This window comes from Athene noctua, chromosome 7, assembly GCF_965140245.1.
Source record: "Athene noctua chromosome 7, bAthNoc1.hap1.1, whole genome shotgun sequence".
Lineage (NCBI taxonomy): Eukaryota > Metazoa > Chordata > Aves > Strigiformes > Strigidae > Athene > Athene noctua.
In genome coordinates, this window is record NC_134043.1 from 43,851,898 (window position 1) to 43,995,031 (window position 143,134).

At 41.0% G+C, this 143,134-nt stretch overlaps 5 protein-coding genes across 9 annotated transcripts; 3 read left to right on the plus strand and 2 right to left on the minus strand.

Annotated features, from left to right (window-relative positions):
• The first annotated feature begins 15,751 nt into the window (after positions 1–15,751).
• FAM237A (family with sequence similarity 237 member A) lies at positions 15,752–20,526 on the plus strand. The gene is made up of 2 exons (XM_074911380.1): positions 15,752–16,160; positions 20,378–20,526. The coding sequence occupies exons 1-2, from the start codon at positions 15,752–15,754 to the stop codon at positions 20,524–20,526; spliced, it is 558 nt and encodes a 185-aa protein (XP_074767481.1).
• Positions 20,527–25,599: 5,073 nt separating this feature from the next.
• DYTN (dystrotelin) lies at positions 25,600–47,856 on the minus strand. The gene is given in 16 exon segments (XM_074911400.1): positions 25,600–25,703; positions 26,268–26,748; positions 28,011–28,170; positions 32,209–32,279; positions 34,005–34,173; positions 35,781–35,926; positions 38,543–38,583; positions 38,586–38,653; positions 39,537–39,700; positions 40,033–40,104; positions 40,758–40,846; positions 41,743–41,831; positions 43,897–44,041; positions 44,044–44,094; positions 45,646–45,720; positions 47,838–47,856. Coding segments are annotated over 16 exon segments (1,944 nt in total).
• Positions 47,857–50,509: 2,653 nt separating this feature from the next.
• Positions 50,510–62,486, minus strand: MDH1B (malate dehydrogenase 1B). Of its 3 annotated transcripts, none has more exons than XM_074911179.1 (10): positions 62,195–62,269; positions 61,682–61,794; positions 60,589–60,723; positions 60,284–60,426; positions 59,107–59,609; positions 57,850–57,991; positions 56,739–56,902; positions 55,425–55,564; positions 54,627–54,711; positions 50,510–50,565 (listed from the first exon to the last, which is right to left on the minus strand). In XM_074911179.1, the coding sequence occupies exons 1-10, from the start codon at positions 62,214–62,216 to the stop codon at positions 50,510–50,512; spliced, it is 1,503 nt and encodes a 500-aa protein (XP_074767280.1). In that variant the 5' UTR covers positions 62,217–62,269. The 3 variants fall into 3 exon arrangements, with proteins under 3 accessions (XP_074767280.1, XP_074767282.1, XP_074767281.1); XM_074911181.1 differs by lacking the exons at positions 50,510–50,565; positions 62,195–62,269 and adding exons at positions 52,169–52,941; positions 62,357–62,486; XM_074911180.1 differs by lacking the exon at positions 50,510–50,565 and adding an exon at positions 52,169–52,941 and having other exon boundaries at positions 55,508–55,564.
• On the plus strand, positions 62,304–74,585 carry FASTKD2 (FAST kinase domains 2). Of its 3 annotated transcripts, none has more exons than XM_074911176.1 (12): positions 62,304–62,345; positions 63,011–63,802; positions 64,205–64,308; positions 65,656–65,764; positions 67,290–67,413; positions 69,428–69,567; positions 69,832–70,004; positions 70,389–70,549; positions 71,563–71,784; positions 72,649–72,733; positions 73,775–73,889; positions 74,310–74,585. In XM_074911176.1, the coding sequence occupies exons 2-12, from the start codon at positions 63,119–63,121 to the stop codon at positions 74,427–74,429; spliced, it is 2,037 nt and encodes a 678-aa protein (XP_074767277.1). In that variant the 5' UTR covers positions 62,304–62,345; positions 63,011–63,118; the 3' UTR covers positions 74,430–74,585. The 3 variants fall into 3 exon arrangements, with proteins under 3 accessions (XP_074767277.1, XP_074767276.1, XP_074767279.1); XM_074911175.1 differs by lacking the exon at positions 62,304–62,345 and adding an exon at positions 62,636–62,743; XM_074911178.1 differs by lacking the exon at positions 62,304–62,345 and adding an exon at positions 62,645–62,759.
• Positions 74,586–86,642: 12,057 nt separating this feature from the next.
• Positions 86,643–101,130, plus strand: CPO (carboxypeptidase O). Its single transcript, XM_074911189.1, has 11 exons — positions 86,643–86,722; positions 89,930–90,005; positions 90,414–90,538; positions 92,993–93,107; positions 94,166–94,267; positions 95,034–95,138; positions 95,757–95,867; positions 97,829–97,919; positions 98,493–98,695; positions 99,621–99,705; positions 100,862–101,130. Exons 1-11 carry the CDS (start codon positions 86,643–86,645, stop codon positions 101,128–101,130), a joined length of 1,362 nt encoding a protein of 453 aa, XP_074767290.1.
• Positions 101,131–143,134: the final 42,004 nt, after the last annotated feature.

Here is a 143,134-nt window from a genome sequence, read left to right on the forward strand (position 1 = left end):
GCCTTAGTCCCACCCGGCTGGCTTCACAGAGTTGAATGAGACCTGTGTGCCTGCGTTAGCTGAGGGAAGCATTTCGCAGTTCAAAAATCTGAATGTTATAATTACCAAAAGTCTAAAATGATGTAATTGTTTGGTTATTATGAGGCCTTCAAAATATTTTTTTAATTAATATAGTCATCATTTTAATGGATTACTGAATGAAACTCAGTTTCTCTTTTTGGTTTTTGCTAGACTAACTCTAGTGAAGCCAGCCTAGGAAAACTAAGTGCATGCACGACACGGTTAACAAATGACTACTAATTTTTTGCTTTCTCCAACTCCAGACAGAAACAGAATACACCTTTGTCTTAATACCTCCCATGGTTATGTCTGAAAGCGTGTTTCTCATTTAGAACTACAGAGTGAGGGAACACTGACATTAATGGATCCGCTATAATCCACTTTTTTTTCTTGTCATTTGAATATAGGAAGATTTATCTGTAAACTCAATACGAACGTGCAACATTTTAGCTATAGTTAGACAGACAGTCGTTCCTAAAATAGGAGTTAAGCCTTTTGTAGTATATGAGTACAAAAGCCATAGATAGATACATATCTGCTTTTGATTTTACAAGAAAAATTCTTAAAAGTTGTTTTTGAAAACTTTCACCATTACAGCATGAAATACTGAAGAGTGATCCTGCTGGGGCACTTACGAACAAAACCAACACAACACAAGTCATGCTGTACAAATCCAAACCCCCCTCTTTTGTTTTGAATGCACTTATTACAGATTCCTGCCCACAAGAGCTGAAAAATTAATGCGAATCATCCATCAGCAATACAACAGACACTGTTTAAGTGCCCTCAGAAAGCTTGAAGAAAAAAAAATTAAGTAACTAGGAGTTTTAGTAGTGATGCTCAAACCAGTACTATTGAAAGCAAAAGGTCACAAAAACATTATCTTAAAGCTGCACATACATATTATATAATTCAGTTCAGAGATTTACTGTTCAGAACTCAGCAAGCACAGCAGCACATCTTCACATTTTTGTGGGTTTGTTGAGGAAGTTATTTAGTGGAAGGACGTAACACAAGAGAACATTACAGCCTCTAGGTAAGTACAAGGGCTCTGTGTCAGACCAGCATAGACATCCACTTAACATGTGTGATTGCTGAGCAACCACAAACTGCCGAAGGTAGCATAATTCAGAATGCTCTAATTTGTAGAAACTAAACAACTGAGTGTCTATTTTGTGTTAAAATTTTCATTTGAAGGAGCTTGGTTTTGTTGTAAGTCACAGGACACCCCTCATCTTTACCACCAATATAACAGGCCATGCTTTAGTGTGGCACTTTCTCAACCAGCACAAGAATTTCCCCCTCAAAGCACGAAGGAACGAACTAACAGTGTTTTTCACCTGCTCTTGCATGCAGGATACAGCTGTGCCCAGCATCCATTGTACAATCCCGGGGGGGGGGGGGGGGAGTTGCTGCTGTCAGCATTGACCTAACCAATGCCTCAGTCTCCCAGTAGTCCTCCAGCAAAGGCTGGAGTGAGTCTGAAGCGCTGACTGGTCCTCCGTAGGATGCACACTGTTACAGGACATGTCACTGGAGAGGGAGAAACCAGAACATCTCCTGGTCTGAGTCCAGTTCTCAGACTTCATAAGCACAACACTGCACCACTTTAATAACCTGCACTTGGCTCTGAACTTCTCTGTGTATCTGCAGGAATTCCAGCAACAAATAGCACAGATGAAGAAGACCTTTTGCTTCACAGTCCCAAAAGCAAATTCAGAGCTTATAATATTTGGTCTGATGGCTGAGGAGACCTGTCAATGTATGATACATGAACAGTCAGAGAATTTTTTTAAAGCTGTGTTTAACTGATGGCCAAGGTGTGGGTGTATAACACACTCATTACATCACAGACACACGGTGGTTCTAACCCAGACAGTGTGCAGCTAAATAACAACACAAGTAAAGTACTGACTTCTGACTGGTTTCCTATCTCCAGCTAAGATGACAACCAATTTCTTCTCAAGAATGAAAAGCATCTAGATACCTTAAAACCTAGTGCTATTTGCATAAGATTTAAATTTAAGAGAAATTAAGAACCAGTAACTTCATGGCAGCTGTGCTAAACTTGCTTCCATATCAATTGTAGGAAGCACTGGGCTAACAACCAACAGTGCCTCTGGAAGTATTTTGTGCATATTCACCGTTATATGGAAACAAGAGTCATATCCTTATGCATGTTGACCTCACACATTAGATCCAAGATAGAAATTTGCCTTGGAACAGAATAAGCACTGACCTCGTTAATTCAGGACAGTTTTCCATAGATTGGGTCTTGGACTGTAAATGTTGAGGTTTTAAATAGCTACTGTGTATCTGCCCTTTAGGGAAGACTCTCCAGTAGATGTATTGCTCAGGATGCTGTGGATTCTCAGGACGCTGAAACACTCCTAATCAGTACATGGCAGCTTTACTGGTCCCAGAAAGCAGCACTTAGTATTCTCGAGAACCGAACAGATCTAGTGTCTAATCCAGGTGACAGGGCACCTGGATGCCTTGTGGAGCTGCAGCACAACCAAATAGCTCACAATACTTGTCACAGAGGCATTTTACTTACTTGGGGAGAGAAACAAGCCCCTCTTCCCCTCCCAGGTAGCTACTGAGCTAAGACCGGCCCCAGTGGAAGTCTGCTTATCCAGGGGGTTACAGAAGAAAATGGCAGTAGCAGCAGCAACTGATTTTCCTGTGACCCTGTAACTTTGTCTCCCCATGGACAATGTCCTAAGGACCCTTGCAAAAAGGTGATGGGAGCTGTGCCAAACAGCACCGTTTGCTGTCAAGCCAAAAGGAAGAGCCCAGATCTTGCTGGCACAACACTGACACTGCGTTCCACTGGCCAGTGTGCTGGGCTGCGTGGCAGCAGCATTATGGACACTTAAAGCTCCAGTTGTCCATACCACAAGTTTGGCAGAACCTGAGTATCAGCCTTAGTGCAGCCACACAAAGTATGTTTCCACTCATCTCTTCAGCTTATGTAAACAGAGATGTTTATCTTCCTAACAAGGACCTCTTCCCAAAACATGATCTATAGCAGTCTGGTTTGCTCCAAAACACACCAATAACTGTAGAATTAGAGAATGACTGTACAGAACTTGCCGTAGCAGTGCTCGTGGTCACGTTAAGTAGTCTCAGTCAGCGCTTTCAAAGAGAAGGCTCAAGTTACTTTTAAAATACAAGGACCGCAGTCTAAGCCTCCATACTCCATTCATAAATAGATGTAGGCATTTCACATATCCTGACCATCCATTTCCTCCCCAGACCTACTCTGTTGTCAACATGCTCTGCTCTCAGGGTGGCACAACAATGAAATCAGATGGATGCAAAGTGCACAAGCAAGCCTGTTTGCTTTGGAGTCGGTCATTTCTCCCCTATTTCCTTTCAGGCGCATCTGAACTCTGCATAGCTATTGCAAGACTTGCTCCATTATGGAGTTACTCTTACAGATATTGTTAACAATAGTTAACATAGTTACAGTCAATGCATGCTTGACTAGGATTTTTGTGTAATGAGAAAGCAGTTCCAAGAAACTGGAACTATTATAGTGCCCTCCAGCATTCACTGAAAAGCTTCAGGAAATTAAAGATTTTAAGTTCTCTTTTGATTAATGAGGAGGCCCTGAACTGAAGACTGAAAATGGCCTCATTCATAGGAAGAAAGAAACAATTCCCTCACACAGCAGGATCCTGACTGCGTGCTGTTGGATCAGAGGGCTGGACAGGTAGGTAAAAGATTCACGTCCCATTATATTTTGCTTCAGTTTTCCTTCCTCTGATTTGGCTGGGTATTTTTCACTTCAAACGTAAGATCCCTAGGACAGGAACTGTTTTACTCAAAGGTGACCTTCAGCACCTAGCCCAGGGAGATTTGAGTTTAGGTAGAGCTGGTTGGCTGATACATTTATGACAACCTCGCACACAGGCATTCAAAAAAATTATAATTCTTCATGAAATATGCTGCTCTTGAGGTATGCCTAATTAAGAATAGAACAGGAGAGAAAGGACCTTGTTATATCAAAGTACTGTCTCTCTAGAAGCTCTGATTTAAAGATAAACTTTCTGTATAGGCTTTCCATGTTAGCATTGACTTTGGAACCTGTTCTCAAAGGAGATGCTACAAAGGGTACAGTTGTGAAAGGAAAATGGGGGTTTCAAAGGCTGAGTGGTCTGAGCTATTAAAAAAAAAAAAAAAAAAGAACAAAAATAAATTTAAAAAATAGTCAATGCTCTATCTGCCTCTATCACAGTGTTCCTTACTGAACATGTATGGGTATGGGTTTTGTTTGGTCTAAGTATACAAGGTGGCATGTTTCCCTGCCAAGAAGTTATGCATGACAACATATTGACACTACTAATCAGATTTTCCGTGGAAACAACCATTTCCTCTGACAACGGCAGTACCAGTAGCGTATGTATAAGGCATCCCATTCTCCCATTTAGTGAGATGCAAGTACTTTATGAGTGCCAAGGAGCCATAGGCCAGAACTAGTAGCAGAACATACAATAGTCCAGCAAACAATCTGCTTTATCCGAGAACCAGCAGGTAACTAACAAAAGCTGAAGACCCCACAAGTCCACCCACTTCACAGGAGGCAGAATACCTGTTACTCATCAGAATCTCCTCTGACCCATTTCTTGGCCTTAAAGAATCTGCTGCCCACCCCCATTCAATTTCTTCTCAGACTTATCTCCCCAAACAGGTTCAGATCTGAATGTGGGGGCTCCCAGCAGGGGAGCGCCTGTGCTGTGGGGCGAGTGTGAGAGTGGCAGGGCTGGCCCACGTCCCTGGCTGCCCTGAGACAAGCACGCTCAAACACCCTTTTCCCTCAAGAGCACCCTTAGAGCAAGAAAAGGTAGGAGAGACCACATGACAACGCTGCACACCTTCAAGAAAGAACACACTGTGGAAGTGTCATATCATGAAAGTGGTTTTCTTCCCCAGAAGATTTGGCTGTAACACGCTAGGAGAAATTGATCCCATAATGGGCTTGCTGTCTTAGACGTTAATGGCAGTTTTATGAGAGCGTGTTTCACTGAACTGCTCTTTTAACCGTGGCATACCCAGGGTGACTCTCGCTTCTTCCTGGAGTGCCTGAAGGTGAGACAGGTTTCTTTATTGCCTCTGAGTACTTGAGGAAAGGGGGGCGGGGGGGAGAACTCAGGAAGAACCAATTATTTTGTTCTTGAGCAGGGAGATATTGGTGCAGCACAAAAATGGCAATGAATCCCTTCATTCAAAAACTAATAGTTGTCTGGATATAAATATCCTAGATGCTATTAAAATTAATTAAAAGCTCTCTAAAAACTGCACTGAACAGTTAGACAACCTGCCCACAGGATCCAAACAGTTAACTTTTAATGTACTGCATTAATCACTTGGGGTTTTTTCTATTATTTTTTTGGAATGTTTCAGTCTGGATCGAAATACGGGAGATTCAGTCACATTCTTTACAAAGGTCATTTGCATTTATAGCATCACGTGTCACCAAATTACATTTTCAAAAATATATATTAGTTTTGTAACCAACATTGCTTACCTTGCACTCGTAGCATACCTGCTCCAAGCATCTTTTCAAAGCTTGTGTTAAATACATTTGCCACAAGAAATGCTACCTATTTCACAAATTAATTTAAATCTGTGTCAGTGATGAAGCCACTTCAAAATTCTGACTAATGGCACCTAAAATTACTCTCAGGAAAACACTCCAAATATGCCCCTGGTGACAGAATTGCTCACATACAACAGCTAACAGACAAAGAGAGATAGGAAAACTTCTTTATTAAAGAAAGACAGATCTCTTACAATAAGGAACTGCAGTTCCTCACACCTTCTAGTGGAAGCAGAAACCTGTGGAGATAAAAGAATGCACACTCGACCCATTTACACTAAGGCCAAAATATAGCAGTGATTCAAAAGGCCTTAGTAAACAAGGTCCCTACACACTGCTGAAACAGGATGAGAAGATCTAGCAGTAAGAATTAGATTTCTAAGCACTAAGATCTAGAGATCTATCACTGGTAGGAAAACGAGAACAGGAACATGACCCATTTGATGGCGAGTGGGGAAACAGAACAAAACACACTGCATTGCTTGCATGCCGCACAGTTACTTCACATCAGATTTATCAAGAAGAACTAGAAATCCTGTAAAAAATGAGATGGGCTTTGGTCTGGTTTTCTTGCATGAAATACTAACTGCCGCACCAGCTCGCAGTGAAGTTCTGTACACACATTTCTCTGAGTACACAAGCAATTACCAGTTAGTAGCAACTGGCAAAACCAAATGGTATTTCAGAGAAATACCACAAACACTTGTTCCTAACTCAAGATGTCTTCTAGACTTAAGTGCCACAGAAATCTATGCATTCAAATCATCTAGAAATTAATCAAGAAATTAGACTTTACATTCTAGGCAGGTTTAAAGATAGGACTTAGCAGGGACGAAAACATTGCTTTTTAAAGTTATAGGCAAGGAAAACAGCTAGATATAGCATGCATCAGAAAAGAGATACCAGCATATTGCAACTTAGAACTGGCTAAGGTTTAGCCAAAGAAGGTGACAAGTCAGAGGCACTGATAGGTGACAATGGTGGTGTTCTATCTTCTCACAGGGCCAAACAACAGATGTCAACCAAGACAGGCTCCAGCTATTTCATGAAGACAGGTTGAGGTAACTTTGCTTGTTGGGTCTGGTAAAGAAGCAGCGAAGGGATGATCTAAAAAATGTTGATAACTGGCCTTCAAATAACTGCAGAGATAACAGAGCCAAATTCTTCTTGGTAGAGCCATACAGCGGACAATAGCCACAAATTAGGAAACTCAAGCCAGATAGTAGGAAAAAACATTTCACTAGGAGTCCAGCACAGCTGAATTGATCTAGCGGCGGTAATAGACCTGCTTCAAGCAGAATTTTGAACTACAGACCTCCAGATGACCGTTTTCAACTAACACTTCTCAAACGCCGTGAAATCCAACAGAGCACAAAAATATGTCCTGGTGGAGGGAAACAGCAGAAGCAGAGCACCACAAAGTGTGCCTAAGTCATCAGAGGCTCAAGTCCACTTCTCAAGCACAGGCCAGAGACATCCCAGGGTGTCCACAGGGTTCCAGTTCCCAGCTCAGAAATACACTGGTCTCCTGCTTGTCCCATGTCTGCTAGCTCCATGGAGATGTTTCAGGTCATCACCAATAGTGTATAGCACTGAAGACTTCTATGTTTAAATAGCTACATCTCTCTACCAGTTAAACTGGTTAAGTGTAACATCACATCCACTGACTTTCCTGTTGGCCATTTCAACAGATAATAGATCCAGAGGATTCGTTGTGGGTCATCAAGTATTTTGTGACTGCAGATTCAATCCACCAGAAAAAAAAAAATAATCAGAAGGCTTGACACCAGAAGTGCAAAAAACCACGTTTTGATACCAGTACTTTGATATAGACCACTCATCAAGAGTTATATAAGCCATCATGGATGGGTGGTATGGGTGTGATCAAATCATTTGGTGAAGAGTGTTCAGTTTTGCCCTTCTTTCCACTTACAAAACATAAGACTCCTACTAATAGGATACAGACTGCTCACTATCCCATGATTTCCTAGCTGAAACTAGTTTTTTTGAAACAGATACTCTTCAAACAGAGTTCTGCATTCAGAAGCTTCCATTATTCTTTACTAGACAGTCATGTAACTCTGAGTCCACTGAGTCCTGACTCAAAGCCCTCTAAATATCATTTTAAAAATTAATAAAAATAATACCCAGAAACAGACTTTGGATCAAGCATAAGTATTTCGTTTCCAAGAAGCTCTTAGGTGTATTTGTCAGGGAGCCAATTTTAAGCACAGCTTAATCTCCTGCTTAAAAGATAATTTGAAAAGATACAAATGGGAGTTAGATTCCCCACTTTGGCTTTGTGGATTTTGAGGAAGAATCAAGTCTCTGCCATGTACCATGAATTTAAAAACGAACAAACCTTTGGGTTTCCCCCCCTCCAAGAATCACAAGTTTTATCTTTGCTGTCACTTAGCCAGGTTTCACAAAAAGCTGAGATAATTTGGAACACAATTCAACAAAATACAAACTTTCAGCTAAGAATGTCTTCCAAGCATTGCTTGGATTAAGGCTTAAACGGGTCTCTTTCGTCATGCAGGTCATTTTACAAAGCTTAATACTGGGTCCAGGTGTGGCTGCTTATGGAAGTAACGGGCAAACTGTATATACCATCCCACATTGCTGTCTCTCAGTCTCAGTGCTGAATTTAATTAAAAAAAACCCCAACCTTGTAAATGCTTACTTAGCTCAAGCAACCATAAACCACTGCCTATTAACTGCTAATGTTAAACTACGTCAGAGAGTTTGCGGGGAGCAGATGCAAAACACTGCATGTAGTTGTTTATGCCTTTATTCAAAATACAAATACCAATGAGATGGCCTCCTACTTTTCTCTCTTCCCATCCCCTACTCCTATAGCCTGATCATTTTAACATTTGCTTGTATTTTATTTAGATATTTTTCTGGTAGAAATAACATCATTTCTGTAGTGTTACATGATCTGAAATCTCTTTCTTATCTAGGAGTTCGAGAACCAAATTTTCTTGATAAAAATATCCTTTTGCAAATGACTCTGGATATGACCTACAGCCTATCTGAATTAAATTCATTCATAAGATATGGAGACCCACTGAAGAGGTGAACATTGGCTGTCAGGGGAATACATCACGCAGTGCAATGAAAGGAAGATTATTGATAGCCTAAAAAGGGCACAGAAAGCTTTACTGAGGGAAAGTATGTGGAACTGAATGAGATGGCCAATCCTGCTATGTTTCGTCTCCACTAGGAGGTTGAGGTGATGAATCCAATTATCAAAAACCTCTTTCCCAGAAATAGAATATGAGTGCTCTGCTTCAGAGGGAACAGGGTGTAGTAGGTCCAGGAAGTATTTGTGGAGCCGAGTATTTTATCTGTAGCAGTATTTCCCTTGAGCAGTGACTCTCATTTCTCTGAGAACCCCTGGTTCAGCACCCTTGGGTCTACTACAAGGATGCTGAGTGGAATGAATCCCATGTCATTCTTGATCCAAAACCAGATAAAGTGCTCTACAGAAGGAGACTCAATTAAATACACTCACTTCTTAACAATGAGGCCAGAAAGGTTCCAAACTGGCAGAAATGTATCAACTCACAAGAAACATCCTGCCTTTTCCTTTCCAGTGGCAGCCTTTTGCTCTACACTTAACAGCATGGATGAGAGTCCTTAGAACAATGCGCCACAGACCCAGCAAGGTCGGGAAAAAAATACTCCTACGGCATCTTAGTCCTCCTCTGGTCTGGCCTCTCGCACCCAGGTCAACCATAAACAGAGCAGCCTCAGAGCCTTTTCCACCCAGGACCTGCCCTTAGATTACATCACAACACCCGTGTCTTACATGCACACTTTCCTTCTCTCCCTCACCCAGTTCAATCCCCAAACACAGAGGCTAGGAGGAGCACGGAGGCCCAGAATCATCTCCTGCAGAGCAGAGTTCAAAAAAAGCCTCAAGGATCATTTTAGCCCTAGAACCAGGGAGAAGGAAGTCTACTGGAACAGCCTGTGTTTGATAGCACAGAGAAGAAAAGTTGGAGATCCTACATGCAACGAGAAGGGTCCCCCTGCCATGTTGCAAGGGCTCCTTGCAAGGCGTTGCACTCTTCAGTTCCTCCTGAAGTCTGGTTCGGCAGTTGTTGCTCACTATTCCCCCATTCCCAACCCCACACTTCTTGAGAAATAAACGGAACGTTTGCAAGCTTGCCAAAGTCCTACAATATATAGTTATCTACATTGGTTCTAGCCAGATGTCCTCTCACCCCCAAAAAGTTCCTTTCACTTTTGTTAAACAGTAATACTACTTACACAAAATACACTTTCACAGGGATTGCTCACTGAGAACAGGAAATAAAACAACAGGAGAAAAGAACAACGGTGTTTATTGGTCACAGACATGTCGTAAGATCAGGCGTTATTAGGAAAGGAACATGCTTCTCCATTTACATGGACTGGATGCACAGAAAAATATAAGTTAAAAGGATATAGATTACTAACAGAAAAATCAGTGTTTCAAGCCAACTTTCCAGCCAGTATAAACCAGTGTAGCCCCACTGACTTCAACAAAGGTAAACCTGGTGCTGCTGAAGCACATGGAGGAAGGATTACAGTTTGAAGTGCAAAGACAGAAGGGAGCTGCCAATGAAAGTCTTGGGGGGGGGGGAAAAAAAAAAAAAGGCAGCTTCTGCCCAGTGTTTAGAGACTGGTGTAGCTGCACTGGCTGCAGACAGTCAGCACTGCGCTACGTGCTTCGGCCTACAGGACGCACGCGGTTATAGAAAAAGAATGGTCTCGCTCTCCCTGCTGCTTCCACTAGCCAGTGGTAAACCCACTGGTCAGCAGCCCGTTCGCAGAGCCCCGTCTCTTCGAGTTGTATGTTTGAGGTGTGCGAGGGGGTGGCTACGGTGGGCACAGGCAGAGTTGAGCTCTGGCTTTCCCCCCCATGCAGCACGCGCCCAGCCGGCCCCGGCGCGGGTGGCCTCGCTGCCCTGCTGGCTCGGCCTGTTGCCCTGATAACGCGTGCAGTGGTTGTGCAGCGGTTCTAAGGAGGCGGCAGTGGAGAGGGGTTGCAGAGAAAAAAAAATATGCAACAACAACAGACCACGTAGTTTTCTTCTTTCCTGAGGGAACGCGTGTGCGGGGCCCTGTTCAGAGGGCGCACAGCCCTCCAAGGTGCCCCTCCTTGACCTCAAGCTGCGTGGGCCGAGGAGCTGAGGCTCATGCCTGTCCCGGCTCTCCTCTGGGGCCCTGCTCCTCGCCGGGGCTCTGGGTCCGCAGGCGGGCCGGACCTGCTGCCGCGGGGGCCGAGCGGCAGGCAGCCCCGGCGCCAGCCGTGCCACAGGGCTCCCGCCCGGGGCGGAGGGACCCGCAGCGGCCGGGCACAGCCGGCGGGGCCGGGGCACTCGAGCTCCGAGGCGAGGAGCCGCCTTGTGCCCCCGGCCGCCCCGCTGCAGCACCGCGGGGGGGGTGCAGCCCAGCCCGCCGCCCGGGGCCGGGGCCGCCCGCCCGCCCGCGGCCCGGGACGGGAGCACGGCGGCGCCGAGGAGCGGCTCGGCAGAGGGAAGGGGGGAGCGCCGGGGGGGCGCTTCTCCCCGAGCCCTGACGTAAAAACTAAGCGGGGCTGCCGGCTCCGGCTTCTTAAGGAGCGCGGCGGCGGTGGCGGAGAGCCCAGCCCTGCCCGGCCCGCCCTGCACGCCGGAGCGCCGAGGTAAGGGCTGCGGCGGCGGGGCGGGCTGGGACCGGGCCGGGACAGGGCGGGACCGCGGAGCCCGGGGCGCGGCGGGGCGGGACCGGACCGAGACGGGACCGGACCGAGACGGGAGCGGGGGCGCTGCCCGGCTCCTGGGGGCGAAGCCGCGCGGAACTCGCGAGGCTGCCCGCGGCCGCTCCGCACAGACCGGGGGCCCCCGTGGGACCGACCGGCTTCGGCATCTTCAGGGTGTCGGGTCGAGGGACTCGTCGGAACTGGGAGCCCCAGGCAAGTCAAATGGTGCTAACGAATGAACCGATTAACTTTCCAGTTATCGCAAGGCACTATTCATGCCGGGGAGTGGAACGGGGGGTTAAACTGCAAGGAGAAGGGGGGTGGGTGGGGTGGAACAACCCCCCCCAAAAAAGTCAAAAAAGTCAGAGATAGAAGAAATAGCACACATACACACTTCAGTTTATGGACAGAAAGATCTGAGGGGGGGAATTGAGTGGAAGCGTTCACAAGCACAGGTAAGAGATGAATGAAAACTGGCATTTCCTGAGCATCCCCTCAGCTCTCAGCCATCGAAAAAAATCCTGAACCTTGTAGAAGATTAAACAGCAAAGCGCTGCCCGAGTTTGAGCAGACCATAAGGACTAGCGGTCTTGGCTACCAGCCCTGACCAATGCCACTCACACCACACCTTAAAGAGCACCCACCCAACGCCCTGCCAGCTCCCTGCCCAGGGCAGTCCCTTTGCTCACACCTCTGACAAATCCAGAACCACCGTCCTTGTCTCTACCCAGTTTTGTAACTTAGAAAGTTTGCAGAGGGGCTGAGGGACTGTGAAAGCAAAGCAACCCGTTCAATTCAGATGGCCACTGTGCAAGTGACAGAACCATCCTTAAAAGTTAATTTTAGTAGTAGTCCTTTGTTTGAACTCTCTGTTGTTGGTGGTTTTGGTGGCTTTGGTTTTTTTTTCCCCCCTCCCCATGGTCATATCTGAGATTGCTAAGTTATTTTGAAAACTAGAAGCTTGATAGACAAAGTTAATTATGTCACTTGAAAAAGTATCAGTAAACAGATAGATATGTGCATATTGCACAGCATATATGCACAGGTGTCTGCTGCCCAGTGGAAAGGCTCTGATGCACAAACAAGTAAGAATGGAGCAGTGACTCACAGGATGTCTTTGGGTTTGCTTCTGAGAAAGCAGTCAAAAGCTACTTTGTGCAGTAGGGTACCAAAGAACAATGCTCTGGAGATCTTGGGAGCAGCACGAGGACACCCCCATTACCATCACCACTGTCACAAGTGACACGCCACTAGGCAGAGCAGCACGGGAAGAGACTGCTGTCCCTCTTCTAGTCATGAAATGCGAGGTTCAGATCCGCGGCTGTCCAGCCAGTTCTCCTCATGGGATCACAACTCAGATCAAAAAGCGACTGTAAACAGTTGGAGAGTAAAGTCCAAATACCTCCAAAATGTTCCCAGAACCCGACCAGATAGTCAAACAGGGAGCTAGGTAAGAATACCACTGCCAGCGCTGAAATCTCTGAAGAGTCCTTTAGCTCTACAATACATTCCAAAGCAGCCTACCCTTCCCCGGTCTTGCACACTGGCTGTGGCTGGGCTACCTTTCACACACAATCCGTCTGCACACACACATCCCACCTTCAACATTTTTCTTCACATAGCAGAGAAACACTGCTCGTGCTCTCAGTGATCACTCAAAAGCTACACAAAAAGCTAGTTGATTATCAAGTTAAGCTTCTTGAGAGGTGGTTTCCCAACACCTTCCAATAATCAAAACATAAAACATAAAAGCATGAATACTCAACAGATCAGCACATACATTAAACAGAATTGTTTGTCCTAAAAGCTGATCTCAAACGTTGCAGATTTCCCCAAATGGGAGGTTCTCCATATGCCATGAGCTACACCAAAACCAACCCCCTAAACTGTTACACATTAGAAATGTGTATCAGAAATGTAATATTAGAAATACTAGAAGCATGTTAGAAAAAGAAGTATGCTCGCCAAGCTGCATCCCATCATTTACCAACAGTCCTGGCTGACCAGAGGGGTCCCGACAGATTAGAAATTGGCCAATGTGACACCCATATATAAGGGTTGGAAGGATGATCCGGGAAATTACAGGCCCGTCAGCTTGACTTTGATGCCCAGGAAGCTGATGGAGCAGCTTATCCTGAGCACCATCACACAACACATGAGGGACAACAGATGCTCAGGCCCAGTTAGCGTGGGTTTATGAAAGGCAGGTCCTGCCTGACAAACCTGATCTCCTTCTATGACAGGGCGACCTGCTTACTGGATGAGGGAGGCTGTGGATGTAGTTTACCCTGACTTTAGCAAGGCCTTTGACACCATTTCTCACAGCATTCTTCACCGAAACTGGCTGCTCACGGCTTGGATGAGCACACGCTTCACTGGGTAAAAAACTGGCTGGCTGGCCGGGCCCAAAGAGCTGTGGTGAAGGGAGTTAAATCCAGTTGGTGACCAGTCACTAGTGGTGTCTCCCAGGGCTTGGTGTTGCGGCCACTCCTGTTTAACATCTTTACTGATGATCTAGATGAGGTATCGAGTGCACCCTCAGTCAGTTTGCAGATGACACCCAGCTGGTTGGAAGTGTTGAGCAGCCCGAGGGTAGGGAGGCTCTGCAGAGAGACCTGGCCAGGCTGGAGCCATGGGCTGAGCCCAGCTGGGGGAGTTTCAATAAGGGCAAATGCCGGGGGCTGCCCTTGGGCCACAACAACCCCCAGCAGGGCTACAGGCTTGGGGAGGAGTGGCTGGAGAGCTGCCAGTCAGAGAGGGACCTGGGGTGCTGATTGACAACTGGCTGAACAGGAGGCAGCAGTGTGCCCAGGTGGCCAAGAAGGCCAATGGCATCCTGGCTTGTGTCAGCAATAGCGTGGCCAGCAGGGACAGGGAAGGGATCTGAGCTCTGTGCTCGGCACTGGTGAGGCCGCACCTCGATCACTGGGTTCAGTTTTGGGCCCCTCACTACAAAAAGGCCATTGAATGACTCGAGCGTGTCCAGAGAAGGGCAACGGAGCTGGGGCAGGGTCTGGAGCACAGGTCTGATGGGGAGCGGCTGAGGGAACTGGGGGGGTTCAGTCTGGAGAAGAGGAGGCTGAGGGGAGACCTCATCGCCCTCTACAGCTCCCTGACAGGAGGGTGCAGAGAGCTGGGGATGAGCCTCTTTAAGCAAGCAACAAGCGATAGGACAAGAGGGAATGGCCTCAAGTTGTGCCAGGGAGGTTGAGACTGGATATTAGGAATCATTTCTTTCCAGACGGGGTTGTTGGGTGTTGGAATGGGCTGCCCAGGGGGGTGGTGGAGTCCCCATCCCTGGAGAGGTTCAAGAGTCGGGTTTGCATAGCACTGAGGGATCTGGTGTAGTTGGGAACTGTCACTGTTAGGTTAATGGTTGGACTGGATGATCTCCATGATCCTTTCCAACCTAGTTGATTCTGTGAAAATGCACAATAGAAGCATTATTGCTAGAAATGAAATCTCATTGGACACAGCTGTGCCTTTCTGACCCCAAATGGTTAAAATTCTCAGGATTTCTCCCACTATAGCTGCTACATATAACAATTTTAACGATTTTTCATAATTTTAACATAACAGACAATTGTTACAGTGATTTGCAATAAACATCTGTACTCTTATATAAATATATATCTAATCTCATCACAGGAAAGATGTGGACCTGTTAGAGCAGGTCCAGAGGAGGGACACAAAAATGATCAGAGGGATGAACACCTTTAAAAGATCCCTTCCAACACAACCAATTCTATATGCATATATATATGCTGTACAATACAGCTGCCCTGCTGTGGCTTTGCTATACCCTCTTTTCAGAGCTGTTCTGCATTTTAGCAGGTAAAACACTCCTGTTCAACAGATGATTTTGCAACCTACCATTAATTCATTAAACACACTTTCAACAAATATTTTTCCACCTGCTGTCCACAGATCCCTGTGAGTCTGCAGACTATTTCAAAGGGCTCATATAATTTTGAGGAAAGCAAGACTGTCTAAAGGCTTAAATTCTTTGTAAAAAGGAATGGATATTTACTGAAAAAGGTTAGGGATCTGTAAATCAAGAAAGGCTGAAAACTTTCAATATGAAGAAGTTCCAAATAAGAGAGTTCATCATATGGATTTGAGGACGATTAAGAAATTCTAACGCACACTTCTGCTGCACAGAACAATGCAGCTCTGCTACTATTTATATTCATACATGCAAAAAAAGCATACACAGCTCTTTAAAGAGCAGAAAAACAATTATCAACCTCTGAAGCCCTTCCATATCATGTAAGATACCAGGGCTTTGTTCCTGCACCTAACAGCGAGAAGTTTTTCAGCTTCTTTTGGTTTTGTTACATTTCAGTGACACAATGGACCTTGGGAGCAGAGGAAGAATCCACTGCAACATGAGACTTACCTGCACTCTGCTAATAATGGGAGCGTTCTGCATGACACCTTTCCTCTGCCACAGCCAAATTGATCCTCTAGCTCTTGGGCGAGCAGACCCCCAGTGTTGGGAATCCTCCTCAGCTGTCTTACTGGAAATGAGGAAGCCTCGCATTTCTGACTCTGTCAGTGGCTTTTGGGACTTCATGATCTTCCTGAAATCATCAGAAAACTTGAAACATGGGGCTCTGTTCTGGGACCTGGCTCAGCTCTTCTGGGATATCTATGTGGACTGCGTGCTCTCCAGAACCCATGGCCTAGGGAGAAGGCAGCTAGCAGAAGCTGAACAGAAGATTGCTACTCTCCATTCTCAGTTCACAGGGAGAAACCAAGGTTACTACTCCTTTAATACATGTCTCATGGGCAATAACTAGAGTCTAGTAGGAAAGAAAAGAGATACAGGCTTATTGCGTTATGTGGTAATAGTACAAAAACACAGGACAGTTCTGCACAACCACCCCCCACTCGAGTACAGAGCTGTGCTTATGTTCAAAGTGATCTCAGTAAAAATTTGACCTCCAAATAACCTGAAGTCTAATGGCAGCTTATACATTTCAGTTTGGTAGAGGAGGAAGGGCAGCAGAAAGTGAAACATAGGAGGATTCAAACAGAGAAGGCAGCTCAGCAACTGAACATACAAAGATACTCTCCCACACCAGCATTTTTACCACTATTGTGCTGTGGAAAGGCTAGTTCTGAATTCCTCATTCCAAGAGGTGCACCACTCCAGGAGTGTGTCACAGTGGTGCTGCTGGGAAGAGCAGCAGTCTTTCCGCAGAAGAGTAGGGATATGTATACTTGCCATCTAGTAGTCTACCGCTAGATATTTCTTATTTCCATACTGGTAACTTTGCCCAACACACAATGGAAACAGACCTAGGACTCAGATACATGCAGGCTTTCAGACACAGCTACAGCTTCAGGAGGAAGAACACCACCTGTGATGAAATCCCTGATCTCCAGGTTCCCAGCCCTCGTGCAGAATCCCCAGGCTTAAAGTGTCTCCACATGTGGTGAGAACTGGCACCTCGCAGCAGGATCTGCAAAAAGTAGTATGTCAGCCTCTCCGTTCCCAGCAGGAATATACAGCATAGCTTTTCCTAAATCTCAGTCCCTTCCGAGGCTTCAGTTCTGATCCTGCTACCAACAGATACATTCTTCCCCTGAGAATGTCCACTTTGAGAAAAGGGCAGGTGCTATGACTTGGTGGAGGGGTGGAAGCGCTGCTGCTGCCGCCACCAGCACCAGCGTAGTGCATCGGGCCCACAGGGAGAAGGTAGAACTGCCTTTCCACTTGAATGGACTCAGACCCTTATCTCCACTTACTAGATCAGTGTCCTAGTTATTAAGGTATTTGGAGGGAATGTCCATGGAATATGAAGAACCTCTCCAGGCAGTTACCCATTAGAGTGTCTCTAAAACAAGGGACTTGAACTCAGGATTCTTCCACCCCAGGGATACTATACCACCGGATAGTCCAGCTCTTGCCCGCAAAACTTAAAATGCTTTGTGTATTGAAAGATAGGATCTGAGATAGGAAGGACTGAGGGGTCCTTACCCCCATTACCTACAGTATCGTAGCCATTAGACTGGGAGATAGGAGCTGTGTTTGAATCAGACTGAAGAACTAACTCACACACACAGGGCCAGTTTCTAAATGCTGAGCCAAACAACCACTGTCCACATTTTAAAAGCAAGGAGTGGAGCCTGTTCTGCTCTGCAGAGAATCTGAGCTACCACGTAGCTCTGAGATCTTTACTGTGTTGGCTCCTGCTGATGGCAGGCAGCACAGAACTCCTTTCTGGTTCCCAAGTGGCCTTAGACATCACAAAGGCAACAAGTTGCTCAGTCCTGACCAGACTGATGCACTTTTGGGTACAGAAAGCAGCTTTAGACACATGAGGCAGTAGTCCTATCAAAAAACTGACATGCCCACCAGGCTAAAGCACCAGATGAATTTTTGTCTTCAGGATTGCAGCTTTGAATATCACTATATAAATTCCTCCTTAGCCTTTTGTTTACATCTGGCTCTTCATGTCTGTATCACACTGTGATTTTCCTAAACAAAGACCTTTTGTTCCAGTCAAGATTAAAAGTCTGATGTATTTTTAAGAATCAAATTATGGGTTTTGTGATTAATACTGACTTTTGTTTACTCCTATACAGAGAGATTTTAAGCACGACTAAGTATTCACACTTTAACACAAACAAAGATTCCCCTCCTTCTTTTACCTCTGTTTTATGAGCTGTAATCAGTTAAATCTGGTTTCTCTGTACAATTGATTAACATCAGTCAGTAGCAGGCAGCCTATAGCAGTGACAGCCTAAATTTTTTTTTTTTTTTTTTTTTGAGGAGTTAACCTCTCATCCAAGTCTCCCAGTTTCTTAACAAAGCCAGCTGTTTTAATCTTTGTAACCCTCAACCCTACTGCCTGGTTTCATCAGTGAAAGCAGAAATCAGTTGTTAATAATTGCAGATAGAAATCACATTCGAGCGAATGATGAGTAATAGAATTACCACTTCTTATGTGTAAAGAGATGTACAAGCCTGTTTTCTTAGCCCAAAGAGCAGCACTAACAGCGTTTAAATGACCTTGTGTACTTCATGTCTATATGGATGGGTATGAACACCTTTCAGTAGGCTTGTTCTACAAGTTAAACAACAAAGCAAGATTTTTTTTGCTTTATACTGTTACTTTTCCAATTGTTGATAACATCTTTATTGATCTACACTGAAGTTTTTCATCTTATTCCTCTTAAATATTCACAATTTCAATTTGGCTGTGGTTTTTTTTTTTTAATTGCAAACAGGATCATAAATCAGGAGCAATCTGTAAGCTTCATTCACTGTAGTTCCTTAAGATATAACTGAATTAGAAAAGCAAGACAGAGATCCAGGCTTGGTACAGAAATGCTGATGCTAAGGTGTTATTATTCTAGTGTCAGATTTCAGAACTAAAGGATAAATTCCATGAAGTCATTGTGGAAACTGAGTATCAGGAAGTGAGCTTTACTAAGAAAAAAAACCAGAAAAGCCCTTCAAGCCAAAAAATCCTAGTGAAGGTCTTAGTAAAGACTTCTCGGTAGTACTGAGCAGAACTAACTTCATCACATCTAAGAAGCGCTTCCACAGTTCCCCATACTTCACCCTTCTATGAAGCAAGTCTGTCTAGGTGTACACCAAGGCAGTGGCTGAAGTGGCCCAGGTCCAGACTTACGGGTTCAAACACATTTTCTGAACTGGTCTAGTCCTGCCAGGCTCCTGATTGTAGTTACTAACAGGTCTGAAGATACTCTTCGAACTCTACGCTATTCACGCAAAATACAACAAAATCAGAATAGCTGTATATGAGTTATCTGACAAACTGCCTTCATCCAGCTAACATCCAAAATAATCCAGCAGCATTTCAACTTCAGATGCCCTGCAGAGAAGTGTCAGCTTTAAACTGAGATAAGTAGGGAGAGTCCTTTACAGTCACCTGGCAAAGGCACCTTTAGTAACTCATCCCTTTCTCCTAACAAAAGCCAAACACTATAAAAAAAGCAGGCTTCATAAAAACATTTCCAATATACTACAACACTGGAGTTAGATACATTATAGCTGTGACAACTCTTAATGAGCTCTTAATTCAACTATTAATCAACTTCTATAAGAGTTAATTTAACTCTTAATTCAAGAGCCACAAGGAAAGCATGACTTTGGTACTCACTGCAAATCTTCCTAAGAACAGCTGTACAAGAAGATTCTCCTCAAAAAACCACATAAGTGCATCCCCACTATAAGCATTTGAAGAATACAAACACAGAAACATCTCTATGTCTTTTCTGCCCCTTTTCTCCTCTCCCAGGCGTCCCCCTGCTGCCTCTCCACCCAGAGTGGCCACAGCTGTGCACACCCACCTCACAGGTGCTGGTATCTTGGCTCAGATCAACCCTTCACCTGGCCTAAGGCACACAGAACCTGCTGTCCCAGCCCTGCTGGGTTCTGGAGGGCTAGGGAGGGTAGTGGTGCAAGGGCTGTTGTATTACGCAATTGAAGGACGGTAAATAAACAAGTACTGTGTTAGCCAGTTACTTTTTCAGAACAAATGTGTCTAAAAGAAATAAAGCCAATCTGCTGGCTTTCAGAGATCATTGCAAAGAAAATGTTCCATAGCTCCTCAAGGAAATAACAAATATACTACTAAACAGAGGGAGAGATCTCATCTGCTGTGCAGGGAGGTTGATGACAAGCTGGTGAGTCAGTAAGACTGTGAGCAGACTCGAGTGCTTCGACTCTGCTACTTACAAGTGGAATAGGTTTATAGGAATACTGTAGGAAAATGTCCATGATGGGTGAAAAGATCAAAGTAACCTGTCACTAAAAGGCAGCTTGCAAATGGAGGGATATGGCTACTGCCAAAACAAGAGTTTTGGGGGCAATGCTGATAAAACGGGGGCCAACAGCAGCAAAAGATGGAGGAAACATGGATATGGGAAACTTGAGTATTCAGCTGCTCTTTGCTGTTTGGAAATCGATTACTTATACTCATTTTCATGTCACTTTTCAGGGATATTTTCTCATATTCAGAGGTCACCAGTTCTGAAGAAGAAAGACTCGTTTGAAGATTTAATAAGTATCCACATGGATAAGAGTAGATCTACATTACTTGGAAGAATCACTGGAGAGCTAGGGAAAAAGAGAAAATGGCACATTTAGTCCAAAATCTTGATTTGTAGATTTTTTTTTAACTACTTCTCTTTAAGTTTTGCATTTTAATCCTCACTGATGTCAATTTACGTGGTGGAAGAAGGTCTATAACTATGAGCACTGTATGTCTGATAAACTTGGACTTGTGGGGTTTTTTAATTACCTATTAATACAGTCTCCTTAATAAACTGCATGATTTATAAGCAGTTGCCTACTTTAATCTGTGTGTATGTCAGACTTTTTGGAATGCATGTGACCTATTCAAACTATTGTCTTTTGGGTGCCAAAACAGGAAATAACTAATCCTACAACAAGGCACAGACAAGCAGAACAGGAAGTGTGAAAAGCCTCCACAAGGCAGGGTTAGAGTTGAGACGGTGATGTTTTATTGTCTGCATAGCTGTACATTTGTACAAAGCAACCACTGCTGAAAGACATCATCCCGCTAAAGAAAAGTACATATTTTTATAATAAAAATACCTTCAAAAAATATTTTTGTTTTCTAGCAAAAGGGTTAACAGGTTTTACCAGCTCCTCTGTTTGCTTTCACGTTATATTTTTAGGTTATTTTCCCTGAATTTTTAGTTATTAAAAACACCCCACTTAAAATGTTATACATTCTCACTTAAAGTGTTTAATCGGAAGAATTCTCATAAATAATTTGAATTTGCGTCTTTTTTAGATTGCAAGTTCTTTGTAGACAAATCAGTTTGACTGTTACTGATAACTCTAATAGGCAATTTAATATTAAACTCATGCAACATAACTTTGGGCAGGTAACATTTCATGCTTTGATGAAATGAAGTATTTCCACTGCCTGGCTGGCTGAATGCAACTACAAAGTTCAGCTTTCCAGGGCAACTACATTTAGTTGCTCATTCCAAGTTTATTTTCTTGAGCATGTGGCAATATTTGGTTGCCTCTTTTTTTTTTTTTTCCAAATGCCTAAAGTAAAACTCATTTGCTGGGTGTGCATCAATGCACAAAATACCGAAATAGGTTCAAGTAGGAAAATGCGTAAATGAAATCTTAAAATGGTTACTGGGCCAGAGCAAAATAAAGCTTATACATAGTGCCATTAAGTGGAATTTCAAGGAAGCAGACAAAAAACTGTAAGAAGGCTATGAGCTTCAACGGCACTGATTTGTGCTTAAAGTTAAGCATGTAACAAGCTATTTAAATGTTCAAGAGAGGAGGGAACACTAAAGCAGGATGAGCACAGGAACATACAGTTTAGTGAACTCAGCAACAATCCCCCAGCTGCCTCCGCCTGCAGCCACAGCCTGTGGAGTGCTCTGCTACCATGTGTAAAGGAGGCAAGAGCATTGTGACAACAGATCTGCTCACTCCTCTACTTCTGTTGTTAATTATCTAAACTATATTAACATATCTAACAGCCCCATCGTGTGCAATTTTGTATTAACATAAGAGACACCATCTTCACCCACAGTCCCTACAGCTATTAAGACCAGCAGCTGACAAAGAGCGTGTTAAGGGCTGGATACCTCAGCCGAGTAGGATCGGAACTGTAGTAGACCAGATGTTACCTGTTCCCATATGCTCTCAAGCTCTAGAAAATGTTAAACCAGACTGATTATCTGAACTGTTTATCTTAGATGCTCTTTCACACAGCTCTTTGGGAAGAGGCTAGTGATTCCACTTTAAATAACCCCCACCTGTAACAGCCTAGGAAATGGGTGCTGGCAGCTTTCTTCCTCCCTTCAGATAGCAACAGAACTGGTGAAATACCACTACGGGCCAAGGTGGTGTTTAGCTTAAACAAATTTGCAATACTTCTCTGCTTCAGCAAGCTTCTTAACTAACAGGTTGTAGCATCATTTGGCCTTTGAGGAATGGGCAGGAGAGGATTAGTATGTGGAGGAAGGACTGAGAATCTCTAGTACAGGTCACACTATGGAGAACATTTGGAAATTCTGTGTTATTAATTGTGCTGAAATAAAAAAAGCAGATGCAAATAAATACATGTAAACTTGCAAGTGATAAAGTTCCTAGAGGAACGCCTACCTCCAGCAATTTATTCTCTCTGAAGGCCTTAGAGCTCAATTCTACTTTATAACTTAGGTCTTGCTTGCTTTTATCCAGGTCTCCACAATTTGGCATGAAAACACAATCAGATAATGCTGATGTTTGCTATTGATTCATCACTATAAATTGGGGCTTTCTAGGGTGGCTGTGTTAAGAAAAAGCAACTGCTGTATGAGATGCAATCAGATTTGCTGTACGGGAATAATTCAAAATGTCCCTGTGGTTAAAGACAGGATATTGCCTCCTACCACTCTCCCCTGTAAGCCTCCTGGCAGATCTTGGGGTGAGCTAGGATTTTTTTTTGCAGATACAGTTCCTGGCTTACTGTTTCTCAGTCTGTGTCAGAAGAAGGATGAGATGAAAATGTCTGACTGATGTTGGTTACTTCATTTTCAGCTGAACCGAGTAACAACAAAATAAATACCTTGGGGTTTTGTGCCTTTCATCTTATAGGGACCTGGCAGTTAAACAACTGCTTATTAGCATGGGAAAACACTTCCTTGAGTCTTTATGTGTGGCCATGAACTAAGAGGTCATAGTGGTTCAGGAATAATCTATTTATAAGAATTTGTGCTCCAGACCTGTCGTATGTTGCATCAGACCAAACCGGTATTTGTTGGCTGTCACTGTTTCCAACCAATTTCAATTCAGATGCACTCACTCTGAAGGAGATTTAAAGCCTCATCAGAAGCTGATAGATATCTTCCCATAATCAACAGTCAAGTTCATTGGATTGGTGTTCCTACCACTTGGCACTGGTATATTGCAAAAGCTACTGAGCTTCTATCTCACACTATATTCTGTTTATGTGATAATAGCCATTTTCTAGTGACCTCATTATTATTTGTTTTCTGAGGTCCTCCTCCCTCAGTTAGTTAGTTAACTTTTCAACCTCTTCACACTTCTTTTGCTTGTTAGCTTCCAGTTGCATACCATTATTTGTTGTTGTAATTCTTGAGTGCAGTATGTGTAATTAAGGCCTCCTGTGACCAAAACTAGCAGAAAGAACCAGGAATGTTCATTACTATCACTACCACGGTGTAAGGTCTTTCAAGAAGGTGGCTGAGGTACTACCAACAGAAAACAAGATTTCTAGCCATTTTAAAGAGTCAGACAGTCCCTTTATCTTCATTCTGAAAAATACAAGACCAGGAAAATCACTGTGGAAAATTAAGCATTCTGCTGAGCAGCTTTTCTTAAGCATTACACTTTTCATTGGCCTTTTCAATCACATCAGTCTAAACCCTGTTTGATTATACACGAAACAAAGCTTCAGAATATGTAATTTACCCGACTTTTCTCCCAAAGCTTCCAAAAATATTTTGCTTTCACTCAAACCAAATTTATTTTCTTAGTAATCACAGAAGAATTCCTGTAAAAACTAGTATTTTCTCTCTTGGAAAGCTGGTATAGTTCCAGTGATTCAACTAAAATCCTTAGAAGTATGCAAATCTTCTTGAACCATAACTGGTTTTGAGCCCACATGCATATACTCATTCACTATTTTTTATGCATCTCCTGCAGAACAGTGATAGTAAGTGGCTGAATCTATATTCTTTCTCTCTGAAGTGGTACTGAATCATTTCCATTTCTCAGATCTTTAAAATACTTCTGTGCAGAAAAAAATGTTTCCCTTGTTGCTGTCATCAACAAGAGATACAGCACAATGCCAGGGAAGTAACTTGACCATGGTATATCAACAGCTGGAGAGAGCCATGGGCAATCATTTGCTCTGCTGAGGAATCACACTTGGTAAATTTGCCATTAGTTCACACTGTCACTTAACAAATAGTTCACAGTCCAAAGTAGCATGACATCTGATAATAACATGCGAGTCATTAACATGCTGTATCTTAACCCATTATCTCAACCTTCAGAACTGCTGTCACTACAACAACATGCATTTGACGACGCTATCATCACAGAGATACCAGTGAATCTCACTGAGTTGCACTGCCGTAAGAAACATGCAGCAGACAAGAAGCAGTGAAAGCAGCGAGCGTCTATTATTTTTCTCCTAAGAATGATCTAAATTCTTTCGAAGGTTTTCACTCACCCATCATTATAAGAAAAGAAGCTAGACTGTACTATGAATGGATCAAAGCAGTATGCAATGTTTCTTTTGTGCGATATCTTCCTTTGTCTTCAAGTCCCAGCCTGTTTCCCTGCTGATGCCTAATAGATGCTTTGTAATCAACCCGCTACCTACAGCCAATCATCTATCTGTTTATAAACTTCTGTGCAGCTTATGTGTTTACTTACATGCATATATATGCCTGTATGTGTGTGTATAGGCTTGATAAGTATTTTTAATACTCTTGAAATTTTAGATATGTTCAATCAAAGACAAAGTACTAGTAAATAAAGAAAAAATTACTTTTTCTCACATTTTAGATGCTGCAGGTAAAATTACATTCTGATTAACCATACTATACTAAACATTACATTCTTATTACCCATTCTATACTAATATATAAGTTGATAAGGGAAAGGCTCTTCTAAAGCAATCAAATTCCTTTAAATGTTCAAAGCATCTTTTCCTTTAAATATTAATTCAGTAGTTTGGAAAAATATGAATATGTAAATATCAAGTATTGATAAGTCCGACAATTAAGGACTTATCCTTCCTTTAGTCTAAGAAACAATGATGTGCTAGAAAATACATCACTGAAACAAACTGACTCAAGCCAACTCTCATACAAAAAAAATATTCCTGAAACAGAAGCTATTGCTTCTTACATAGCAGTAAGAAAAGAGGACTGGGCAGGACAGTTTGAAAGCCAGTGTAACACTAATGAAGACATGCTGATTTTTATCAGCTGAGCCAACATCTCCTGCACAGGAGCAGGAAACCACCAACAGAAAAGGGAACATTGTTCTCCAACACTATTTATGGTTCCTGATGAAGTCAGTAAATGCAGCAATCTATTATGCTGGGTTATTACGGTGCAACATCTGAGACACTTTATAGAGTCTGACATGGCATCAATTACCTTCAGTAGTTCAATGAAGCTGTAAGGTGAATGGTAGTTTCCATCATTTACAAGCTGGTGAAGTTACTTGATTGATGAGGTCAGAAAAGGATCTGCAAACATGTTCAGCTGTAGAGAAGAACTCCTGCTGCAAAGCCGACCGTTGAGCTGAAAAGTAGAACAGATTTTAAGTGTTTCAGAGCATTAGATGCTGCCAAAGCCCTGAAAAGCTCTTTATAAATCTCTAATTTAAGATAACTCTATCGAAACAGCAGCTTTTTCCATCATTTTCCTTATTACAGCCTCATTATCAAAAGTGAGGCATCCTGAGTGTTGAACAAAGCTCTGCTGAGTAAGACGATTGCTTACAAAGGGATTTTGTACCGCTGGAAGTCTGTCTGGGACTAGAGTAATAGTTATAGTGTCATAGAAATGGCAACAGAAAAGGCCTCCAGTGCCATCATCAGTATAAACTTGCTCCGTAATTGACGGCTGAGACTGATTTCCTCTTAAGTGCTTTGACTCATCCTGTTTCAAATTAGTCCAACTTTAGGGGGTCTATTCCACCTTACAGGAATATGTTCTGCCTTACGGTATAGAGCTGGGCGACATCTACAATGGCAAAGGCAAGATTCTGAGTTTCCTCCAAGGGTTAAATTATTAGGAACAATGTTTAGAGTAAACTGGATGAAGGTGAGAAGACAGTGTCAAGATAACTGGGAGAACTTGTACCTAGTTGGGCTTGGAGAGACAACGCATCCTTCAGTTCCATCACTAGCTGCTGCAGTTCCACTTCCTCACTGACTTCCTTCTCATTAGGTGGTATCTGCACTGCAGAGGGAGTAAGAACTCTATTCCTCGTGATGCCACTGAGGGAGTTTTCTGTCAATTCAGGCAGGTATCTTTGATTGTCATTTGTTTTTTTATACTGTTCCATAAACGGTTTGTTGCTCTGCAGGGACACTGACCCCAGTGGGTCTTCTGAGAACATAATGTTTGTTGCAGCAGGAACCTCAGGTGTCTGTAAAAGCTGCATTCTATTGGCAGGGTTGGGGGGATTCAAAGATTTCCAGTCTGCACATGTTCTGGAAGTAGGCGTTATTTGGGCAGGATTTAATCCACCCTGCATTCTCCTTTCCAGCAGGATATGTGGATTTCTTGGCATCGTGTTCTGACACTGGGCAAAAGGATGCTCTGATGACTGTAACGTTGTCTACAACAGACAAAACACAGAAAATACATTTGAAAAGAATTGATTTTTTGGTTTGCTGGTAGTACTAAAATAGGTAGGAAAATAATTTTGAGTCAGAGTACTTCTATTTTTTTAAATTTCTGGTAAACTAAACCAACTCTTTTCAGAAATATTTTCCTGCAATAAAATACAACTTTGTGTTTGAGTTTGGACAAATCTATATGGCCATTTTTTCCACAATTCCAATCTGAATACATTATATGCGTTAATGACATTGAAAAGTGGGAATAATGTTCCAGGAGTAAATCTGCAGGAAAACAGTTCTAAAATAATCAAACTAAGGGAAAAAAATATGTGTCTATTAAACACATATCAAATGCCTCACACCTGTTAGCATTTGAAATTCCAGAACTAGGTCGGTTGTCAGTGTCACAATTGTACTTGGAATTTTCTAGACAGAACTATGATGGCAAATACCATCCGTTGCATGAATGCTGAGTCTGATGTAACTGGGATGCACTGAGCTGACTGTGCATACACTGGAGTCTCAACTGCTGCGTGTGTGCAGCCAATCCTGCATGTTGTGGACAGGCCAGTGTCACAGCATACACACAGGATTGTGTGACATGCCAGGCCATACTGGACTTCATGTGCAAGTGATATAAAGCTGACCAAGTGCGCACTTTTCTCTATGTTTGATCATCCCTGAAAAACAGTCCAAAAACTGTATTGCAGAAAATGCTACAAAAATGCTGTAGGTCACAAATATGTGTGCATCCCCTGTGAAATAAGAGCCTTTTTAGAACCTCAGAGATACTTTAAATGAAAAAGAGATAATACAATTGAAAATAAATATTTTCTGTAAGAGGTCCATATTAGATCCCAGTACAAGACAGCAATTAGGAATAACAAAAGAATATTTTTATTTATTCAGTGCCCACACAGGATTCCTCTCTAACGAAAAGACTGCAGTGAAGTATGTAACGCTTCTGTTGGAAACCATTTTCTCAGTCTTACCGGAATACTCCCTCATTATTTTCACTGCAGTAATGTCTAAACGTCTCAGGCATAGATATCTGTGCTAGATGCTAAATATATACAGAATGACAAGAAAATTCCTGCAAAGAGTCTATCTGATTTTTCTGAAGAACCTAAGATGACTGAACAGACAAGCGGAAGGTTCACAAAATAGTATCAAGAGTGCTGGTTGGCAGGAAAAGTAGTAGTTAGTGTTCAGTAATTGCCCATAACTGTGAAGATTCTTGGTATATTTATCGCCGTACCTTTAATTCTTTCTTCATTTGCTGCAGCTTCATTTGCAGGTTTTCATGGCTTGCTCTCAGGCTTTGGAGCTTTGCCTCTATTTTGTAGCTTTTGTCTTCCTGACAGTTGTGAAGAAATTTCATTTTGTCCTTCCATTTGCTGAACTGTTTCTTCATGTACCTGCCAGGGACACAGGAGGATGGGAATTTTTCTAGATCACACACACAAATAAGGCCTTTGACACCATTTCTCACAGCATTCTTCACCGAAACTGGCTGCTTATGGCTTGGATGAGCACAGGCTTTGCTGGGTAAAAAACTGACTGGCTGGCCGGGCCCAAAGAGTGGTGGTGAAGGGAGTTAAATCCAGTTGGCAGCCAGTTACAAGTGGTGTCCCCTAGGGCTTGGTGTTGGGGCCACTCCTGTTTAACATCTTTACTGATGATCTAGACAAGGGATCGAGTGCCCCCTCAGTCAGTTTGCAGATGACACCCAGTTGGGTGGGAGTGTTGATCTGCTCGAGGGTAGGGAGGCTCTGCAGAGAGACCTGGCCAGGCTGGAGCCATGGGCTGAGCCCAGCTGGGGGAGTTTCAATAAGGCCAAATGCGGAGGGCTGCCCTTGGGCCACAACAACCCCCAGCAGGGCTACAGGCCTGGGGAGGAGTGGCTGGAGAGCTGCCAGTCAGAGAGGGACCTGGGGGGTGATTGACAGCCGGCTGAACAGGAGCCAGCAGTGTGCCCAGGGGGCCAAGAAGGCCAATGGCATCCTGGCTTGTGTCAGCACTGGCGTGGCCAGCAGGGACAGGGAAGGGATCTCACCCCTGTACTCGGCACTGGTGAGGCCGCACCTCGATTCCTGTGTTCAGTGTTGGGCCCCTCACCCCAAAAAGACCATTGAATGACTCGAGCGTGTCCAGAGAAGGGCAACGGAGCTGGTGCAGGGTCTGGAGCACAGGTCTGCTGGGGAGCGGCTGGGGGAACTGGGGGGGTTTAGTCTGGAGAAGAGGAGGCTGAGGGGAGACCTCATGGCCCTCTACAGCTCCCTGACAGGAGGGTGCAGAGAGCTGGGGATGAGTCTCTTGAGCCAAGTAATAAGCAATAGGACAAGAGGGAATGGCCTCAAGTTGTGCCAGGGAGGTTTAGACTGGATATTAGGCAGCATTTCTTTACAGAACGGGTTGTTGGGTGTTGGAATGGGCTGCCCAGGGAGGTGGTGGAGTCCCCATCCCTGGAGGTGTTTAAGAGTCGGGTTGACATAGCGCTGAGGGATCTGGTGTAGTTGGGAACTATCAGTGTTAGGCTAATGGTTGGACTGGATGATCTTCAAGGTCCTTTTCCAACCTAGATGATTCTGTGATTCTGTGAAATACCTGCAGTCACAGAAAAGAGCAAATACTGTAGCACAAACTTTCTCCTCTTTGTCAGTTCAGGAAATTTTTGTCAGCTTTGGGGTTAGAAGCCAGTGTTTCAGAAACTGGGCTGTATCCATGGAATTAGCAAGAACAGAAGTTCTAGATGAGGAAAGATGTGAGCTGAGTAGAACTGTGGCCAGGACTGAGCCTTGCATCTTGGGGTTTACCTTTCCCACAAAGGTGGCTGCAACAGGAGCGACATTACAGCAGTCCCCCTGTCTAGAAGCAAACTACTTATGGCAACTCCCTGACCTGCAAAGGATTCTCATCATTTCCCCCTGGGCCACAAAGGAGGAAAAGCAGCCTCTACTCCTCTGATTGAGTTCCTTCTTGCTCCCGGTATTCTATGCAACTTGTTTGATGATACCAATAGTATCTGCACAGGCCACTTGTCCTGGAAAAGATACTGTCATTTTTGCAATGAGAAGTGCCAACCTCCCATGCACACCAGAGATTTAGAAATTACCTACTCAGAGCAAAGTATGACAAAAGTACCGCCCATATCTCTCTTCTAGAGCTGGGATTTCTCTAAGAAGTCAGGGTAGAAACACAGTTTTGTCTTCCTCATGGCTGAGGTAGAGACAGACATAAAAGCTTGTTAACACTCCAGTAATAAACCTGCTGCTTCATACCACACAGATTAAATAGTTATCTCCCTTGCTTAGGTACATCCATAAATTCATCTGACTCATGTTCTTTTGGGTAGGCATTGGCTCAGGGACAAGAGCCCTATCAGTTTCACTGGAATTATGTAAGATTTGTCTGAATGGGACAGCAAGTCAGACCACTTAAAGTTAAAAATTTATATTACAGGGATTCCTTGTAACAGCATTTAATGGGTCTTTACTGTAAAATGCTGACTACCCTCAACTAACTCAGAGCCTGGTTCTGTGAACAGTGACATAAATGCTGAAAGCTGGTCCACAAATAAGAAAAAATGTTTCCTATGAGTAATGTGATTCATTCACCCAGTTATATGATAAGCTCTGGGTCAGAGGGTGATGCAGTATTTCAGAGCAGGCTTCCCAGATATCCTCTCAACTATTGCTCATCTAAACAAAAGCTGAAGATTTTTGCCATATCTTTTTATTTCCTCTGTGAGAACAGAGAGTGAGGTAAGGACACAGACACAATGAAACTGCAATTGTTTTGCTTCAGTCTTGGAGTGTCCTTGTGTGAATTTGGAGCAGCAATTGTACGTTGACATATTAGAATGAAACAAAACAGGAACAGAGGGAACTGAACATATAGAAGCAAATAAAGAGAGTAGATTCAGGATAAAATTCTATACCTCGAGGTCATCCCATTGGTTTCAGTGGTCACAGACATGATTATATATACAGCACATTCATATATAACTACAAAAATGAAGGAGGGGGAAAGCAAAAGTGAAAGAGACCTGGACAGGCTGGAGCGATGGGCTGAGCCCAACTGGGGGAGTTTCACTAAGGGCAAATGCCGGGGGCTGCCCTTGGGCCACAACAACCCCCAGCAGGGCTACAGGCTTGGGGAGGAGTGGCTGGAGAGCTGCCAGTCAGAGAGGGACCTGAGGGGGTGACTGACAACGGCTGAACAGGAGCCAGCAGTGTGCCCAGGGGGCCAAGAAGGCCAATGGCATCCTGGCTTGTGTCAGCAATGGCGTGGCCAGCAGGGACAGGGAAGGGATCTCACCCCTGTGCTCGGCATTGGTGAGGCCGCCCCTCGATTCCTGTGTTCAGTTTTGGGCCCCTCACCCCAAAAAGGCCATTGAATGACTCGAGCGTGTCCAGAGAAGGGCAACGGAGCTGGTGCAGGGTCTGGAGCACAGGTCGTACGGGGAGCGGCTGAGGGAACTGGGGGGGTTTAGTCTGGAGAAGAGGAGGCTGAGGGGAGACCTCATCGCCCTCTACAGCTCCCTGAAAGGAGGGTGCAGAGAGCTGGGGATGAGTCTCTTTAACCAAGTAATAAGCAACAGGACAAGAGGGAATGGCCTCAAGTTGTGCCAGGGAAGTTTAGACTGGATATTAGGAATCATTTCTTTCCAGAAGGGGTTGTTGGGTGTTGGAATGGGCTGCCCAGGGAGGTGCTGGAGTCCCCATCCCTGGAGATGTTTAAGAGTCAGGTTGACATAGCGCTGAGGGATCTGGTGTAGTTGGGAACTGTCAGTGTTTGGTTAATGGTTGGACTGGATGATCTTCAAGGTCTTTTCCAACCTAGATGATTCTGTGATTCTGTGAAAAAGGTAAGTACGGCTGCCCATACACCAACACTCCACCCCCCACCCCCCTGCAACAAACCACCCAAGAAATCTGTAGTTTAGGAATTAATATTTTATCACGTCAAAGGTTTGAATATCAAAAGGGACTTCTCTGATAATCTAAGTCACATAAGTTTTACCAATAGTTACTGCATTAAGCCTGTAATCTCTATTTGATTTATGGCATGTTTTTTAGAAAAAATATCGTACTTCAATTTCAAAACTTAATATGAATTATGAAATTTGTTTTGAATAAGACAGAGAAAAATTTGAAAGAATTATGCTATTCTAATATTTTTATGTGAATAAATATTTTTCCCTTAAAAATTAGTTTTAGAATGTAAACTAACAATTGCAGAAATGCTGATGAAAGAAAACCAAAATGTTTTGCTTTACCAGAAATTGTTTTCCCAGTGATGTTCTATTTACAGTTTTTGTTGCTGAGTTTTTATCATTCATCTCCATCTTTTTTAAATCTCAAAATCTCTCTAGAAAAATAATGTCTTCTAGCTCTTCACTAGAGCAGCATTGCCCACCAGTCTTCAGTTGTTGTACTACTGCATTTACCTACCTGCTCTCATTGTGAATGCTTTTGACGTATTCATGCATTTTTAACATATTGGCTTCAAAAGAGGCTATTGCCTATAATAAAAAAGAGAAAAGTATCTGTTCATGACTTTATCAGCAGTTACATTTCATTTTTAATGCACATTTTTCTATAAGAAGGCATGGCAAATTTGGGATTGGCCTATTTTACAGATTTACTAATTAACTTTTTTATTTAACTGACTGCAATCAACTGGTGCACTAAAGTATCTCCAATGGCTATTAGAATGGACTGCCAAATTTAATTCTATAGAACAAATTCTTTGTCCCACAACTAATTCTAAGTGTATGAGAATTTGTTTTGTTTTAAATTAGAACAAAAACCTAATTCCCTGGAATTTCTGCAAAATGGAATATTCTGATTTGGGAACAGTCTCTCACAAGTCTCACAGCTGCTTTGGGACTTGGAGGTGGAGGAAGAGACTGTATCTAGAAGAGAGAAGAGAAACCCCTGGTCTTTGGATGGAAGTACGAGTTTCTGGGCCATGCAGGGGACAGTAGCCCAGAAGTCAGGGAGACAAACCCTTTCTAGGTAAACTGCTTATCGCCATGGTATAAGCTGGGCTGGAATCAGGGCTGCCAGGAAATGATGAGACTAAGAGCTGGATCCCCAGGTCCTCTAAGCTCATGGATTCTAATAAAAGCTATCTTTGGACTTACAGTCTGCATCTTTTAAGCAACATTGAAATAATCTGTACTATAAGATGTTGGAAATCAGTATAAAACTGCTCAAAAAGAATTCTCAGCTCAGAGAGAAAATGAACAAGAGAGCAACACATGTGACAGAATCCCACTACAGGGATGCAAGTCCCATCCTGCTGTCTTCTAAAATGACAAATGCCAGCCATCAAAATTATATGCTTAAGCACTGTCTGTCCACAACTTCTGCAGATATGCGCTGGCTGGCGCTATTCCTTGAGCTGGGCAGCAGAGTCCTAAAGGACAGGTCTTCCAAAGGGCAGCACAGGAGTAGCAGCCAGAGGAGTGACCTGACACACAGAGGCTAGTTCTCACTAGTTACTGCACCCTTGGCTTCTGGGAAGAACAAGATGAGTGGATGACACAAACTGGTTTGAACACAACCCAGTGTTCCCTATATTCCGGGTATGTGCAGAGCTACCAACCTCTCAAATAAATATAGAAGCAAAAAACTGCTATGTAATTATTTTTATCTACACTGTCCTACCCACCCCTCTAGCATTGTTTCTATGCAGGGAACCTGGAAATGGGTTAGTGGAGAGCTTTTATGCATGAGCTATTTTAGTTGGAGTGGACACTACTCTGGGTTTATCCTTAAGAAGGGCCTATTCTGTCCTCTTGCTATTGCCATGGAGACAAAAATGGCCTGAGCCTAATAAGAATTAAGGCATCCTTCCTTGACATTTGTTTGCAGTAGGAGGACATGATGGCATTTTTTGCTGTCAGAATAGAGAGAGGACTCCAGTCTCAGCCAGTCTTTAATGTGCTACTCTAACACAACTTTAAAAGAAAAAAAACCCAACAGAGCAAATATTCTTATAAATGCTTCTGAAGGTCATGGCAGTCAGTCAGTCAGTCAGTCACTAATCTTGAGAGGGTATAAAATTCAAGCTTCACTAAGTTTTCAGATTCCACATTTTTTTCCATAAATGAGAAATTAACAGAAAGTTGAAGCTGCCCACTACGTTTATTTTTCATTGGTAATTAGAAGACAATTAGGTAGTTAACTTGGTAGGTCTTCTTCACAGCTTTAGCACTATTACAGCTTCATATTTTGCTCACCTGAGCTTTTGTCTTGCCTTGCTGTGGTGTCTTGCTGTTATTCTCACTCTTCTGCATTACGGTTCTGGTTTTAGAAATGAACCTGGGTGATTCCAGGACCAGTCTGTCCACTGGGAAAGGCAGGTTTTCAGGGCCAGGTAGTGGTGAAGCATTGAGATCTGCAGGGGGACTGTGTATCAACAGAGAAATAAGAGAAAGGATCAGTCCTTATATGGTTTTGGTACCTAGAAAGATCAAAATACAACAAATGCACAGTAAGCAGATGGACAGCTGTGCTGTTGACTAATCAAGAAATATGGTTTAGCTGTGCCTGCTGGCATACTTTCGCTGAAAGAATGAAGTTCCTGAAAACAAATTCCACTCTTTCAGCAGAATCTCAACAACAGGTTCTTCTTTCCACTCATTACTAAATGAGTGTATCAGTGCAATTTGCTGCTTCTCTTTTTTGCTTCCTTTAGCCAAGTGGTGTATATATTGGGAAATTCAACTACAAAAAGATAGCAAAGGGCCAGATATCCTGCTGTTCAGTCCCTTCTATGCTAGGAAAAGCCCAGATACCTCTCAGCCGCACAGTGACACCTGTAATGGCAGCCCCAAATTCTTCCTTCTCTCCCCGCTAGCCAGGCATTAGGTAAGCAAGACACCACAGAATTACAGGGAAAACTTGATTGCTTACAGAAGAATTAAATTACATTCAAAATGAAATATTTTTTGTTGCTGAATACAAGTGGGGAAATATTAGCAATGGAAAATGTTTTGCATTTCACCACATTCTAAAAACCAAATACTTAAAAAATATTCTCCATCAGACTCACTGTAACTATCATCCATTGGTATTACTGTATATAAAAAATTGTTTTTTAATAGCAACGTACTTGCCTAGCAGTGTAGCACAATCAAGTTTTATAGACTTTTCTCCTCTTTGGCACAAGGATGAAATTAATTCTTTTAGAGAGGAGTGACCTTTTTTTCCCTATTTCAGTCTCACTGAAGCCTTATTTGGAGAAAACATGTGAAATGCAAGAGAGTTGTTTGGGTTTTATACAGTCAGGAAGGAATCTCACCCTTTGTACGTTTGTGCTTATCTTGTAGAAACTGAAGGGAATGATTATACAACTAAGTATCAATCAAAATCTCAGAGCAAGGAAGGAGAAACTATAGGGAAAACCACAACATGACCTCCAATGCTCATTATTAACCACTGTGATCAGTGGCAATACAGTAATGAATTTACACATTAGCTAAAAGCACACAAACCAGAACTGATCTGAAAGAACTGGATCAATGAGATCAGCGACTCACTATTGTGAGTAATCCCACAGGGCTGCAATTCAGTGGGACATGAGTAGAATGACTGTCAGTGGGTCAGATGTGGAAAGTGTTCACAGTTAATTTCCAATGAATTTGTCACAGAGGAGGTGCTTAAAAACCCATGCAGTTGTGACAGGTACTAAATATTTGCAATGGCTGACCCTAGACTGAGCACAAGAAATGGTATGGAGAGAAAGAGATGACATAAGGAAGGAGGGAAGGAAGACACAAGCATGTTATATTTTTATAAGACAACTGGTCATTAGGTTGTCAGCATGGTAATCATGGTTAAGCTACAGAACAATGTGCAGCAACTTCCCATTTATGCTCTCCCTTTTTAATGGAAAAATCATGACATGGTATCTGTCATAACAAAATCACTTAGTCAAAGGACATAATCAAGCAATATCCCACAGCCTGACATATTATTCAGAGATTATAAATTCATTTGAAACAGAAACTCACAAAATCTTTTTGTGAGTAGAGAAGTGCCGCTCCTCCACTGCCTCCAGAGCCCTCCTTCTCTGAGCCTCTTTTCTTCTGCAGCGTTCTTGAAACAAGTTGTTCCTGATGGTGTGGAGAAAGTGCTTTGCATTCGCCTTTGCTGACATCTATTGGAACGAGGCATAATAAAGAAGGGAGTAAACTTTCAAATGGATGCTGCCCAGAAGTAGACACAGTCCAAGGCAAAGGCAAGACTTAAGAAAGCAAAGGTCCCCCTGTCCAACAACTGAAGAAGCTCATGGCTGCTGTCTGAGCCCTAGAAGGGAAGCTGAAGTGGATGATGATGCAGGACCGCGGGCAAGAGCGGTTCTAATCCTGTCAGGTAAGCAAAGCATTCTGCCTGAGCCAAATTCAGGCAGTCTGGAAATGCCTGGTGCAGGATTTTGGCAGTTACAGTCATTAAGCTCGCAGTCACAACAATAAGTCTGCCCGGCTAGTATCTACGTTCCCTCTTGATCAATGAGAAGAAGTACTTTTATACTCGTAGGAAGTGTTAAGAGATACAGCCTTCTGTGCCTCATGTCCTTCTCTCATACAATACAGTAAAAACCGCATTTCCATTTGTCACAGCAGGGTCAGGCTCAGTACAACAACTAAGCTCAGCAGCTGTATTACAGGAGGACACAAACCAATTCTGCCCCAGGAAGTGACAGCTGCAGAACATGGGGTGAGCCCCGGCAGACTCAACGGGAAAACACAAAGAAAACATACAGCATGCCTCCCGGTCATTTCTCAACATGGGGATAACATTACCACAAGGTGTCAGTACGGTAAGGAAAAACTGCTGGTATTTCAAATCCCCATTCAGCAGCCCATTCCCTGATAAAGACAATGTGAAAACTTTCCCAGCCAAGGACAGCATCTACTAAGAGTGGAAGGTATGTGAAAAGTAGCTTACTACTGATTCTTTCATGTCCCACACAAAGGATATCAAAATGGTATCTCTCATAGTGAGTAGCTTATCTTTTAAATTTTGGTATAGATTTTGGCCATGAAAATTTACAGGGCTAGTGTTAGAGTAGGGCTTCATAAAGGAGACTTAAGTTCGATGATCCAGCTGCAATATTGTAGCAACAGTGTGAGAAAGCTCAAAGTCTGACAGTATGGGAGAGGAAGGGGACTTAATTTTAAAACAAAACTGGTTTCACTCACTCATACTCACTCACAAGCACTAACATACAGGCGTCCAAGTAGTCTTTCCAGCATTCACATACCAAGGTGAATACACATGGTATGTCCATGATGACTTACAGTGACATGGAGGACAAGAGATGCCAGTTCTCCTTAAGCCTCCTGGCTTCCTCTTAGTGTGACCACGTGCTGGCTTTTGGATGTGCTTTTCGCTCCTTTAGGAGCTGGCAGTGGTTGTGATTGTTTGTCTCCATATTTAGGTGTCCTATAGGTATAGGTCTAGTTCTTTACCTCCACATCATCATCTCTTGTGATGGCATCTTCAAATGGCAGTTTGTCCTTTGCTTCAGGCTCCCTTTTGTTTTCCTGATTTGGTTGTCCTGAGAAGCTGTATGTGGAAGTGCTGTGATCTTGATGACCAGCTAATCTAGGTTGCATCGCCTCCTGCTGTGTTATATCCCTCCTGACGCTCCTTCTAGTGCTTCCACATCCACAGACTCCCATTCACTCTCCCCTCACACTGGTTTTAATGTCTCCATTAGAAATCTCTACGTGAGGAGATCAGTTGCCATTTGTTTCTCCTATTTTCTCACAGATGGAGGATGAGGAAGATTGTTTGGAGGAATGAACATCTATCTGCTATTTTTAATGCAGATATTGAGCATCCAGGTATAGTTTCTCACAGTGTTAGCAACAGAGCTTAGTTTTCAGAAAGAGAGCAATGAAGTGTCTACAGTTTTAAGTTCTCCCAGACAAAGAGTGACTGTAAGAGCAGTCTAACATTCTTTAGTTTTGGTGCAGACACTGGCTACCCAGATATCCTTCATGTTAAGTGCAGGTTTTCAGGAGGGAGACCATGGAGCACAGCTTACTAGGGAAACTTTCATGAGTGCTTTTCAGCTCATTTACTGGAGCAGAAGAAGGTACTGTTATATATATCCGCAAAAAACCTGTCTGCTGCTGTGTGCAAGATCTGGACTCTCCTGCTCAAAGGAGAAGCTGACCTTCCAAACACAAATTTCCCATGTTGAACTTCACCACTAGTGTGATGAAAGCACAAGTTGCCTCTGTAATGGAGCCCAGGTAGGTGTGCTTAGTTGGACTTACGCTGTCTCTTTGTGCTGCATCCCTAACTGACAGAGACAAATGAGTCTACAATAAAGGTTTATAATGAAGTGGAAAAACTCTGAAAGAAAGGAAATTTCATGCAGGAGTTTGTATAACTTTAGGATGAATTAGTCTGCGCTGGGATTGGGAGGAAGAAGCACTGGGACACACTGAGGACTCTTTCCACAGGTTTAAGTATGATCTGCAAATAAACTTGCCATAAAATGGCTTGGGAAGAGGACTTGCACTGTGACATTTCATGGCTCTATTCAGTCATTTCAGAACAAAACACTCCTTCTAAAGTTAGAAGTCCCCTTTTTTCCTTTCCCTGACTCACTGCTCCCAGATTAATAATGCTGATATGTCAGGGCCATTATGGCTAATACACACATAACGTCATACTCAATGTACTTCAAGAGTCTACTGCCTACTTGCCTACATGAAGAACCCGAATGGGGAAATGAATCAGTACAATGGGATTCTACCTGCACACAGTGTTCCATAACAGGATGTGACCTCTTACGTGTTTGCTGAGATGGCCGGTGAAAATGCAGACTTGGCAAAGGTCAAAATCGAGGCATTTCAGACAGCGATACCTGTAAGGGAAAACAGAAGAATTAAGTTGCCCACAAGTAAGAACTTGGTGTAAGTGAGCTTGATTACTGGAAATCCACATTCCTGGGTTCTGAAATGCAGTGAAGCACCTTTGTTAGAATAATGACTTTCCTCAGCATTCTCTGAAAGCAAGAGTTATTTAGTCCAAATGACAGTGGACTATTCTCCAGAACCCACTAATGATTTTGATGTTATTTATTTGCTGCATTGAAATTCAGTCCAAGGAAGAAACAGGTGTTCTAGCACCATTTTTGAGAATGCAGTTACATCTTCATATGCTTCTTATGCACCAGCTTATCTCTATTTGCAGCTCTCATGGAACTGTAATATCACTACATTATTGATGTAGGATTTGCAACTTTGCAAAAACCTAAAAATGCAATAAACTAAACCTGCAAGTTTACTATTGCTGAGAAGACAGTAACAGTAGAATGCTTTTCTGAGCATTCTGGTCAGTAGGTAATGGATAGTGTTATTTTTATACTATTAGGCCATTTTATACCATTACTTAGATGAACAAGATGCTAGAATGGATATCTTAACTGGCCAGTTAATACACTTGATTATGGTACAAAGAACTAAGAAATGAGATACACAGGTTTAACTGGCTTTACCACTTACTGAATTGCCAGTTTACTTTCAGTAAGTCTCCATAATCATGTCTGTGCTGGTGAACTAAAGAGAAGCAGGATGCAGGCTTGAGCACTAGCCTGTGATGTTTCTCTCTTTCCCTGTCTTACTTGTTAAATTAGATTATGTCCAGTGTTTGTTGCTTAATACAGCAGTTAGGGCCTGTAAAGTATGCAAATGATGGTAAGAACTACTTATGTGGATGCCATAGACTACAAGTAATTGCTAATGCACCTGAGGCCTGTAATGGGGAAAATTTTGCAGACTCTACATCTAGCTTGGTGAGAAACCACTTCTGTGGCTGATAATCTGTAACATGTAGGGAGCAACAAGAGAATAGCAGGCTCCAGTCTCAGACAAGACAGGGATTTTTCTTCAGCAATTGCTGAGTTCAGAACCTGGAAGTTCAAGTTCAGCCATTTGTTTGAAAAGAACTGGTGTCTAATCTACAATTCCTAATGAAAGCTCTGATATTGGATGCTGCTAGCATAGATTTTCCATTAATGTAAAATGTTTCTGGGTTCCAAAGGTTTTGGAATAAATGCAAGAGTCTTCAGTAGTATCTTACTGAGCATCTTTTCTATAGATAAAAGTCCTTCTATATTGTGAGACTCATGATCAGTCTGGCCCCTTAAAAGTAGATACTGGTGGATCTATGATGATACATTTGCAATTTTAATCAACCAGCAACATTCAAAATCCTTTCCCAGGACATCAGAATTTCCCTCACCCCATAGAAACAGCTGTGAGTCACAATTTCCACACAAGACGGAGTGCAGCTTTCTCCCACAACAACTGGGATCTGCATCAAGAAGAAGGGCTCAGAAACACCTCAATAAAAAACAGATGTTCCCATCATGCTCTGCTGAGATGGTGACAGCACACAGATGGTGAAGCGTCTATAGAAATGCCATTTAAAATACTGTTCAGAAGAAAACCTGTTCATATTCATACCATCAGTATACAATTTCGTAGTTCAGATTTGCTTCCAGCTCGCTTACTGAAATGGATCAACATCCAGTGTTGCCATACTAGCATCCTGAAGGATGCTGGGTTTGAACCTCAGGGGTCATTTTCAGATCCCATTTTCCGTGCCAGTTCAGCTGGAAATACCCGTATGCTAAGGCATTTTTCTGCAATTGCATGCTATTCTAGTGAGTAGAGACGTTTGAAGTTTGGAGTCGCTTTAGAACAGCTGTATGCAGCTGTTCCCAGGACCTGTAAACTCAGGCAAAATGAATGCACAGGGGCACCGAAGCAAGTGGTTACTCTAACTGAGAAAAGCTACAGAATTTGATGCTTTCACCTACTTCGCATCATAGCTCCCTATGTCCGCAGCCTGTCCTATTGACTTCAGTCCCATAATAACATAAAATGTATCAACCATGTATTTTTTCTTCTAGATTAGTATACTCCTACAAGATCTGTTGTGTAACAGTACCGCAGTAGCATTACCTGATTTAAGTCTGTTAGCAGGCTTCTCAGGGCACTACGGGTAATCAAGGCCACCTTCTCATCAGGGGCAGCATAAAACTGAAAGAAGGCTGAAAACAATCAGAGGAAAGAAAATGGAATCCTGGTAGAGCCTGAGGTGTCTTCTAGCTACTTATTCTCAAACTACCCACATGATCATTGCAGCCTACCAAATAAACCCCTCAAGAAAGGTTCCCTTTATTTTCTACCTAACAGACACTTGGTGATTGCTGTGACAATACTTTCTTCCTACAGGCAGGCTAAAGAGAAAAAAAGCAGGGAAATTATGGCAATTCCTTATTCCTGGCAGTTAAGACAGGTAAGGATTAAGAAAACAATGAGCTCGTTTTCATGGCTGTAAGAAAAATATTTAAATATGTTTATACAAGATATGGCCTATTTAAATTGTAAACTGTTAATTCCAAATTGTAATTTGAAAGGAAATACACAATATGCAGTGGGAGAGGATGAGGCCAATATGCCACTTGTGGTCTATTTGTTCTCCATTTTGAGCATTTAATTCAAGCAGCAATTTTTGTGCTGAACATTGCACTGAGCTACCGTTATCTGTTATACTTAGTTCTTTAAGCATTTTTGTCTAATGTTAAAAGGGCTCTAAAAGCTTCCTGGATCAAATACATAAAATTGTTTTCTAATCCAGTGAAATTTAAAACTAGGGGTTTTCTGTTCTTTTTTTGCTAGGCAAATAGAACTTGTCCTTCATTTGTAAGCTATACTTACCTCAAAATATACTATGACTTGTTCTGAGACTTTATGCAAAGATGGCTATGGACATTGAAGGAAAAGTATTTTTCTGCATTAGCCTTTCTCTACAACTAAGCAGTCAACATTATTTACTTTTTGCATGGCAGAACTGCATTCTCTTTTAAAGTAAAAAAAAATCACAATTAATATTTTTCTCAATGTTCAGTATTTCAGGTGGCGTATAAAATCATACATTTCTCACCTCTGTATTTAGCCAGTAGAGTGTCTCCTGAAAGGGCAATTAGGGCAGCTGCAGCAGATCTAGTTTTGATATAACTTGTTCCAGATCTAGACAAATAAAATAAGTTACACTACATTTACCGAGAATGTAAAAACTGAAACCTCTAAAGGAAAAAATATCGCTGTGTTGTAAGACAACTTCAAAACACATATCCTTTTATATGTATAGAACTGGTGTTACATTTTAGTGACATTTTGTGTCTCGGACCCTTTGTCACAGAACATAACTACAGAGTTAACCGTTCAAGATACCATGCAATCACAAAACAAAAAGACAGCACCTCCTTCAAAGACCTCACATCCCAAGTAAAATATAATCTTCCATTTGCAGTACATGTCCTAAAAAGTTATGTCCTTCATTTGTGGAAAGTCTTCCCAAATATGGAAGAGAAAGCAGGATTACAATCTGGTTTTTGTATTATATCATTAGGCAGCTTCACTGTGGTCCCTGAACTGCAGTGAGCTTCTCTTGAGCTGATTCCCTTTAATTTCAATGCCACTCAGTTTAATCAAAAGGATATATGCAGGAGCAGGACTTTAGTTTTGACCATTAGATAATAAAGGACATACCTTAAATTAGAACCCAAGTTTGCGACGTAGGCACCTAATAAAAAAAACGTTTCTTTATGTGAAGACAAAGCAGATGTGAATTGGAAACCATAAATCAGGAAATCCTGGAATTTTATATTTAAGGTATCGCTTTTGCAAAGCAGTATTGCAGTTCAGAATATCATTAGAAAAAACTGTCTTCAAGAGTCTTTATAGAAACTGCATTTTTACAGAGCATACTGCATAAAGCTGCAATATAGTCTCCAAAGTACGAGCTGCATAGGAAATAGTTGGTCAAAAGTTTCTAGATTCTGAATTTATATATTCAGTTTTTCCAGAACTTTCATAGTAAAAAGTCCAACATTAAAGCTAAAGTTTACAATCAAAAACCCTTACGATGGTTTATGTAAGCTTATTAAGTAAGCTACCACACAAACATGGAAAACATGGAAAAGCCCTTATGTCCTCTCATCATGACATACATTCCAGTGGAGAACAGCAAAAAACATAACTAGAAGAAAATATAAGAAGCTTTTTCTATCCTATATACATGTCAAGGAACTTGTGAATTTTTTTAAAAGAGGAATTACAGCAGAAAATGATACACTGTTCTAAGAAACCAGAAATAAAAGACTGAGATAGTCCTGCTAAGATGATCTGAATTATTTCCCTACAGTCCACACACATTACAAAATACTCTACAAATTACAAAATGCTCTGGATGTTTCTAGCTTTGTTCATAACACACCACTTTATTCTTAGCCTTAATTGATTTTTTTAAGTACAAAAAAAATTTGTAACATGGGACCTTAAGCAGTAGTGATCATATTATTAATGAATAGTAATTCAGGAAAAAGTCCTGCAGACCACTTACATCTCACTCACTTTCAGTAAAAAAACTTTCCGCTGATATAGAAGGGAATAGATTTCACCTGCAGTGAATAAATTTTACAATGAACTTAGCCTTTGTCTTTTAAATCAGATACAATCACAAACCAATCCTGCTTTTACTGTATTAATTCATTATTCACAAACAATACAAGAGAAAAGCACACTCTGTGAGCTGCTTCCTTACTATTCCCATAAACTATTTGCTATTCACAGGACCTAGCTGATCACCTTAGTTATGAGGCAGTAGTTTGGTTTCATAATTGGTTGATGAACTTTTTAAGCTGGAGAAAAAGGAATAATGAAAAGTGACTGGCAAATTCTTGACCCATGCATAGGTACTGTCATTCCAAGGCAAATACGGATTCTTTTTCAGGAGTGTATTCAAAACATCTTGGCAGTCGAAAGAAGAACTACTCTTTGTAAAGCTGGTCACAGAAAATTTAGCATAGACTGGCAGACATCTGGACTTCCAGGTAATTTTTGGAAACATTTGACCACTGTTTCTCTGATAAAGCTTTGTGCCTCATATTCTCGTAACCGAACTACTCCTATTGTGTGTACCAAGCAAAATACCATCAGAATGGGGGAATTTCATACAGAAATGGTATGAGTGGTAGAAACAGACTTAGTCTAGCAGTACTTCATGATGGATTTATATTTGTGTTTCCTTTTCCTGTCATACATGGCAGCTAGCAGGCTCAATGTGAATTCAGCAGCTCTTGGATCTACCTGACCTGTTTTTTCTAATCTCGCCCTTTGGAACACTTTTGTCAGCATTCCAAAGATATGCTGCACTTTCAGAGAAATTTGCTTTTCCCTCGGCTCCATTCACTTAATAGGATGAGCCAAATCAGAGAAACATCAATCAAATCTACTGTTGGAAAATTAATGAAAAGAAATGAATGAGGATCCCTGCCTTTTCATGAATGGTAGCTCAACATTTTTTTATTAGAAGTGCCTAGCTAAGACAAAGTCTATAAAATGAAGTCTAAAACAGTATGCAACATAAAAAGAAAATAATCCGGGAAAGGTCTTGCTGGGTTTATGCATCCATAGCAGAAACTTATGGGGATACAAAGACAGAACAGCTCATCTAAAATTCCCTGGATGTGATTTTGGGATAGATAGGAAGGGAAGAAAATAGCACCTGGGACTGTGAAAGCAATTTGTGCTTTGGTGTAAGCTTTCTCCTCATGCACAAATACAAAGAGAAGGGGGATGCTATGGCCAAGAAAGGGGAAAACAGGCTGTATTATAAATGTGCCATGGAATGACTAATATCCTGCGGGAAGAGAGAGCTATGGCTTCTTAAAGGTCACATTCAGTGCCACAGAGTCATGATCAAATAAAATTAACATCAGTAGAGAAAGATTGTAGTAGATTGCAAGTTTGTGGATGGCTGAAAAAGCAGAGAAGCTAGAACATGTCACTTATTGTCTTTCCAGCACAGATGGGAAAATATCAATGTGAGACACTGGTGAATCTCAGTCTGGAAACCCATGTGCAATTCTGGTCACCAGTGTTCAAGGAGAAGTCGAGTAACTGGGATAGATGCCTAGAAGAGACATTGAGGACTAGGCAACAGAGCTAATGAAAACCAGTACCTGTGTGAACTGGTACTTCTGTGCTGTGGCACACAGCACCAGGCAGATTTACCGTATCAGGGCTGAGATCAGACTAAATACATTAATAGAAGAGCATGCCCAAATGAAAAAATAGGGCCAAGGCCAACAAACTAGTAATCTTTTCTGTGCTACCCAGAAGACCTCACTTGCACTGTTGTGCGTTTTCAGCAACAGACTGTTTCAGGTGAAAAATTCAAGATTTCCATGCATTTTGGCTCCATATGGAATTTACATCCAGTAATTGCAAAGCAAGCTACATGACCAGGACTTTGTTCCATAATTCTTTGCTTGCATAGAATTATCACTTACTTCAAAGATGGGGAGAATGAGTGCTAGCCAGCGTTCTTCCAGTCTATCATATTTTATTTTGTTCTCATGAATACTTATAGTATTAATAATAATGTCTGTCCATGCATTTTCAGTGATTCATGATTATTTCCAATAAATCAACTCCTAAGAAACACATGAGAATTTGACACGTAACAAGAATAATAATAAACAGATAAAGATTCATATTGCCAGTGATTTCTACATAGCAGTGTTGCAGATTGTAGTAATAATTTGATTCTCCCATGCTTCTGGAATTTTACTAATGTATTTCCACTGACATTCAAATGCAGGGGGAAAAATCAGTTTGCATATGAAGTACTATCTAGCTCTTAAGTGTTCATAATGTGTTCTGAGATTCTCAGGTGGAAAATGAGAGAGTAAAGTAGCATAATAAGTCAAGATGACAGCAACACCATTTTCTTACAGATTCTTCTCCCTGTCAAAGCACAAGATTCTCTTCAGCTACTAACACTGGCACAGACTTTGTATTGAGTGTAGTTTTAGGGCTATTCTGTAGACAGAGCTCTGAACATCATTGAAAGTCTCTGTGAAAGAAAACAAACACACATTACAATAGAGTGGTTCAATTTATTTTAAAGAAAATGAAAGAAAACCAAATTGTTTAGCTAAAAATCAAAATAATTAATATAATCAAATTTGGACTTGATTAAAACCCACAATACTCTGAAGAAAAATTTTGAAAAAATTAAAAATAATGAAAACATTTTCTTTTTTCTCCAATAGCTTTGTGGGGGAAATGGTTGTCTTATGACCAGTGACATGCTGAGTTGTAAAAATAATTTTTAAGATAGAGAGCACGCCTGCCTCTTTGGGAATCAAGTCTATTCACGGACCAGAAAAAAAGGATATGCACTGTGCACACTTTTAGCCAAGATCATAATGAAATAATATTCTTCAGGCAAAACAGGTTCTTGATCAGACATGCTCATTTACAAGGAACAGTTTATCAGTCTGCGCAGCAGGGTTATTGTTTTGTATGCATATTGTTTCAAGCATTAAACAAATTTCTGTCAAGATCAACATCTGTGACTCTCACAGAAGAAGATAAGCAATATACCAGAGCAATTGGCTTTTGACATCTCTGTTTAGTAATCCCACTCAAACTGCTTGACCAAATCCCATACCCTTACATGGTTTCAGCTCATTTCTTTCACATCACTAAAGGATGTTTTCCTGGGTGGGAAGTAAGACTTTTGAACATGACCTATATCTGATACTTTACACGCATACCTAGAACTTCAAGACCAAAAAAATAAAAGGCTTGTTCACAAAGCTCTAGAAACTATAAAGGAATTTATCCTTTGGTTATCCTCCTGTCCTCAGAGACTCTTTCTCCCTGTAATTCAGAGAAGAAGAGTTACTCACAGTTGATTAAGGTCAAAGATAAGCAACAAATATGCATAACTGAGTAGAGGTAACTCACAAAACTCTCTACCTGTTTAGTCTGGAAATGAGCCAATCTGTGTGCAATGGTTTCCCTCAAATGCACCAGACTAATATTAATAGTCAGCAAATTATGGGCTCTGCTGGTTCCCAGATGCTGCCTAAGATATAGAAATAAGCCAATATCTGCTATACCATCTGTTTAGTCCTGCTCTTGTCATACTATGTTTTCTGATATTATTTGGAGATGTAGTGTAGCATGTCATACATCGTGAAAAATGAGTTTTGACTTCCATGCATCATCAGTCCTCTTTCTTCAGTAAACTGATCCAAAGCTCTTTGAAAGTAACAGAAAGACAGTTTTCAGTAGGTTGTGGATTAAATTCCAAATGCTTATTTTCAAATACAAATGCTAGAAACATACACATGATCCAACTCAAACACCTCCCATGTGCAAGATGACTTTCTAAGTGGAGAGAATCTGTTTTAGTAGCCATCTGCTACTCACTTCAAGTCCATCCCTACAGACAAAATGTGGCCTCAAATTAGGGCCTTCTGTGCCTGTCAAGCACAGTTCCAGAATTAACTTGTGAGATCACACAAGTAAAACAGTAGACAAAGGAAAAAAATGTCCAAATAAAATACAAAATATTTTAGGATTATTATTTATGAGAGGCTATTTAGGGGCGCTAAACTCTTTAATTTCTCATAGGAATGGAACATCCCCTTTGGACAGAAAACCAGCATGTAATCATTCTGCAGTGGTTCAAATTTCACCTCAAGACTCATAAATGCCCTTTGCTGAGAAGCTGACAAAAGAATTCCTACACATATAGAAAAGAGCGTATTGTTTCCTGATATCTCCAGCTGATTACCTGCTGGCTTTACATTTTGCACTACTTGTTAATGTGGCAAATGAAGTATCCACTAAGATTTTGCACTCAAAAAGGGAGTGTATGGCCATCCTTCATGCCTACTCAAGAATATGTGAAAAAACCTTACCATATATTATAAATTAGGGAACATGGTCCCTGTGCACCTGACCATTCCATGGGCCAACATGATAATGGCAAGGAAGGTGCCAGGACTGATCCAAAAATAAAGGTAGGACATCACCGCTGTGTAGTTTGTCATTTATGTTCTACAGCACAGAGATTCTGGAAGTGGCGTGACTTCATTACAATTCAGTAGTTTCTGTTCAAACAGACACAGAAATGTCTCTTGAGAAAAGTTGGGAAAAAATGAGAAGAAACCTTACCCTGCAAGTCTGGATCCATTTGAAATGAACAGATGGCATTAGGCGTTCTATAATGAAACAAACCAAAGTGTAAAACTACATTTTCTAGACAGAGACATATCGAACCATTCAAATCAAACCTTTTAATCTGAACAATTTACTGGAGGCATTTCAGAAATGAAATTAAACAGAATTATATAAAACAACATAATAATTTTGGTGCCAAGTGCAGAGAATCTCCAGAAAATTGCATGCTCTCTGCTCAGGATAAAGTAGGAGTAAGCATCTATTAACTGCAAAATTGTATCAAGGTGAAAACAGTACCCAAAACAGTTTCAGGATGGGATTACTAATAATTACACAGTCCATAGTGTGTAATTTCAGGCCAGAGAGGGCATACTTTTACACCAGACTCTTCCCAAAATTCACTGTGAGCAGTTGCTCACAAGTCTATTTTCTAAAATTTTTAAAAAGAACTAAAGTTTTCAGCTGAGCTGACATTATTTCTTTGTCAGCTGAGAAGGGAAAAAGGAAGCATAACCATGAATCTGCTTCTTCACACAACCCTGAAAGCAAAAGTAATTATGCCCCTGATGATAACAGAAACTAAATGTCTCCCCTCAGGATTTATTTCATTAACGTTCTAAACTACATTTTTAAACATAAAAATAGAAATACGAATTCAGTATAGTAACTATCTTTTAGTTAACATTATGGTTGAAAAATACTAAGTATAACAGATCTAAGTTACACAAGACTCCAAAGGCTACATATATGGCTTATAGTAGGGAAAAAAATGAAATTTGCTAGAATAAAGAAAAATTAAATAGATGGAAGCTATGCTATCTAAAACTTAAATAATAAATCTGGTATTGAATCTGAACTTACCCAAATGTTCACTCTATTACATTTTTCCAGTGAGAGTCATTGCTCATTTGTCATAAACATGACAGAATACTGGCCAATTATGAAGCATAAATATTCAGTGATCTATAATTATTGAGTCTACCATAAATATGCTTCTTACCATTTTAATTGGTGAAAGCTGCAACTGTGTGTTTCAGTCTCTAAATAACCTATAAATACTTGAAATTATGGGATACAGATTTACTTTAATAACTTCTTCAATAAAGACTACAAAGCCATAGTTTCTATTGAATTCCTTTTTTGAAAGAAATACCACTATGTTTCTTTTTTATTATTATTCTATTTTCTTCCTTACTAAGGTTTAGATCTTGGGCTCAACCTTGGGTTCTGCAGGACTGCAGTTCTGCCCAACATTTACACAGGCATGTAAATTTGCTTATACAATTATTCCTAAAATAGGTGCAGTAGTAGATCCCTCTGCATAGCTTGACAGAAAAGTCAGTGAAGGGAAATCAATGAAATCAGAAGATTCTAAGCAATGCATTAAGTGTGTTTAGTGAAAGCTACATGTAGCAACCTAAAACATAGACTTACAGCTTGCCTTTTGTTTTCCTCCTCCTTTTCTTTCCACAAAAGGTACATAAAACAAAGCAAGAAGATAAATGTAAAAGTACCAGGTTAAACTCACTTAAGTTAGAACTCATTAGAATTTGCTCACTCAGATAAGAACAGATCTACTGACTTCACTGAGCTATACAGCATGCATTATCTACTAGTACTTGATACTTCCTGTAAGATGACAAGCTCTCTACCTAATACGGTGCAAAGCCTAACCTTTACATTACCCCTATGGATAAATGCACTATACTCTTGTACTAGGGTATTCATGGTCTCAAAGTTAAGTACGTGTTTATGTGTTTTACTGAACTGACTGTCATTGTGTAACTTCAGATCATCATACCCATGAACCCTCCCTCCAAAAAGTTATGAAAGGCATTATTAATATAAGTACCGTCTACGTTTTTATATACAAAACTCGATGGAAAGCCCAGATCTTGACTATAGTAGGCATTCTTGGGTGAAATAAACAGTATCTACTTCAGTGTTAGCACATCTACTTTATAATGAACATAATATGAAAGTAGAAGCAGTAGCTGCCTGCCATCAGATCTGAACTAACTCTGCTCATTGATACATTATTTCAGTCAGTGTGTTGTTTTTCAGCTATATGTGCCCCTTATTAATAATTAAAAACACTTCCACAAAACAAAAAATAATTATAACATTAATTATAAATGTACAGGAAATAAATGTTTACAATTATAAACCCTGATCCCATCAACACAAACATTCTTATGTGCCCAGCAAGAGTAGCCTTATTCTTGAATCCTATTGGAATATTCAAGAAAAGTAACATGTTTGATTACTTATATTTTGTTTGCCTATACAGGTTCTCAGAATATGTACTTTAGCAAATAAAATGCATTTTTAAGCATGCTACATAATTAAGCTAAAGTACAGAGAGAGAAAGCAGATCAAGCAAGGCAGAAATCTCCCAACAGATTGATTGACTTGATCACAGAGGCCTTCCTTCTTTTGAAATGAGCCAACATATGATCAACATTTTTAAAATGCATAAAATAAACAATTACATTTGTTTCCTGTGAAGGGTGAAAGAAAACATTCCATGTTGTGTTCAAAGACCAAAATGATTGTCCCCTCTCAAAAGTAATGGTGCTTACCTTTCAGCTACTTAACTAAAGGCCCAGAAGTCAGACAACACTGCCAGAGAAGTCCAGTAGTTTTATAGCACTTAAAAGCTGACTTCAAGACAGGGTTCTAAATGTTTTGTTTTTAAATGAATGCTGTTCACAACAAACATCTGGCAAAGACCCAGATCAAAGTATCAGGTAATCGTCTAAGCAGTCAAAACAGAGAACACTAATTAATTAGTAATAAGTATCCTGAATTATTAAAGATAAAACTTCTTTGATCTTTGTTTCAAAGCTATTTTTTTCTTATGGTTGGAGTGCAATATTTCTAAATTGAGGGGTCTTTACTGAGCATCTCCCAGTTGCTGAGAAACAGTGTTGCTATAGAGACTGAAAATGAGGTGGAAGCTGGCACAATAATGCAGAAATCACAATGTGCTGTAAGAAACAGTTGGTGCAACTACACAGAGGAAAAATAGTAAGTCCTAGTGGTAATGTCTTAGAATAAGAATTGTTCAGACCAACCAGAAAGCTTACACACTCTTCAGTACACCCAAATGCTAGGTTTTATGCAACATATATATAACATTTGTAAGACATATATTTATCTTAAATCCCTTTCTCATAAATTTTTCAACACTTATTTTAACACCCAGGTAATAGGATTCATCAGTGCTATGAATATCCTGCATACATAGCATTACTCAGTAACTTGTGAGAAAATGTGTGCCAGAAATTACCTATAGGAAACCCAAACTGAGTGATGACTAAGTCAATCACTGTGTTACAACTGTAACCAACTTTGAATATGTTACCATATTTTAGCTTTCCAATTATTTTTGTTCTTTCTTTCTCTCCTAAGCAAATGCTAGGAAAAGAAGCTTTTCCATTCTACTGTGCTTCCATGAGGAAAGACCTGAATTTCCCTGCAGGCCACTAGACAAATCTAATTAATTTTGGATACAAGATACTTGTTTTGTCTCTTTCCTCCCAACCTCTGAGAAGAAACTCTTTGCCTGTGATTTTCAGGTAGTGACTCAGAAGTTTGGCAAGCCTGCTTACATGTTGCAGAAACAGTTAATTTCCTTCTCATTAATAGCTGTGCAGCATTGGTGTTGGAATTGCAGTCTATTTGAACTACTATTTCCACAAGTAGAATAAAAGACTTCAAAGAGCAAAAGACTGCCAAAGCAGAATCCATATAGAAAAAAACCAAACGTAAATACACATTAGAGAAGCTAACTTTTCTTCTCCTCTCTTGGAGAAGGAGCTATGAAACAAACCAGGTAATTTGTAAAGACTACTGGTAGCATCCTTCCTTGATATGCTCTCCTGAGACATCTGCCTCCAGATGCTCCTCAAGAGACTCAGCCAATTTTCTGTGCATAAGCTACTAGAAACTAATTCCCTGGAGAGCACTTCCTCATGAAATGAATGATTCCTAACCACATTCTTCAAGACTTTTTACAACACCTGCCTCTACAACTCCCATGTGAACTCTTCCATGGAGATACTTGTAACAGTATCTTCAGTTCCTGTAAATGTTGCTTCTCCCATATACATTTCACGTAAGAAACTATTCTAACTCTCTTGTGATACCTCCACTTTCTGAGCTCCTAAGACCAGTGAGACACCCTTCCTCATTCTGTCTTATCAGCTGATAAGAACTGATAAACTTGGTTTCCTCATGTAAGAAGCAGTCTACACCTGTTCAGAGTTTGAACTTCCACTTGAATGGAAATAATGAATTTATTCCAGCTATATGTATCTGATTCAAAGAATAGGAAACTTTATTTTGCTTTAAACACCCACTTTGGTAAAAAGTTAGAAAGTACAATAATACTTCATTTTATACATTCTCCATCTTTTAAGACACCAAAGACATGCAAGTGAAAGTTGTTCCTCAATAATCCTGTTTAGGCAAGGACTTATTTGCATGTTTGACTTAAAATGTATGAGTAGTCTCTATGAAACTCATGAAATAAAAAAAACCAACATGGAGACAAAAATGATCTTGTCACTAAGGAGATGTATGCACTTCAATTTTTGTATTAAAAATCAATTTTGCCTAATTTTTGTGTTAAAAATCAATTTTGCCTAAGTATATTCTTATACAAGTACTGTGTTTTATGACATCTGAAACAAGAATTTGGAGTTATGAAACTGCTACTCTATGTGTGACAATCTTGCTCAAAATTGTCATAGTATGAACGTTTTAGACATTAAACAGTGTTCTTGAAACAGTTTATTGGTCTGAAGAAATAAGTTGTTGGATGTAAGTGAAATTCTGGACTCATTGAAGTCAGTAGGAATTTTGCTCCAGATTAAGAATGTTATATTCACACTGTTTTTGAAATATTTTTCTGCCTGCAGATTTCCATGTTTTTGATGAGGAAGATACTCTAAAAGCTATTACGATGTTTAGCCTTTCTTTGTAGATTAGCTCTTTTGAGCAATGGAAACATTTTTTTTAGTATGGGGATTTTCAGCATTTTCTCCTCCAGACAACTCTGGCTAAAGTGAGCCAGTAGGCAAGGTTTCCGTCTCTGTAAAAAAAAACCAAAAACAAACAACAGTACATATTTTTGCCAACCTCCTAAAACATGCAAGAAGATAAGCAGGGCACTTTGGTAATATTTGAATACTAATGCACCTGATACTAATGTCACAAGAGTAGGCCACAACTAAGCAGTTAGCTGCTAGCAGTGGAAAGGCCCTCTGCTTAGTGTTTAAAGTAGCCACAAGAGGAATGGGACAGCTCTACAGAAAAGCAGTGTCATATAAGTAGAGAGCAGACAGGGGAAGGACACTCCTACCTGACTGGGAATCTCCTATCTGGATTAGTCAAGGTCATGATTAGGGAAGTAATTAAACTCTGCATTTATCAAGAACATTTTTATTGTGTCTGTAGTCATTTCCTGAGAAACAAGCGTAGATAACCAAAAGGCTTATGTGCTCACTAAAGGCCCTGGCCATCAAGGTCTAAATGGACTTCCCCATTCTTCAGCCTGCCCTTAATGCAGAACAGCTCATAGTATGGGGAGTGCTGATACAAAAGTGCTGGACGAAGAGGAGAAAGAAAAATAACTAGGAAAAAGGCCTGTAGGACCTAAAAGTAGAAAGAAATGGCTAAAACAGTGGGAAAGTGCAGGAATTTTGGAACCTGATAATATGAAGAAGTGAGAAAACAAAAATAAAACACACTTTAAAGTTCATCTGTTCTTATTTTGATGAATGATTCTTATTTCCTTTATATAATCTTAAGACAACAGAGAACTTGAAAAGCAAAATAGGTAGGAAAAACAGCACAGCGATTTGGGAGAAGATGTGGGGTTTTTGTTCTGCACAGGAAAAGTAAGTTATAGATTCCGGAGAGTTTTGCCATGGCAGTATCATGTAGCCTATATAGCCTTCCCACATGCTCCTAAATATTAGCAAGGGATATTGGAGTTGTTCTGTAGATTTTTAGTTGAAATTTCTTGTGTCATTATGCATTTTAAAAAAATAAGTCATGAGAAACTTGGTGTGTCATTAACAAACAAAGCAATATGGTTTAATAATTTATATTGTAGGGATCTCTAAAAGATATTTTATCTGTTGTAATTGGAAGAAGTGGCAGATGTGGCTGTCACTAAGATTGCCTTCTCTATAGAAAGTAGGAATATGTCTTTTCTCAGCCTACTGTCTTTGGGTGTCTCAACCTTTTCTTCTGACTGGCTTACAGGTTAAAGATACTGAATGAACTGTTCGGTACTGTAACGAACAGCAAAAAGAGAAGTTTGAGTTCCAATTTACAGTATTTTTTTTCTCTATTAGAAATTCAACTCATTATTTCTAGATAGTAAAGGATAGCTTCAAGAATGTATAGTAGGCCATATGGTGAAAGTGCTTTTCTAATAATAGTTACTTGGGTTAAAAAGATTTTATATTTACTAGTAACCTAAGATAAAATGTGTCACGCTAAAGGTATTTTTTATGTTCAGCTTTTATATTCATGATCTGTGAATGCACAACAGAAACTTATCAAAACAAGATTTCTACTGTTTAGGCTTGCCCTCCCTATCACTATGATCCAGGCATGATCAGGATACATTGGATAAGCACTTGTTATTTATATTCCTTCCTGAAGGATTTTATATCCATTTTAAATGAAAGGGACATAAAATAAGAATTGATTACTTTAAGTCTCACTAAAAACTTGATCTCATCTTTTGTGGAGAGAAAAACTCACCTTGATGCAAATAATTTTTACTAGTGATTTTACCAGCTCCATATGGATGCATTTCTTTTATTTCCTTTAGTGCAATGAGCTTTTCCTGAATGGGGGAAAAAAAAAAAAAAAAGCAGTGTTGATATCACCCATTCTTTTCATCCACTGTAATTTCTACCATACACTTAAAATATGTTAAAATAAAATAATCCTTACATGTTACTAGTATGACTGAAGATCACCACATCTGATTGAAGCTAGAATGTAGAGTCTGGGACCAGGCTTTTTAGTATTTTAACATTTAGTCAAATTAAATCCTTTTTGTCTCGCGAAATGACAAGAAGTTCATGATGAAATTACTGCTCACCACTTCTGTATTTTCCGGAAAATTCCTAATTCTAGTAAAATCTGGCCTTCATTCATGCAGAGTCACAGCCATAAGGATCCCAAAAGATATGTCTCCTGGCACAGAACTACTATGAATACCACACCGGCAAAATCGACAACAGCAGCATAGAACACAGACACATTAAAGCTAATACTTCTGTTCTGCACATAGCCTGCAGAACTTGGGGGTGCAAATTCTACACTTACATAGGTAAACTTTTTTATCATCTCCTTTTTGGGCAACAGGAGAGTCATGTGTTTAATATATAAATACTACCTTACACTTATAAATACCTGGTATTTATCATGCATAAGTGCATGTGTGCAGTTTGTACATCTAACGTGGAGTAAAGGTCTCGGTATTCAAAGTCATATTGCAGTGTACCCATAGGTGGCAGAATGGCCATACTATTAGATACAAGTAATCATCACCTGAATCAGCTCATGGGCTAAGCGTCCCAGAACTTCCTGGGTAGTTTCATTAATTTCTAATTCTGTCACAACTTCCCAATTACCATTCTGGAATCTCACTGGCATAGAGAAGACAATTCCTTCAGGAACACAAAATTGACCTGAAGAAGAGGTAAAAAATGACCAAATGTATTATTTATGATTAAAAACCACATCCTTACCAGTGTCAAGATTAAGTACTACAGACTTGCAAAAGTCTGCAACTGTAAGATCTTAATATAAACAGAGACTGCCTTTGTCACTGTACAGTTCAAAGGCTAAAGAGTTCCACTTTTACTGTAACTTTGTATTATAGTTAGATGTACACGAATCACAGAATCATAGAATTGTAGAATAGTTTGGGCTGGAAGGGACCTTTAAAGGTCATCTAGTCCACCCCCCCAATGCCATGGGCAGGGACACCTTCCACTAGCCCAGGTTGCCCAAAGCCCTGTCCAGCCTGGCCTTGAACCCTGCCAGGGAGGGGGCAGCCACAGCTGCTCTGGGCAGCCTCTGCCAGTGTCTCACCACCCTCATTGTAGAAAATTTCTTCCTTACATCTAGCCTAATTCAACCCTCTTTAGTTTAAAACCATTACCCCTTGTCCTATCGCAGCAGGCCCTGATAAAGGTCCTTCCCATCTTTCCTGTAGCCCCCCTTAAGTATTGAAAGACCACAATAAGGTCTCCTTGGAGCCTTCTCTCCTCCAGGCTGAACAACTCCAACTCTCTCAGCCTTTTTTCATAGCAGAGGTGTTCATCCCTCTGTTCATCTTTGTGGCCCTCCTCTCGACCTGTTGCAACAGGCCCATATCTTTCCTGTGCTGTAACATAACTGCTGTAACAATCTTACATCTTAAAAATGGGTAAAAAATAATTTTTCTATTTCATACAAGGGTTAAAAGGCTGTTGTGAGACGTTCAATTTATTGGTTCGCATAGGTACACATGTTTTTATAGCTTAGGCTCTAAGAAGTGCAAGTCTTTGTGCAAAACACATATGCTAGAAAAGCATTTAAACTAAAACTAAAAGCATTTAAACTAAAAGAGACAACCTGCAACAAGACAATATTAACCTAAAAGATGATTGTAGCAAGTATTAAATCACAAGCTCTGGAGAGCAAAATTGCTTAGATTTGGAGGTTCTTATGCTGAAACAAATTCTCAGCCTCCCATTATATGATGAATTGCATTACAAGTTTTTATTAAATTAAAAATCTCAATTAAAAACCAACATTATACGTACTAGGGAAAGCTACAAGAGAACACGTGAAGCAAAACTTGTGAAGAAAACTTACCTTCAGTTAGTATTCCCACAGAAATTATCTCCCCAGGAGGAGAGCCATGATACCAGTGTCTCAGTACAGTGGCTACCCCATGAGCATGTAACATTCCTACACTGTGACAGACCCGGGAACTCAGTGAAGACTGTGCAGATAGAAATGCTGAATGGATCCACTCACTACCAACAAAAAAAGGGAAAAATAAAAGAAGAAAAAACTAAGATGACTGCAGGAAGGGTAGTTTTCTAGAGGAAAAAAGAACTAAACTTGGGGGTAGAAAAAAATTATTCAAACTTCGCTGCTGAAGGCAAGGCACTTAAAGACAGAAAAAATAGGGTCTAATAAAAATACGCTCAAAAGGTAACAACCAGCACTACTTATGTATGAAAGTTAAGTAATTTATTCGTCGTAACCTCTATTATTATTATTATTTATATGCATTATTGTCTTATGTAAGAACCCAGCCGTGAACCATAATCCCCCTGTGCTACGCATAGTACACATATAGAACAAAGGAAATGTCTGCTGTCCAGTAAATGCTAGGTTTAGACCAGAGTGGGAGCTCCGTATAGCCAGGCCTGAGCGTAGGTCACATCTGCTGCCCTCTCACTGCACCCATCCTTTCTCTGCTAGTTTTCTTTCTCCAAGAAGCTCTCTAGCTGCCAGGTATTCTTTTTACATATGTTAACAAATTGTCTGGTTTAGGAAACTAACAACATTCGTGTGCTCAGGCCATGTGTTCACTTGAATTCAGGTACTTAGATGTAGATGTATGTTTAATATTATTTCAAAGTTTCTTCATGCATACTAGACATCTACATCACTACCTAGACTTCCGTTACTTCTTATAGGCTGCTCAGGACATGACAGAAGAGAAACACACTTAATATGTGGGAAAATATAGTTACAAAGTTGGCAGGATAGTCAGAACTATGTGTAGCACTAGGAACTACTCAACTTCTACTGCAGGCTGAGTACTTCAACTTGAATTTTCATCTATCTACTGTGCTAGTCAATAAAGACAAATCTTGAAAATAAATGTCTTGAAGTTTATTACACAGTTCAGCTAAACATGGATTAAAAGCAGATATTTAGTTTTACTTTAAAAAAGAAATCTGTACTGTACCTATCATAAATCACATTCAACAAAGGACATGGAAAATTAGCTGGGCCCCAGATAGCACAGTCATATCCATAAAGTTTTGCATGTGACAAATCAATGTAGTTGCAGCCAGTAATATTGCCCCAAACAATCACGTCTTTAACTCCTGTAACAGAGGAAAATACACAGATTAATGAAGAGACAGACAGACACTTTCACAATGTAGGCTGGACTAGATGACCTTCAGAAGTCCCCTTCAAGATGAATTATTCTTCAATTTAATGTCCCGCCTTGATAGAAGAAATTATTTGATCTGAAAAGTGCAACAAGGTTCTCCATAACATATGAAACTTCATCACAAGCTGAAAAGGGAACTTTAAGTTGTATCATGTTATTGTACATAATAGACAAAACCTAGTAAATGCTTAGTTAAGAACCTAATCATATTGCAAATATGCAAATATTGCAAATAACAAATCATATTGCAAACATACAGCAATGTTCCTCTGAAAATCCTGTACATGCAAATATAGAATACCTAACAGCAAAAAAAATAATTAAAAAAAAAGTATTTGCTTTGATGCAGTAGGAACTTCTCAAATAACCTGCTAATTCAGCCTATTAACTTAATTTTTTTATTTTATTAGGCTCCAAAATATCTAGACTTGTCATTGATGACCAGTTCCTACCCCTGCAACACTGCAAGAATCCTGATGCTGAGCAGGCTGTTGGAGCACACCTTTGCTGTGCAGTGCAGAATCAATGCAAATACAATCAAGCTATAACAATTGACCTGAGAAAGCCAGCTAATTAACTCAGAACTAATACTACAACACAGTTCTATGCTCTCATTATCTGCACAGCAGTATGTTGTCATGTTTATTCACAGCTAGTTTGTGTGTCTTCAAAAATAACAATGCTCTGTAGAGTGCAAACACAATCTTGAAGTCCTAGATCTTGATCTGCAACACAGCTCAGTCCTTCTTAGGGTATTTCTAGCATGAAATACACACCAGAATGGCAGGGCTGCGTCCAGGAGTTTAGCAAAAGAATTGACGTTCATGGGATCAGGCACAGATCCAGATAGCATTAAGCAGAGAGAATGGTAGCACCTGCTCGTGACACCCAGGCATTCTGCACAGCCATGCAATTCAGTGCATGCACTGCTGTGCTTGCATTTCTGCACACCCATCAACTGTGTTCTGCAATGAAATATGTACTCTCAAACGTGTGTCCACCCACTGAATTCCCCAGGTGCTATCAGAACACACAAATATTCACCTGCCGTGTTCATATTCAGCTTCCTGGCCAGCATGGCTCTAGCTGCATTTTCCCAGGGCGTTGCAACAGCAATGACATTTGCAGGCTTAATGGATGGGCCATATGTCATAATCATCATCGCCTTGAGGTTTACAAAGGTTTTTCCTGATGAAATGACTCTGACCTCACTCTTGGCATTCTTCTCAATCAGGGGAGCATACACTTGACAAATTTCATTCACTTCTCTGATGTAGTTCTCAAGGGATCGGACTTCACGGTTTAAGAGGACATCATCAAGAACAATGATAATATCAGCTTGAATAAAAGCCTCATCTATTTCAGTGTGCTCTGAAATACTGTAGAGGAGTGGGAACGCCATGTCTTCAGCTTCCATTACAATACCACAAAGAACTTCCTTAAACTGCTTGGTGTCAAGCAAATGGATACTGATTTCTGTGGTCATCCCAAACACTTCTCCACTTGCCAACAGAGGGATCAGCTGATAACAGATTGGAGCTGATGCACTGATAAGGATATAGAAGAATTATAGTTAATGACTAACCACCGCTTGTTTGGATGTATTACAAAAATAAACACAAAGATCTTTCTTTTATATTTGATCATGTTTAAATAGACCATTAGCTTGGATCCTTCATTGCTATTTCTGCCATTTTAACAGGTTGAAAATTAAAACGGTTTGCTCCTCCTTTCATTTGAAGTTTTTTTCCATCCTATACATTTCAGTCTATACTGTCACTTCAAAATTGGTGTCTTTAAAGAACCACAATTTTTTTAAAGGTGCTCTGTTAGGACTACCAGAAATACAGAAATTTCCAAAGCTAGAACTGCAAGAGAGTCTTTACTTACTTAAGTATTACCAAAACCATTTAATGCAAGATAGTTGCACCACAAAATTCCTAGCTTATTTTGGAAATATTTGCTTTTCCCTGAGGTGATCTGGGGTCTAAATGTCGCCTGTTCACATCCCTCACACTGGTACAAAAGTAGCAAAAGTATAAAGAATTTCTAAATTATAGACTGAATGCTCATAGTGGGGGGCGCAGAACCTAATTCAAATCAGCAAATTACAGGAATTCGTGTATAACTTCAGATGGTCACATGCGTTATACATGATAGAAAAAAAAGTGCATTTTTCTGAAGTTGAGTGAAACTTCATAGATATTCTTTTTACTCGCACCTGGTGATCCAGATCTGCAAAGGCCTGATAAGACTTTTAATCTCTTCCTCCTCTTTTTCCATTTCAATATGCGCCTGCAGGTTTTCCTCAGCTATGTCTGACATTTCCTCACTCAACATCATTGAGGTGATGCCGTAGTAGTGCTAAGAACAAAAAGGATGACCTCTAAGCAAATGACAACCCAACCGCAGCAAGGTAACATTAGAAAGGATAGCTTTATTTTACATTTGAAGGAGGAATAAAGAATAACAATGTTATATAAAAATGTAAAATGCAGGTTTACAGTATTAAAGGCAGCTCATTACCTGAACATATTCCAGAAAATCTTTAATTCCTCCCAAAAGCAGACCTTTCCCTCCACGGTCCAACAGTTCTCTCCAAATGATAGGAGACTGTCTGTGTTCCCATCCATTCATTTCACAAATGTCATGAAGCCACTGCTAATGTAAACATTCCCACCAAAAAAGGTTTTAATACTTTTCCACATTTGATAACAAATATTACAGTTATAAACATTTTTATTATTTCCTCTTAATGCCAAATTACAAGGTGCTTCACAACTTACTCATGTACCAGTGTGTGCAAAATAGGGGGGGGGAATAAACACAAAGCAAGGCATGGTGATAGACTGCAATACCTCACAAAAGAATAAAAGGTCTTACTTCTGCTTGATTTTACTGCTATAATTTTACTCAGTTGTCTTAGTGGTACAGTAGTGAAGATAGCAATGGTGTGAAGCTGCAAGTAATCCGAGGATTCCTATTTAGCCACAGAAGGTAAGTAAACTGCAGATGTTAACTGCTGTTCACTTAACTGAGTTACTTGGCTGACGTGTCAAGCAAAATATAAGAGGCAATAAACGTCATAGTACTGTCTATCTCATTAAGTAATACTGAAGTTTTTTCAGTTCCTAGATGGACTGTAGTGTAGACATGGCAACATGTCTACAGCAAAAGTACTGAGAAAGGCCCATCCACATTGTAAACAAATATGTGAGATTTAATTTCATACTTCCATTATAATTCAAAGCCCCTGAATGCCAGAAATGCTCTTGACAAGTAACAACTGAGAAGGCATAGGAAATCACAGTGTGCAAAAGATTTACAGGCTGAACAGCCATTTATACATAACAAAAAAATAATAAGCTTGAACTTCTTACTGACAAAACACATATTTAGGCTGGCCCATCTTCTGTGGTGAGATTCACAAGGATGCTAGTTTCTCACAACATTCAAACCTTTACTCTGGCTTGCTCTTGTAGTCAAAGCCACTCCTGCAACACCTCTACCCACATACCAAAACTCTAATACAGAAGAAAACAGACACATACTACAAATAGGCACATTTATTGTTCTGTAGCGCACTGGGGCAACTACCAACGACTTGACAATCCCTTACCTCCCATTTGTCAGGGTGCTGAGTGATCTTGTGAACCCTGAAGTCTGGCAAGTTAACCTGCAGATAGTCAGCCAGGAGTTCAGCTTTGGCATAGTAAGGGCAGTTTGCCTTACCTGTGAACACAGCGACAACACCACACATGGAGGATTTTGTGACATTGACCGATAAAGGATTAACATGCCCAACCTTCTTCAATTGTTCCAAGTCTTACGTGACCAGCACCCCGCGAGTTCTCAGAAAGCAACAGACAAGCCTACGAGCCAGCCAAGCCAGGGTAGTTTTGGAGGCGAAGCGGTCTCCGCAGCCAGCCTTTAAGGGGCTGAGGAGGCCACCCGCGGGGGCAGACAGCAGCTGAGAGAGGCTGAAGCCTCACCGACGGGGAAAGGGGAGCAGGCTGGCTCGGAAGCGCGGGAGGCAGCGCGCCGTGCAGCCGCCGCTCTCAGGAGAGACCGTAAGAGCGGCGGATTCCGGGGGCCGCCGGGCGAGGGGCCGCCGGGCGAGGGGCCGCCTCACCTGCCAGCACCACCTTGGCCATGCGCGCGCCGCCCGCCGCCTCGCCGTCACGCAGCAACGCGCCGCGGCCGTTTGTCCCTCGGCCCGCGCCGTCGCCCTCGCGAGAGCCGCCGAGAGCGGGACGCGCTGTCATGGCGCCGCCGCGTGCGAGGTAATGGTTACCGGGCGGCGCGGCTCTGCTGCGCGGAACGCCCGGCCCCGCCGCCCGGCCCGGCCCTTCCCGGCGCGGCTGAGGCGGGCAGCGGGTGTTTCGTCCCGGTCCGGCGGGACCCCCCGCCCTTGCGCTTGGGTGTTCCGGTGCGGAGCCGCCAGAAGGCCTTTGTCCCCTCGGCGCCGGGCCGCGGGGTTACGCCGCCTGTACCGTCACCCCCTGGGCGGCATTCCCGGCGCCTGCAGAAAGCGAAACCTGAAGCGAGAGGCTTTGCCCCTCTTGGGGCCCTCGGGACAGGCGGTGTGTGGTCGCAGTCGGGCGGGATTCCGTTAACCGGAGCTGAAGGTTGGCCGTGAGCGGTCAGGAGACGTGTTTTCTTGGAGAAACGTCAGTTAGGAGTAAGACTCCCTCCCGGTACAGTTTTTGGATCAAACGGCAAAGAGGAAAAAGGGGTGACGCGCAGGATGGGTTGGCCTTGTGTTGAGATGTTTGGCTAAGACATAGGAGAGCCAATAAAAGTCCCTTGCAAATAATTTTCCAGGGATATTTTTCCAATTACTTTTTTTCCTCCTTTTTCTTGTAAAAGATGTGCATAGGTTTGGCAATTGAAACCTTAGAAATTGAAAGTCTGGTAACTAATCCATAATTTTCAATTGTTTTTACAGATAAGTGATCTTATGCAGTTTCTCCAGGACTTTTTCCAATGGTAGAGTTTCATCAGATCCCTTCCTCTGAGTTGGCATTTCACATCTATTCGTAAGACATTAGCAAAAATGAATAATAAAATAAACTATTTGTTAAATACTGTTAGATGCATGCATAGGTGCAATTATGTACTCATTCCTAAGTCTTCAGCCACAGCAAGAAAACACATTTTATGGATTGACAGATACAGGGATCCCCTGGAAAATGTCAACTTCAGGAAATTATTTTTAAATATTTTTCCTTCTCCGTGTGGATCATCTCTTCGATTTCTGTCTCAAAAGACAGATGTTTTTAGCACAGGTGCTAAAATAGAACCAGAGAAGGGTGTGGAGGCTTTGGTGAGTGAGCAAGCTCCCCAAAGCTCCTTGGAACTTGAAAAGTTGGATGATTCTGGGAGCTCTAAAGTGAAGCCTGTAACGAATCGTGGCGAACTGTTCTTTAATAGTCTCCGGAAGTGTACCTGTCCTTGCGATGCACTGGACTTGGCTTCAGAGTCTGCAGTTTCCATTAAGCATTTCACAAACTGTTTAACTATGGCATGGAGGCTCTTCAAAAACCTGTCTGAAGACCAGCAGCGTTACGAGAAGCAGCTGATCTTTGAGCACCCGATGTTTGCCAAGATTTGTCAGCAGCTGCTGCGGGATGCCAGAAGGATGTCGCGGGGTGACCTGGTGTTCAGTCTGCATGCTGTGGTGAACCTAGGTGTTCCTCAGAACACTCTCCTAGTCCAGACTTTGATGAGAGTGTGCCAAGTAAGTATCAAAATCCCTAAGTCTGGGCTGAAACCTTGGGGCTAATTCTGGGAGGCTGTGCAACATCAGAGAGATTTGGGTTATGTCCCTCATTTAGTCTGATGTTCCATGGAAACAAGGCTCTCATAATTAATTTGTGTGTACTTCCACTTTCCTTCATTTTTAAAACTGCTGCCTGATTTCAGACAGATTTGACAGAGACAAGTCTCAAAAATCATTACCCTTTTCAAATAACTGAATTTGACTGACATGAGACCTTGTAGGTCACTGCAGAATTAAAGCTTAGGAATTTATTTCTGGGGGGAAAGGGAAGATGACAGGTACAGGTTAAGAGTGGTCAGTTTTTCTTTTCTGAAACCTTTACTGGTCTGAAGTAATCTGACAGTGTGAAAACTTTAACAGGAGAAGCTCAATCAACTTGATAACCGATGTCTCTCAGTTTTGGCAACTACTTTATCAGGGCTGGATAAAGACAAGAATGTGAGCGCTCTTCAAGCTGGATTACAGTGAGAAAAATACATTTTTCACATGTTCTTCATATTTAAATGTTGTTTGAATATATGTCTTATAGAAATGGAGAGAATGCGCATATAAGGCACTGTGGTTTTAGGGCTTAAATGATCACATGAGATAACAGCTGTACAAGACAGTGATTTCTGGCATTGTCTGCTGTTTCAAGGAGAAAGGCTTCTGACGGCATAGGGTGCTAGACTCCTCTGCATGGGGATTCATATTGCGACTGCAGTTCCACAGCACCACTGTGCTTTTTCTGTGGTCTTGATCAAGTCACCTCACATATCTATGCCTCTGTGTTTTTCATGGGTAGAACGGAGGTCAGAAGACTAGCTTTGTGAAGTATTTTGATTTGTTATGATGAAGAATGCTGTTTAACAGCCAGGGAGTAATGTGGGTAACCAACCTGCTCACTCCCATGAGATTGTTTTTACTGAGGTTGTCACAAAATTTGCCATGGATTAGTACTTCTGGTCCCGTGTCAGATCCTGCTTTGAGAAGGTGGATGTGTTAGTGATAGTTCTCCAGGAAGCTCAGGTACACAGTTCTAAGTTGGTGGAAAGCAGGACATCCATCTACAAGTCTTTCTGTGTCTTGACCTCTGAAGCTCTTGCCCATTTGCAGGAAGCTGCATCTGCAGGGATGAGTTTCAGAGCAGTGCACTGCCTTAGAAAGTGATGCTTCATTTTTTGTAGCTGTGCAGGTATATTTAGGGTGATTCATACATAACGATACCTCCCTCTGAGCCAGAAAAGGAGGTGCTGGGAATGCAGAACTCCTTCATCTTGTGCTTATGATCCCTCTCTGTGTTATGATATCCCCTTCTGTTCCTACAATCCACAGCACTGCCCATTTGATTTTTAACTTACTTGCACCAAGTTGTTGTCAGTGTACGTCCCTGCGTTTCTTAGCTGTTTCAGAACTTGCCTGCACATACATGATTCTGTAATAAAAATGTGCAATTGTTTTTTTTTTTTTCTGCAGAAAGGTGTCGATTTCTTGAGGCTTAACAGCACTCATGTTTGCACAGTCACACTGCAGTCTGGTCAGGTGCCCCTGCTGTTAATGTATCAGGAAGAATACTCATCTATCAGGATAACATTAAGAAAGCATATATAATTATTTCCATCTGCAAAACATCTGTGCTGCAGCTATGTCATGTACCTTATTCCAGCCTTGCAAAAAAGGAGGTGGGAGAGGAGCAGGGAATTACAGCTTTAACTTGGGAGTGCATCAGTGAGGGAGAACGGGAGTACCTACCTGTTTCTGCTAAAATGAGGAAAGCTCTGTCAAACAGTTACTCTCTCTAGCTTAAGGCCTTGTGTGTGTTTCTTCATCAGATTACTAGTGGAGCAGCGCATTCCAAGTATCACCGACATCTTCATACTGCAAAACCTCATGAAATGCACAGGAAAAGATGCTCCACTCTTTCTGAAAAAGAAATTCGAGGTAAATTTAGTTGGAGGCTCATTGCATTGTTTATAACTTTGTATGTAACTTGTGTATAGTTCTTTCCAGACACTCAGAGAGAAAATAGAAAGGTTAACTGCATTTGCTATATGAATCTTAGTCCAGCTATATCTGCAGGAAGAACATAAATTTGGAGGCTTGGGAACATCCCACCATGAAAGGGGGCAGAAAGCAATGGAAATGGCACAGAAAGAATAGAGGCAGTAAAATAGCAGTGCCCTCACTTCTTGTTTGGGTTGGCCACATGCTATTTCACAGAAGCGGTTACAGGCTGTTCCCTGATTCCCATGCCCAGCTTGTGGCTGGAAGACAAGACAGAAAACTAATCTGTGATGGGGCTGTGTCTAATAATGCTACGGGCTCGAGGACTGATGGCAGTGAGATGCCGGGAGAACTCACCTACTTTATGGCCTTGTCTTTCTGTGTATCTGGAAGGTCCCCTAGGAAATACAGTGGTTGCGAGCAGGCTGTAGGTTTTATGGCAGGGCATACTGGGTTTCATCCCCTGATTTAAAGACACTTTTTGAAACCTTTCAGACAGGGCCTCTGGGGGTTTCATCACATAGCTGAAGGGCACTGTGGTCAGGGTTAGTAATAGCATTCATGGGGAAGCGAGGGAAGGTATCACTGATGGGAAACTGAGCAAGAACAGGGCAGTGCAGGGAGCTTATGCAGTGTGTTAGATGTAAGTAAAATGTAAAACCTTGGAAAAGGTACCATTGTTTACAGGATGATGAGAAACTTGCTGAAGTTGTGGTGGAGTATGGAACTGGGAGGAAGTAACATTTCCACTTGTTAACTGAAGGGAGCTCTTAATTTCCTGAACCTACAGGGTGCTGTTTTTAATACTATGTAATTTCTATTGTAGATGCATTTTGTATTTAACCTTTGATATGCATGCAGTAAGAATATTGTATTTTAATATTCAATATACTTTGTAGTCTCATTGTTACTGTTACTTATATCAATCTACTTACTACCTCAATAAATGCAGTCTCTTTTGTGGCATTAGAGCTGACCTTCAGTGCCTCAGTCCACATTTGGAGCTGGGTGTTTGTATTAAAGATACACCACTTGGTGTGACATTGGATCACTTTGAAGGCTTACAGCTTTCATGCACACCCAAAACAGTAATTGGAGGACTAGAAGTCAGTTGTGCCAATTAAATTTCTGCTACTTTTTAAAAGAGTTGGTAGAAGATACGTATTCACAGTGTTTGGAAAAGAGCTTTATTCAGACTTCTTCCTTTTAAAAAAACATATAAAGGCAAATAGCTGGGAATTTGCAGAGTGCCACAGCTCTAGAACACTTGATCTACTATAATTGTCTATTAAGAAATTGAGTTTAGTTACTTTATGCTTTTGTTGTTTGCTGCTCCTTTTCTTTCATATAAGTGTGAACAGGCTAAGGAATTTGTGAAAGTTTTGGTGAAAATGCCTTCACGAGCAAGCAGTGATAATATACCTGAAGAATGAAGGATTTAACAAACTCTACTTCACTTTAGATGGCAGTTTTGAAAGAGATAGACCATCTGACTTTCCCGAATGCTCTACGTGTGGTTTTGGCTCTTGTTGCAATGAATTATTGTTCCGTTCCAATCCTGAATGCCTGCAGTAAAAAGATCCAGGGTAAGAAAAAAAAAAAAAAGTTTATTAAATTTCCTTTCCTTATTCTTCCTAATTATTGTCTTCTGTCCCTTTTCTGATTTCCTTTAAAACTCAGGAAACATCTTTGTTTTACACGATATTATAGTAGTGTGGAGCCATTTGACAAGCAGCAAGACTGAAAATTACTGATCAATAATGAAAGCAAATAGCTCTTGTCGTCTTTGCCCTTTTAAACATTCACCTGAATTACATATTATTCTTTGCATTTTTCTGTATCCAGAATTTAGGAAAAAGAATTGAATTCTAGCAAGAAAAAACAGATTTCAGATAAACTTTTAAAACAAATGTGAATTGGAAGTGGACGTCTTACAGGATGGATTGGTGGCTTGGTGTGATTAGTTGATAAACTAAAGGGAACATAGTGTTTCCCTGATTAACTGGATTTAATTATTGAATGTTCCTTAATAACTGACCTCATGCTGCAGCGCCCATAAAAAAACTAAGTGAAAGCTAGTGCTTTCACCTCTCGCCATACCTTTACAATACATTTGTTAAGTATATGTGGTCAGTATGTATTGATTCACAATTAAAATACATATGAATTTGTGTCTAAAAAAATGTTAAAACAGCATTCTTAACATAAATGAACCAGGAGGGTTTGGGCTGCTTGTATAGCCTTTTTTTTGTCCTGGTTCATATGTGTTAGGACACGGTCTTTGATGACACATGCTGGCTTCTCCCATAGGACTGTCACCACACTCAGTATACACAGAGTGAACACCTACCCAGTACTTTTTAATGAATTTTTTTAGTACATGTTCTCAGGACTTACATGATGATGTAGTGCAAATGATGCTCTGGGGGAAGAGTGATCAATCTCTGGACAGAAATGACTTCTATCAGAAGCTGGAGATGGAATAGGAATAGGAGAGAAGGACAGGCTTTTAGGGCCCATGGGGCAAAGGAATTCTCCAACTGGTTTTCTAGGTCCTGTGCTGGTTTGGGGGCTCTCAAGAAAGTAGCCCCCTCTCCCATATCTGGGACCTGTCCAGAATTGTAATCACTGTGTACTTCAGGGGAGCAACCCATTGGTGATACTCCTCTTCCAGTTCTGCAGAAGAGGTTAAGGTCAAAGTGTCCAGTAATATGAGATTCCTTTAGCCCGTTTTCTTTTAAGAATACCTAGCTTTACAAATCACTTTCTGATGCACGGCTCTTACTGGCTTCAGTCACAGTTGTCAGCACTCAGTGCTTAAGAAATGAGATAGCAGTGTTTTATCCTGAGCACAACTCAGAGGAGTTAAATTCAGTTATTTTCCTGCTATCCTCTTGACTCCTCTGGCAGAGGAAAAGATAAAGTCTAGTTTTGATGGGTGCTGATCCTACTACTGTAACTATGCTCTTTTCTCTTGCAGTCACTGTCTTATGACATGTGTGCACCTCATTGCAGCACACAAAGCAGGATGTTCAAGAGAGAGCATTGTTCTTCAGTACTTAATCTTTTTCTTCTCAGGAGTAGGTCCTTCTTGTGTGGCAAATGAAGCAGCAGTCCTGTGTAGAAGTCTGTTGTCTGGCACTCAGTCTGTGTCATCACACTCATATGCCAGGAGGTTACATTATGGTTCCGTGTTTTCCAGTTTGGCATGCACTAATGCTTTAGTGCTTGACGGTCTTAATGTCAGTACTAAAGGGGCTAGCCTGAGGGTTTCCATGCTGAGTCCTGGGAGTTGCTGAAAATCAAGAATCTTGAAACAGAAGATGTTCTGGGAACACAATCTTCTTGCTTCTTTTCTTAATTTGTCCCATTTTGCTGATCTATCCCTTCTAGCTTGATCCAGTTTCTTCTACCTCTCAGTTCCTTCATTTGTTTTAGCTCAGTTGACTTTGCCTAGCTAACTGTTCCACAGTTCCTTCTCTGATTTTTTTTTTTTCCCCCCCCTTCTCCATCCCTTAGCCTGACTGTTCCCTCAATGTCACCAGCCTACAGCTCCCATTGCTTTGTATCACTTATCTTTTTTTTGTTCTTTTGTTACAGAGAATATCCATGGTACTCCATTTCGGCAGTTAATTGTCATTCTGGAAGCTTGTTACAGTCTCCAGTACCGCAACGTAAAACTGGTCTCAGCATTAGCAGACTATGTTAATTCTACTGCCTGCCTTTGGGACAAAAGACAGGTGAATTTGAACCCAAATAATTTATAGTGGTACTAGTAGAATATCTGGTGCTTTCCATCTTACCTTTCTTCATATTTGTGTTTGATCTTTGGAAAACAGTTAAATGTTTAAAATGTTTTATTTACTGCTGAGTAAAGAAGTAAGAAATAAAAGGGGTGTTACAGTTTGAAAAATTTGCTTTCATTACAGGTGCCTCTCATGAATTAACAGGTAGGATCCACTTCACTGGCTTTCCTGACCTTATAAAACTATCTTTTCTTTTAGATTATCCTCTTTCTTTCTGCCTTCGAGACACTTGGCTTTCAGCCTAGTGAGCTGATGGATATTTTTGCCAAGAAGGTGATAGAAGACCCTGAATTCCTTAACTTGAAAAACCTTTTGATTGTTCTCCGAGTGTATTCACGACTCAACTATGTTCCCAAAGACCAGAAGCACCTGTAGGTTTTCATTTCGAATGCCTGGTAATATGTTATAGAGTCATTATAGAGTTATGTATGGCACGTAGTATTTGATTTCAGTTGCAAAAGCATCCATAATCTTGTTTTATTAATCTGTAAGGTAAATTTGCTGTGTCTTTTCACACTGTTTCTATATAGGCATTTTTCTCTGTAATTGAAAATGGAGACCTTGGTTCTAGACTGACCAGCAATCTGTTGATAGGTAGCTGTATCCTCAAAGAAGAATCAAAAGCTAATGTTAGATTGCACAACATAAAATTCTGTAAGATAATAAAGATTTCTAACTTGTATTTTTGTTTGAAATCTGTATTTTATATAGCCTTATTTGTGTATTAAGATACTTCTCTTCTGCTTTTGGAAAAGGTTTTTTGAGACTCTTCATAGCTGCTTGAATAAGTACCTCCCTGAGATTCCCAACACAGAACTTTTGAGGGCAGTGTATTCACTTTGCGTCTTAGGATATCTTCCTCATCGTGCAATTGATGAGCTGCTGCAGAAGGACAGCAGAGATGAACTTCTGTCAGGTCAGGCCTTACTTTGTCATGTTATTGTTTGAAAAGGGATAGTCTGCCTCTGTACATAATTTGTTGTAATTGTGTTAAAAGTTTAGAAATGAAAGAATGCAGACACGATTGAATATTAAATTATAAGTCCTCAAGACAAAGCTAACATAGTGACGGTGATCTAAGTGATCTCTTTCTGCACTAGGGCATCAGGCTTATTGTCTTGGGCCCCACAGTGACAACAGTTTAATGGTAGGTGTGCACCTGGAGAGGTGAATATGAGACTTGTGGAAATGGTAGAAATGTGTAAGAGCCAGGGGGTTCTATGTTCAACAGATGTTCAGGCATTTTTAAAAACACACGAAGTCTTAACCTTTGTAAACCAGCTTTAGTTGCTGGAATCATGAGTAAAAGTGGGGGGTTTTGACTGCTCTGAGTTATAATGAAGAACTTGGAATGCATTGTAGTACAATTTGGTTTCCACATTACAGTTCTCTACAGCCAGTAGAGTAGTTCAGTGGAGTAGAAATTCAATGTAGAGTAAAACACTGCGTCTTCTTGCACCTGCTGTGACTGAACCTAAAAGCTGCAAAGCTGTAACTGCTTAGCATTTGCACAGCTTAGTATTCTTAAGGTATAGTTTTAAAATCACAGCTAAATCTGATATCCCTCTTTGTTTTATAAATAGCCTTCTATTTGTCTGGATTTTATAAATGGTTTTTATGCATGCTCTCTAATTCCTAAGTCTCCTGTAATAACTCACAGCATGCACAGAACTGTGTACAGTAGAGTGGTAAGACTGGATAAATGGGCAGGTCCCAGTCGTAGACTTTAATGTTATAATTAGTGAATTGATGGTGTATATTTAACAATATGTTGAAGATACTCAATAATGCTCAGTGAAAAAACAACTTGGTTTTGATTCCTATATTGAAATTAATTTTCTCTGACAGAACAGACTATAAAATGATAATAAAATGAAAAATTCTGTGAGATGATACATTGGATGTAATATTTTTGGTATCCTTTTTCAGATGATCTTCACAATGAACAGAAGGAGATAATGCTTCACTGTGTGAAAGCATGTATGGAACTTGATAGCCCTTCCTTCACAAAGCCTGCATTTGTGCTGACTGAGAGTTTCTCCTCACTAGTATCTCCTACACTCAGAAAGGCTCAGGAGGCACTGATAGAACTTCTGGGAGATGAGAACATGTTTCAGCAAAATGTTCAGCTGCCACATAAATATCATATTGGTATGAAGCCAAGTTACTGTCATATTCTTTTAAATGTAGATTTATAATCCACAAAATAATAAGGTGGTAATAACTCTGCATAGGGTGCAAGGGATTAAAAGTGTAACACTTTGAAGACACAGTATTTTAACAAAATATGTACTTGATTGGTGAATGTACTTTCTAGGATTCTTCTATTAAAGTATTTAAGTTAATTTACTAAAACTTTGATAGCTCTTATTTTCAAAATTGCTTTGGACCTTTTCTTAAGCATCAACGAGCAGATGTACATAAATCCAGTGTGGCCACCTGTTTTAGAGAGTTGGCATGTTAGTACTATATCACATTAGAAACAAAGCCAAACAGCTGCCTTTTGTTCTCTGGCCTGCTTCTTCTCTGAAGTTCTCACTAAAGTTTGGGTTTCATAACATTTGGGTTCTTTTATATTTTGATGTTGCTTATTTTTTCGCCAGCCTCCCAGCTTACCAGTTTTTCTGTATTTCCAATAATTTTCTTCCTAAATATTTCAAATGAGAAATAAGATTACAGGAAAATCTAAGTAGGTATGACAGGCTGCGATCAAGACTAGTTTCTTTAAACTATGATTTCACTCCCATAAAGTTATATCTACAGTTTCCAAAAACAAATGTGGGGTTTTTTTCCGGAGATGTGGAAGCCATAGGTGTTTATATTGCTTGCAGGGAGGGAAAAACTGTCAGTAATATGTAAATTACTTGAGAACAACAATTAGAAACAGAGCAGTGATGGCGTCTGTTACCTTTTTCAAATGAGCTGTTCATCTGAAAACAATTTGAACTATTAATGTTCAAATGGGAACATTAATTGTAACATCTTGCAGTGTTAAATGTCTTGTTTTATTTTCAGATTTTGAAATCAGAATGGATGCAGGCAGAAAGAAAGTGCTCCCAATAGCTGCAGCAGATGATCCTGCTGACTCAAGTGTTCAAAGGTGTGTTTTTTGACTGCGTAATTTTTCTAGTAGGCTAGTTTCATTTGTATTTATTTGTCCATCCAGTCACTTCTTTGGTTCACTGATTTGCAGAAGCGAAGTAGATAACTTGTTATTTGTGCTCACAGAAATATACAAAAATTGCCATGCCAGTTCAGAACAACAATTTATCCAGCTAAAACTTAACATTTCAGAGAAAGAGACGGGAAACATCACAGTAATCCGATACTCTTATAATGGATACCGGTTTTGAAGTACTACTAAAATCCCTTCCAAAAAGTTGCTACATTACGGCTTTAAAATTTTAAGTATTTGTGTGTCCAATTAAACATTCAGTTATTCTCTTAAGTCTCTAAAGTGTGCATCTCAATGATATGTTATAGCAATTAATTCAGCTGCTGAAATATAATTTGAATAAAAAGGATCATCATATCCACATTTTAGGTGATTGATTTAATCTTGTGTAGAGGAATGACCTCTCAGTAACTGAAGTGGGACATATATCATTTAAGTAACACTTAACTAGAATTGGGTAATAACATTTGTGTGCTGGATCACTGCACAGCAATGTATTTTGTATCGTTTGCTTTTTTGGGAAAAGGAGAACTAGTGAATTGTGTAACAGAAACTCACTGCCAGGCTTCCAAGACATTCAGCTTTCCTCACCCTTCCAAGTAGGTTTTTATGGAAGGAAGTAACTTACTCTGAATATTAGCAAAGGATCAAAATAAATACAGAAGCTGTCAAAATAATGTAGAATTTTGAATGATCTGTTTCGTTCTCATTGTGGGAGAATTGGACCTAAATCTGCTGTAGGTATTTGGGTAGACGCTGGTACTCGCGTGAAGCTCATGGAAGAAGAGAGGGTCTAAATTAAGTCTGGAGGAGGAAAAGGATAACGAAATCTGTGCAGTCCTGATATTTTTGCTTACCATAGAGCTGTATATTCTGCAGTATTAAAGGAAATCATTGAATCATTGTCTTAAAAATGCTTATTCTGCATTTATACAATGGAGTCTTCCCTACTCTTCTTGCTTGTAGATTGGCTTTTCTCTTTGTTCCTCTCTCTGCCTTCTGTGTGGGTACAATGCACCCCCAAGGGAAGCTGGCAGTGAAGAAGCGGCATCTAAATAAACTGGGCTATCATGTGATTCTGGTAAGAAGAGTCCTGTTATTCTCTCTGTTTTGGTCCTGGTGATGAGTGTGTTTGTTCGGTAGAACAGGCCTTGTACAAAATGGTGAGCCTTCTCCAGAGTGGTATTTGGGTATCATCTCTACTTAGAAGGTAGTGGTGGTGTCACTAGGGAGAAAGGGCAGAGGAACTCTAAAAGACAAGCTACCACTTAACGTTATCAGTGAAATAAATACAATCATAGTTCAGCGCGCCACTGAATTGCTTTGTACCTAAAAAAACTACATGACTTTGGCTTATTTCCCCTGGTTTTATAGAATGAGTGATTCAAGTCAGCTTCAAAATACAGAGACTCCCTGTGGCCTTATCAGTGAGCATTTGGTTTGTGGAACAGGGTAATTTGCTAAAGACAATAGAACTAATGTGCCCTCTCCTTTCTTCCAGGTCCCGAACAAGAAGTTTCAGGAAATGACAAATGAAGATGCGGTTCAGTTTTTGAGAGGAAAAATTTATTCAGAAAATGCTTTCTCTTTTTCGGAAGTGACTGTGCAGGATAATAATTAAAATAAACTAACAGTTTTGGGTCTCCCGATCTCTCTTGTATAATTAATGTAAGGAAGAGATAAGCAGTTTTATACACAACTGCCTACTCCAAAGTATTGCAGATTGAGGAAAGTTTGTAAAGTGAACAATGTCTGCTGATAGTGGGGGTTTTCTTCTGTGAAGTGGAGTGGGTTTTCATTAGTGGAAGGAACTACTTAATCCAAAAAGCATCCTGACGTTTACTGCTGTTGAAATTTCTTAATTTTATCTTCACTTTGCTTCCCCTCACCCATGCCCCAAGTCAAATTTCTCTCTCGAGCAGGGTCAGGGAAAGGAAGCGACTGTTTCAAGTGCTGTTGGAACCTGGCCTACCAATAGCATTAGCAGGATTTCCCCCACCATTCCCTGTGTTCTTTATACAGAACTATAGGTGGTAAAGCGGTAACTCAGGAACTCAGCCTAAGGTGTGTATTAAAAAAATCCTAAGTTATATGAAAAGACTGAAGAAATCAGTCTTGTCCAGTTTCCAAAGTTCAGGCCAGTAATGGTTGTTAGCTGTATGCTTTTGCTTTTGAACATTTTGTTTCACTGCCACTGTAATAGATTTTGAGCCTTCTTGCTACAAGAACACAGGTCTGCCCTGTGTTTATAAACTGACTCTTGCTCTCTGTTCCTGATATTAGTGGCTCCTTAAAGAGGTGTTGCAATACTCAGATTTGTTCATTACATGCTGTGATGCATCTCCGCTGGCTTGTTATGTAGTGGTGTAACTGAGTATGTTGGCAGAGTCCTAGAAGTTCAGAGCAGCTTTGGCCTTTGAGCTGAAGGAGCAGAGAGAACTGGTACATCTTTAACGTTCATGGTGCCATTTAGAGGTAAAATCCATTTGTTGTGCTGCAGTTGCTGAAGTACTGTGTAAGAGCATTGGAATGTTCAAAATACATACATTTGCCAGCAACCGCTTCCTTGTTTCTGCGGTGTAATCAGATCTTCAGCGACAGTTTTGCTGTACCATAGCCACAGCCCGACCGGGATGAAGGGACACACTGATACTTTCTACAGTGACTGCGTGCTACCTAACGGTGGTGCCCTTGCTTCACTTCGTAAGCTACAAGCGCCGTGTTCTTTGTCTTTCTGAAGTAGCGTGGACACATGGTTAAGGTATTACAATGATGAGATAAAAAAGGTATTACAATCGGTGAAAAGAAACAATGTGCTTAAAAAAAAAAAGCACTGCCCAACTTCTTGCAGAACATAGAATATGGTGCACATTTACGAAGAACGCTGTGCAACCAAAGAAGCATTGCCACAGCAGTCTGGCATGAAAAGCAGAGAGTTGTTCAGTATTTCAGACTGAAATGCAGCAAAACAGATTTGATGCAATTGTAAAACTTAACAACCGGAGCGGAAGCTTGTGTCCCCTTTTTTGATCTGCTACTTTAAGAAAGCATTGTCTGTACAAGTTTATCCATGAAGCAGACTGGTCAGAGCCGTTCAGATATTCTGAGCTGGCTGACTGGCTCCTGGTTCTGGCCTGCACTGGACAAGCTCTGAAGTGCTCTGTGCTAGAGAGCTGGGTTGGTGCTGGGTTTGGTGCTGTTCAAACCTGGAGCCTTGCAAACCAAGCTAATGTAGCATCAGCTGCGGCTCTCACTTGGGCTGGGGAACTTTTTCCTCTGCTTCCAGCTTTTCAGTTGGGTTGTCAGCGGCAGGTATGTAGGTCCCATCTCTTCAGGGACAAAATGCCAGGCAGGGAAGTGTACTGTCGTCTTGGGTGCCAGCAGCTCGGACAGAATTAGCCACCAGTGGGCACAAGATGGCGTAGCACATTAAATTAGCTGATCACCATCTTCTTTTTTTAAGCACATTATGAGTAGGTGGAAACTTACACAAGCAGTATGGAAGTGTAGTAGTCTGCCATAATGATCACCTTGCTTATTAAAATGTCTTGCTTTATGCTACCTTAATAATTTAAGTCGTTACTATGTCACCTACACTGATTCATAGTTCCAAGCAGTAGGTAGCTGCTGCCAGAGAGACTTCAGAGCTGGGGGTTTCTTGAATCTTTACATCTGCTAAAAAGCCGCGCTGTGGCAATGTCTGAAATAACTTTAGGTTTCTCAGGTATCCAGTTCATGTAGTAAGGGAGGTCTAATCCTCTGTTCTGTGCATTACAATCTGTGTTTAGAATACCATTCTCCTCTCTTCTGAATCATGCTGATTAAAATTAGTGGGAGATTCACAATGAAGATCAACAATAATTATTTTGCACCTGTAATTGCAGGTTTTGTCACTGCATGGATTGCTAAATGCGAAAGGTGCAAAATCCCCTTTTTTAAGCAAAACAGATACTAACAGATGTTTTTAGCCAGCTTGCTAGTGAGCCTAACAGGAGATGCAAGCCTCACCTTCCTCTACAATTTTCACAGTCTGCCTGCAGACTCAGGAACCTGTGTTTCTAACCTTTATTCACACTTGGAACACTTTGTAAGTGCAGTGGCTGGGAATTTTTTTCTGAGCAAGGAGTGAGAAACCAGGAAGCTGAATATGGCTTTATTTCATATAGCCTATGGCTGTATCTTAATGGATGGAACCCAGACATTTGCTGTGGTGTTTGACTCACTGAAGGTATTTCAAGTGTGTATCCAATCTGTAGCAAGGCTGAGATTCTTAACCCCACATAAAGTGAAAATAGGTAATTTATTAAGTAAACTAAATTGCTGAGGGAGGGGAGGATCTTCAATGAATTGAAGGCTTGTTAAAGAAGATAAAGCAAGTATAGGGCTTGGAGTAATTATGTAGCTATGACTTAAAGACAGCGGAGTCAGCTGCACAGAGCAACCATATATTCAACCAGATTCTTGTGTGAAGGCAGCATATTTTATTCCTGGGCCACAAAGCAGCCTGAAAAGTAGAGCCATACAAATGGCTTTCCTTCATTCTCAGCTAGGAAATACTTGACTTAAATATTTGTCCTGCTAATCTCAAAGAAACAGATACTGCCTTTTATGATTCCTGGTTTTTACATGCTGCTTGCTGTTAAGACATCTTTTCGAGTCATAAATCTTATCTTATTACAAAACAGTAAAATGCCACGATAAAGCTGCCTTATCTGGTAAATTTTTCCTTGAGAATAACGCATATAATATTCATCCTTTAAATTCTCCAGGTCATCTGAAGGATATCCACATACAAAAGGGTGACAAGCTCAGATCATTGTCATGTATCACACAGTCAGTAAAACATTGTGAGAAAGATTTACAAATGTAATTTATTTAGCAAACTTCGCTGGCCCAAGGATGATGTTAAGCATTGCAGGATGTGTGAACAGATCTAAAATGAGAGCAAGAAACAGGACGGCAGAAGATGTGGGCTGCAAGGGTGAAGAAGGCCCTTGTGTGAACAGAAAATAAACTAGTACCATCTGAACAAAAATTAAACAAAGTTGGTGAAGTAATGCGGAATGAGAAGAGTGAGTGTTTGGAAAAAAAATCATTTCCATAAGCAGCTGGATTTGCAGACCCCGATGACCTATGGCTCTCTCCTGCTTTCATTTGCTTATGTCTAAAACCACTTTTGAGCCCTAAGTCCAGCCTTCCGGGGGATGAAATATTCCAGCCACTCATTCACAAGAAACACCCATGAACTCTCTTTAAAACTTCCACCTTATTCTCAAATTGGCCAAGACATTCAAAAGCGACTGGGAAAGAGGTACTAAAAGTGCACTCTAATAATTTGGTTTTTGATAAGAAATCAGAATATAAATAAACTGGAGTTTGGAAATAGAGAATGAAAGACTGTGTCTCAGGTATTGCAACTGTTTCTGCAGAGCCAAGAGGTTGAATAACACTTTGTATGCAGAGACCTAGAGATGTGGTTCTGATCAATTGCTGAAGTGAAGAAAATACTAAGACTTCCCTCTAATGTTTTTTTTCCCCCCCGCGTGGCCATTGCAGTAGGTATTATTTTATATTGCCATTTGTTAATGTTAAGCTATTCTCTTTGCACTCAAATCTCAGAGCACATAAGCTTGCATGAATGAGGTTCCAGTTTCAATACCTCTTTACTGACACTAGAATACCTGAATTAAAAAAGAATTACAGGTGTTTTGTGGATCTCAATAAAGGTGGAGCATTCTCTCCTAGGCAAAATGTGCTGAAATTAGTTATTTCGGAACAAAAGCAGAACCATGGTTATCTGTTGTTCTCTACATGCATACTTTTAAAGCAATTATGCTACTTAAGCATAGGTTTGACGGAACATAATATCCTGTGGTTTTATTCTTTTCTAGTAACCATAATAGTTTTAGTCGTTTTGCATTGTTCTTCTCTTTAAAGTGATGCAAATATAATGGAAATCCAAAGTACATTTCAGATCTGTCCTGCTAGTTGTAGCAGGTTTTTTCCCTTTTTTCATTATTTCTGGACAACCACAGTATGAAGTCAAAGTATGAATGTGGGGGCAACTGTAAACAGCCACCCAGGAACAAGAAAAAGGGGAACCTGTCTTTGGGTCTGCAGCAAAGGTCCTTGTGTCCACAGATAACCAGTGAGCTCTTTGTTTCATCCTGTTCCCTCTCTCCGAAAATGCTCCTGTGCTATACTCCAGTAACATTGTTGCCATGGCACCCATCAAAGCCCAGATATGCTCTTGCTTTATGTAGCAAGATGCAAATTTTTATAAACAGGAGAATTTCTTTTCACTGCTGTAGATGAGGGGCTCTATCCATGCCTCCAGACAGAGGGCAATTTACTGAACACTCTGGCATTCCTGAGTATGTGCCATAGTTTACTCTTTATCAGTGTAATCCACAAAAGGCACTTGCTAAATTTTCTGTATTTGCCTGTTTGATTTTTATGGTACAGATTCTGCTGCACATAAGCTGTCATCTGTACTCGACCACCCTTTAGAAAGGTGGGGAAGTGTGTGGGGAGTGTGGAAAAAGGGGGAGTGGCTCATCAGCTGGTTTAAATTAAAGCCAGAGTATTACAGCAATATACACCAGCTGAGGCTGTGGCTCTACAACTTCAAAGAAGAAAACTTGAACTGTTACGTGAGTCCAGTTTTCTCCTTCTGCAGTAGGGAACAGCTGGTGAATCTGACTCTTGACTGCACAGAGGCTGGTGTAGATGGTGAGAATTGTCACCGAACTCCTGATGTGTACTGACACAGATGAGACAATATTCAGGAAATACACAGCTGCTTGTGGAGGAGATTATATATTTGTATGTTAAGATGTTATTGCACACGATAGCTAGGGAGAGAGGAGAGACCAAGCATGGAGCCCATTATCTGAAATGTCAGTCACATAATAAAAGACTTCTTAATCTTTTTAAATACACATATTGAAGCCCAATACTGGGTTGTTACTTGCTCTTTGTGCTGGCTTAGCTGTTAGGTATCAGCTTCAGCAGAACAACAGACAATTCCTTGACACAGGGAATTCTCCAGAAAATACAAAGGCAACCTAAATCCCTTGTACACTGCGGTGTATGAGGCAAGAAGAGGGTAAAGACTGCTGATGTTTTAAAATATGCTTCATTTTGCCAATGAACGATTTGTCCCAGGGACATACCATCTTCTAAATGCATCTTCAGTCTGGCTCACTGCTGTATAAATGTAAGGAAAATGATGGAGATCTGAAAAGTTAAACACGAAAAAAAATACGTGTGCACCTGTGTTGAAAGATTTGCTCCGTATCAGTCTATGCTCAAGGAACAGTACAAAATGGTGAATGCTTCACTGATGTCAGCAAGACAACTTCCTTCTCAGTAGACAGTACTCCCCCCAAAAGGTAGTACTGAGGAAGATGAAGGTTGATTTGATTTCTGCTGATGCAGAATAAAAAGAGAATTTTCCAAACTTTCCACTGCCGGTGATATGTTTGATACTCACTTGCTGAATCTAATAACTCAGTATTTGAAGGGGGAAAAAAAAGAGAATGACAACGACAGTATAAAAACCATTCTCTCTGAACAAAGGGTAAGATGATCTCACATTAAGGCATTAGACAGAGACATGGGGAATCTGAGTTCAGCTCCCTGTTTGCCACCACTTATCTGTCTGCTCATGGGCAAGTCACTCAGGAGGTCCCTGTGGAGCACTCAGAGACCCGGTGTTTGCACCCATCTCAGCAGTGCCGTGACTCAGAGGAATGCCCTGCTTGGTAGTAGAGGCACAGTCCCCGCTCAGCCAGGTGTCTGTGTCCCCTGTCTGTACAATGGGGATGTCCCCATGTCAAATTGCTTGGATTTGTAAGCTCTCCCAAGCAGAGTTGGCTGATGTTTCAGATCCGCTCCTTGTATGAAGAGTAGTAACTGTTCAACCTCGAGAGAGGAGAAAGTCTTGGCTAATTGTGAAAGAAACAGCTCCCTTTGCTGAAGAACCCCAAAACTTGTGACCAATGCAAGCCATGTCAACAGCCTTACTGCAAACCCACCCAGCCCTGTCACAGCGAGCACTTTAAAGTCACACTACCCAGTCCCTTCCTACGATACTCTGAGCAGCGACGGTATGTTACAAAATCAGACAAGCTGTTTCTACTGCACGTCACACCCATACATACAGAGCACACTTCAAACCTGGCTTAGAAATTCTTTAAGGCTCATTTGCAAAAATAGACTGGAAATTCTACTGAGTATAAGTTATGTAAAAAGGATGTATTTGGCCCAGTCAAGATCTGCTTTGAGCTCTTTTGTCAGATACTATTTATTTCATTAATGATCACTGAGATTCCTCAGAGACATCACAACAGTTTTTGACAGATCCTCACGCTGGTTGAGGATTTTGGAGCATCGCTCACCTTGCATGGACATACATACTTAACTGCATGCATACAAGCAATACTGTTATGCTCAGTGGTGCTGGTATTAAACAGAAAGCTAAGTGTGTGTATCGCTGTTGATAGAACGGAGGCCAAAGGTTAATATGAACATGTTTTATAGCTGCAAAAGCTAATTACTTAAGTTAAAGTGAATACAGTGTATATTGCTTGGGTCTAAGAAATCATATGCAAGTATATTCACATCTAATCATAAAATATTTTAGTACTTGTAATAAAACTCATTAAAAATAATGGTGGTTATTCTAGAATACAGTGCAGTAATCTTGTATTTTAACCATTAAGCAATAATAGAGCCTTATGTCCTGTCCTTTATGGTTCTGCTAGTAACAACAAAATAATACTAGTTTATTTACTTACAAAGCTAATTATTTTATTTAAAAATACAAGATAGTCTTTGAATGTGGTGTGACATCTTCTTTAAAAAGGCCTAATTAAAAAAAACATATTGTTTTGACAGCTAAAGGTTACAAGAAATTTTGTTTCTTCACAAAATCAAGGATTCTTGCCTAATTTTTGACCACTCAGAACATCAATATAGGATCAAACACTTCGAAAATCCTCTCCCCCCCGAGCAATACCTTTGAAATCATAAGTTCTAATCATGTCATCAGAAGTCATTCTTATGAGGGAAAGTTTTCAGGACTGGAGAAGGTGAGTGAAAAAATCTAACTGGTCTTTCTGACAATGGATTCAAGCACATTAAAACCCGTCAGCAAATTGACTCTTTCCTTTGATCAAACTACAAGAGCAATATTTTGCAGCCAGCTTGTATGTGTGGACTTTGGGTTCAGCAATTTACCATTGCACCTGAAATCTATGACTAGTATTTTTTTAAAGTTAAATTGCACAATCCTTATTCGGACAAATTTCCCATAGGAATTGTGTTTACATAAGGACTGTAGGATTTTGTGCACAACTCTTCGTAAAGGTGATCACCCTTAACTCCTAGAACTGAACCAGTAGTGTTTGTTACCTTTTAGTAACTGGTGTTAAAGGATCAGGTTCTATGTTAAAGGATCAGCTCAAGGTTTCTTAGCAGTGACATTTTGCTGTCTAGAGGATGAAGGAAGAATAACCACCCCAGCCACATGTTATTAAGGAAAGACCATTCACTAACATTCTCCTTTCCTGGTTAAAGAAAATGGTGTCTGAAGAAGTTGGTCTGCCAGCCTAATTAAACCAATTCTGGTTTTGTCAGGCAGCTTCAGCCCACTTCCATAAGGAAGTGCTTACTGAATGGGCACCTCTCTGGTGACACACCTGTCTAAAAACCACATCATGGGACTTGTAGAGAAAAATCAGGTGTTATTTACCACATGGACACAACACACTGATATTTCCAGTTTTGGCTCAAAATATGTGAGTATGCCTGTGTATAAATGCTGTAAAAACTATGGAGAAATCTTTGACAGTATCTGTAAATGTGTATCTCCTGAAATTACTAGATCATGTAACAATCATCAAATTAGTTCCACTAAACTAAAGCTTAAGTATCCTATGTCACTTGATGATCTCCAGGACACTTAAGGTTGGCCTAATGGAACTAATTTTAAGGTTTGCTTTTAATATTATAATCTAGTGTATGTTGGCTGGAATTCTTCCTGGTTTAAGTTTATTTTAAAATCCCAAATGTAAGGTTAATGGGTTGTTTTCGGTGTAATCTCAGAGAAAGAGAGAGAAGGGAAAACTCAGCAAGATGACTAGAAGAGAATTGTCGTAACTCAGCATAGCTTCCCATATATTCCCACTTACGCTAGGGCTGTTGCTGGAGCTAATGAGGTTTGAGAACAGTTAGCACTGTCACATCACAAAGGAGTTCGGAGAATTTCAGAAAAACCTTTCTCTAACAAAGCTGTGAAAGCTGAAGACTTGGCGTACTGAGAGGAACAATGATTCACATTGCAGACCACACAACGTATTGCTGAATATTCCTATGCTACAGAAGGAAGACCATCTATTAATATTGGAGAATGAATTCTAATATTTTGAGCATTGCTCAGAAAGACAGAAATATCTTTTAGTACACACAGGAAAAGACAATACCTATAGGATAAACTATCTCCTATGACAAGTCAATGGGAAACTGAGCTGTCAATTCATTGTGTGCTTCCTCCAAGTAAAGCTACAGTGATAACCAGAGGATATTTTAGTGAAACGGCTGAATTATCCACCTACCTTCTTCAGTGGAGCAGAAGATGAGGATTTAAGTCACATTAGTCATCATACTACTGTATTGACCATACTGAGTGATGACTCTGTCTTGGACACTGTGAGTTTTCTGCAGCAATGAGAGAAGGAGATTTACTGGAGGATGATTTTCTCAGAATCAAGGTGATGATTTAAAAAAAAATGATGATCATGTTGAATTTCATTTAGTCCTAGTTTGGTTTTTAATTCAGATGGAGTTAGTGTGGGATTTAGCTGTTGAACTGGGAAAGCTTGACATGATGAACTGTTGTTTGTGGAGACACGCAAGTGTGTAAGCTTTTTGTCTTTTTAACAAGCTCTTTGTCCTTGAAAGTTACATGCAACTCAGTAGGAAATCTGGGTGCAGGCCGCTAACAGGATCAAACTCACCACTATATGATAGCTGTTTTAAACATGTGGTATGCTTCAGTACGGAATCTTTAAACAAAACCGTTCTAGCTTGTGGCTGTTGCTACACAGACTGTATGCAGATAAGTCACAAATAGCTGAGCATATGTGTGGTGCAAGGTTAAAACAATAACAAGCAGGTCGAATCATTCAAACACTGGAAATCACTTTGACTCCAGGCCAAAAGCTTAGCTTGAGATGATATCAGTATGGGATAAAAAGAGGATAAACTAACAGGCTTAGCAGCCAGCTTGTTGGAGTCAGCATATAGTATCCATACTTCCAGCAGGAGAGCAGATGGTCATATATTTAAGGAAGCACCAGACAGGGAGTCAGGAGATCTGAATTCTATTCCTGGCTCTGCAGCAGTGTTCCTATGTCACCTTGGGGAGTCACTTTTTTCCCCTTTTTTCTTAATCTTTTAAGTAGTGGAAATAATATTTGCTTGTCTCACAGGGCAGTCGAGAGGCTAAACCGATGCTGGAAAAAAAATGCTCTGAAGCTCTAAAGAGGAACGTATGGGAGAACAGCAAAGTAAACTTGTTTGGAAGAAAAGACACCACATGGTTTCATATGCCATGTTTGTGCCATATGTTTATGACCTTTCCTCTCCCCGGAATGTCCCATGCCTTTCTGCATACAGTTTTCAAGGAGAGAATAAATGGATTAAGCTGCCTTGCACATTTGCTAGAAAGATAAGCAGCTGCCAGTAAGAACCTGACCAAAGAACAGACTTTATTACTGACAGAGACATTATTTATGCCCAAGAGGGCAATAGGCTTGTTGAAGTTAACTGTTTGTCCCAAGATATTTCTGCATTCGTGGCAGAGTAATGTCACTAATGGCTCTTATTCTGAATTCAGCAGTGCTGCTTGCAAGCTGAACGTTAAGGACATACTGAAGTATTGTCTTTTATGAACAAATCTGCTGCTGAAGTCCCAAAACAAGTCCGTTTTTTAAAGCAGTGAGAAATGCCCATGATTATTTGCACAGGACTTTCATCTAAAGCACATCAAAATCAACTGGACTTCAAAGGAATTTGAATCAAAGACCTAGCAAGCAACTGTCATTTCTTCTGAATCCTATGCCCATTAAGTAAAATGACCCTATCTATCTTCATAACTATTTGGCATCATAAACATTATGTTTTCACCACAGAATAAACAACATGGAGGTGTAAGCTTTGGGCTGGAATTGAATTTTAGCATGTATCATGATTTGCTTCATTTGTCCACATCTTTTGCAAGAGGAAAAAAAAAAAAAAAGAAAAAAAAAAAAAAAAAGATTAAGCCTTTTGGTTTGTTTTTTTTCCTCTATGCCTCGATTTTTCTTGTTCTTAGATTCTGAGTCCCTGTCAAGGGATTGAATCCCAATTCAAAGCCAGCTCTGGTAAAAGGGCATAGACGACACTGCAGAAGACTTCAAAACATTAGTCCACCTGTCCACTGCTATGGCAGTAGTGGAGACAAAGGAAGCAAAAGCATACGTTATCTGAGCAGATGCCCTGAGTCTCAATATGGAATATGGTCTTCCAGCATGAGTTTATTTTTCTGATTCCTCACAAATGGAGCTGCCTCTAATCCCGTAAACTAGACTTCCTTCAGCTCTTCTGGAAGTCACTGTGGGCTGGAGGGAAATATTCACCATTTTCAGGTTCAGGCTGTTGAGCAGGTTATAGTGGCAATAACATGGGAAGGGGATGGTGTGATATATGGAGAAGAACATATTATTAGACTGGTTTTGTGAGAGCAGACTTTTGAGTTAAGCTGTTCCTCTTTTACATTGGGACAGTTTTGCTGCCTATTTCCTTGATGACAGCCTTGTTATGTAAGAAGACTTCATACCTTGCTGAAAAATATTTACAGAGATACCATAATTACAGTCCATTGCATGTGTACACAAACAAACCGACTTACAGGACTCTCTTCACCCAAAATCCATGCAGTTTCCTGCATCAAATCACCAGAGGATGGCTTTAATCCAAGAGAGAAGCTGAGTGAAACAATTTCTTTCTGAAGCACTGTGATTTATGTGTAACTGTAGTCTATTAAGGAAGGAATTCAACTGTTTACTCTTGATATGTTAACTAAGCAAGAAATCAAATATTTCAGATACTAACCAGCCCACTGTTTTGAGTATATAACAAAAACACTCTTTATGATGGTGTAAAGTTGATAGTCTGTGGCTAGAGACTGATCTGGTCCAACTGGAAGTGGTTTAGATGAGACTCTGATGTCCTCATCTTTCCCTTTTACAGGAGTATTGGTTGTTTCGTTCATGTCCTCTTTTTAGCTAGACAAGGGACAGAACTGCAGTCAAGGGGTCAAAGGAGTTCTCCACAAAGACACAAACACAGGAAGGAAGAGAGCAAGGTTGGAGCTTGTTTTACCACTTTTCTCTTGTTCTTCCCATCCCTACAATTTTTATAAGCTAAACTTTACTAGTTGCCACCGACCTTGCAGGTAACACTTTCTCTAATGACTACCAACTTCGTCACATAACATTTTCAAAGATTTGAAGGTGACATATAGAAAAATCTCTTCTTAGAAGTGCTTCAGTGGCAATGTTGCTATTTGTATGTGTTTGTGTTTTGGGGTGTGGAAGAGAGCTTGGAGAATTAAGAAAAAAGTAGAATTATTTAAAAGTGAAGTTAATGATTCAACAAGGGCAAGTTCCCTGCCAGGATAAGTCTGGTTATATATTATAATAGTACAAATAATGTGTTCAGTCCAGACCTATCCTCTTCCTCCTCCTCTCCAGTCCTGCACTGTCAGGGCTGGGTTCTTTGCACAAAGATGTGGCTTTTTCCTGGGATCATCTTTTCTCTGGGGATGCTAATTCCTGGAAAACTCAGCTTGAAATTGCAGTATCACAGGTGAGTGTGAACGGGGTACCATGAAGAATTGCGCATGCAGTGAAATTCCCAGGAACTCTGTAAGAATAATAACAACAATTATGACCTGAAAACCTGGAGATAGGGTTATTAAGATGTAAGCTTTGTAAGATTTGGAAAGAAAACATAAAGATGGTAAAGGAAGAAAGAGGGAACAAAATCCAAGACAGCAAAGATATGGCTGCAGCTGTCGAAGACACAGAATTCCCCTTCAAATGCACCTCAGGATGCTCTGCTTCCATTAGCTGAAATTAATTTGGCTTAGCCTCTTTCATAATGAACTTTGAAATCAGATGCTGTAGGAATAAAATGCCTTTTCTGAGTAGAAAGTCGGGGGGAGGGGGATGACAGAGCAAAACTATATCCATTAATAAAAGACAGCTGAGGTTATGTGAAAAAGATGGTGTCTGAAAAGCAGCTCAGATACTGAACCGCTGTTGGAAATCTGTAACAATAACCAAAAAAGCTAATGGAGTTGGTCCAGACAATCTTCAGCCCAAGGTGTTCAGAGAATGAAGTGATCACATTTTTTATTACTGATTAATGTTTTTGAAAAGTATGAAATGTCTAGGTTTGCTGTACACTCCATTCTCAGTTCTGCTGAGTGAGAAAATGAGTGATGCAAAATTCTACAGTTTGCATATCTAAACTATTTTCTTTCATTTACCCTCAACTTTACAAGGTCACTCTGCCTTCGCAGCAGTTGGGATTTGCAGTAGGGGCACAAATACAGTGTGGAGGACAGCTAGCCACATCTCACTTTATACATGTAATTATCTAAAGTAAACGGATAAAGTAGCCCGGTGCTGAATGCCTCTAAACTAATTATATCCCCAGAATATAGTTTTAAAAAGCAGAAAAACCCAAGCAATACCAACCTCAGGTAAGTTTCTTCATAGTATACCTGTTCAACAACTCGCCTGGCAAAGCTCCTGGCAGAGCATACGGAGTCACTACTTCTCTCTTTAAAATGTGTTATTCCCCCTGGATAATATTTAGTGTTTAGATTTGTTTCAGGGATGCAGTCAGAGCCTGTCTGTTTCACTGAACGAATTCAACAGACCCTTGGCAATGTAGTGTTGCTTTTTGTTTCTAATTGCTGTCTAATTGTCTGAACCAGTTGAGTACTTGCATGGGATTTAAAACCACGCTTAATCAAATGGTCAGTGTGACTTTGGGTGGGCAGCATCTGCGCAAAGATGAAATGACTAATAAAGCTGATTTTCATTATCATTTGCTCCGTTCAACAACTTAAATGAAATATCTGATCTATGAGCATCCAAGGAAACGCAGCCTGTGCTGAGAACGGTCCTTTAATTTGGTAAGAAAGCTTAACTGTAACATTTAAAAAACTGTTGTTCTCACATGGTCACATGGGCTGACTTTGCACTTCTCCACTGAGAATCATAGTCCATAATCATAAATGAGTGTGTGCTTTCTAATCTTAGTTTACTATTAAAAATGATTTGTCTCCACACTGGCTATTGTAAAAGGTTTATCAGTAAATAAGAGCTGGCCATCTGGCAGCAATCTGACTGTCTGGCATTTCTTTCATTTGGTGTAATTAAGACATAATGTCAATGAGGATAGAAAGATATTACAGGATATTGTTTCCCTTCCTGATAGACAAAGAGCAAAGCAAGCCCAGGCATATAGAGAGAATAAACTCTGAACTGCAGCTGAGATGTTTATTCTCCTAGCAAAGATGTTTATCCTGCATCTACAAGGTTTATTACAAAGATATCATGGCTGTTGTACCAAATTGTTAGCAATGCAAATGTAATCATTTTGCCCCGTAGATGAGGGTCCTATATGCTAACAGCATCTCCTGAACCAGTAGTAAACGGCCCATTTTAACTATCAAGTTCTATGTTTCTCTATCAGCCAAGGTGATATTTTCAAGAGAAGTAAAAAACCCCAAATCCTCCTATGTTTCAGTGGGTAATGTGAATGGTGAATACTATTTGCATGTATATTAAGTTGATAATTATGCATTTGTGTATGGAAGCACAGATGATGGCAGTTGCAGTTCAGATGATGAGAGCGTATTATATTGATGACCATAATGACCACGGCTTTAATAAAAAGCCATGCAAGGCTTTTGTAACAAGAATTTCTCTTACAAAAGCTTTAAAACGTAAAATGTTCTTTTTCTGTTCTGTGAAGGCTCCAAGGCCCATTGAAGTCACTGAAGGAGACCATGAAGCAGTAGTTATTGGTTACAAACAAATACGAAAATTTCTTGGGTTCCCCATTCTATCACATCAGTAGTGGGTAACTCTTATCTCACCTTTGAGTAATGTAGTCATCAAAATCCACTCCTCATTATGAAATCCTTTCGTTAGAGATGTCACACTTTCTATCAGTCTTGAAAAGCTGATCTGAATGAACACTGAAAAAAAAAATGATAGAAATAATTACAAAGGGTTTTTTAAGAGAACATGCAGATTTGCTTTTTCTGCATTTCCAACTATTTTAATTTGTTCTTTGTAAACTTTCAATATTTTTTTGAGAATAAGCCTGTAGTAAATGACAGTCTCTTGGGGTCTCATGAAAATATAGACTCAGACACTGAGTCTGTGTGTCTTTTCCAGAAACATAAAATGATAGATCCTGTACTAGAAATTTTCGCTCCCTGTGAATTGAGTAAGAATATGCAATTCTGGAGACTATGCTATTCACTATTTGTGGAATAAATTTGCTGTTCTCATGACAAGTAGTTTGTGAACATCCCAAGCTCTGAACAATGTTCATTTATCATGGCCATCTATTGTTTCTTAATGCTGAAGGAGATGAGCAAAGCACCACGTCTATCTGGAATAACTGATTAATTCCCAAACAGGAGGAAAAAACAAAGCACAACATCTTATCAAATAGATAGTCTCTTATATATTATCAATTATTTTGTTTTGGCCCTGTTCCTGCAAAGGCAGAAACACACACCAGGGTTCATGCAAGCATTTGGCTTCAGTGAAGCTGGTATGGTGAATAAAGAATTGCACTGGCAAGGAAGTAGAGTTAACCTAACACTCTAGCAACAGAAAACTCACCTCACTTAATCCTATTTGTAGCTAAAACATTCCAGGAATTCATCACTCAGACATGGTTTTGCTGGAACAGCAAAATTAGGAAATCATGGATACTTTAACAGACATTAAAACTGATCTTATTTCTCTCCTGAATTTCCAGGGATCAGGTTTTGCACATTGTGCCAGAAACATTTCAGCAAGTCCAGCATCTTCAGCATCTTTGCAACACTTTACTGGTGAGTAAGAAGAACCATGTCTGCCCAAAATCAGAGTGGGGTCTTGGGCTGTAAAACAGATTTCCATGTAACTTCAGGCAGGAATGAAATTTGAAGAAGGTTTACCTAACTTCTATTTTTTTCTTAGTGTAGGGTGGAATTGCCCTTCCACTACCCGAAGAAATTTATGGGAAGATGTTAGTTTCATTGCCTGGCTCTGTGAAGGTGCTGCTCCTTATCAGTGGTGCCCGAGTCAATGGAAACAATAAGCCTGTGCTGCATGCTCTATGAACAGAGGGCTGGAGAATAGTTAAGGGGAGAATTTGAAGGAAAACTTCTATTTATTGACATGCAGCTACTCTATCTTAAATATATTTTCTCATTCTGAAAACAGAGCTTGATTTGTGCATTTCTTTCTTCTCTGCACAGCTGGATCTGTGGAAGCCCCTGCTGCCTGAAGACATCTGGGCTGGAGAAGACCTGCACATAAGGGTCCCAGCCCCTCTGGTGCAGGAGGTGAAAGACAGCTTAGATCGGTATATGATCTCTTACAGGTACAACCTCTAATTTCCTCCCAGGAAAGGCTGGCTCTAACAATCTTCCTTGCTATCACAAAAGGACCTAGCCCTTCCCAAAGAACTGATGATAAGATCCAACCTTTGTTCCATGTGCCTCCAGCTTACCTTGACCTGCCCAATGCACAGATATATACCTTTCAGTTTTGAAAGCACATTCCTCTATGCCCTGTTTATTCACCTTTCAGCTAGCCTGGACTCTGAATTTGGAGCTGGGATCTGAGACATCCCAATCTGTTTTCTTTCCTGATGTTTCCTTCTCAGTGGCAGAGGATGGTGCTCAGGTGTATGACTCAGTTTTTTGGTCTAAAGTCAGGAAGCCAAACTTGGTAAAACCACTACTTAGAGGAGCATACTTTGCTCTTGGAAAGCATGGATACTTGAACACAGGATCCTCCCTGTTTTGGAGAACCCAAAGCTTTAATCAACGTCACTGCAGAAACGCAGTCTCTGTAGCTCTTCTTTTCCCTTTCCCATCTTTTATTGCTGCTCTAGTTTGGAGAAGAGCCCTTTCACAGTGAATATTTAGCGAGTTTCTTCAAAGCTGCAGTTTCCTATTCCTATCATTCCAGCCCCACCCCGCCACCCACCCCTGCCCAGGCTGGTGAGGATTTCCTGGCACCGCCCAGCCACACAGAGATATCCCAGCCTGTGACAAAGGTCCCTGCAGCAGGTCCCTACTGCGCACACAACTGGGAGCCATGCACTGCAAATGGCCCATGATGCTTTATCACACAAACCCAGCCACACATCTTCACTAACTGCCAAGCTTCTACTTCCAACCAGAAGATCTAATCCAGATACAAAGAGTGTTTATAAAGCCAAATGGGATTAAATAAGAGCTATTCCTCACACAGTTTGGAACTGAGTTTTTCCGATAACCAGTAGCTAGCCATACTTCATATAAACAACCCTGTAGTCATTCAGGGCTGATTACAAATGGCCTGTGGACATACACTGACATTTACCAATCCGAGAGAAGTTAAAGGAGGATTGGTGCCACTTCAAAGCTGTTTAGAGTTAGAGCTGATCTTGACATTCTGCACCTTGCCTGACAAATTCTTTTTAGTAAGTGTGATGCCCTGACAACCAGAGATGGAGAGAGATGAGGTGGGAGCCAGTACAAATGATCTAGCATCAGATTCAGGTGTTCAGGACTTAGACAACATTCCAGAAGATATTTAACCTCTTATTTATATCAAGGCTCTTCATTTTCTAGTGGTTTCAGCTGATATTAGTGGAAATTTAAAGACTAAGCTGAAGGCAGAAGCTTAATATGTATAGGGTCCTAAAGAAAGAGGTGGGTAATTTGATAGTCAAGCCAAAATTTTGGCTTTGTATTGCCAAGGGGTTGAGATGAGTACGGCAATGGTAGAGTTAAAGTTCCTATAACAGATTCAAAGCAGGAACCACCTTTTACAAGGCAGTTGACATGCAAGGAAGGTAACATGACAGTTAGGTATATAATGATAGAGACATAAATGACAATTTATAATCAGGACATCAATATTCTGACTGTGTCAGACTCTGGGATTTCAATTCTCCAGAGCTCTGATAAGGCATTTTGCATGTGTGGTTTCAGTTCATGGGAATTTGCACTGCCTGAATTTTAGTTTGAAGTTCAGATGTGAATAAACATCAAAGCTCAGAGTGAAAGTCAGCTGTAGCTACTCTTAAAAGTTTCTTACGTGCAGTTTCCAGAAATGCCAAGCAGTGCTACTGTCAGCAGAATCGCCTATTAGCACTCACCGCGTTTGAAACCAACAATGTTTAAGCTGCCTTTGCAATTGTCTTACCACAAGCATTTTCAATGAGCACAGATTTGTAGCAGTGTTACAAGGGGCTGATTGCAGTGAGAAAGCACAGTGTATAATCCAAAGTCCCCTGAAGCCAAGGAGAAGGTTTTATTGACTCCCTTGATCATGGAATCACGCTTGTGCTATACCCCTTTCTGAACTAAATTGTGGCTAAAAAGCAAGAAGAGCTTTTTTGAAGGGAAGAGGGGGTTTGTTCTGATTTTTGCAAATCACAATGAATACTTCCGTGAAGTCTGCAAATTGAAAATGTCTCTATAAAATACAATGAAACACTAATCTTAAATTTTTCGTTTTTCCCTCCTTTTCCCAAAAATTTTAGAGTTTTGTCCAGAAGTAGAAGTGGTGAAGAAAGACACTGAACATTTTTTTGGTAAAAAATTGTCAATATTACAAGGAAAAAAAAAAATCTGGTAAAATTATTACTTTATTGTTAAAACCCAGTGAAAATCTCAGTACTTTGAACTTTCTCTTCATGAAAGTAACCATTATTCTGATGGTGATGAATTTACCAGACAGTCCACAACAGAAGAGGCTAAATCCTTTCATTTGTTGATATAAGCAATGTACCCACCATGATACTTCTGCAGTAATTTCTCCCCATTTCCCCTCACCTCAGAGTCCTAATACCTGATGTGCAGGAACTTGTGGATCGGAGCATGCCAAGGGAGAGGAGCAGCCACAGGCAGGTCCCAGAAGGTTACGTCTACACCCAATATCATCGAATGGAAGAGGTAAAGAACACAAGTCTGCTTGCTTTCTTTGTTGCTGCTGTTTTATAGATGCCACAGCAAGTCACTCTGTGCTTGCAGAAAGCTCAGCTGAAGGCAGTGGGGCTCTTTCTGGCTTTCTTCTTTGCAGAATCAGTCCTTACTCTTTGACTAGAATCTTGGCCTGGTTGAACTGAACATGAATTTGCCATTGATTTTGATTAAATCCTCAATTCCACCCTGACCAAAACCTAAATGCTCTGCATGGAGCAGCCATATTGTTTTGCAAATAATATTCTGGGGTTCAGTTGATTGGTTTGCTAACTTTCTGCTCTTTTATGCTTTACCATTATCTCTAGTATTTATTAATTTAAGCCCCACTATGTTTGATACTGAGCCAAATGTGAAGTGCAATGACTACTATGGTCTCTGAAATCACAGCGAGGAAGAAGAGGTGAACACTGTGAGACCTGTAGAAAGAAGTAATTTAAGGAAAGGTTTTTGACACTTCAGGGGAGAATATTGTCATGAGGGTAGGTAATGAAGATTTCTTGGTGCTGTGTTTCACAGAGCAGTGGGGAAGCCTGGACAAAGGCAGAACATGGTGGTATTCTTCCTCCTAGGCATGTAGTAAGAGTGAGAGAGCAGAGTCAATCCTCATGTATATTGTGTTTGAGCTATTTTTGAGTCATTTTTGAGTCATTGGGGATGACTGCTGCTGAACTCAGATGTGGAAAATCAGTACTGATAGGGAAGAGACTGTAGTACTGTTTTGAAAATTTGATAGTGTGGCTCCATGTCTGGTGAAGTCAACAGAAAGATGCCCAATAGGATGGTCACGTTGAATGACATCACGAACAGAGTATCAGTGTTGTATTGCAGTGATGTTATCTTTTAACATCCAGTGAGATATGACCATGCCTTTGCTCAGAGGCAAGTGAAAGTCCTTCCATGAGTGTTAAGTGATATCACAGATTGAAATAAACTCTGCAGCTGCTTGTCTAAGCAAAAGAATAGTCTGGAAATGGAGTCAGGAAAGAGAAGAAATCTCCCAAGTCAAGAATTCTCTGTGACTCTTTCAGATTTATCAATGGATGACTCAAATCCAGAAAAGCAACAGTGAGCTTGTGACTCAGCACTACCTGGGAAAGACAACTGAGAATCGAACGATGTATTATCTGCAGGTAAGGGAGGAACTTTCTTAAAATGGATAAAAGGTATCTTCACAAAAAAGTACACAGAAGACAGCATTCAGATTTTTCCTAAGACAGTGCTCATCTCAATTCACCGAAATAACAGGAGGTGGTTTTATTCCTCTACAGTACAGTAGGATTTGGCAGGATTTGCCAACTTTCATGTACACTATCACCATAATCTTGCTATTGCTATTATTATGCAGTGAAAACAACAAATTTAACTGAAGTCTTGTTTAGAAATACAAATCAAGCTGAAACTAGCCTGGCAATAGCTCTGTGTGAGGATAAGCAGTTCTGTTTTGTTGGGTTTATTACTTTTTACAGCATATAGCTTTCTGCTAGGAGTATTCCACGACATTTTTTATTGGACTCTCTAGTAAAAAACGTAGTCTTAATAATTGAGTTAGTTATGGTCTAATCTGTTTCCATCGCCGAGTAAAACTAGATTCCCTGCCTTTTTTTGCAGGGAAAGGAATCTCAAAGTGAACAACCAGTCCTGTGAATGACTAATATAAATGAAAAGGAAACTGTTTTATTGACACTCCTGCTCAACAGACACTTGCCCTGCGATACTACAGGGATGGGGTTATTAGGAAGAAGAGCTTGTCATAATGATATCTGTAATAATAATAATAATAATAATCTCAGATGGCTCAATGGCATATCAAAGCACATCCTTTTCTTTCTGTATTATTCTAGGCTATTTTGTTGTAATGTAACAGTTTTCCAAATGATCATTTTTACACTCTCTCAGATCAGTCAACCGTCAGATAAAATCAAAAAGATCATTTGGATGGACTGTGGGATTCATGCCAGAGAATGGATCTCTCCAGCATTCTGCCAGTGGTTTGTGAAAGAAGTGAGTCCTCACTTTTCCAATTGAATAATGAAAACCCCATATACTTCAGTTCTCTTCTCTGTTGTGGTACCAAGAACTATGCTTTTCCTGTTAAAGTATGATTTTCAAAATTAGTATTTAGTATAGATACCTGTGTAGACCTAAGTCCAAATCACAGTTTGAGATGAGATATAGGACAGTACTTGTTAGCTCATTGTTTCCTCCACCTGAACTGATTCCAAAGCCACCGAACTTGACAGCAATCTCAATTTCCCACCCAGTGGGTTTTGGATCAAGCTTTTCTGCATCACAAAGCCACAGTGCTCCTGGAATAAAGCAACCCTAACATATGGTATAGCAATGTTCCCCATGTACTGAAAGCACCTGGTGTACAGGTACACTATCACACAGCTTTCATACCTGCAAGACTGTATCCCTATGAATTACACTATAACTGGATACACTGTCACTTTGTTAATGGCGAAAGGTAGATATCTCAACATATCTGGAGATAAAGTAGATCTTGGATACCATGGCGGTATCCAGAGTGAGTCATTCCCTGATTATAGTTGTAAACTAGCTCTTTCCAGTGATTACCACTAGATTCTCTGCTCAGTCCTCTGTATTTTTTCTTTTCAGATTCTTCAAAATTACAAATCTGACCCAAAGATAAGAAGATTTCTGCAGAATTTGGACCTCTACATCTTGCCAGTCCTCAATATTGATGGCTACATCTATTCCTGGGAAAAAGTAAGTAGTGAAAATCCAGGAACCAGACTGAAAGTTAGATGTGCACAGCATGTTTTGTTAATTTTAGATACAATCATAGCAATTATATTTAAACAGAGAACAGTGACAGAATCATTACTCACACAAATCCTCCCATGGCAAAGAGGTTTTGTTTCTTCCAGTAAATCAGCAGTCACTTGAGATTACAGGGCTAAAAATTCCTAGCAAATGTCAATAAGCCTTGGGAAGAGAGAAGGACAAAGCCACAGGATCAATTGTTTTTGGGTTTCTGGGGATGGACTTACTTCTCTGCTAACAGGTCAAGGCTTGCTTGACAGAGTGAAGCATGTCTGGAGGAGTCAGTCACTCTTCACGAGAGATCTCAACTGGTAGATAGGTCTACACACCTTTGCAGCATGGAATGGGAGGAGAACTCAACTGTAGGAGTTTCAATAAGGCCAAATGCCGGGGGCTGCCCTTGGGCCACAACAACCCCCAGCAGGGCTACAGGCTTGGGGAGGAGTGGCTGGAGAGCTGCCAGTCAGAGAGGGACCTGGGGGGTGATTGACAGTGGCTGAACAGGAGCCAGCAGTGTGCCCAGGGGGCCAAGAAGGCCAATGGCATCCTGGCTTGTGTCAGCACTGGCGTGGCCAGCAGGGACAGGGAAGGGATCTGAGCCCTGTGCTCAGCACTGGTGAGACCACACCTCGATTCCTGTGTTCAGTTTTGGGCCCCTCACCCCAAAAAGGCCATTGAATGACTCGAGCGTGTCCAGAGAAGGGCAACGGAGCTGGGGCAGGGTCTGGAGCACAGGTCTGCTGGGGAGCGGCTGAGGGAACTGGGGGTGTTTAGTCTGGAGAAGAGGAGGCTGAGGGGAGACCTCATCGCCCTCTACAGCTCCCTGACAGGAGGGTGCAGAGAGCTGGGGATGAGTCTCTTTAACCAAGTAATAAGCAATAGGACAAGAGGTAATGGCCTCAAATTGCACCAGGGAAGGTTTAGACTGGATATTAGGAATCATTTCTTTCCAGAAGGGGTTGTTGGGTGTTGGAATGGGCTGCCCAGGGAGGTGGTGGAGTCCCCATCCCTGGAGGTGTTCAAGAGTCGGGTTGACATAGCGCTGAGGGATCTGGTGTAGTTGGGAACTGTCAGTGTTAGGTCAATGGTTGGACTGGATGATCTTCAAGGTCTTTTCCAACCTAGACAATTCTGTGAGAATTGGTCAAATATTGGGCTGTTTGGGCTCAAAATAAGTGGGTCCTCCCAAATAATCTTCCTTTTCTCATATGGAAGATAATGCAAAATCTTGGTCTCCAGCAACTCTCAACATGCTTCCAGGCTCCTGAGTCCAGGCAAAACACCTTTTAATGCAGGACCTCAGCATGGCCCAACAGGCTCAGCCTACCGCCTTGTGGATCCAGCTGTCTCCCAGCCTGCTCCCCGGCAGGTTTGGGGCATACCACACATTGGATGCACAGGTAATTCAGCCAGAAAGCTCATACAGGCAGTGCCATGAGGTCTGCAGAGGACCAAGCATAGCAGTGAGTATAGCAGAGAACCAAGGAGCAGCAAGATTAGCTAACAAAAAAGCATTCATCTTCTTGAATCTGAAACAATCATAAGTTCAGCTATTGTCTCTTGGACATAAGAGGTATCCTCACCATGCCAAGTCTTTCTTAAGAGCACAACACTGCATGAAAGCAGTTGAGTACGACAGAAAAAGGATTTTTTTTTTTTTTTCTTTAAAGGCCAGAAGGCTCATTTCAAGGTGCATGCAGGCTTGGGGAAGATGACAGCCTTCCTGTAGTAGACAAAGTGTTCTGTCACTAAGCTTCATCACCCTTGCACATGGAGTTGCACTCTTATAATGCAAGAGTTACTCAGAATGCGGAGGTCTAAAATAAAGGAGTCTTTACACCATATTATCACTAGGACCACTGAGATCACTGAGTTGTTATGTAACTGAAATTACTTTTGTTTAGGATCGTTTGTGGAGGAAAAACCGTTCTCCACATATGAATGGCACCTGCTATGGGACAGATCTGAACCGAAACTTCAATTCCTCCTGGGGCAGTAAGTTCCAAGTATTTCAGATCAGCAACACAAATGTAAAACAAGAGTAATAACTAGTCTCTGAAATAAGATGAAGTCTTATAAAGAACGGAATACTCACCCTGTTGTCATCAAGACATTTGTAAAAATAAAAACTCAGTTTGAAAAAATATTAAGTCATTGACTTTCAACTGGCATTTACTTTTGTGAACAGTAAATTGCTGTTTATATAACTATATTTCTAATTCACTGCAGGAGCACGCATCAGCTCTAGGCAGTAATGTTAGGAGTTAGCCACTTAACAGCCAATATTTGTGTTTGCCAGGAATTTCAAGGAGTGTCCAAAGCTTCCCTTGCAGGTGGTACACTGTGGTGGCACCTGAGTGGTTTTGTTGCAGCCAGACTATAAATGTGTGTTTCAGTCTTGGAGCAAATTTTAGTTGTTACCAACAGAGTGAAATGTTCAAGTCCCACTGAGCTGTCTAGTCTCCCTGTCCACATAAACACACAACACTCTAAGGTGAATTTCCCTGTTCCCTCTGAACTGGCATTTATATGTCTCTCTTCGCTTCATTTTTTTGTATTCCTCTCCAGGTATTGGTGTTTCTTATAACTGCAGCAGTGAAATCTTCTGTGGATCTGGACCAGAATCAGAGCCTGAGACAAGGGCTGTGGCTCAGTTTATCAAAAAGAAGAGTAGTGACATTTTGTGCTATTTAACAATTCACTCCTATGGACAGTACATCCTCACTCCATATGGTTCCACAACTAGACCTCCAAGTAACAATGAAGAACTGGTAGGACAAAACATTCATCTTCTACAGGCAGTAGCATGTGGCACAAGTCTATTTACCCTCTTGCCTTTCCTTCAGAGGAGCTGGGCTTATTCAGGGGCTTGGATCCAGAGTTACTGCTGCTCCATGCGGTATCAGCAAGGTTTATTTGCCTCAGAACTAATCCTAATCCTTCATCTTAACTCAGGAAAATTGAACTATTACAGATAGGGCTACTGCAATGCAAAGTAAGAAGAGAAGAGCACCAGGTTCTTGCTGCATACAAGAATGCTTCTGCACTTTAGGATGTCAGCACATTATACACACATGGTTGTCATGACTGTGTCCAGAAAGGGTATTTCAAGTGTGCTCACTAGGAGAGTGGGAGCAAAGTAGGCACCTACTTCTTGGTTACTTCTCCCCTCGGTTTCTGAGTGCTGTAATTTGAGTTCATTGACATGTATATTTATAAACTTTCCAGTAGCTGAAGTCAAGAGCATGAGGGACTTGAGTTCGAGCTTCACATGAGTCATTGGAGAAGTCATTTAGTTTGTCTATGTCTTGGTTTCTTGAGATGGTGGGATACAGGGTCTCTGCCAATATAACAAGTGTAAGAGATCAATCGCTGCTGTAGCCAGTATCAGTATGCTATACAGCATAGATGTTAATTCTTCAAAATACACCCCTCTCTATATTTACAACAGAGCAGATATCTTCATTACCTAATAGCAGAGTAATTTTTAAAATTTTAACATAATTTGTGTTTAAAAAATCAAGAGCAATTTGCCCAAATGTTTGTAATGGGTTCCTCTAAAGTCCTGAACTAATAATATCAACTCAAAGCTGATCATATGTAAAAGCTGAAATAGACAAAAATTTGGGTCCACTTAAAATAACTGCCAAATTTACTGGCACTGATGACAATATTATTCCTATTCTGAATTTACAGATGCATGTTGCAGAGATGGCAGCTGCTGCCCTGATGGGAAAGTATGGGACCAGCTACAAAGTAGGAGCAACCTCTTTAATTTTATGTAAGTTTCTTTATGTTTCCCTTTGATTGCTCTGTTTTTCAAAGAGTGTCATTCTTGTGTCACAGGCATCAGTAAGTATTGTTTTGCTGCATTTCCTCTTTGAGTAATATTTAATGGCCTGGCTCGGTGGAACATCTAAGCAGCAGTCATTTGAATATAAGATAACACTGTATGTTATAAAGCTGACTGCAGGAAGGAAGGAAGCATTGATCAGAAGCTAGTTTCTACATGAATTCCTCACAGATATATCACAGGGGACAGAAGGAGATTGGTGATAGATCATTCTGACCCTGCTGAAGTCAGCAGCAAGGCTCCTATTTGTCTTCACTGGAGTCAAGTAAAAATTAAAATCCCAATCAGGTCTATAGTTACTTCATCAGACATTATCACACGGCAGCTGCTTGCAGTTCTCTGTGAAATATGTTGGTTTCAGCCTTCTTCCTAAGAGACATCATGAACACACCATCATGGATGACACTAGTTAGCAGCCTTTATGCAGAGGACTAGAGGGCCCTAGAGACTGCCTGGTAAACCCAATCTTTCCCAGTAAGCGCTAAGTCATGCTAGTCACTCAGAACTGTACATAGTTGGCCTCAGTACTCATGCGGTTTTGCATAATCACAGTGTCTGTGCCAGTCCCTGAGTCACATGAGTAATACGGTGTAAGTATAAGGTAACTTGTTCATACCTAGGGCTGCATTTTGTTTGTACTTGTAAGAAAAAAGATCCATGAGGCAGATGAACAGTGATACAGGGAGTCGCCAGACATTTTTCAGACTTGACCAAAATTATGCTTAAAACCAAATATAAAGAGAAATTCCAGGCAGTGTCAATGTAGGAAATGAAGTACCAGAATGGGCAAATGGGTAATCCATCTTGTAGCCCGCACTAATCACAGTAAAATGTTAAAAACACAGAATCCCTGGAACTCATCTCCTGTTATTGTACAATACCATCTTACAGAGGATTGTTTCGCGTGGGAAACTTCATGGAAACTTTTCTTATAATTAAGAATTGCAGCATCTAGAAACTCTGCTTTCTGTGCCACAGTGATATACGGTTACTGCTTAGTTCAGGGATTCTTGCATTAACTATAGCAAGAAGTATTTTCAGGAACAGTGCTTAATATACATCCCCTCTATTTTTAAATTCCCAGACAGTAACTCAGGCTCCTCACGGGACTGGGCTCACACGATTGGCATACCTTTCTCCTACACATTTGAACTGCGAGACAAGGGTACTCATGGATTTGTTCTACCCCCTGACCAGATCCAACACACATGTGAGGAGACTATGCTGGCTGTGACAACTATCATAGACTATGTCGATCGGAAGTACTTCCCGGATGGGGCTGTGATGCTGACCGCCAGCAGCCTGGGCCTGAGCCTTTGCCTGAGTGTTGTACTTACATGGAATGTTTCTTAAAAACAGCTAAGAGAACCCAGCAAGAAACTCCCATGAAAAGTGCAATGTGCCTTTGAAAAGGCAAAATTACATGAGCAGAGAAACTAAATGTCAAGTATTCAATAAAGGCTCATCCCACAAAATACAAAGCATCCACTTGTGGTTTTGACAGCTGTGTTTTAGGGAAGAAGGAAAGGATGAAGAGCTGTGACAATTTCCCAAGCTTCATTTGGTGGCTCCGCAAGAAGCCCGTTTGAGTACACATGAGGAAAGAACACTATTACTCCCTGGTTCTTGAGCATGTTTTCATGAGCTTACCTGGGCCTGTGCAGTCCTCGTCAGTCACAGTCCTGCACTGTCAAAATGCTCTCCACTGACTCCTGGATCTTGCTTGCATTATCAGGTTACCTGAGAGACTTAGATGTCCGCAATTCCCACTACAGAAAATTGGACAGCTTCCTCAACATGAACCATCCTTCCCTAAACTGCCACATTGGCATTTACCAGAAAATACAGGGCCTCAAAAGCTGGTGAAAGGTCATAATCAGGCAACTAACAGCCACCTGAAACAAGCTGAAGAATTGAGCTGATGCAAGCATGTGGGGACAAACAAGAGGTGTGGCCCTGTCACTTAGATGCAGTCAGATTAGTGAAGACAGAAACTGCCCAAATACTTCAAAAATACAAAAAGAAAAGGGAAAAGGAAGAGGAGGAGCTATTCCTACAAATTACAAAGAGTGATTTCTTTGCATCCTCAGCTTCCAAAACTGTGTGACTGGTGGTGACAAATGTTCTCCTGAAGTCACACTCCTAAGGGATTTTATTACAGATGGTACGTAAAGAAAGTCTATTCACAGAGGGATGCCTTTCTTACAAACCAACTTACTCCATTGAGGCTGACTGCAGGAGGACTGGGGCCCAGTTGCATGGCTCTCCATCACTTGGGAGAGCCTGCAGGGATCTGCCTGGGATCCTCATGTAAAGCTGGAAGCTCAGTGGAGTGCCAGAGGAAAGGAAATGTTTTAGCCCATTGAGCAGGGACCCTCTGCCTGAGCCACTCAAAAGGAAACACCAAGGAAAGAGCTTCTCTGTTGTTACAGTCAACACCAGAGAGTGCAGGACATTCACTGAAATAGAGAAGATGTATTTTAAACTGTACTGCATCTGCTTTTGAAACCAGGACTCCCACATCCCAGAAATATGTCCATTAGGCTTGGCTATTACAGATGATAAATGTTTTTTCTGGGTAGAAAATGAAAAGTCGGGGCAGGGGTGGGTGTGTGTGTGTGTGTGTGTATGAAATGTCAGATTTTCTTAGTAAATTTCAAGATTCCACTTAAAAATTGAAAGTGTTCTAACCAGAGATTTTTCAACAAAATATTTTCAACTTTGGGAAGAGAATGTTGGGGGGTTTTTCCCTCCTAACTGCCTGAAGGCTAGTGATAGACAATGCAGATCAAGAGCTTCTGCCAAATAAAGAACATTAAGATGACTGAAATATTACCGTTCTCAAGTTATAAAGCACAGCAAGACTCAGTGACCTAAGATCTCAGAGGGTCTGTGGACCCTGCAGGACCTGGAAAATGCTTTTGTCCAATTCTCTTCCAGTGTTGCCAGAGAAGGATGCATATCACTTGACCATGTCACTGTTAAAAACACACTAACAAACAAAATCACCAAAACCTCTTGCCGACGTTTTTCCAAAGCACATCTTATTGTCATTTTGTCTGTACTGATGGGTGATAAATTTTATCTGCTGTGTTCATTGTCCACAGATTATTACCAATTGGTGTAGATAATCTGTCTAACTCCTGCAGGTTCCCCGGAGCATAGTCCTTCCGGACCAACCACTCGTTTACAGTAAGACCCGTCTGTTGCTGGGCTCTGTAGCAGAAGGTGTCACTAATTAGCACTTCTCCCCACAGGAGCATCACTCCCCAAACTTATGTTTAGTTTAGGATGTGATTTGTAAGTCATTATATTTGTATTTGCATGTTGTGTCTTTGGAAATGTAAGAAACGAGACAAGTCCATCGGGCCCATGACTGCGAGCTGTTTTTAAGCAAGTGGGGTTTGACCACGAGTGTTTTGTAGCCATTTGCTGGTAAACAGCAGTAAAGGTCCCCAGTGCCACCAGCAGCAGATGGCAGTGCTCTCTGGGGACCACTGCCCACAGGCTCACCTTGCCAAAGCCAACCCAAGTTTGGGCTGCCACTAAGCACTTTCCAAAACTAACCCGTGACTACACTGGTACAAAAATGCTGTGGGCCAGGGCTTCTTTACTGGATTCAGAGACATTGCACAGCCTGTATGCCTAAAGCCAGAGAGGAAGGGAGCTGGTTTTGCTGATCTTGGGTATATTTTGACAAAATTGTTTACCAGTACAAGAAACAACAAGGTGTGTCCCAAAGTTAATTAGCGGGTTTCTGTGGACTGGCTCAGTCCCTCATTAGCTCCTCTTGTTGTAATAACCACCATCAGGTAGGGGAAGATGACCCTACCCATGGCACCTAGGCAGGGGAATGAGGGAAGATTTTGTCTCCAGCGTTCAAGAATCAGAGAAGCAGAGAGGAACACTTCACCAAAAAAAAAAAAAAAAAGAAAAAAAAAAAAGGAGATATTTGGCAATAAACATTATCTAGAAGAATGTCTGCTGCTGTCAGCACACTGATCATGCTTGGGCTTACAGCTCCTTGGATCTGTCAGCAATGACTCACCGACTTTGCACAGTGAAACCACAAATGAAGGCTACGTGGAAGCAGCACCTTGCCTCCATGGCCGCTGCAGAACAGATGTCCTGCAATGAGCGCTTACAGTGCCTTTTAGGAACTACCATTGCACAAGCAAGCCACAACCGCTAAAAGGCCAAGGCTGCAGCAAATTGATCTTTACAAACATTACATGGGCTCTATATTTCACACGTCCTCCCAGTCTGCTGACTTCTCTGTGTACCTTTTGTGCTTGTAGACGAGTGATATGTACGGCTGACAAAAATCACAGCAGAGAAGGTGGATTTTATCAACCATGTTTTGCAAAGGAAAATTTTCAAGAAAAACACAGTATGGATGTCTCTATTGAAACTCCCCTTACTTCATGAATCCATTGCATGGCTTTATATTTCCTGCATTCCTTTGTTGCTTTCTCTGACCCTTGCCAGATTTGGCTTTATGAAGTACGGAAAGAGCTGCATTCTGATTTCTTGTATGTTAGCAGAAGCACAGCAACGTCCTACTGAAACAACAGTGTGACTTCCGATTTACTCATGTGTAAACATATACAAAACTGAAAGTTATCATGCAAAACTAGAAGATTCTTTTCCTTGTTGTTGTTTCTCCCCAATAATTTTATCAAGACCCATGCCCCTTCCCTTCCTTTCTCACAGTTAAACACTCAGACCATGCTTGCTTTATTGTATAATTAGTATTGAGAAGAATTAATTACTTTTGGTCATTCAGGTTATTGAATAAAAACAAGGGCATTCCAGTTCTGAGTAACAGTGTTCTCTATTACCCTTGTTAACATTTTGTCTGTAATACAAAAATAAAGACTGGAGAAAGGGCCATCAGTGATCTCATTCCATTTCATGCAAGGAGCTCCTCTCTCTGTTAATTTCTCCTCCATGTTATGTTAATTTGATACAGTCCTCAGGCTCCTAACAAGTTAGCAACACTGTTCTCATTAAGGAAAGCGAAGCTATCACGAGGGAACTATAATGAACACGTATATTCTCATTTCTTCGAGCATCACATGGTGGAAGAGCAAAAACCTACAGTTTTGAGGGGAGTGTGGAAAACGCCTCTGTCAGTTGACCTTTCTGGGGAAGCACTCACAATGCAAGTTGTTAGTTCCTGATAAACTGCTTATGCTCCAGAAATTCACTCAGATACTATTCTTTTATGCACATTCTATTCCAACTGAAAAACTCTCGGACTTGAACATCTTAGACTGTGTATGAAAATTAGAAGCAGTCGTAACAGGAACAAACCTGCTCAGAAAGACAGAAAGACGTTCTCAGTGTGTTCAAGATGTCATCGTAGATGGAAATTTATTGATTTATGATAGCTGGAGACCTAGACATTTTTCTACCCCAAACTAGAAAATTTCTAGTCCCAAATTTCTCTAGCCCAAACTCCCCTTTTTCCAAAGTAGCCTGGGACCTACTTCAGACAGAAGGGTCAAGCTCTGAATGAAAATCAAAGTATCCTGAGCTGGTCATGAGTTCCCTCAGCCTACAACCTGTAGGTATTCATGGCCCGGATAAGCTTTGTCTCATTCCCTGTGTCTTCTTTTGGCGTCATCCACTGCTGCTGGGTTTTCTTGACTAGGTGGGATGTCCAGTTATACCATACACAAAAAAACCAGCAGAACCCATTGCTTTGATGAGACATGCTGTGCTCACAATTTTCTTCCACATAAATGACTGGCCAGTGCTGCTTTGTTTTCATTACTACTAAACTGAGAGGGGACCGATAATAAGAAAAACTAAACAGAAGTTATGACTGAGTATTAGAATTAGCAAACTTGGGTACTCAATGAAAATCTTGTCTAAAATGCATTTTATATTTCCTGCATCCTCTTTCCAATGAATCTGGATGATCCTTGATATAAAAGAATAATTTGATGAAAACCTGTCATCACTTGCTTCTGTCTGCCAAATCTCACGGTGTCTGTTTATGTGCATGGTAGGCATTCATAAAACCATCTTCTTTTCTGCAAGTTGGCAAAAATCTGAGTGTGCTATTCACAAGGCAGACAGTGGCAAGCAGAAAGAGCAAATGCAATGTCATGTTCACACCTCGGTATACTAACCTAAGGTACATCCCATCACAGCTGCACTCTATTGTGTGGGAATGCCTCAAATGAAGGCAATGTAATTTAGGGAGAGGTGGTTAGGATTGCATAGTACTAACTGCAGTGGAAAATCCCTAGAGGAGGGAGAGCATTTGCAAAAATGATGGAAATTTATTGTGCTGACAAAGATGTAAATAACGCTGGCTTTAGCAGTGGGAAAGAGGAAATGGGTAGGTCACAGACGGACTAATAATGCCATTTTTCCCTGCTTTAGCTTCTTCTGCATGAGTGTCTAAAAGAGACAGCCCTTATTTTGAAAATACAAACTTTTCCTGTTCTCAAACACCCATACAGCTTTATCTGGGAAAAGGCTGAGGAGGAAAAGGATTACCGATGAATGTTACTTAGCCCTGATTAGTGAGGCACTGAGCGGAAGAAGGACTAAAACTAATGAGGGAGATACTAAGCACGAGCATAACCAGGCAGCAAAGAACACATGAACAAGTAGGCACAGTCTGTGATAATTAGGTGTAAAAGTCTATTTGCCAGTCACATAACAGAAGTTTCCACCCTGAGATTGCAATACAGGCTTTCGTGTCATTTATTGCTAGTGCCAGGACAGGTCATCAACTGGTTGTAGCAAGGATCCTCCATCCACTGCCGTCATCTAACACACAAAAAGTAAGTTTGCATTTAACATCTGTGTTCCTAGTTTCTACACACAAAACAGAAACACATGGATCTATGAGAAAGGCCACTTTACTCCAAATTCTCACTTCAGTCACTCTTTCTGCATATTCTTTGGATTTACGTGTTGTGACATTTTTTTCCCCCAAGCTACCTAGTTAGAAACAAATGAAGGTTTGTGGTTTTTTATTTTATTTGTGTTTGAGGGGCTTATACTTAGCTTCTACTTGAAAAATGAATCTTCAGTGGGATAAGCAATGTCCCTTGTGATATCAGGACGGTCTCCGAATTCATGATTGTTTGCTTCACCAGTACCTGTGACATTGACCTGAACCAGTTATGGTGTGATTTTGGAAACACTTAAAGGGATCATTACCTAGAGGTAGAAATCTGGGAAAGCCAGCTCTGTGTCAAATAGTTGACTAGAAAATATTATAAAAGGCTCATGTCAGGGGTGACAAACCATCCCACACCAGGAGAATGCAATTCTGTTGGGGAAATGATTGCACAAGAGTGCACAGCCCAAATGCATTAATTGGCATTGCTCCCATCTCAGAGGTAGGCATCAAGCTACTTGTGCTGGAAGAATCTATCCAGCTGTCTTTTGTCTGCTACCTGCAGAATCCCATTATTTTCATAAACTTGTTAGTGCCCTAAATCCCCAAAACATTATCCAAGGGTATTCTTAGCATCTGGGCAACTGGGAATCAATAATAGTCTTGGGAAGGAGCAAGAAGGGGAATAAGGGTTAATAGTGATTATTAATGAAAAGCAATCTAAACCATTTTTAAATTTAATTTGGAGTGCCAAATTTAAAGGATTCTTGAATACTAAGACCATTTCCATCATGCTGATCCTGTGTCTTATTGAGTAGGACCAGAGTATTACTCATTTTTTGTGACCCTGAGTTATCAAGGACATGCTGGGCAAACAGCCAAGGTAATACAAGCTCAATAATAATAATCTATACTTAAAGTTAACATGATGGCTATTACATGATGGCTGTGCCAATTGGAAGAAGGTTAGATCTTCCAGCTCTGGTAAGTGCTTGACTTAGCACTTTTTGTAGTGCATGAGAAACATTATAAAATAAAGCATATATCTTACAAGTGGGAGAAAAGTCATGCAGTGTAAGCAGCAAAGAAATGGGAAGAGGTAGCAGAATGATGGGGGTGGAGAAGCAGTGAATCCAAAAGCAGTTTGGGCATGGTTTTTTAGAAAAAAAAAAGGTAGTAAAACTCCCCTGGCTCCATCTGCACATAGGACTGTCATTGTATGTGCCAGGAGAACAGATCAAGAGATTGATAGGAGCCCTGTTCTATTTAAAGGACATGGAAATGTGCGGAATCAAAGAAGTCAGAAATGGCAAAAAATGCCATTGAAAGACTATCTGTCTCCTAGGATTGCTCTCTGGGGTACATTTCGGGGGGTGGTTGTCTAGTTGAGTCATTAAAGTCTCAAGCTCTCCTCTTCCATGTCCCAATTCAAACTGTGGAGTTGTACTTTTACCTTTTCCAATATGTATGACTGTTCAGCACAGAAATTATGTATGTCAAATACATAGATTTTTTTTTTTTTTTTAATATGTGGTTTGTTTAACAAGTCTTACTTGACTTAGTTACTTCTGTGGATTCCATGGACTCTCAAGGATCCAGAGACAGCCACGGGCTTCACCCATTAATTATCCATCTTGTGACTCACAGTGACTCTGGGACTGAAAAAGGGTAAGTTCCAGAAATTGTCACTTCCTTCAGACTGTATGGATAAGATGGTTGGTTGTGAAGCTTTTTTTCAGCTCTAACATGTTGATTTTGTCCAGGTTACCAGGAATTTGATGTTGTATCTATTGTATGCCTTCTTTATAACATTAGCAGAAGATTGAGTTCTTTGACAATCTCCCAAGGAAAATCAAGAACTCTATCTGAGCTCTCTAGCCTAAGACACCTGTTGAGACAAAGCTTGTTCTACCCCTACACCTACTTCATGGTCAGAATCACTCAAATTAGGCAGCCTGGTTAGTCCTACTATGTTATTTTTCAGTCCTCTGCCAGGTGAAGGTCCTCTCAGAGGGGCTGTGTAGATGCAAAAGTGACCAGGAAAGTTACTTATTTTCTGAATAGGCTAAAATGGCACTCTCCCATACTGTAAACTTTCAGGGATAGACACCATTTATTTCTCCTCTCTGAACAATCAAATATAATGACACCTACTGCAGAACTATTTTGGAGTTCTATGGTTTTGAACATCAAAAATATTACTTTTTATGTGACTATAGTACTTCCAAGTGAGGCCCACATGGCTATTGAAAGTCTTACTCTTAATAGCAAGAGAAACTACTCAATAAAGCATATGTGAACTGAGGGGAAAAAAAAAACCCACCTTGCATAAGGGTATCCAGCATGGTGGACCGCAGAACACAGAATGGGCCCAGATCTTTGGAGTCTTGGTCAGTGACCTACTCAGAACCCCGTAACATTCAAACTGAGCCACAGAGCTTTACAATGAAAAATGGCTTCACAGAAAAAGAAATTGTTTCTAAGCACAGGTCTAGTTTAAAAACACATAGCATCCTAGAGCTCATCACTATTTTCTGCCTATCACATTTCTCTTACACAGTATTTTTAGTAATGAAGTGCACATTTCTCACTTTGCTTTTCTGCAGAAAACACATGAAAAACATTTGATAGTATGTTTAACAGGTATTTTACCGACATACGCCCTGCTTAAAGGTCACATTTTCTTGAGAGAGACCTTAGATTTCTATATGAAGTGCAGCAGGTTTTACTTAGAGGACTAAACCCAAATGTTGACATGGTGCTATAGTACTCTGTGAAATTACTGGCTCCACCTCTTCTTCAGCTTCAAAACACACAGACACTTTAGAGAAACCCACCAGGAACATTAATATGATGATGTGTCAGGAGCAGACTGCAGTGAGCGGGTGAGGAGTTCTGACCTCACAGAAAGTCTTGAGTGTCTCAGAGGGCTCTTCTCTAAAGAACAGTAGCATTTTCCAAACGCACGAGTGGAAACAAAGCTACTTAAAGGGAAATCATCCTCTTCATTGAGCAGTCATCATTTGTAGATGAAAAGGAGGAGAATTTGCAAAACCACAATGTACTTCCAAGATGCAAATATGTATATTATTTATTACACTTTAGGAGAAAAGATAGCTGACTGTAATTTAAATGGCAATGTTCATCTTGCTGTACAGACTATTCCAAATTTAAGCTTGAAATTAGTCCAACACACCAACAATGTCTCAGAAATTTCTAACGTTTCTGTCACCATGGTAGCTAAGTGGCAATGGGCTTAATCCTGCACTCACTGAGTCCATAGTCAAACTTCTCCTGGCCTCAGCAATGCTGGATCTGACCCTGTAAATCCTAACATGCTTTAGACAAGAGCTTGATTTCTAAAACCTTTTTACCCAGTTTCCCACGGCAACTTGGGTTGGGAATTCTGTGGAGACCATTCACTTGAAAGATGTCTGGGGGAGATTTCTTTCATTCAGCAACAAATCCCTGACTGATTAAAAGAGCTATGTTGACAGCCCGACAGGAAGCCATGCCATCCACTCCTCGGGCAGCAGGAACTTTTGGCAACGTGTGCCAATTGAGAAGACAGGGAACAGTAAGGGAGGGGAAGCAGGAGTCAGACAAGGTCCCTGAAAATTTTCAAGCTGTTTAAAAAAAGAAGGGAATTGTTGCCTTGGTTAAATGCAGTTCCCAGTCTCTCACAGCCAACCAGACAAATTAACCATTATATTAAAACATTTCTATTGTCCTCAGTGGGTGATGGTAAAATGTAATGATTAGATAATATGCAGGAGTATACACAATAACTCCTCAACAAAATCACCATCTCTGTGGGATAGAGACACCTCTGAAAACCCAAGTCCATAGACATAAAGACTGGGGCTCTAATCACCTTGTGGCTTTATCCTCTTTTCCTGAAGAAATAAGGTCTGAGAGATCATACTGTCTATCTCTCAGCCTCTCCTTAATAACTCATGAACCAGCTGGCTGCCTTCAGCCAAATCAGCAATGTGAAAGAGGTCACAAAAGTAAGAGGTTCCTACAATCTCTGTAAAAAAGGTGGCTGTGTGGAGTACAGACCCCATGTTAGTGCCTTTAAGAGGGAAAGAAGTGTGTGAAGAGGTCAGTAGTCGGGTCTTGTTTGGAAAAAGCAGGGGGGAAAGTCTCCAAGAGGAGAGCAGAGGAAATTGAGGGTGGTTTTTGGCACACATATGATGGAAATTGAGAAGTGGGTTACAGACTGTGTGTGGGAGGGGACACAATTTCAGAGGAAACTAGACTTCATTAATTCTGATGTTCAGTTGTATTATTGTTTTCTGTGAAAATGATGAGAATTATTAGACATAGCTGACTCAATTGCATTACCAACATGAAGAGGCCTCAACCAAACCACAAGAAGATGATGAGAAAAGAAGCTTGAATGCTGAGGAGCCATGTAATATGTAGTCATACACAATAAGAACCAATATCAACATATAACTGACACTGCATGTTACTTAAAGTAATGTACATGCTGAAAACCCTCAAAAATAGCACAGAACCTACAGGGCAGTTAGAGCAAGGGTGGCACCCACATAAATCGCTGTGGTTTTGGACATACCTGAGTTCAACCAAAGGTTGTTCTGAGAGTTCTTTGACCCTTTGGGAAATTGGACAAATCAAAACACATTATTACTGCACTGCAGCTTCCTGTGGAAGTGTTACCTCGCAACTGACCATTGCACTCTCTAGAAACACACTTGAACAGCTTTCTGGTTTGTAGGAGTATGCTTAGAGCATCAGCATAAATGGTTAGAGATAAAGCAAGTGCCAGCCTTAAAAACCCACATCCTTCAGACAGAACAGATCTCAGGTGAGTCCTGTGTAAAGAAATGAGGAAGATGCCCTTATGGAAGTGGCTAAGGAGTCAGATTCTGCTCCCGTTCGTGGCTTGAAAAGCAAGCGTGAATCTGTAGAAAAGGCAGGCTTTTCTTCCCATTTCAAGCCAGTCTGGGAATAAAATCTGGTTTCTGTGTGAATTTAGCTCCTGCTGAAAAGAGGACTGTCTCACTCTTCAATTGTTAAAATACTGCTTTTTTAAAAAGCAAGCAGAAGGCAAGGCAAGAAGGGAATTTTGCTCTACAATTAGGAAGACCCATTAAACACATACCCCACATCTTCACCAGGTCACAGGATGATAATCTTAAACAACTTCTGTTGAATAAGTGTCACAAGGCTCAAGGGGACTGCTAATTCCCTTTCCTACAATGACTCAGGCTGGGATTTCCCCTAGTTTTGTTATTAGCCTAGTTGCTATTTTTCCTCCTACCTATTTTGTTGCTTAGGAGACTGCTAGTCATGAAAAAAAAAAACACAAACAAACCGAAAAAACCTAAGGCCCAGTCCTGTCACTATAATCCCAAGTTACAGAATGCTCTTGCCTCCTGGGATCTGCCTGCACAGAAGGAACATGGTTTGTTAGTATAAAGAGTTGCCAGGGAAGGAGTTTTCCAGGCACAGTCTCTGTTTGCTTCTAAAAGCCAGGTAGTATAGATTTATTTTACATGTTTTCAGGGCAGTAACAGAAGTTCCTCCAGCAGAACAACGTAACTGGGCAATAATTTATGGGGCAGAGGGTTGGTTATATGAGAGTCATAGAACAGACCAATTTCCCTGTCATTACATCAGGACTGTGCAGTCCTACAATAATTACAGTTACATCCCTGTGTAAATATAGGAACAGATTCAAGGACTCCTTTTCCTGGGAGGCTCTCCCAAGCCTCTTTACACACATTCTAGTCCAGTATGAATATGGTGCTCCATAACAGCTACTGGCTCTTCCGTCCCATTTTCATCATAGAATCATGGAATGGTTTGGGTTGGAAGGGATCTTAAAGATCATCCAGTTCCCACCCCCCTGCCATGGGCAGGGACACCTTCCACTAGCCCAGGTTGCCCAAAGCCCCGTCCAGCCTGGCCTTGAACCCTGCCAGGGAGGGGGCAGCCACAGCTGCTCTGGGCAGCCTGTGCCAGGGCCTCACCCCCCCCACAGGGAAGAATTTCTTCCTTACATCTAATCTACATCTACCCTCTTTCGGTCTAAAACTGTTACCCCTCATCCTATCCCTACACCCCCTGACACAGAGTCCCTCCCCAGCTTTCCTGCAGCCCCTTTCAGCACTGGGAGGCCGCTGTAGGGTCTCCCCAGAGCCTTCTCTTCTCTGGGCTGAACACCCCCAACTCTCTCAGCCTGTCCTCACAGGGGAGGTGCTTCAGCCCCTGATCACCTTTGTGGCCTCCTCTGGACCTGCTCAAGCAGGTCCATGTCCTTTTTGTGTTGGTGTCCCCAGAGCTGGACACAGCACTGCAGGTGGGGTCTCATGAGAGCGGAGTAGAGGGGAAGAATCCCCTCCCTCGCCCTGCTGGCCACACTGCTCGATGCAGCCCAGGACACGGTTGGATTTCTGGGCTGTGGGCGCACATTGCTGGCTCACAGTCAGTTTTCCATCCACTAATACCCCCGAGTCCTTCTCCTCAGGGCTGCTCTCAATCCACTCATGGCCCAGCCTGTATTTGTGCTTGGGATTGCCCCGACCCATGTGCAGGACCTTGCCCTTGGCCTTGTTGAACTCCATGAGGTTTGCACGGTCCCACCTCTCCAGCCTGTCCAGGTCCCTCTGGATGGCACAGCCCTTCCCTCCAGAGTGTCAACCGCACCACACAGCTTGGGGTCATCAGCAAACTGCTGAGGGTGCACTCAATCCCACTGTCCATGTCGCCAACAAAGATGTTAAACAGCACCGGTCCCAGCACCGACCCCTGAGGAACGTCACTCCTCCCTGCTCTCCCCTCGGACACTGAGCCACTGACCACAACTCTGAGTGTGACCATCCAGCCAATTCCTTATACACTGAGTGGTCCATCCATCAAATCCATGTCTCTCCAATTTAGAGACAAGGATGTCGTGTGGGACAGCGTCAAATGCTTTGCACAAGTTCAGGTAGATGACATCACCTGCTCTTCCCTTACCCACCAGTGCTGTAACCCCATCATAGAAGGTCACCAAATTTGTCAGGTATGATTTGCCCTTAATGAGGCCATGTCGGCTGTCACCAATCACCTCCTTATGTGCCCTAGCATATTTTCCCCATTCCTGTGCATGTGCCCTAGCATATCTTCCAGGAGGATTCACTCCATGATCTTTCTGGACACAGAGGTGAGACTGGCAGGCCTGCAGTTCCCTGGGTCCTCTTTATTTCAGGAGATCTCAATCTGCTTCATAAATCTGGTCACCATAATTTCCTCTTTTCCCCTTACATTTTTATCCTCCCTCCTCACCTTTCATTTTATAGAAGGTGAAACTGCAGCCAAGAGAATAGGTCAACAATAAGAGGTGCTGAAATTTGCTGGACCCTGATCCAGTCTTCTAACGGATAGATATCATTCTAAAGAGAAACCAGTTTAAAATGCTGTAAGAAGCTTCACACAAGCTAGAAAATGAGCCCTGCATTACAAGCCCTGTCTCCTGTTATTTTCTGGCTTTCCAGAAGGACCAAATACATAATTTCTTGTTGGATTAAAGCTATTTAGATTTCATCCCTCTTGAAAATTCTGCTGCTTATTTTTAGGATCGCAACCACAGGTTTAAGAACTTAATGTCAAGCTCCTATGCTTGACATGCTGAATGTGTGGGTTTCTGGCACATGTATTTAAAAAGAGATGTGTTATAAATTGGCTTCCTAGGGCCTGAGGACTTTGGAAAAAGACTTATTAAAAGGCATGCAGCATTAGAGAGCAGAACACCTTCAAAAACTGCTGCTGTACAAAATGACTCGTAAGGTGATACCAGCAGTTTTGCTAGTAACACCAAAGGAAAATTATGTCTTAGATCAAAACCAGTCAGACGTTGTGGACTTGTTCCTGGGGAAGACATATGACATGTTTTACCAGGATTGTTTCCTCAGCTGAATAAAGTGACTGAGAAAGTAGATAATACCAGCATATTCAATGCAAGTGGTAGGCAACGAAGGGATAAGTTCTCATGTCTTGATGTTGCTCTCATTTGTAGACACTGACACATCTCCCTCGGACTTTAAGAAAGTAGGACTCAAACCAATATAGCTGTCCTTAATTTTCTGCTTTCTTCCCCAATCTGTTGTTCCTATCTCCTGCTCCTGATGACTGGTCTTTTTAGATTCCCTCTCCAGCAAGCTTCTTCATGTCTTACCATCTGTTTGCCTAAGCAGAGCAGTCTATGTAGCTCTTCACCTTTACATAACATTTGCTTACTGTCCAGTGGTATCTTTGGAAGAGATGGCACTTTCATTGATCTATCTGAAGCACGTATGAAATGATAGACCATTAACGGCCTTTCAAAGTTACCACTGGCAGAGGTAAGGGCATAAGAGGGACTGTATGTGTACCAAAATATATAAACAAGAAAGAACAAAGAGACAGAGGCACTTTATCACAAGGAGGAAGCTGGTGAGATTACATTCAAAAGATGGTAATATGTGTTCCATCATGGAGAGACAACCTAGGGTTGAAGACTCTTAGGGAGGCTGGGAATATGCATCATGGGGTCATGACCAGCCCACCCTTCTTTTATTGTTAAGGTGGGAGGATTTATGTATCAATTTCTATTTCTGTAGCTCTTAAGACCAATACCAAGAGGTCAGGGCCATGCTGGACAAGGTATAGTGAAATTTAAAACAAAGCACCTTTTCCACAGTGCACATACCTTGCTACCTAGACAGTATGCAGCACAAGGAGAGGGTGACACATAATGGGGAGACAAATGGGGGGCAAAGCAAGAGCCAAGCCAGGGGCACTAGAGCAGGCTTGCTACTCAGTCACAGGCAAACATCCTGATTGATGTCTGCTGCAAGCTAACTGGGTCATGGTGGTTGAGGGCACGAAGAAGATCTCATTTTCAGTGCTTTCCTACTTCTGCTCCAGACAGTAGTAACAGCACAATTCAGCTTATATGAGTTCAGAAGCCCACAGATAGCTGCCTGAAGCCCCCAGTACAATCCTCTTGCCTCCATCAAGTACAGGTGCTTTAATTTCCCATCATTTCAACATGAGCGAGAACAGCTGAGTCAGGTCTTCTGGCTCCAGCTCCTGGACTTTGAGCTCTTGTCTCTCACCTCCCTCGGTTGGGAACTGCTCAGCTCAGCTGGGAACACTTCACATTCATTTTCTCCACTGATTTCCTTTGTAAACCTGTTGTGCCTCATCTCTTTAGATGATAAGCTCTTCAGCATCCTCATTATAATCTGTATGTACAGCACCAAGCATGACATAGCACCAGATCCCTGCTTGGAGTGTCCATATTTTACTAAAATCTAAATGTAGCCGTAGGAAAGGCAGAACAAGGAGAAACAACTCCAAGAGGTTATGTGGAGCATAAAAAGGGTCAAATTTACCAGTGTCCCATTAGCTTCTGCCATGAGGAAAAGGGCAACAGCTTCTGTGGCAGCAGCTACCACAAATGTCCCTTGCTAAGGGAGGGGAGATGGTCATTGTGGTTGTTAGTAAACTGCAGGGACCAGTATATCTCACAGCAACTTTCCTTTTCTCTTCACTTTGCCTTCTCTTTTGACAGCTTCTAGCTTTTTTCCTTTTATTTTAATCAAATAGAAGCAGTTGGAACTGGGGCCACTTCTGAGTGCTGGATGCTGCATTTTGGAAAGCTCAGGAAATACAGTGTCACCTCCATCTTGTCTGAAAAGGATAAAAGACATCACAGACCTTACATAGGCTCCTGCATCCTTGTGGATTGTTATTGCAGGGTTAAGCCCTGTGTTTTAAAACTGGAGGAAAGCTTGTATTAAAAGTGCCTTGGGCTTTTGAACTGGTTTATAAAAATAGCTGTCTGCAGAAGAAGAAAGGAAAAAAGATATCTGAAAAACAAATTCAACACCAAATAGTTTCTAGTGTGCCTATCTATTTCAACTAGTGTGATATTAATAGAACACACGGCAGGGAGTGTGAAAATAAGCATATTTTCACTCACATAAAGGGACTGACTAAATGTCTTACAAATGCAAAAATAAATAAATGGCTCCCTATGACAATCTGAAACTGTATTATATCTACAGAAACAACCCAGCTTCTTAACTGTAACCTAAAGTGTTAAATTCACTCAGTTTTATTGGAGGCCACAGACAGATTGAGTGATCAATCTCTATTACCCTGAGCTTTTTTTTTTATCCCATCCTTACAGTGCCATTTTTCTTCTCACTAGACATTTCAGTTCATTTCCCTGAGCCTCCTTCAGCTTAATAGCTGAATTTCAGACTTACAGGGGAAAAAAAAAAAAAAAAAAAAAAAAGACAAGCCTCTCAAACTTCCAGAGGGAAGTGAGCAAGTTAAGTGTGTGTTGTGCATGGGAGGGGGAAGGCAATTGTGAGCATTGCATGTGCTGTACTTAGTGGATAAAAGTTATGTATTCTGCTTTCATAATGGAGGTGTTCAAGGTCAAACAGGTGCTGGCTTCAGATGCTGTGAAATCGAGGCGGGGGCTTTTTTTGTCTGGTAGAATTGGCAAACAGGTATTCCCCTAGAGAAATGGAATGAGGACATAGCAATTAACTCTCCCGCTCCTGCAATCGAAGTGCTAATCACATCCTTAGCAACTGCATGGTCACTATGGTACCAACACCATCTTTTGCTCAAATCCTTTCCGATTCATTCTCCTGGTAACTTTGGTGATGGTCAGAGCAGGGGTTACGTACACTTGCTGACACTGCGCTGAACGGTTCCATCAATCTCTATTCTGCACTATTACGCTGTTGCAAATGAAAATCAGCTGGGAGGCTAGAAAGGAAGCCAGTAAGTGTCCGAGGAATCTATGCTGTTTGCTTTTAAGAAACACTGCAAGTGACAAACAGTGCTTCACTACAGGCTCTCTGCTCTAATAGTCTTAAACGTGAGGCTAATGAACTTTAGCTTTCAACTCCACTGAACCTCATTATACTGTAAATACCCTTTGTGTAACATCTTCTTGTGACTCAGCTGCCAAAAACAATAATGAAGGTATCGGAAAAGAAGGAAAAGAAAACACTATGGTCTTAAAAAGAAGCCAGTCAGATTCATCTTTCCACAGCAAATATTTGTCCTGGGAGAAGCAGTGACAAATTATAGAGGCTGTAATGGAAAAAATGCTAGATGTTGAGACATTTGTGAATGCTAACAGAATCAGAAAATAGCATACAGGAGACAGACTAACAAGCTGTCCCTGCTGGAGTAGCTTAGAGTGGTCACTGAATCTCTTCTGTAAGAAGTTCTATCCCATACATTGCAGACACAAACTACTGGAACCAGCTTTCATTCACTGAACCTTTGGGGACGGAGTCACTGATCTCCTGTAACTGCTTTGAGTGCTCCAGTGACACTGAAGAGCTGGAACTCAAGTCCTCAGTGCCTGAAGGACTGCCGACTCCATTGCCTCACCAGTGGTATAAAGTGGCGGAGAATTTACTCAAGACTCCAGCCCTTTATTTTCAAATCTCAACATTTTGGTACACAGGAAAGCTAACCTTAGCATCAGTCAAGCAGAGAGAAGGAAACAAGTGTTTACAGGAAGAAGACGGATGTTATGTAATCAAACTATATGAAATCTATCTCATGACACCATGCAGTTAATGGGAATAAAAGGCAACATTCCCTGGGGAGCATATTTTCAGTATCTCCTCAGCTGCAAGATTATGTCCTCTGATAAAGCCGGTGCTGATCATTTTTGGAGGTAGAACAGGTGGTTGCTGTGTGGATCTAGGGTGACAAACACCTATTTTCACACACAGGAGATAATGTTAAAATAGAAGGTATGGTTACTGGGAGTTACTCAACTAGAGGGGGAGTTTCAAGTGGTACCAGCTGAGAAGCAGACAAATACATAGCTTCAGAAAGATTCTCACAGCGGACATTTTCAATAATGTCAGCATTTATTACATACTTCTAATTGGAGGACGTCAGTTCTCCATTTTCCTAATTGACTTCTGTAACAAAGACACCCAGAGTGCTGTATACTGTTCACTGATTGCTGGGCAAACATTACTGGAGTGTCAATATTTGCTTTTTCCTAGAGCTATCATTGTCTGAGAGGGTATAAGTCATTTGGGATAATGTTCTACACTAGTGCTCTATTAAACACACACGAAAAGCATCTGGTATGCTCACTCTGTGTTTTTTTCACTTTTTGTTTTACTTTGCAGTGAAAATAACTAGTCAGTTGATAAAGCCAGAAGACAAGGCAAGGCATTACAAAAGAACACACTTTTACCTATCCTATTGGTGTCCCATTACTGGGGCCTTAGGTTCAGAAAGGGGAAGAAATGGAAATCTTTACCCATCTTACATTCTCAAAGCTGGTCTCTATAACCATGTGTTCCCCTAACTCCCCACCTCCTTCCACCCTGGATGCTGATGCTTTGTCTTAAACTAGAAGTCAATACCTTCATCACATACAATTTCCTTCAGAAGTTTGTGCAGCACCTAGCGTAATGGGCACCCTGCCCCTAAGCAGTTCTTCATGATGCTACTGTGACACAAACATACATTTTCATGTTAGAGGTGAAAGTTCTCTTTCCTGAATGGGTAAAATAAAGCCTGACTCTGTATCTGGACAGAATAAGGAGAAAAGTATATGGTGGTTTTTTGTTAAATACGAAGGAGGAATTATTTTCTGCTCTAGCCAATATATAATGAGGCCTACCAGTTCTTCCAGGGGCTCATCTTCTCAAATACCACATAGATTTTCTTGGTAGCCCAAGAACTTGAGTAATAATCAGTGTAGTGCAGCTGGAGAAAACCCCATAATTGAAAGTTTGGCCAGCTTACCCAAAGCCTTCACCACAAACTTTATGAAAAATACTCCTCACTATTTATGTGAAAGTTGCAGTACACAGAGTATGGTACTTTCGACGGTGTGAATGAGCTGCACAGCTGTGGATGATACTTCAGATGATCCTAATGGCCCTTTGGTCATTCAATATACAGGTAACTGCATATAACACTCCCCCAAGGCAGACGGAGGATCACTATGATTTCTGGCAATAAAATGCCTGGGGAGTCTCCTGCTGCGCTTGGAAAGAAGACAGAAGAAAAGTGGATTGCAAAATCCAAATGCTATGGTCTTGGCTCTGTGACACAGTCAAGAAGAGGTTGTTTGGAAGTTGACCGCATATTTCAGATCCAGAAATGCACACCACAGGACCAGAAGTTTTGAAAGGATGGCTTTGTTAGCCATGGTTGTTTTGCTAACTTCAATGTTTTTCCTTCATGCTGCTCTATAATCAGGATAGAATTTGACCTTGTATATAAAAAAATGTGCCTTTCACTGGGTGTTTAAATTACGTGATTATTCTTGTGCAAGTCAGTTGGGAAGGTGTCTAAATCCACTACACATGTCTTTTTACGTGTGCAGAAATTTGGTTTCATGAATAGGAACTCCAGGCATCTGGAGTAGATAAAAATCTATGGTAAGGATCTGAGAAGAAACTTTAGAACTTACATTTATATGAAATATTACCAAGATCCTGCTGAATAGAAATTTATCTTTTCATTAAACTGACTGTTCGGTAACTGCTGGCCAGTATAAGTCATGTTTTTCCTTTCTGCATAATCTGAAGAGAGTAAGAGCCTTTCACAGCTCCAGTAGCAGAGGATAAGTTCAAATATAAAAGCTCGTATTTTCAGCTCTCTGTACATTCTTGGAACATTCCCCAATGGATCAGCTATTTCAATGGCCGTCATAACACCACAAAGCTCCTTGCTTCCTCTTTTTTCACTTCTGATGAAACTTCCTCTAATACTGAGCAGAGCTAATGGTCCAGATGTAATCAACAAAAGCATTTACATTTCAAAATAATGAGACCCACTCAGCTGGTAACTTGTTAATTAGTTCTCAAGCATTCTCCCTTTATCCTCTTGTGCTGCAGCTCCAAATAGAGGTCATAATCCTTCCAGACAATCCTTCAAATAATAAGGGAGGTAACTTGAGCAAATGTTATCTTGGAGTACTATCTTGCTCCAGGCTCAGTTTACACCAATCTGTTGATTTCAGGAGAATGACTCCTGATTTACCTAGAGGTAAAGGTCTTTATCTATCACACTGTCTTATTTTTCCTAACAAGTTTTTGCCTTCTGGTTTTGCGTGATGAATGCCTGTAAAGCAATTACATGCCTGAACTTAAGCCTTTCTGCCCCTTTATTTTTTAAAAATGCTATTCTTTCACTCTGGAGCTCCTAATACTTGAGGTCAGATTCACATTTACAGAAAAGCTATTTATACCACTTTATAATTCGGTGCCTTTTTTTTTCCTTAATTCTCACATGAAGGCCCTTCTACTTAGCTATACAAAGGTACCAGAATATAAATAAGAATCGGTCCATCTTTTTTTTTTTTTTTTTTTTTTTTCCTAGCACCCATATACTTGCAAGTGAGGTTGAATGAAAAGAACCTATTCCCAATTCCCATCCCCATACTAATAAAATCAGGAATACATATGCTGGGTTTCACAGTCTTCCCCAGCAGATTCCTTAACAACCGGAAGACTCCACAATTAGTCCCCAGCACAGGATATGCTTCAGCTGACCCGCTGGCCATCAGTTGCTCCAGAGCCTAGATCGATTTTGTCCTGTGATTATCAATTCTCTGGTCAGACAGAATAGACAAGATCTTAAAGACAAGAAGACCTTTTAGGAAATAAAATCAGGATGTTCTACTCAGCACAAAATTTCCTCCTATATCCCAATTTTGCAAGGCACATAAGTGTGTGCTTAACTTCAAGCACATGATTAATAACCTCTCTGCGAAGAGGAAGCTTTTCCTGAACTGGAGGCTGTGTCTTCTCTTCTGCAGCTCTATAGACAGGTGCCTTCTTTTTTTTTTTCCTGTTTTCTTTGTCTTTCTTCTTTTTCCCCCTCTTTTCCCCTTCCCTCCTTTTTTTTCTTTCTTTTTTTTTTTTTTTACCATCTTTCCCCTTTTCTTTTTTTTTTCCCCTGTCATACAGAATGCATCTGTGCAAAGTTCTTCTTTTTCCTAAATATGGTGGGTGGGCAAGGAGGCAATTATTTAAATAATAAGGTGGGGGAATAAGTTATAAAAACAGCAGCACTTCCCAACTTTTTCACGGAAATTTGTACTTCTGAACCATTTCAATTTCTCTGGAAGCCCGAGGACTAAGTACACATAAGACTGAACCTGGCTTTTTTATTGATGTCTCTCTTCTATAAATGAACTACTTAACTATGTTTTTGAAAACCATAAATTAGCACCAAGGAACTGCACAAATAGTCAGAAAAACAAAACAAAAGAGGAAGAAATAAAACGGCCATGTAATACTTGATGCTTCCTAAGTCTCCAGGACATCTTTTGAATATCCATCTAATTTTAAGTGTTTGTGACCATGGCAAAAAATGTTCCCACATGTTGCAAATTCGGAAAAATGTTGAAAATACTTTAAAAATATTTTAATAAATAAGTCTCACGTTTTAATCAGACATTCAGAGTCTGCACGTGTTGCCTGTAAAGCCAATGCGATGATTCTTATTTTTTGCAGAAATGTGATCCAGCTCTAGGGCTGGCAGAAATTGTGATTTTGGATCTGAGCTCCAGGAAACAAAATTCTAGAAATGCAATTCATGAATTGAGGAATCTCAGACTGAGTGTATTTCACTTGAAATACTTATATGGAATCTAATGACTTCCTTAAAGATAATCTCATGTGCTTACAAGGCTTACTCATGAAAGTTCATTCTATCACAAGGTTTCCAGATTGATAGTCCATAGGAGGTATAAATCCCGAAGTGTCACTTGATAGCCAAACTTGTGACAAGCAGCATACTAATTGTCTGTATCTGCAAAAAACACTCATCTGATTAAAACTCGCTGATTAAACAGATGGTTCCCTAGAAGAAAGAAAAGAACAACAAACTGGGGGAGTTAATTAATTCAATATTTTTTCATGCTACCACTATTTCTATTCTTCCTGACTCCCTTCTCCATACTTTTAAAAAATACTCATCCTCCTAGATGTCTATCAATAGCACAAGCATTCACAACAGATTAGCCCGGAGGGAGTCCACTCCGCTTTCACAGTTCAGACAAAAGTTCCATTGATATCAATGAGTTTGACACTGGAACATGCATTTGTAGCTGACTTGTCAGAGCTCAGCTTTGTTGCCCACTTGGTGTGACACACACCATGCACTTATTTACTTAGGACCCAGAATGAGAAGTGAGAGTTACAGAAAGTCTGTTCTGAACTACTTTAGTTTCATTTGGATACGCTGGATTTGGCAGAATATTAGCCATTGCAAATCAGGCTCCGACCAAATTATTTTTCAAATACAAATAATCTTTGCTGCGACTTTGAATATGCAGGGTTTTGTTTTTATTTTTGCTTGACATCTGTCCCTACAAAGACCTGTGCATATGTTTGACCTAAACCTCTGTGGAGCAGCTCCTCCATCCCTTAATTCCTTGATTTCAGCATGTGCAAGGTATAATATTCAGGAGCTCAGGCATGCTTTGAGGCATTCTGGTCTATCATCTGTACAATGGTTGGGAGTCTTCTGCATATATTCACAGCAGCAGGAAAACAGCTGGACTACTCTATCAGGTTTGTGGGACAAAGATATAAAGGGGAACAGCAGAAGGAAGAATATCTTGGAAAATATTGCAGTGTAACGTTAGGGTGTGAGGTGGGAAGGTAGAGAAGTCTTTAAAATGTACTGTATCTGGTTTGTGAACACTGAGTTACTCAGAAAAAAACTCCTTGCTCAGCCTAAGGCTTTGAATATCCTTCCTCACAGCTATACGGCCTGTTTACTAGCTTCTCTATTTGATTTTGTATTTTTGATAAGAGAATTCCCCCTTTCCAGATTTTAACATTGGCAAGCTACTTGCCGGTATGCTTCTCACCTAGAGGAGGTTGCTCAGAGTTATGCTGCAGTCCCTTTTATTTACTCCTAAAATATAGTAGCTTCTTGTCAGCCATTAATAGATAAATATTTTAGTATCTGGTTTTCTTCACCTACTAAAATCTTGTCTCTATAGATCCAATGGTGTCTTGCAGCTGCAGAGTCCCCTTCCTCCCCCTCACTCTGTGACCTAACCTGTCCTTGCTCTAGAGATTATAGTAAGTATTACAATATCCCATTGATTTTTGACACTCTCTCATTCTTCAGAAATACCCATTACGTCAAGTTCTCCTTCCACTGTCATACACCGTGCTTTCACCTGTTATTATTTTTAAGCTTGAGGTATACAGACACTGATAGTATTTATTTTTGGCCACATACCTATTTTTAAACAACGCCTCTGCCTAGCTCCCTACTTCAGAATATACCACTGTGATTTCACTTTAGTTATCCTCAAGGTCATCTGTCATCCCTGTTCCCATCTTTCAGAACTGGATACAGAGTCAATGTGCTGATGGGGGAAAAAGAAGGGATGTGTTAATGCAGGCACATTTTTAACCAAAGACTTGACTACCCACTTCCTACCCAGTGCAGACAATGCGTTGCCTGATTCTGCATGGTGTGATGAGGTCAGAGCTGTGTGGCTGCAAACCCCTTTCCATAATTAGATCAGGGCTGCATTTTCCCTTAGAAATGTTCCCTCTTTATCATCAAGACATTTCAAAGCTCACTCTTCTTCTTTTTTTTTTTTTTTAAAGCAGTGGGAGAGATGACTTTTCCTAGCGATTTTTTCCCTGTCATGAAAATGATAATGAAAAACAATTTCTACTTTGAATTTTTCTCAGCTATTCCATTACTGATCTTTCCATTGGCTCACTGGAAACTGTGAGAGAGGTTTTGATTCTTTTCTGTGGAAAGAACATGGGAAAACCTTGTTCGGCTTTTTGTAGAAAAAGAACAATTTTTCTTTTACCCAGCATTTCGCTTGCAATTCTGTATAACATTTGTTTGAAAATACATGTCCCAGTTTCCTTTTAAATTTCTTTATTCTGTTCTGCTACTGAAAAGGCTGCAGATGGAAGGGGGGAACTAGGAACTCCCCATGTCAGTCAGCTCTATTCATTCAATGGCTGTATTTATTAGTTTCATTAAAAACATATTGAGCAGCGGTTCCTCAGTTCTGCACGCCTACACAATCCCGACTGCCTTGCCGTCCCCCTGTCAGTTAGTGCTTTATCCTGAGGCCTCTCTCAGCTTGAGATTCCACATGAAACATGAATCCAAAAGGATATCACATGTTTTTAGGTCTTGCTGGAAATATTTCACACAGCTTGACGGGTGGGGAAGGGGCTGGGGGTGGTTAAATGAGAAAAAAAAAAAAAAAGTGCTATAGGTGGATTGATAATTAACTTAAACAAAAAGAAAAAAGAGAGAAACCGAAAGAAAACGTCTGTGTAAAGCCTGGAAAATATCTCCATTTTTACTGCCATTTGGTAATCTGTGACATGAACCTATGTGTAACATCTGACCAGCATATTAGCCATAAACTATGGTTTTGTAGGAAATACGGCACACTGGGCTGTCATCATACAAAGGAGCAGTTCTTAGAGAAGACTGTTAATTCCCTACATTATTAATGCTGAGGCATGGACTGGTCCCCTGCAGAAAATGTTACGCTCCCTATATGCCGCCTCCTGTTCTTATTAAAATCAGAACTACGTGGAAGAGCAGAACCATGGCAGGAATCTGCTCCTTTTGGGGCCAAAAGAATGGGTGCCAACAGAAATATTATAATTAGATTGGCTGTCTTTTAGCACTTTTGTTGTTTTGTTGTTTGTTTTTTTTTTTTAATCTATTTTATTGTATAACAAAATTAAAAAGTTTGGCATGAATCAAAAAATCTCCATACTCAGAATGGAGAATTAAGTTTGCGGTCTAAATTCTGCAGTCTAAATTTATGTTGAAAACCTGCCTAGTAGCTTTAATGGTCTTTAGATCAGACAACTGGCTACAGTTAACTTTTCAGAAAATAGACTTTTTTTCTGTATTCAGTCCTGAAGAGTGATCCATAAAAATCTTTCTGCTCAGACACACTGGAACTTAACATCTTCCTCTCTTTGAAGATGACTTCTCTTTCCCAAAACATCAGATTAAATAACTGCTACCTAAATACCCTATTTTCTTTTTTCCTCCCCTATATATCTTCATACCATGAACTTTAACGCCTGCACCTTACAATTCTCCAAGAAAGGAAGAAACTGGAGTATTTACTGATGCTTTCAAGCATTCCCAAGGATACATAGCATACAACCTTCTCCATACATATCTTTTTTTTTTCTTAAGCGGGTCACAGTGCATTAGCATTGATCTCAGAGTTTCTTTCAGAACCACGGTACATTTTTGATTTTATAGCAATAGAGATTCAGGGATACAGAAAAAAACTCTGCTTACTACCAAAACAAATAATATTCTTAACAGTTAATTCCCCCCCTCGAAACATTTGATCCTCACAATCACCCTTGACAAGAATTTTTAGTATTGCTTCCAGTTTCCAGATGAGAGAGTAAAGGTGCACTGGCATCACAAAATATGTATCAGTATCACACATCATACATCTGTATGGCCTCAGCCAAGACGCAAATATGTATGCTCCTTTTTACATGTCTTTGTGTGAAAAGAAACAAGTCCTGCTGAGATGGAGAGCTCACCCAGCTCACAAGAACACGCTTGGCCCTTCGTAGAATACACAGGGCCACTGTGTGACACATCACACAAACCCAGTAAAGAACGCAATGCAGGGAAGGAGGAGAACCATGGTAATGCAGTACTTTCACCTACTGTATTTGAATATCAGGGTGTTGCCACTGAAACTATTACTTCATGGTTTGGCAGTCAACTAAGGAGAAGTTGGTGTTTAATAGGATATAACTTGATTGAAGGCGATGTTAACCAGGAACAATACGGTGTTATAAACAGATTAGCAGACAGATGAGACCAGGGAAGTCAGTCTGGGGCCTCTGTCTCTTTGGAATCTGGTAATCTCATTAATGCAGGTACTCCTGTGTGGTAGATAAATACTATCATTCCTGGTTTAGGGAGTTGTTACGCATTGAATTCCACCTGTGAATTTGAACCAAAATGACAGCTTTACAGTGTCTCAGGAGCATCTGGCTTGGCAGACAAGGCCAACTTAACACCACACTAGTATTAGACTCAGAAGAGCTTTGTTCCTCTCCTCCTTTCACATCGCTTAAGTATAGGGGCAGGGGTAGGAGAATGTTCTTAAGGACTGTGGTATGGTACCACCAGGAAGGTCAGGAGGGAACGTAAGAACTTGAATACCCCTACATACATATGCATGTGTGTGGGACAACACAAAGCTGTAATCAGGCTGATGGTGATTACCTGTTCACACTGACAGTTGCCAGCACGCAGAATAGATGTTAGTCTGGTTCTTAACAAATGTGTACCCACCTCCACAGCTTGGCACAGCTAAAGGCAGTCATAGTCAATAAGCCTTGAATTTAAGTGGTGCAGAGACTTAGTCCTCCATTTCAAATAGTTCTTCTGGGTCAGGTGTGAGGCACATGGCATGTGAAGGAAGAATCATAAACCTCCTTGATTTATCTAGTATGTTCACCAGCCATAATATTTCCCCAAACAAAGCAAAACCGAAAACATCATGAACAAAGTAATTTTGAAATCAGACTCTTCTTGTTTTCAGTCTTATCACGGCGTTAAGATAATTGGCACCATAATCAAATGCATGAAAATTACAGAACTAAGGGTCATATACTTAGCCTGGAATAAGGGATTTTTCTGAAACTGTTTACAAATTCTTTTCAGAAAAATCAACACACAAAGTAAAGAAGTCATCCTGTGCCTTAGAAAAAATTGGTTGCTGTACTTATAAGTGTATTGTAACCAACAGCTACAGTTACATGGATTTGGTTTTGGTTAAGGAGAGATGCCTTTCCCAACTTGGTGTCAAAGTCAGTTTGAGTCCTCTGCAGACTAGGCTGCAAATTCCTAGAATCTAGATTTAGCACAGAATTCAGTCATATCAAATGATAGTTCAAACCATCCTCCTTGGGCTTGACTACTGTCAGTAAAAACCCTCTGCTCACTGCTTATTGCTAATATTTGAATTTCTATTAAGCAGACCATCTCTAGTCTCCCCATGGAAAGAGGAAATCAGCATTATCCTTTCACAGCAGAATTACCCAGGCAAAATGTCTTACACAGATATTAACACCTTGCTGTGTGTCTGATAGAGTCGTGGAGCAAGTGAATTCCATGGGAATACCATACTTGTGCTTCCTATGTCGCATACAGAGGAAAAAAGGGTGCACATCACTAAAACTGAGCCAACAGAAGATTGTGATATTTAGTTAAGTTTGCCTTAAGTATCTGCTGTGGTATAAGTACAATCTGGCACTTCCAAATCCCGGTCATACAGCTCAACATACACCTCCCCTAACATCTTGCTCTATTTAAAACCAAACTTCAGATGAGGCTTTCTTTACATGTTTTGTCTTCAGTGTCCTCTTCATCCCTTTCTCTTCTGTAAAAAAAAAAAAAAAAAAAAAATCAATCAAGAAGCCATTTAAATTTGAGTGTATATTTCTCTATTAAACTGACACAAACATACAGGCAATTTTCTCAGAGTTCTTGACTATCTTTCAGCTGTTCAAGCTGCTTCCAAGCAAGTCCTTCCCTGTGTAGAAATGAGGTCCTTCTGAAGGGTGAGGGACAAGTGTCCAAAACCCTTTTGACACACTGACTCACTGCCAGTGATTTTCAATTAATTAGGGACACATTCTTCCCTTGGTATGCATACGATGTAATTCCCACTAACATGAAAGGGAAAACTGCCCTCCTTAAGCTTGTCAGGCAGCAACTACCCAGGTCTTTTGTTCGTAGGTTGAACAAAATTGCTCAGCCTGTTGATGTTTTTTAACCCTGCCCACCATAGAGGGCCAGCTTCCTTCTGGAGCGTGCACTTACCCCGCAGTACCATCAGGCACATGCAGCGACAGGGGAGGGAGGAGGCCTGCCCAGCCTGGCAGCCATCCCAGCTACTGCTGGCACAGCCACCACTTTGAAGCTTCTGTGCCATGGCAGATATCTGAGACACTAAGGTGGAGCAACCTGGCTGCCAGGGTCTATGTTCAGAGAGCAACACAGCTACCTTCTCACCCCACTTGCCCAATTAATTTCAGGAAACACCTGATCACAGTGACACAGCTCCCGTGAGCCCATCGTGCCCTCCTCACAGACAGCTGTGGTCATCAAAAGAGTCCAGCAGCAGCTGCTGGAGGGAACGGCGCTGTGTGGGAGTGCTGGAGGCATTCATACAGACAAGTAAACACACCTGGTGCCTCTCCGCTCCTGAGGCTGACTGGCTCAGCATTGCTTATGTCTCACACCACTGAAATCTCTCACCTCTCCTCACACAATCTCCAAAAACAGTACCCATGTGTGGGCTGCCTGTGGACACCTGCTAGCCCTGAGTCATACCCAGGTGGTGTTGTGGGGGGTGTCTGACAGGGCCATACCAGCAATTTAATGGCACGGACAACTGGGCTATGTCCCTGTTAACTTTAGTAATGGAAATGTGACCCGTGGATGCCTAGGTAGCTGGTTTTTATCCACACCATGGCTTGGGAGGGCAGGCATCCAGCATCACAGATGCTGAGAGAAAAGCAGATAGGGGTTATTTGAAATCCCCACCATGAAGAACATGGTGGTGGTTTATAGTTCTTTCAATACCAGCACTGTGAAAAGAAAACCCTCATGGTTCAGTAGAAAGCATGGCCAGCTCTGCAAGAGGGACTCCAAAGAGTGAAGTATGGGATGGGGACAGAAGGGTGACAGAATCACTGTTCAGGGAGCGGGTGGCATGGCTTCCATGTGCAGGGAAAGGACCCTCCTGATGGGAGGAGAACATTTCCTCCTGTGCTTCCTTCACCCTTAGTGCTCCTGCTGTCACTGCCACAATTTCCAGCTGCTCAGGCACACAGTAGGGCTTGCTGTTGCAGTCATGCCAACAGGTGCCTGTGGGGATAGGCCAGCATCTGCCAGGAGACCTGAGGGGAGAGAGGCGCCCTTTTGAGAGGCCCCTGCCTTGATCCCTGCCTCTCCGAAGGGCAGCAGACTGGTCCTGGAGGGGCAGGGAAGAGCATTTCGCCCCCTCTCTCCTAACTCAGTCTGGGCTGTGCTGAGGCCCAGGCCCAGCGCCTAACTAACTTTACAGGAATGGGGTCTCTGAGAAAGAGGAGGACTTAGTATGGCAGTGTGACCCTCCCGCCATCATAATGGATGCATCTGGCTGTGATGGCTGTATCTGCAAGACACAAAACGACCGCAAGCAACTCCTTACATAGGCAGAATTAATGCATGACACTGTTAACTCCAGCTGAAATGAGCTGGGACGATGCATCAGCTGAAAAACAAAACCTGAAGCCCCTGGAGGAGATCACGAAGTAAGACCCCTGAAAGAGAGAACCGAAACTAGATCAAAGGTAAACAAATTTTAAAACTGGCAAACAGACTGTTGAGAAGGGAGGACTGGATTATGCAGGAATGGATTATGGAGGAATGGATTAACCCTGGGCATTCCCAGGGCCAACCTTCCAGGTCAGCCTACGGGCATTGTCTTGAGTCTGGTTTCAACTCCTCCGGTGCCAGTCCCCAGAAAGTGACACAATCCCTTCCGCTCTAGGGAAGAATTGCAGGGCATGAAACAAAAAAATGAGTAATGTCCAGATAATGATTGGGCCTGTCTGTCCAGAAAGTGGAAGTTTACCAGTGGATAAGTGATAATGGCCCATACATTTAACTCCAGTTTGTCCTCAGAGACAATTGGTGAAGTTTTTAATAAATATGGGAGCACAAATGTCCATACTAACACAATAAGGTGCTGAGAAGCTGGGTGTGCGATCCAGATAGCAGAGTTAAGATGAGCGGTGTGGACAGGGGAGTGTTACTGTCAAGCTGCCAAGGTCCCTTGACGGCTCCCGGGCCAGAAGCACATGGACACTACTCACTTTGCAACTAAAAATCACCATGAAAATATTTTAGGTTTGGATGTTTTTAGAGGGCCGGCCCTGGCACTGCCGAGCGGCAGCGTGTGCTCCTTCAGCTCGGGCACCGGCCGCAGCCCCGGCAGACCCCGGAGGCGGCAGCGCGGGTACTTCGCACAGCCCCTGCGCTCCCTGGTTCAAAAATTACCAACGTGCTGCAATGTCCCATCTCTGCTGCGCACGAAATGAAATTTCTGAAGTCACAGCTGATTTGGAGAAACGACAAATTCTCTCCAGAACCCACTCCTCGCATCGCTCACCTGTCTGGCCAGTTCGGAAACCGGACGGGAGGTGGCGTTTAACAATTGATTATCGGCGTCCGAGTGCCAGTACAGCCCCATTTGCTGTTCCAAACACTGCAAACTTAACAGCTACTTTGCAAGCAGCTGTACACCCATGGATGGCGACGCGAGACGCAAAAGATACGTTCTTTATGGTTCCCTTAAAGGGGGAGGATAAAGTGGAGTTTGCTTTCACTTTGGAGGGTATACAATATACCTTTAACAGACTCCCACCGCAGTATAAACATTCACCCGGAATTGTTCATGAACTTGCTGAACTGCTACAGGCAGTCTCATTCCCCCAAGGTGTGAAACTGTACCAATATATAGATGATATTCTGACTGGGGGAACTTCCCCTGAGAAGATGGAGGAAGCAGCGGCAGCAGCAGCATGACAAGCACTAAATAAAGCAGAAATTGAGATTCCACCCAGAAAATGTCAGGGACCCAGTAAAGAAATAAAATTTTTAGGTACTTGGTGGATAGCAGGCAGTGCAGTGATTCCTCCAGATACCTCAAGAAAAATCAAAGAGCTGTAAATGCCCAATCAAGGAAGGAGCTAGAACAATTAATGGGAACTGTTAAGATACTGGAGAAAGCATGTACCTGGACTTTCTATAATTTCCCATCCACTATACTCACTCTTATGGAAAGGCAAACTCTGGGAGTGAAAATGAGAACATAAAAAGGTAGCCAAAACTCTAATGAAGAATTAAAAACATACCAGTCACTGGCACTAGTCACCCCTGCCAGCCTATTACAGTCAAATAGGGTTTCTCCAAACACTCAACTTACTGTAACCTGTTCCAAAGTGGCCCTGATGGGCCAAAAAGACCTTTATTGTTCAGCTCAACTGCATTTAAAGAAACAAAGCAACAATACTTTGAATGGGAAAAGGGACTTTTCTCTTTAGTCCAAGCAGTTACAACAAGTTGAGAAAATACATCAGGGAGAACTCGTGCAAACTAGTGGACCATTTAATTTACTAGAAGCAATGCTAGGTGGGACTGTTTCCCCAGAAGGACTTGCACAAAACCCCTCCATCAGAAAATGGTATGCCTACCTAACAGGAGCTGCAGAAAATATGCAGTTAACTGAAGGACACACTAAGATTTCCAAATTACAGCTGCCCATGAACACAGATCCTTTAGTGTTACAACAGCCTTTTAAACCTTCACCCACTCTGGATGCACCGCCCCTCACTGAGGGTACAACAGAAAACATCTGTTTTATGGATGCTTCAGCCAAAAGAATGGCAATATAAGGCTGTTGTATTAGATATTACCACCAGCAAACAAGTAACAGAAGAAGGTGAAGGCAGTGCACAGTTAGGAGAAATAAGAACGGTTGCTTTGGCAGCTGCAAAAAAAAATTATGTTTACATAAACTCTACTGCTCTGTGGGCTTGTGCCACACAGTGGCTCTGTCAGTGGCAAACCTTGGATTGGGAATTAAATAGAGCCCAGTCTGGAGAAGCAAAGATTGGCAATTATTACTAGATACATGCAGGAAAGCACTTTTCAAGATGGGATGGGTAAAAGCTCATGCTAAGGACAATCAACCATCCACAAAGTGGAATCAAAAGGTAGATGAGCTAACTAAAATTAGGAAAATCACCTTAAATCCCGAATGGTATTGACTGGGTTACATCAAAACCTAGGCCACACAGGTAAAGATGCACTCTGCTGCACAAAGTAAAGGCTGGCCTATAAACAGAAAAACTTGTGAAACTATTCTTACAAAATGTCCCCAGTGTAGACTAAAATTAAAAGCAGATCATCCCGTTAAAGCACCATCTCTACTTATCAGTGAAGGGAAAACTTTATGGTCTACATGGCAAATTGATTATATAGGACCATTTAGATTCTCTGTGGGATATCAATACATCCTCACATGGGTGGAGGCAGGCTCCAGCTTGCTTGTGGCAACTGTCAGAAAGCCGATGGGCTAAATACAGTGTGAGGACTATTATCTGGTTCTCAAATCTACCTACTCCTGATGTTATCGAAAGTGATAATGGCTTACATCTTTTGTGTAAGAAAGCGCGAGATTTGGCAAAACAAGAGGGAATTAAATGGAGGTTCCATACCCCATACTACCCTCAATCAAATGTGATGGTAGAAAGAGCTAATGTCTTATTGAAAAGGAATCTCAAACCATGTGAGACTCAATGGGATATGAGACATTCCAAACTACTCCATCAGTTAACTAATCAATACAGACCCACTGGAAGCCCTGTAAGCCAAGCATTGTTTGCTAAAACTGAGTTTAGCGCTCCACTGACTGGGAAGAGAGAGTATCCGATGACATTTACAGTCAGGACAGCCTGTGACGGTCATTCTACCACCCATTAGTAATGTGCCTATGACTTTAAACCTCATGGCCCACTTGCCTGGGAAGCTACTGATACAGTGGTGCAAACCACAAAATTAGTGCATGATGGATTTTTCCTTCTTTTTGATGGGGTAACCTCCACCAAAACAAGTCTCTATTTTCTCTTATAGCACCCCACAGGATGGCAAATGGAAATGCTGTGTTCATGTTACTATAAAATGAGCAGAACAAGAAGTGATTTAAACAAATTGAACACCCATTGCAGTCTTTACTATTAGCACTGGAAACTAATCAATGGCTCTTATCTGACGTATTGCCTCAATAGGAAAGAATTAATAGAAGGGACCACCAAATGATTGTGGATGTACTTGGTGTAGTCCAAAATGATGTTTCTCTAGCTCTTAGCTGTACTCAAAACTCCACTGTGAATGTAATATATGATAGCAGCAATTATAAGAGCAGGTGAAGATGGCACCTTACCCACTGAAATTCAAAAGGGAATTTCAGATAATGCAAATACATTTGAAAAAGAATTCCAGTCTTGGTGGTATTTTGTCAGTTTTGCTTATGACCCCATCAACAATAAGGCCACAGCTTTTGTCTTAACAATACGTAATGCTTCGGTATACACCGTATACCCAATCGTTGCACTAGGATTAAATCACAATGGAGCTACACTCTATCCATTAGAACACTGAGTATGGGCTCAACAAAACAGAAACAGATGGCAAATTATTGATGTTAACACATGTGTTATATGGGAACAACAAGGATTTATTTGTGAGAGTAACACCATCAAAGCCCAAGACATTTGTCTTGACACTGAACAAAATGTTTGTCATTTTTAAATACATCCCAGTGAAGGCCCTGAAACTGTACTTGTATATAGGAAAAGGATGTGTTTGTATGAGAACCCTTTGCGATTTTATTTCGTACATAACATTATTATAGATATCTAAAAGTAATCACTCAAATATTTGTGTTTATAACTTTACTAAAATTATGGAATGTGACTTTAATTATTCAGCTCCTGTTACATCTTATCAATTGTTATAATCTAATTATACACTGAGTCAAGATTTATTGCCTTACCCCCATGGGGACGAATCTTACATTGGTGAAGAAGCTACTACAACGTGATGACCTGTGTCAACTGCTAGAACACGTCCAAAACAATGGACACAAATCTCTAATCACTGTTCATCATGATACAGAAGAGATACATCATGTCTTGGAAAGAGTAAAGAAGGATGGAGAACACCATTTGTAGGAAACTCTTCTTGGATGGTCCCCAATAGCAACGGAATTTTTTAATTTCACACTTCACCCAGTTGTGATTTTATCAACTCTAACTTTAATATGTCTATTGCTTACAATTATATTGTATATAAAGGTTTGGTACATGATAAAACAAATAATCCAACTCCAACCACCCAAAACATACAAGCCAATACATAGTAAATAGCAGTGCTTCACTACCTACTTACTGGGGATCTCTAAGTGCACAATCTATCAATATACCATTTATGGCACAGAAACAAGAGGTGATCGTACCACCACTCTATGAGGGTAAGATGATCACAAGGTGGAGTGTGGCAGTGTACTCCCGCCCTGCCCCCAACCTGACCTGTATTTCCTATAACCCTATTCAACCGATAACCACCAGTGGTGATCATAACGGATGCATCTGGTTGTGATGGCTGTATCCTACTCAAAGCGGATCTGGGGGGAAACAGGTGACAATACAATAGCCAAGGGCTAATTTGAACAATGCATCCACCTAACCACGGTGCTGGTCAATGTCCCGACTCAAGCCAAATTTGGAAGAAACTAACTTTTGTAGTCGCTATGTAAATATGACTATGAGTCAGTTATCTCACTCCATAAATCTCAGACAACCCAGGGCCTGTTGAGCTCTCCTGTGTGGCATCAGGCTGCATGCCAGGATCACCCCTTGAGTAGGGACACCGCTCTAGGTTACTCCTCAAGGTTGAGAGATTTCTTGCTGCAGCAGATTCTCAGTAAGTGATTAAGAGCATGCTAAACTTTGAAATCTTAGCCAAGTGGTATAAAGGATCAATTGCACATATATAATCCTTTAGACACAAACCATTGACCAAGTCTGGGACTAGGAACGAATCCAGCCGCATCTAGACTCCTCTCTAAGAAGGAGTTTAGAAAGCAAGGGGGTCCATTCTGAACCTCTGTGACTCAACGGGAAGGTCTCCCTGAGAGTTTTGTCTGACCCTGTCCTCTGCGCAGTAAATATCAAGTGAACCGTGCCATCAAATCTTGTTAAACCACTGTTACATCTACTATCAAACTTCGTTAAATTGCTGGTTTATATGAATTAACATATTGCTACTTCTCTCTTACAAGTGAAGTGCACCATTACATCCACAACAACTATACCTGACAAGCACATATGTTCCTTGGGTGTCATACCATTGACTCACCAATACATAGTTATATTCTCTGAGGTGCAGAGTAACCCAGCCACAATTTTATTTCTTGGGTCTCTGAACAGTGATCACTTTAGCTCTCTATAATTCATCCTTCACAACGAGGAAAATCTAATTTATCATTTAATAATAATTTAATCATTAAATATCAATTAATCAGTTAAATGTAAAGGGGTGATAATGGTTTTGGGGTAAGAAGGGAAATTGTCATCTGGAAGAATAAAAACCTGAAAAAGGAGAGAGATGAGGTGGTTCAGAGTGGGTTGAGAGGATTTAGGGAAATGTTTGCAAGATAAGCATCAGAAAAGAAAAGCTGAATGGCAACAGTTAAGGTTTATTAATTACTTGGGATTTCAGCATGTTTGTGGCAATGCCTTGGAGCTAGTCATGTGATCTTACATGAAGATAAAGATCTGTAGCCGAGACCTTCCACTCTGTGCCACAGCTCATGAACCATATTTAGGTTATACTCTGGCAGCTCTTGCTGAGTCCCAGAGCATTAGGCATTGTTCTGATTAGGAGAGCTGTGTCCTCCTTCCTCTTACAAATTACCTTCCTTGTAGTGGCTCTTTCTGCACCATCAGCTAGACACAGTATTTCAGGGTCACAGGAAAGAGGTGGAAAGGAATGTATATTTTAGGGATCAAAATATTTACTCAGAAGGCCAATGTTCTCATCACTGAATTTTAGGAACTTGTATTTATTTTGCAGCTTTCTGTCAAAAGGGTAAGAGACTTTTGTGAAGGGCAGGATCTCAAAGATTCTTCCTGAATATCCAAAAATACTTCTAAAATCACTTGACCATACTTCTCTTTACTTATTGGATTAGTACTATTCCTAGGTTTGCTAACACTAGCTAGACTGTATCCTAAGGGAAAAAGTGCCTTCTGATTACTTTAGTAAATTACAAATATTAGATAGGAACCTTGGACCAGAAGGTGTTCACCTGGATTGGGACTCTGGTTTCTGGTCCCCACACTCCACATTATTTGAGGAACTCAAGCTGAATTTGAGGTACACCTATCCTGTTCCACCCGTTTGAGATGCTTTTGTTCAGTCTGCACTCCCAAAAAGTCCAGCAGATAAATTTGACTGAGTTTGGAAGAGCCCCCAAAACCCTGAGGAATTTTAAACTCAAGACTAATTAGGTAACTAAGATACAGCACAGCTTCATCTTGCCTCGGTTTTATTGCTTCTCCATCACTGAACATTAACCAGCCAGAACATAAGCAGACAATGAGTCTGAAACCATGTGGTTACATGAGGAACGGTCTCTGAAAATAGGATGCATCCATTATGGTTTCAGACATAAGATCTCCAGAAAACTGAAATCAATGGACAAGCCATGGACACAGAAGGCCCCTAGAAGCAATAGTTCCAATAACCCTCATCAGCTCTCAGCACCACTGAGGTACACGAGGAGCTCTAAGTCAGCAGACATGGTTTGTGACTGGGCCTCTGGAAAGACTTCCAGTCAGGTAGCCAGGAACTGTTCATGAAAAACTGTTTATATCAAAACTTACTGACATCTTTAAAAAATAATTAAACACAGAAGTATTACAAATATTTTTTTAAAGCACTAAAATAGCATAATTCTGGTGGCCAACTCTCGCTTTCATTCACTTTTAATTCTGTTCTCATTATTTACTCTCACTAGGAAAAGGTGAGGTAAAGCCAAAAATAAAGAGGGAGGGAAAATCTACATTTGTAAGTTTCATAGGAAGCATTTTTCTTTTTTTCTTTTTTCAGCTCAAGTAGCTTGGAAAAGATGATACTTGAGGAAACTAATGCAGCTGGCAACCTCTTTCTACTAGAGAGCTGCCCACCAGCTATCCACATGTTGCAGAGTCATTCCTAGACACTGCTGAGCTTGCTCAGTCTCCTACCGCCCGAGAAAGGGGTAGGGACACCTCAGCCCTTCTCCGCTTCAGCTGAGATGCATTTGAAGGAGAGGAACCATGTCTGAAAAGTCATGCAAAGTTTGCACATGGTGAGTTTGCATCAGATGAGCTCAACAGGATGGTCATATGCAGCCTAATCCTAGAAATGAATACATTTTTCTTTTCTTTCCTTAGAGAACTCTGCACTGCAACAGTGGGAGATGCCCAAGGTGTGTGACTGTGTGTTACCTGAACAATTTCAGAAAGAAGGAGTTCTTTCACGTACATCTTTTCCCTGGCCTCCAGCCCAGGGAAGTGTCTGACAGCTATTCCTGCAGACTATTAACCTACTTGCTTCTAAGAGGAATTGTATGATAGCAAAAGCATTGTATTTTCTGAAAGTTCCTGGAAAACAAACTGGTTATATGTTGACCTGTAATTGCTAATCCTCCCTCCAATTCATGCCAGTTGAATACAGGCCAAAAAACCAGCCATGCTGCCCCAGTTTCATTCAGAAAGATTGTTCCAGAGCTCTCTGGAAGCCTCTCTCATGGGTGAAGAGCAGAGGACTAATTTACACTAGAAGTACCTTTGTCTAGACATGTAACTGTCAGAAAGCTCAAGGCAGGTGAGATGCTAAAAGCTTCCAGAGGTTTTCAAGGAATAAAGCAAAGGAAGGAACCTGGACCTTGTCTTTACAAGAAAAAAGGCTATGAAGTCAAAATTCTATTTGCAGAAAGAATTCTGTGTCATACATAACTCCATTCATACCTACATCGTGCAAATACTTCAACCTACAACAAAGAGACCGTCTTGTCTCTTGAGTCTTGTATTTTCATGGTAGGATGCCAAAAACTCTGTGACAACTGACTGCCTCAGTCGTTCATGCTCTGTAAGAGTGACACCAAGATATCACTGCCACACTGAAACAGCCAGAGCACTGTGCATTTTGACCACTTGGAACACAAGCCCAACATTTTGACCTGTGCTGAACCCTTTTCCAGTGGCCAAGAGCTGTTTTTTAACATACACCCAAACACTACAAATTAGGTCCATCATCAAATATCTGATACAACCTGAGTGACCAGAGCAGCCATGGGCATCACTGGGACTTTTGTCTTCCAACTTACCATGGGGCTTTCCAGAAATGCTTGGTATCACCTCAGCTCCTTTTGCATTCAACTCATCCCCTGGAGTGAGTCACCTCTGGATATGTCTCTTCATTAGCTATAGAGGGAGTATAAATGTGTAGGTTAGAATGGTCATCGGGCTTCTAGATGCAGCTATCAGGAGGGGAATCCTACCCTCTGCCAGTCCTGGCAGGTTTCCCAACAGGGCAAGTGGGGCATGTTGTCCCAGAAATAAAAGCTAGCAAGTTGGCATCAGATGAGCCCTATAGGATGTTCACATGCAATGCCCACTGAGGTTGCTGCAGCGTGTGAGCACAAGACAGCAAAAACCTAAAGGGATACCAGCCCAACTTGAAAAAGTAATTTCATTTTCTGCCATGACACTACAGAGTAATTGTGCTCAGAATGACTGTTTTTAATGCCTAAATACATTTTTAGTACTTGAGCATCCAGGTGGATTCAATTGTGCTTGCAATTTTGCAGACATTAAAGACGGAGACTAAATGACTGAGGTGGGGGAAAGAGAACAATACTGCACTCCTGCGAGACAGCCTGATACACAGACTAGAGCGTAGCACTAGTGCCCAGGAGCCTCAAAGTTTAGTCCTATTCTGACCAACGGCTGACAAATGGTTTAAAGCTAGGCATGGAAAATGCAACGCAAGTGTTCTCTGTATCTTTTACAAAAGTAATACTGGCTGAAATCTTCAACCAGTGTGAACTGTCGAGTAACAAGAGGTCACTGACTCCAACAGAAGCAGTATTACAAGCCAAATCTTGTCAGCTTTTAAGGATAAGAACCTTCTTCTTGAGCATCTTTTCCAAAAGCAACATGTGATACAGCATGAATATAAGCAACACCTGAACTGTTATAAAATACATTAAAAAAGAAACTATTTAAATCCAAAAATGTGATTCTAATAAGCTAAAGCATACTTAGAAGTTATATACTTTATGTAAATAACTGTTTACAGAACCGTAGCCTTAACTGATATTCAAAAGCCATTTCACAGAAGTTTTCATAAAGAAATAATATACAAGGCACACTAAACACTGTCGGGCCAAACACATTCTACTGTTTATTACACATATTACATTCTTAAATAAAAATGCGTCACATAACATTTTTGCATAGATATCTTACAATATACCAATTTAAAAAAGAATTATGAAACAGACCAGTAACAAAAATAAATTTTTTCTTCATTAATAATTTTGTAACATTAACATACCACCATCATATAATACAAATAATATTTTTAAATCTTAAGACTTTTTGTACAGCAAAAAAACTGACAAAGTAATATATTTATATATATATATATATATATAAAAAGCTTAAAAAAAATAAAATGTCAAAAAAAGGCAGAACTGAGGGCTACAAGATTGGGTACTTCTGTGATATATTAGAAATACCAGAGTAGGCCTGAGAGAACGTGACCGAGGGCATCTCCAAAATGCACTTGTCAGACACATCTGGTAAAAGAAAAATTATAGTGCAAAATGAAAGTCCTTCAAGCAGTGTTGTTTTTTATTTTAAATAGGGAGCATTCATACTGTTTTTTATTGTTGCTAAAAAAAAATCCCCCAAACAAAAGTCTAAATGTGTAGTAGAGAGCAAGAAAGGTTTCAAAGGATAAGAAAGAAAACAGGCCACTTTCCAAAGCAAGAAAAAAAAAATCTCAGCCTGCATTATTATTTTTTCAGCTAGATGAGTAGACATGCTAAACTAAGGCCTTGTTTCTAAGAGAAAAGTTGTCATGGTTTATATGCAGTGATTTCAAAACCAGGTACTTAAATTGGTGCAAGAACCTTCCTGTAGAGGTATCTTAATTGGTTGAAGCATTTCTTAACACTTCATTTTAACTGCATAGCATGCCAATGCAAACTCAATCCAGGCAATCAAGTAATAGGTGCAGCTAAAAAGTGATTTTAACTAGACTGATATTTTAATGTAGGGCAACTTCCTGGTAGAGACATGGCCTTGGTAACATAGTAGTGTTTAAACCAGTGTTTTGATCTGCTTCCAGAATCTGACAGGCCTGGGGTTTAAAATACAGAGTGATGGGTAAAATGTATGTTGCAAAATACAAAGTAAAGATCAGCCCTTCAGCCATCAGGCCTTTCAGGGACTGCGTGTTAGCTTTTCATTTCCCCGAGAGCCCAACAATAAAGGCTAAAATTGTCACCTTTCTGTCCATTCTAGTTCACTTATAGTGTGTACATGCTAAGCCCTCATCCCCCTCCCTTCCCACCTCCCCTCCCACTCCCCAAATTTGCAGCCTACTCATTCACAGTACACAGCAACATGTATTTTCCAGCATTGTTGAAAACTTTCCTAGAGAAGCTGACATGATTCCTAAAACGCAGTGGCAACAGCAAGGGCCCTCCCTAAATCAAAGCAATAGGCACGGTTGGCTACTACAAAGTGTAAGTCAGTAGCTCAGTTTCCTCTTCTGTGTAGGTATATACAGTATACTGTTGTACATCCACACCCACAGAGATAGGGTGGAGAACCTGTTTTCTGGCAATATATAGAAGTTAGGACGAATGCACTTAAAAAAAATCATCAACGCTTTCATTTTGAAAATTGCAAAGAGTTCCAACCAATTATTACACAAAAAATGCCATTAACATTAAGGAAAACTATAAAACCCTGTTTGAAAAATGACGCCTGCATTTGCAAGTTTTCAGGTAGGGAAACCCATTCTTGAGGTGATAAAGGCAGCCTACTCCCCATCTCCATATTTTTATGTATATAATTCATATATACAATTATATCATTATATATATAACTTATATAGCACGAGTATGTCTTGAGCTTCTTCCTCTAAGGGAGGAGGAAAGTCTCAAGTTTATGAGACAGATCTTAGTACCTGGTAGGCCAGATCCTACAGTGCTTACAATGCTAAATCTTGCCACTGAAGCCAGTGTAGAGCTGTGGAGAAGAAAGACTGCAGTAGTCATCCCTAGACTATTAATAAAAAGTGACACATATGTGACAAAAGGAAGAAGAATATCCAAGCCTGATCTGGGAATGATCATTCAAGAAGGCGTAGATTTAATGCTAATGAAAGACAGGCAAAATTTGTCAATGAGGAGTTGTAGTATCTTGGGAGGAAATTATTTTCATCTTTCAAGACAGAGTTAAATAGAGTTATTGTTAAACATTGGTTTTGTTCTCGGTATGTGGGGATCTTTGCAAGTGCAATTCTATCCGAAATCAGCAAAAAGAACTTTAGAAGAGTGTTGGGTTAGAGGCATCACCCAGGATATGAAAGCGTAAAAGCAGTCTTACCGGATGGAATGACAGGATGTGCCAAGTCCTGAATGAAATCAGGAATAAAAGCCCTTGATCCACTGGGTGCTGGCCTAATAACATTAAATTATTTACAAAATTTTCCTTTTTTTTTTTTTTTTTTTTTTAAATTTAAATATTTTGACACATATTAAGGGAACAGGCAGAGAAAATGAAACACTTAAGCAAGTTGGATTTTCATCAGTTTTGTCAAAAGCACCAATTATGACCTCTTTTGTACACAGATAAACAAACTGTGTTCAATAGGAGCAACCTTTGTGTTGGAGACAGCTAAAAAGCCCAAATTGTCTAGGGATAGGTAAAAATGAGGGAAAAAGCCTGATTCTGTAGATATCGAAAAGGTCACAGATAAGATACAGTCAGTCACTGCAAGTATCATATTGATCAACTCCATCTTAGCCATACACCCGAGTGTTTAGTTATCTTTTTACTCCCGAAGTTAAAACAGTTCCAAAAGCAAGGACCTGGGGGGGTGGGGGGGGTGTCCTCTCGCATTCAGGTTCTTCTTCCCCAACTGTGTTTGGTCAGTGCTTTCCATGTATTAAGTGGAAATGTGCTAGCTAAAAAAAGAGTAAACCCAAATCCAAAAAGCCCGAGGAAAATAAGAACGAATGAAAAAAAAAAAAATTTAATGTTCACCTTTGTAAAAATCTATGTTGCCTTAGATTTCAGGTCCTGGAAACCATTTCTGAGACATCACGTGGGTCTTTTGGGCTAGCAAACTTGTTTCCATAGTATCTGGTTGGTCCCTGCAGCTGTGACACATCTCATGGTATGATACTGCTTCAAACTGGTTTGCTAAGGGTTTTGGTTTATTTTAAGATTTCCTCCTAAGTCTCCCTCATGAAGAAACCTTATGAAGTTCTGTTCCATCAGCACAAGACTGGGAAGAACTGGAACCAGTACACATTTAATCAGCGAGAACTCTGAAATGAATCATAGAAACACAGAAAAAATCATGTTTGAAGATACTTCTGGATGTCACCTAATTCAACCCTCTGTTTAAAAAACATTTTAGTTAGATCAGATTGCTCAGGGCCTTGTCCAAGACATTGAAAGAATCTAGGATTTCACTCTGTTCCTTCTCTTCTTCATTTGCCAATTTATCCAG

Coding starts and splice junctions, on each gene's coding strand:
- FAM237A (XM_074911380.1), top strand. CDS start 15,752: ATGGACCTTGGGAGCAGAGGAAGAATCCACTGCAACATGAGACTTACC. Junction 16,161..20,377: donor GTTCACAGGGAGAAACCAAG/GTTACTACTCCT, acceptor GTCACTTTTCAG/GGATATTTTCTCATATTCAG.
- MDH1B (XM_074911179.1), bottom strand. CDS start 62,216: ATGGCCAAGGTGGTGCTGGCAG. Junction 60,427..60,588: donor ATTTTCTGGAATATGTTCAG/GTAATGAGCTGC, acceptor TTTTGTTCTTAG/CACTACTACGGCATCACCTC. Junction 54,712..55,424: donor TAGCCCATGAGCTGATTCAG/GTGATGATTACT, acceptor TCCCCCATTCAG/GAAAAGCTCATTGCACTAAA.
- FASTKD2 (XM_074911176.1), top strand. CDS start 63,119: ATGAATAATAAAATAAACTATTTGTTAAATACTGTTAGATGCATGCAT. Junction 67,414..69,427: donor CTGCAGTAAAAAGATCCAGG/GTAAGAAAAAAA, acceptor CTTTTGTTACAG/AGAATATCCATGGTACTCCA. Junction 73,890..74,309: donor TGGGCTATCATGTGATTCTG/GTAAGAAGAGTC, acceptor CCTTTCTTCCAG/GTCCCGAACAAGAAGTTTCA.
- CPO (XM_074911189.1), top strand. CDS start 86,643: ATGTGGCTTTTTCCTGGGATCATCTTTTCTCTGGGGATGCTAATTCCT. Junction 90,539..92,992: donor CGGTATATGATCTCTTACAG/GTACAACCTCTA, acceptor CCCTCACCTCAG/AGTCCTAATACCTGATGTGC. Junction 97,920..98,492: donor CTTCAATTCCTCCTGGGGCA/GTAAGTTCCAAG, acceptor ATTCCTCTCCAG/GTATTGGTGTTTCTTATAAC.